This window comes from Cervus elaphus, chromosome 19, assembly GCF_910594005.1.
Source record: "Cervus elaphus chromosome 19, mCerEla1.1, whole genome shotgun sequence".
In the NCBI taxonomy this organism is placed as follows: Eukaryota; Metazoa; Chordata; class Mammalia; order Artiodactyla; family Cervidae; genus Cervus; species Cervus elaphus.
Genome location: NC_057833.1, coordinates 2,818,646 through 2,962,824, shown reverse-complemented (window position 1 = coordinate 2,962,824; position 144,179 = coordinate 2,818,646). Strand labels below are relative to the sequence as shown.

The 144,179-nt window shown below is 40.7% G+C and overlaps 2 protein-coding genes across 4 annotated transcripts; both read right to left on the bottom strand.

Annotated features, from left to right (window-relative positions):
- Positions 1 to 32,882: 32,882 nt before the first annotated feature.
- CPA3 (carboxypeptidase A3) lies at positions 32,883 to 66,075 on the bottom strand. Of its 2 annotated transcripts, XM_043874815.1 has the most exons (11): positions 65,918 to 66,074; positions 65,745 to 65,820; positions 62,588 to 62,712; positions 53,330 to 53,432; positions 53,119 to 53,220; positions 51,610 to 51,711; positions 49,495 to 49,605; positions 48,302 to 48,392; positions 46,746 to 46,948; positions 44,290 to 44,374; positions 32,883 to 33,435 (listed from the first exon to the last, which is right to left on the bottom strand). In XM_043874815.1, exons 1-11 carry the CDS (start codon positions 65,983 to 65,985, stop codon positions 33,248 to 33,250), a joined length of 1,254 nt encoding a protein of 417 aa, XP_043730750.1. In that variant the 5' UTR covers positions 65,986 to 66,074; the 3' UTR covers positions 32,883 to 33,247. The 2 variants fall into 2 exon arrangements, with proteins under 2 accessions (XP_043730750.1, XP_043730751.1); XM_043874816.1 differs by lacking the exon at positions 51,610 to 51,711 and having other exon boundaries at positions 65,918 to 66,075.
- A 7,460-nt stretch (positions 66,076 to 73,535) lies between these two features.
- On the bottom strand, positions 73,536 to 108,106 carry CPB1 (carboxypeptidase B1). 2 transcript variants are annotated; one of them, XM_043874818.1, is made up of 11 exons: positions 107,335 to 108,106; positions 107,154 to 107,229; positions 99,723 to 99,847; positions 93,450 to 93,549; positions 93,260 to 93,361; positions 92,312 to 92,413; positions 89,480 to 89,590; positions 89,303 to 89,393; positions 88,182 to 88,384; positions 75,590 to 75,674; positions 73,536 to 73,905 (listed from the first exon to the last, which is right to left on the bottom strand). In XM_043874818.1, the coding sequence occupies exons 1-11, from the start codon at positions 107,403 to 107,405 to the stop codon at positions 73,718 to 73,720; spliced, it is 1,254 nt and encodes a 417-aa protein (XP_043730753.1). In that variant the 5' UTR covers positions 107,406 to 108,106; the 3' UTR covers positions 73,536 to 73,717. The 2 variants fall into 2 exon arrangements, with proteins under 2 accessions (XP_043730753.1, XP_043730754.1); XM_043874819.1 differs by having other exon boundaries at positions 89,306 to 89,393.
- Positions 108,107 to 144,179: the final 36,073 nt, after the last annotated feature.

Genomic DNA, 144,179 nt, shown 5'->3' with positions numbered 1-144,179 from the left:
CTCCAAGTAAGCTATCGGAGCGTAAAGAAGTGCAGTTATTGGCTTATCTTGACACGTGTTACTCATTCAGGCCACTGCATCTGATGGTGTCAGGCCAGTTGCGCTGCATCCGGAGTGTCTCCCCAAGGAAGGACTGTATACCAAGTCCTCTTGGCTCAGTATACACACTGTTTCCATTGGATTTTATTTTTTCAGTTAAAGACAGTTACTTATCCGGCTGAGCCGGGTCTTCGTTGCTGTGCCCAGGCTCTCTCTAGATGCGGGGAACCGGGGCTGCTCCCTAGTCCACGGCATGGGCCTCTCGTTGCTGTGGCTTCTCCCATTCTGGAGCACAGGCTCGCGGACACGTGGGCTTCGGCAGTTGTGCGCAGGCTTAGCTGCCCCGAGGCATGTGGGATCTTCCTGAAGGAGGGATTGAACCCACATCCCCCGCATTAGCAGGTAGATGTTTAATCCAACAAAAGTATTTGTTTTTTGGAGAATCATCGATAAAAAAGCTAAAGTATCCACTACAGAGAGCTGGAGAAGAAGCTTCCAGGAAAGATGGAAGGAACAGCGTCTCCAGCCTACCCGGGTGTGATGTAGGTGCATTTGCCCATTCTGAGGTCAAGCATTGTTTTGAGCATTTTGAAAACAATATAAGACAATAGAGGGGAGCTGAAGCAGATGTTGGTTATCTTTTGTCTACCCGCCATCCTTTTTCTCACTTACGGGTCATGTATTCCCAATTTCCTTCTGGGGAACCTTCCTCTTCTACTGTCCATTAAGGTGCTTTGACTGGGCCCTCTTCAGCTCCAGGAATGGACAGGTGGTGTAGGTCTAAGTCAGTGAATAAACTCCCCGGGGTCACAGCGATTGCTTTAGGTGTCAGGAAGAGGCCCGGTGCTCAGGTGGGGCACTTAGAGTGAAGTCCTGGTTGTGCAATGGGGCTGGCTAGTCAGGAGTGGTGCTCTCTCTCTCCTGGGGGATCTGAAGGAGGAAGGATGTCTGAAACTGGTTTCTTTTTCTGACTGTGGTGGTTTCTCCTGTTTCCCAGCACAGACCGCAGCCTGCAGGCTCGGCAGTGGCAGCTCGGGGGCTCTAGAGTCAAGCTCGGCGGCTCTAGAGTCAAGCTCGGCGCTTGCGCGCGGGCTTGGCTGCTCCGGCACGTGGACCCTTCCTGGCCCAGGACTGCGCTGCTGTCCCCTGCGTCGGCAGCGGATTCCTATCCACTGTGCCGCCGCGGAAGTCCTTCAACAGCGAGCAGCGGTGGTGGAGCGTGTCTGGAATATTAGCAGCACAGTGGGAGCCTGGAGGGAACTGGGTCCTGATGAAAGCTGTCGAATTTTTAACTTAGTTATGCCCAAGTCCAAGACCCCAAATTGATATTTTCAGTAATGTGAGTTAATATATTCCACTTTCTTTATCCAAACCTTTATTTTGCTCCAGTCATTTTGAGCGAGAGCTTCTGTCACATGCAATAGAAGGATTCCTACCTGTTACTGTAAAGTATTATGAAATTACAAAAAGAAATGTGAGATGTAGGAAGAAATTAAAAGGAAAACCAGAAACTAAACATGACAATTACATTTCCATAAAGACTAATGATTGGGAGCTAAAATTATGGATAAATAGGTGATTTAAAATAAAGATACAAATAATCAGAGATTAAAAATATAACAGAAGAAATGCACATAAAAGACTAAGTGAAGTGGAAGTCGCTCAGTCGTGTCCGACTCTTCGAGACACCATGGAAGTCTCCAGGAAGTCTCCAGGAAGTCCATGGAAGTCTCCAGGCCAGATTACTGGAGTGGGTAGCCTATCCCTTCTACAGGGGACCTTCCTGGCCCAGGAGTTGAACCAGGGTCTCCTGCATAGCAGGCAGATTCTTTACCAACTGAGCTATGAGGGAAGCCCAAATAAAAGACTAAAACCCATGATATAAAAGCTTAGAATATTAAAATAGAGGGGATAAAGGGCTGAGAAAAGGAATTGGAGACAAGATAAAACTGAAGATTAAAAACCTCAGAAGAATAAAAATGGTTATGAAGAAAGATTTTTTTAAAAAGAGAAAACAGAAACAAAAACCTTAAAGATTAGAGCGAGTGATAGGAAAAAAAATGTTCAAAGTAAATTAGTGAGAATCCACACAAAGTCCAAGGTGGTGATTGAAGAAATTCTGTTGATGGGATGTCATTCAGTGGGGCAAAGAGCCAGGAAGGCAGAAAGCCCATACATAGGTTGAGCAGCGTCTGTAAATACAGAGTTTGTCTGCTTCATAATGACACATGGCAAAACAGGAAAAATACCAGCCTTCTCATCCTTGGGAATCTTGAAAAGTTAATGTCACTCATCCCCCTCCACCACCACATGCATGACAGATCCAGTTCTTTACTAGTTTGTCTGAAAACTTGGCACATTATGCATCAAGCCAAAAGAGCCTAGTTATAGTCAATTAGAATACTGGCAGGAAAAGCAGGGAGCAACTCAATACATTTTTTTCAAATTATTTTCTTTTAAAGAAGAAGTACTTGGAGAATATGCCAGAGAGAAAGTAGCCCAGCTACGATTGCCAAACTGAAAATTGAAAAATGAGATAGTTTAAAATGAGCAATTCATGCTCATCAGAAGTCTGAAAATATTAAGTATTATGGAAAATGAGGAGAAGTAGAAACTCATACACTGCCGATGGCAATATGAATTGGTATTCCATGTGAGAGCAATTTGACGATAACTAGTATAATCAAAGATCTCTATACACTTAGATGTATGCCTTAGAGAATGCACACAAATATACATAGACATACAACAATTATTTGTAATAGCCCAAGTGTATATAAAACATATCAATAGAAAAATGAATAAAAATTATGGTATATTGAATATATAGAACAGTTAAAATGAATAGGCTATTATAAGTATCAATGTGAATATATACAGAAAACATAATGTTAAGTGAAAAAATAAGTTGCAGATTCACAGCATCGGCTAGTGTTTACATAAATTTTTAAAACACCCCACATTACTATTTTCACTTTGGGGCAAATACACATGTAGTGAAAGTATAAAAATATAGAGAGAAATGATGTTCAGAGCAGAGGCATAAGGAAGGATGAAAGATTTGGGAAGATTACAAAGGGACTTTCAAATAGGACTCCAGTGTTCTTTCCCTTAAATCTGGTGAAGATGGGGTAGAGTGCGAGACGGGAGGACTGTCTTTGTTGAAAGCGTTGCTGTGGTGGAATGGCTGCTCCAGTTTCTGGTTGGCAGAGTCTTTGCATTCTGGAGCCAGGGCAGACAGCGGGGAGGAGCAAAGCATCTTTCCACCTTCTTTTCAGCCATCGGGTTTTCTACAGTCCACGGCCAACACATTCACGGGTCAGCGACTCTATTTCTCAGTCCAGTTCCAAGGGCTTTGCAAATAGTGGCCGTTTCTCTCAGACTTCAGCAGTTAATTGTCAGTTTTAGTTCTTGCTGCTATGAGTTTCCACCATCCTCTGGGGGCCTCTTAAAGTATCCGTCTGTTTTAGTCTGAGTAGGCTAGCCTGATGGTTCTGTAGTACTTAACTTACTGGCTCAATTCAGTGAAGGCTTTTTTAGCCCCCGCAGTGGCAATGCAGATACTCTTGGTCAGGAGGCTTTCTGGGGTAGCTTTTCTCCAAGCACTGTATACTAGTTTACCTAGACTAGCTACTCTAGTTCTCTCACCTTTCCAAATAAACTTTAGAATAAACATGTCTAGGACTTTGATAGAAATTTCATTAAACCTGTATATCAATTTGGGGAGAAGGCTGAAACTTCCAATCCAAGAACTTGGTATAACTCTTATTTAGATCTTATTAATTTCATTAGTTTTATAGTTTTCACCATACAAGTCCAGTACATATTTTGTTCAGTTCAGTCGCTCAGTCGTGTCTGACTCTGCGACCCCATGAATCGCAGCACGCCAGGCCTCCCTGTCCATCACCAACTCCCGGAGTTTACTCAGACTCATGCCCATCGAGTCGGTGATGCCGTCCAGCCATCTCATCCTCTGTCGTCCCCTTCTCCTCCTGCCCCCAATCCCTCCCAGCATCAGGGTCTTTTCCAATCAGTCAACTCTTCGCATTTTGTTAGATTTACACTTTATTTTATGCAACTTTACTGATATCAGTGTCCACATATGTTCATTGTGTAAGTATGTAGAAATATATAGACAATCATGTCCTCTGCAATACGGACACTTTTATATCTTCCTTTCTTATCTGTCTGCTTTTATTTAATTTTCTTGCATTGTTGCAGGCTAGACCTTCACGTACTACCTGGAATAAGAGCAGTGAGAACAGATAACCTTTGTTGTTGCTTAGTCACTAAGTTGGGTCTGATTCTTTGCAACTCCATAGACTGTAGCCTGCAAGCCTCCTCTGTCCATGGGATTTCTCAAGCAATAATACTGGAGTAGGTTGCCATTTCCTACTCCAGGGCATCTTCCCGAGCCAGGGATCGAACCTGTGTCCCTTGCATCTCCTGCACTGGCAACCAGATTCTTTACCACTGAGCCGCCAGGGAGGCCTTACTGGCTTCATCAATGAATTGGGAAGTATCTGCTCCTCTTCTACTCTATGCTTTTGTTGGGAGAGACTTTTAGAATTGGTATTAAATTCAGTTAAGTTTTTCAGTCAGCTTTTCCCATTGTTTAGATTGGGTAATTTTTACTTATTCTATTCTATTGTTTGCTTGTCTATCTAGTCTGCTATTGATCCTATCCACTGAGGTTTTTATTTAGTCAAACATTTTTTTGAATTCTAAAATTTCCACTGGTTCTTCTTTTTAACCTTCTGCTTCTTTGCTGGTACTTTGATTTTTTTTTTTTTTGCTGAGATTTTCTATTTTTCATCTGTTTCAACTGTGCTCCTAATCACTCACTGAAACATTTGAAAGAAAAAACCATGGTTGCTTTACTATTTTTATCAGAGAATACATTTCTTTTGTCTCTAGCCTTTCAACTATTGTCTTTTTTCATTTAGGTTTACATCTCAGTTTTTGATATGCTGAGTAACTTTCAAATGAAACCTGGATATCTGGGGTATTGTTGTGCAATTCTGGCTCTTGTTTAAACCTTCTGTTTTGTTTGGCTTCCCCCGACACCTCTTTGACAGGGTGAAGCAGCGCACTGTCTCATTACTGCCGGGGAGATGTAGAAGTCCAGGTTCCTTACTTCGCCTTTGTTGATACCCAAGGCTGGGGTTCTGCCAAAACTGGGAATTCTGGCTCTTTCCTAGGCCTCCACTGATGCTTCCCCGGCAGAGAGGAGCATGAATACCTCACTACTGCTCCTCACGTGGCATCCACTGACTCCATGGTGGCAGGAGTGGCCTCCTCACTGCTGGGTGGCGGATAAAGTCTTCAATCTCTCCAAGGCTTTTGACATCTCACCGCTGTGGAGAGAGAAAGGCTCCGGGGGAAATCCTGGTTCCCATATTGCCTCCCACTGAACCCACTGGGAGACCTCATTACCTCAGTGGAGATGAAAGTTCTGGATTCCTACTGCACTGTCTTTGACACCATATTTGTGGGTATTTTAGAGTTCTCTGGTATAGCCTGATGGGGGTGGGTGGGGCTGGGTGTGGGGTATGAGGGTGTGAAGGGTGTGGGGTGTGGGAGCGTGGGGGATAAAAGCCTAGACTCCCCTCTCAGTCTTTGCTGGCATGCGTTGGGCCTCAGTTTTTATGTAGTGTTTCGATGAAATAGAGTGTTAATTGCCTAAAAGTTTTCTGTCTCCCTGGCGGCTCAGACGGTAAAGAATCAGCCTGCAATGCAGGAGGCCTGGGTTTGACACCTGCATTGGGAACATCCCCTGGAGAAGGGAAAGCTGACCCATTCCAGCATTCTTGCCTGGAGAAGTCCATGGACAGAGGAGCCTGGAGGGCGAAGAGTAGGACATGACTGAGTCATTAAAACTTTTCTGTCTTGTTAAGCTGCCTCTTTCCTGGCTCCTTGGTTAGGGAGAGTAAGCTTTTGTTGGGACTTTTTTTACTCTGTGTCCATTGGTATTTCTATGTTATTGGTTTCCCCAGCTTGAAGTCTGGTGCCTATAAAGCAAAAAAGAAAGCCCAGGGAACTCATCAGCATATCCTTCTTTGAGTCTCAACATCTGCGCATGATCTGCCTTCTTCTCTCCACCCTTTGGGTCTTCTGATGTTTGCCTGTGTGTCCGTATGTAAGTGTGTATTTAAAACTGAGGAATAGTTGACCATTGGTTCAGGTGTACAACATGATGACTCCATATTTGGATATATTGTGAAAGGATCACCATAATAAGTCTAATTAACACATCAACACACATAGTCATAAATTTTTTTCTTCTGATGATGATTTTTAAGATCTACTCTTAAGCAACTTTCAAATATGCAATACAGTATTATTAGCTATATTCACTATGCTGTGCATCATGCTGCATCAGTAGACCTCATTGATCTGTACTTGAACCGTTAAGGTGAGATGATCTCTGATCTCTGAGAACCAAGACCAGCTGCTCTGGGCCCCAAGCATCCTCCCCAAGACGTAAGTTACTGCACCTGGTGGCGAACCGGTGATGAAATGAGAAGGCCGTGTCTCAGTTCCCAGAGGGAGAAAAAGTGAAAGATAGCAAACAGGCGCGGGATGTGCTGGTGAACTGCAATTTCAATGCTTGAGGCCCCTTGCAGGCTTAACTAGAACACGGCTTCTGTGAATCCCAGTGCTCGCATCCAATCACGGGCAGCAGGGCACACAAGCAGTCCACGGCGTGAGTGGGGAGTGCCGCTCTCTGTGGAAGAAGTCGGAGCGCTCAGGCTCTTCTGAGCAGAAGTGGGAGCAGGCAGAGGGGGTACTGCCCTCCAGGAATCGCAGCCACAAAGCAGGACCAGGCCGCGTGGGCCTCGCCGTGGGCCGGGCAGCCGGGGAGGCGCAGGATCCCTGGGCAGGCATGCGCGCAGTGCGCGGAGCGCGGAGGCCTGGGCTGCGGGTGGTCACGGCGAGCCTGGGCAAGCTCTGAGGGCCTGGTTTCTGCCCGCGTGCGTTCCCACTGCCAGGCGCGCCTGGCTGTGTCTCTGCCCCGGGACCCCAGCCCTGGTCGACCTGGCTCTCTACCTATTCCAGCTGCAGCCGCGCCCGAGCCCCGCGCCAGCCAGAGACCAGCCCTGGATTGGCCCTGCCCGGGGCCACCTGGTGGAGCTGCCCCTAATCTGCAAACACGTCGAGGTTAGCTGAGGGCTGGAGGGGTCCGCGCCCCGCGCAGCGGGCCTTGGCCGTCGCCGAGTGTGGAGTCATCAGCAGTGAAGACGTGAATCCCTTCCTGGCTGCCCACCCACTGCGCCTGGCCGCTGGGCTGCCTTCCGGCTCTGTTGGGCTGCATTCCGGCTCGGTTAGGCTGAAACGGCTAACTAGTTGATCCCTGGCCACTGGCGGGGGTGTGTGGCCGCCGCCGGGCCTGCCTTCTCGTGGGCGTCTCCGCTTTAGCATCCTTTGTGGACTGGGGTGACAGGTGGCCGGGCCAGAGGCCCCACTCCGGTCCTGCTGCTCTCCCCTTTTGCCCCCTGGAGGCTCCACCGCCCTGTTGCAGGCTTCTGCCTCCCCCGTGGGCCCATCTGCATTGGGATGCCCACTCTGGACCTGCAAGCCAGCGGAGGTGAAGGGACGGCCAACTTGCCCACCATGCGACAAAATGTGGACACACTTGCAAACCAGTCTTCGCTACTGACTGCCGGACGCCTTGTGTAAGCAGATATGGTTGAGCAGTGAAAATTCTAGGCCAGTCTCTTTGGGGTGAGCGGGTGGACGCCATTGGGTGCTGCCTGTTGGCAGGGCTCATCAGTACCCCAGACATATTCTGGATGGGGGAGGGGGTGGCTGAGATGGGTGAGGGGTCAAAAGGTAAAAAGCCTCCAGTCCTAAGTTAAAGGTCATGGGCATGTAATATGCAGCATGATATTAGTCTTGTGTATTATATCCAAGGTTTGTAGTTATACTTGATAGGAAGATTTGGTAAAAATACACCTAGTCTATCTTCCTGGAGGTGGAAGCTGCTTTTCTTTTTATATAGATTATTTGTATCTCTACTTAGAATTTGTTTTACTTATTTTTAACTTTACAGAAAGAGTCTCTTGCTGAACTTATTCTTTAGGGACTTTTTTTTCATGTTAATATCATACTGTTGGGAGTCATCCAGAAGGTAGCCTATCCCAGTGTAGTTTATTAGATCTGGGTGTTGTGTGTATATACTGTTTTATTCACCCGGTAGCCTGTGGATGGATACTTATGATGTGTCCAGTGTGAGTAATGCTGGTGTGAGCAATGTTTTACATGCATCCTGTCTTACGTGTGCTGAAGTTTCTCTTGAAGTAGATCTAGGAGTGGAATTGTTAGGCTACAGATTGTGTAAATCTTAAACTGTAGAAAATAATGCTAGATTCTTTTTTAGCGTGGTCTCACTAATTTAATGTCACTACTAGTAATGTGTTAGTGATACTACAGATCCTGACTGAGTAGCACCCTGAAAACTTTCTCAGGCAGTAAGCTGGGGTAATTGTGGGGCTCCCTCAAATTTCCCCCTCTCAAGCATCACTCACTGTCAGTTTTTGCCTAATAACCAGTATATAAAAGTTACTGATCTTTATTTTTGGCTTTTTTTTTTTTTTGGTTGTTTTTGGCAAATGAGTCAGTCTGGTCCCTGATTCTCCATCTTGTTTGAAAGTAGAAGTGTTTTAAAATCATTCTAGCCCCTCTTTTTCTGTAGTAATTGTCTCAGCTTTTATTTATAAGATCGTTTGTGTGTGTTGTCTCTATACTTGGTTAATTTTGCTAAAGTTTTATTTTGTTAGTTTTTCTAAATAGCCATCTTTTTTTTTTGGCTTTGTTAGTCTTCTCTATTTTATCTTTGTTTTCTTTTATCCCTATCTTGTATTTTCTCTAGCTTTTATCCTGTTATTTTTCTAACCTCTTAATTTGGGCAATTAATTTGTTACTTAGCGGGCTTTCATTTTTTCCTTTAGTGTTCATATTCAAGGCTATAAATTTCCCTCAGATTACTGCTCTTACTGTAACACATGAATTGGGCTATATAGTTTAAAAGCTTTTAAATCAATTCCAGATGTTTTAAAATTCTCATTATGACCTCTTTATAACCTTGAGTTATTGATCAGGGTTTAAAATAAAGTTTCAAATAAGTGGGGATCAAAAATTTGTATTATTAATGTCTAACCTAGTTGCATACTTATTTTTATAAAATCATTGAGGCTTTCTTTATGACCTAATTCATAATAAATTTTATTAATAGTCATATGTACTTGAAAACAACATTTTGATTCTATTTGGTGGATGCAGAATTCACTGTATGCTCATTAAGTTTTTTAGTTCTGTCCTTCAGACCTTGTATATCCTTGCTGATTTTTTTTTTTTTTTTGGTCTATTTGACTTCTCAAAAGTTGAAAGAGGTATGCTGAAATCTCTTACTATGATGGTGGATTTATTACTCTGTCCCTGCAGTTCCAATAAAATTAACTTTATGTGCTTTAAGGCAATTTTATTAGTAACTGTGTATTTAGAATTACTTCATCTTTTTGGAGAATTGAATTAAGTACTGAACTGAATTATCTGTTCCTAGTAATACATGCTACTTTAACATTTATTTTATCTGTTATTATATAGTTTCAGCAACTTTGTTTAGTTGTATTTGCTTCATATTTCATTTTCTATCCTTTTACCCTTTGTGTTTTCCTATGGTTTAGGTATATCTTTTATAAATAGCCTATTTTTTTTTTCTTTTATTTTTATTAGTTGGAGGCCAATCACTTCACAACATTGCAGTGGGTTTTGTCATACATTGACATGAATCAGCCATGGATCTACATGTGTTCCCCATCCCGATCCCCCCTCCCACCTCCCTCTCCACCCGATTCCTCTGGGTCTTCCCAGTGCACCAGGCCCGAGCACTTGTCTCATGCATCCCACCTGGGCTGGTGATCTGTTTCACCATAGATAATATACATGCTGTTCTCTCAAAACATCCCACCCTCGTCTTCTCCCACAAAGTCCAAAAGTCTATTCTGTACATCTGTGTCTCTTTTTCTGTTTTGCATATAGGGTTATCATTACCATCTTTCTAAATTCGATATATATGTGTTAGTATGCTGTAATGTTCTTTATCTTTCTGGCTTACTTCACTCTGTATAATGGGCTCCAGTTTCATCCATCTCATTAGAACTGATTCAAATGAATTCTTTTTAATGGCTGAGTAATATTCCATGGTGTATATGTACCACAGCTTCCTTATCCATTCGTCTGCTGATGGGCATCTAGGTTGCTTCCATGTCCTGGCTATTACAAACAGTGCTGCGATGAACATTGGGGTGCACGTGTCTCTTTCAGATCTGGTTTCCTCAGTGTGTATGCCCAGGAGTGGGATTGCTGGGTCATATGGCAGTTCTATTTCCAGTTTTTTAAGGAATCTCCACACTGTTCTCCATAGTGGAAATAGCCTATTTTAAATTTTATAAAATCCAAATTGTTATTTTTATCTTTTAAATTTTTAGTTGATATTTATTAATGCTAATTACCGATATCACCTCAGCTCAGTCGCTCAGTCGTGTCTGACTCTTTGGGACCCCATGAACCACAGCACGCCAGGCCTCCCTGTCCATCACCAACTCCTGGCGTCCACCCAAACCCATGTCCATCGAGTCGGTGATGGCCATCCAGCCATCTCATCCTCTGTCATCCCCTTCTCCTCCTGCCCGCAATCCCTCCCAACATCAGGGTCTTTACCAATGAGTCAGCTCTTCGCAAGAGGTGGCCAAAGTATTGGAGTTTCAGCTTCAGCATCAGTCCTTCCAATGAACACCCAGGACTGATCTCCTTTAGGATGGACTGGTTGGATCTCCTTGCAGTCCAAGGGACTCTCAAGAGTCTTCTCCAGCACCACAGTTCAAAAGCATCAATTCTTCAGCCCTCAGTTTTCCTTATAGTCCAACTCTCACATCCATACATGACTACTGGAAAAACTTAGACAGACCTTTGTTGGCAAAGTAATGTCTCTTCTTTTTAATATGCTGTCTAGGTTGGTCATAACTTTCCTTCCATGGGGCAAGCATCTTTTAATTTCATGGCTGCAATCACCATCTGCAGTTATTTTGGAGCCCCAAAAAATAAAGTCAGCCACTGTTTCCACTGTTTCCCCATCTATTTGCCATGAGGTGATAGGACCGGATGCCAATATACTTTGACCAATTTTAAATATCTCAGCTTATTATTTCTGTTTTCTCTTTCATTTCTATTTCTTTTCACCCATTTCATTTCACTCCCACCTTTAAATTGATAGCTATATCTGCTCAAAATGCTGATCTGGGGATTGTTTCTTACTGACCCAGCAAGGTCAGGACCTCATATCTGAATGTAAATTGAAGCGCTGTTCCCTTCATTGAGAAAGTACGTGAAAGTCACGTCAGCTGAAGAGAGCGCTGTGGCTGGTGACGTGGTTCATGTCCCCTCTGATGCAAAATCTTTCTCCCGTTAAGAACTGCTAACAATTCACAGCCCAGCTTGGTGGACTGCGTTTTGAGAAGGACCATTTAGTGTGTATTCACATCCTTTGTGAGATCCCAACCTTCAACATCCTGATAGTATCTAAGCTTTGAAATATGGGTTGTTATGAATATGTTTCTGTTTTACTTTGAAAATAAAATTCTTTCTTGCTCTCTCTTTAAAGTAGCAAACAACTTTAAGGTAATAGCCAAGATATTGGGTCTCTTTTATTCATACATCACAGCATCTTTTGTATTTGTTGGCTCTGTTTTTTTAAGAGAACAAACATAGCATGTTTATCAAGGCTTTACATTTGACTGATATTGGGCAGGATATGAAATTCAAATATCTAAGTTATTTTCCTTCAATATTTTGGAAATTTTACTGTTATAGTCTTCTTGCAGTCAACGTTGCTTTTCTTGAAGAATACCTGCTGGCTCAGATGGAAAAGAGTCTGCCTGCCGTGTAGGAGACCTGGGTCGATTCCTGGGTTTGGAAGATCCCCGGGAGAAAGAAATGGCAACCCACTCCAGTATTCTTGCCTGCAGACTCCCCATGGACAGAGGAGCCTGGCGGGCTACAGTCCATGGGGTCACAAAGAGTTGGGCACAGACTGAGCGACTAACACACACATTTTTTGTTTGTTTTTTTATTAGCTTTGAGAATTTTCTCTTTCTTATTCTTAAATTTTAGTATAATGTGTAGATTTTTCTTTCTCCTCTTTGGCACTCTGTAGGTGTTTCCAATCTTAGTCTTGTTATCTTTTAAAAAATCTGGGAGATTTATCTACATTAGGTCTTCAAATATTTACCCCTCTTTTAAAATTTTCTTTTCTTTCTGTGATTTATATTATTTGGATTTTAGCACTTCTGTGTCTATTCTTTATACCTATTGACTTCTTTTTATTTCTAATTTCTCTGTATTTTCTTTCTTTTCTAAGCATAGACCTTTTTAAAATGTATCTCATCTTTCTGTTCTTTGTTTCCACAGTAATCTTATCTTTAAAGTATCTGCTTGGCTATTTTTACAATGTATTTTTCTTTTACCATGTTGATGCATTCTTCTCTTTTAAAAATATATTTCATGAATGTGATTTAAAATTATTAAGTTTAAATCCTTTTGCTTCTGGTGGAATCTAGAATACAGATAGCTGTACTCCTTAAAAATCTTATCTTCTTGGTTAGTGGGCTTGTGTTTCCTGGGGGTATTTTTCACTTTATCAAGCCATGCATGTGTGGGAAGGCCAGAGCCCTGTCTCCGTCAGGACAGCCAGCTCAGGTGTGAGAGTCGGGCGTGTGCGTGAGGCCTGGTGTGGAGAGCTCCAGGCAGGGACACTGACCCAGCCACTCCTCGCTCTGAAAAGGAAGGCAGCCTTTTGCTCTTTGCCTCTCAGCTTTAGGCGGGGATCTTTCTTAAATGTAACAGCTTCCAAAAGTCATTACTTATTCTTTTTTTTGCACCATGTCACAGCGGCCTCTGCCTTTGATTTTGCCTTGGTGGGAGGAACACTTGGACCGAGTCTGAGTTGCTGTAGATGGAGGGTAGGTATTCCTTGGCCCAAGAGTACATTTTTCTACATTACACCGGGCTGCTCCTTGTGCTGGCTGAGGCCACTCCTTCTGTCTTGCAGTAATTCAGAACAGCCTTCTGTCTTTTATTTCAAGGATTTCTTGTATCTTTTTTGGTGTCTTTGGTTGATCTTGGGTGTGAGATCCAATAGCTGCCTGCTTACCTTCCTGGTAGGACCTGGAAATGGATCCACCGCCCTTTGCGTTTGTTTTTAGGGGCCAACATTTTTTTTTTTTCCCCCAGCACAAAGTAACATATAGTTTTGTTTCATGATTTTATTTTTACAAAGTGTTTAGAATATATACATAGAATATCAAATACTATACCAAAGCTCTTTGTGTTCCATCCCCCATCTTTAGCCACATATAATAACATTTTTATAATCCTGCAAGCTTTTTTCACCTTATTATATTGAGTGTACTTCTTTTGCTTTATACTTTTTATTTTAATGGTTCTAGTGTTTATTCTTAAAATGGTGCATAATATTCTAAAAATTATATACTAAAATTTATTAAAGCTGTGTTTATGATTACATTATTTTTTGAGTGTATTTAGGTTATTTTTACTTCTTACTACTAGAGATAAGTATAACATCTTTAAAAATATATCTTTTTCTTTTGATTTATTGGTTTAGATTTACTTTAAGAATGAGCTTACAGGGTCCATGGATGTAAAAGCTTTATGGCTCTTGATAAGTATTGCCAAATTGCCCTTCAAAGAATGATGCTATTCTTTGAATGGTTTTCTATACACTTATTCTGATGTATACTTAATTGCATATGCACAGACTTAGTTGTATATCACTTAAGACAAATCCTCTTCTGTCTTTTTTACACTACTCTGATTACATTTTTTAAGGATACATTAAATTAAAATGGTGATAGACCATCTTCTCTTTTTTTTTTAAAACCACTATTACTTCCAAATAGCCCTGTGAAATCCTCTTAATTCTAATTCTAATTTAAGTAATTAGGAATATAAATATAAATTAAGACAATGGGTGATGTTTACTCCCTCAAATTCTGCCAATATAGTGAGCACGGATTACTCATATAGTTTGAAGTCTTAGGTCTCCCAGAGATGTAGAAAATATTTTTTGAAGTCAGTGTTACTTCCAGAAGTTGTCTTAAATTATGACTCTCCCCCTCTGTTTAGAACCATATAAGTCCTGGGGTTTTGTGTCATGTGAGAAAGGGTTGGGAATTGAAAAGAACAGCTGATAGGCTTCTTTCCAGCTCTGAAGCCTAGTACTCAAACTAGATTTAATTTGATCTAGAAAAATGCAAAAAGGTACCATTTTTACACAGTGAAGGCCTGCTACTCATACCTGCTATTTTCTTTAAACAGAGACTCTGAATATTTTGCTTATATTTTTATTGTTCAGTATAATTTATAGGATTCCTGAAATAATTATGGTTAATATGTGGTAAGCACTATTTTAGATACTCTGTGTTTAACCCCTGCATTCATTTTTGCTGCATGACAATGTCAAAGACTTGGGGATTTACAATAATAAGCATTCCTTTTCTCCCTAGGTTTTCTGTTACTTAGGTTTGGCTCAAGTCTGTGGGTTGGGGTCTTGTCTGCTTCCCCAGTACCAGTGTCTGTCTGGGGCATGCTGTCCTCATTGCAGACCTCAGAAATGTAAGTCAGCAGGCCACACCATGCAGACTTACTTAAAACTCCTGCTTGCATCACATTTGCTCACGTCCCGTCGTACACAAATCACTTGGCCGAGCCCAACTGTAGTGGGCTGGGGTATATACTCTGCCTGCAGTGGGAGGCAGTGAAAAGTCACATGGCAAAGAGTGAGGACGTGTAACCTTACTAGGAAGTGAGTGAAGAATTGAGAGCAATAATCTTGTATATCATAAACCTCAAAGCAGCTGTGTAGATTGTCTGTTGTCAACTCACCATCACCCAGCCCTTATATTAAAGGTGCCGATTGCACTGCATTTCAGGCGAGAAGCCTAGCATATTAATTTGCTTCGGCTGCCGTAACAAAATACCATAGACGGGCCAGCTTAAACAACAGACATCTATTTCTCACAGTTCTGGAGGCCGGGAACCTGAGATCAGGGTGCCGGCATGGTTGGGTTCTGGTCAGAGTACTCTGCTTGGCTTGCTACCTTTTCGCAGTGACCTTATGTGGTGGGTAGAGAAAGGCAGCAAGCTCTCTGGTGTCTTCTTATAGGAGCACCAATTCCACTGTGGGGGGCCCACCCTAATGACCCTTTTATTAAATCTAATTATTTCCTAAAGGGACTGTCTCTAAATACCATCACATTTGGGGGTTAGGCTGTTAACATGTAAATTGTGGGGGGACACATTTCAGACCATAGTACCCAAGAGCAATATTTTCTGAAACCCCTAGCCTACTGGGTTAGATTCTGTTAATGAGAAACACTTAATTGGGATATCCAATGTTGAAAATTTGAAGACATTGTCTGTCAGCAGGTGGTCAGGTAAACGGCAAAGAGCATGAAGTTTGCTTTGAATTCTGGTCACTTTTCCCAGTCACTTGCTTTGGTGCTGGGGGCAGCTGAGATGGGCCATCAGCAGAGGTGTTTCCATGATGCTTAAGTCTTCTCACTTCTGAAAGCAGTGGTGGTTTCCCTGATTTTATAAGCACTTATCATATTTTACTGAAGTTAAGATGACATCCATGGTGTCACTAAGAAAGAAAAAAGCTACCATTAAAAAGCTAAAATTTTTTAATTCTGAGGATTTTTATTTCACACTTTGGGAAAAAGACTCTTAGACTTATTTGGACAGCTCTCAAAAATATGTGTGCTAAAAAACATATATTGAAGTTGTACATACATAAAGATGCAAATATGAGCACTGTCAATTTGCTGTTATTCCTGAAATAACCTCATATTCAGAATTTTGCTCTTGTGAATCATTTTTCTCCACTTAGAGGCCCCGGTGTCTGTGTTTTTCCACCCATCAGCATTGGTGACGGATCATTTCTTAAAAGACTGCTCCATCATTGTCTCCTGTCTTTTTCCATCCAAGCTGCGAACACCTGCTCTGCCGTCCTGGTTGGAGTTAATCTTGATTTTATGTCAACTCATTTTCTATTATATCCTCAAAGAGCACTTGAATGGTCTGTGAGGATTTGCAATGGTTCAGGTAGGCCACTGGGAATAGCCATGAGATTCTGTCCTTCTCAACCAGCTGATTCTTTACCCGTCTTAATACACATTTCTGCAATGTCTCAAGAACGAACCTAATTGATGGGTTGGGTAGATTTTCTGGATAAATCTGTTCAGAGGACTTTGAGCTCAGTGGCAAATTCATGTTTCTTGAGCACATTTACCATAACATTTTGGGGGAAGAGCTTATTTTTGTCATTATCCTTTTGCAGTTTGTAATTAAATATGAAACCCGTGGAATGTACGACAACAAGGGTGAACCTAATGTAAATGAGGACTTTGAGTGGCAGATATGTGTCAGTGTTGGTTCACTGGTTGTCATAAATATGACCCCGGTGCAGGGTGTTGATGAGGGAGGCTCTGCATGTGTGGGGGCAGGAGTCATATAGGAATGCTCTGTGTTTTCTGCCCAATTTTGGTGTGAATCTAAATTTGCTCTAAAGAATAAAGTCTATTAAAAGTTAAGTATAACAACAACTTTGCTTTCCCGTAACAAATACAGTTACTGGCAATTATGCATAGCTTTATAGGTTTGGGCTCCTTTTTTTGTTTTAAACTTTCTGTTTTGTTTTGGGGTAGAGCTGATTAATGATGTTGTGATGGTTTCAGGAGAACAGTGAAGGGACTCAGCCGTCCATGTACATGTATCGATTCTCCCCCAACGTTATAGATAGGGAGTTTGGGATGGACATGGACACTGCTGTGTTTAAAATGGATAACCAGCAAGGCCCTACTGCGTAGCGCGTGGAGCTCTGCTCAGGGTTATGTGGCAGCCCAGAGGGCAGGCTGCTTTTTATAACCTGTGTCATAGTCTCGACCTCTTTAGCACCTTTATCAGAGATAGTGTCATCACTGGAGTTTCTCTAGCATTTTCTGTTTGACTAATAAACAACTAGTTTTGTTAATTCCCTTAGTTGAATCATGTGTTGCTAGAAATTAAGCAACTTCTATTCATAATCGGCAAAGCTCTGACAAATTGATCCTTAGGGCCTTAAGTGTAATACTGGGTTGTGCATGGATTATTTGCATCAGCCTCTCTTTCATCTCTTCTGGATGATTTGGCCATTTCTCCTGCCTTTATTTCCCTTTTAGTTTGGTTTCCCCTAAAAGCAGAGCCTGAGGCAAGGACATGGCTGCATAGAGAACATACTTAGAAAGTGGTCTCTGAAGGCAGGTGGTCTAGGGGCGTTAGCGTCACCCCTGGAGACATTTACTGTCCCTTGCACCCCAATTTCCAGGCTTTTCTGAGGGAGAAAAGCAGAAGCACCCTTATTGTTTTGAAGAAGGGAAAGAAGGATGACAAGGACAGAGTGATGGCTGCTGGGCGGTGCTCTGCTGGTTTTGTTTTTTCCGCGATACTTGCTAGGCTAAAATGCATGAAGTTGAGACTTAGCATGATCTTATGACATGTATTCCCCCAGCTTTTGCTCACATTTCTGCCTCTTCATCACCTGCTTGGGATGGATACTGGCTGCCTCTCCCAAGTGTATCTACTCTGCGTTCTCTAGTTCACTCCAGACCCCTATTGGCCCGCCGTCAATGAATAACTTGGCAATCTCACTGTAGAAGTCAGACCCCAGTGAGTCTGGCTGACGTGGCATTTGTTTAGCAGAGCCTGTTCACTCCTCATCACACTTCTGCATGTCAGATTCTGAACTCTGGTCCCTCCACCTAGGCATTGCCATCCCTGGAGGCCCTGCTGAAGCAGCCTGCCAGCATTGGTCTTCTCCTTTACTGTGCCGTAGACGTGTTAGGTCCTACAGGGAAGAAAAAAGAAGTCCGCAGTAGCAGCTGATTTCCAGGAGTGCAGCTGTTTGCTCAGGAGTAACGCCGCGCACGGGGTGCTGTACCAGAGTCACACTCGGGGAGCAGTTGCAAAGGAGGATGCTCACATAGACGGGACCCTTTAGGAAAATCTCCATAAGGGGCCCAGGTCTGAGCAGCGGTTTTGAATTGGGGGAGTGATGTTGATAAAGACTCTTAGGACACATTTTTTTGGAACCTGGGCCTTCCAAGCAAATGCCATTTTAAAATTCGATCTTATTCCCCTCTGGTCACCAAATTGTCTGGTAAGTTAGTTGAAGTCTATAGACCCTACGAGCAGGCAACTTGGTTGTGGGATTGAGGTTTGAATGTAGGTCTGAATGCATGTTTGCCAAGGAGGTTGGTGACTGACCTGTTGAGCAGTGTCCTGGGAGAGGCTTGGTGGCTTACCTGTGTATGGAAAGTCTGAATAAGAGTCATAGATTCAGTGGGACCCGTATGAGGGAGAACCTGGTGGCTTGCTCTTTGAGACAGCCAGATTACTGGGGAAATTGCTGTCCCTGGCCTGGTGGATGACACTGACCAGCTCCTGGGTGGACCTGTACCTTCTGGAGCCATGCTTCCCTCTTCTTCATCACTAGGAAAGAACTGTAACCATTTGCTCTTCCATGGCTATCGTGGGATGAAGCCGAGGGTCTAAGGAGCCTGGGAGGGGCATTAAACCTTCCCTTTGTCTGGTCATTCCTTGTGAGCCTGTGGTGTTTGTAAACTCTCACTTGTTAGGAAATAGTTCACTTGCAAGCTCTGAAGGCCTTGAATGATGTACCACAAGATCTTCAGGTCACTTTTGGAAGGCATTGTGCTTGAGGCTCAGACTTGGATTCAAATCTTAATGCTGCCCTTCCAGTGAAAACCATGAACCATGGGTAATTCTCTTAGATTCTCTGAGTCTTGATTTCCCTCTTTATATGGTGGTTAATTGTACCTGTCTCATAACACTGTTGGCAGATTAAATCAAATGATATAAAGTGCCTGGGATGGAGCTCCAGAAATGTCAGTTCCTTTCTCATACAGACTAATATGTGATACCTGAAGCTAAAGCCTTAAAAGTCCAGTTTAAAATTAATGAAAAACTAAGATATTTAATGAATTATTTTAAAAAGAAACGCTGTGAGAAAAATCTTTAGAGTTAAGCCAAGGAATTTTGAAGGTGGAGTTATAGCCTTATTTCCTAAATGCAGTTGTTTTCAGTGACTATTTTATTCATTTTTATATGGAAGAAATATGTCATACAGAAGAGATGGCCTTGGTATAAAGGCATCTGATGAAGTGCAGCTAATTAAACACATAATTTGGTACAGACTGTGTACCCAGCATATTCTGGCACATAAAATATTTACTTTGATAGACTGAAGCTGTTGCTCTGAACTGGGTCTGAGTTGTTATTGAGACTGAGTGTTTTAATCTAGCAAATGATAATGACTTCATCACTTCTGACTGTGTGTGTCTGGTTTCAGCCTGGAATGAGATTTTATTGCTGTGTTTTCAGCTTTCTGTAAGAGTGCTTGATAGACTATCTCTGCTGAGTTCCTGTTTTTGAAAAGAACATTAAATACTTATTAATTTATATTTATATTGAAAAGTCTAAATCTGTGCCAAACAGAAGCTAGACTCCTAATTATGAATTTTCTTTCTATTTTCAGTTTTATGTGAAAGCCAAGAATCTGTGCAGCACAAAGAGTAGATCAGCTCAAAGTTCCTTTGCAAAGTGCTTTGATATTTTGGTCTTTGCTCTCCTCAATTCCTGATGCGCTTATACCAGAAGAAAGGTCTAGTTTTGTTCCTATTCTAAACGGATGTGTTTTTTGGGGAAATCTCCCTAAGCCCGTGCTTTAAGAAAGCACTACTTGGCTTTATTTCCGTTTCAAGAGTGCCTGGTGTATTTGTCTGCTTCCAGAGATGCAAGCTCCACTTTAGTTCAACTTTAGTTTCCTCTGCTGTGTCTCTGTGTGGCTTTTAGAGATTCTAGACCTCAGATTTGTGACCTCACAAATTAGGGGCATGGAATGAAGAAATCTGCTCATGTCATCTAAAGCTCACGATTTAAGCTGTAAATGTCTCAGGCATTAGTGTTTCAGTACAGATTGTGGATCAGTTAGTCCAGAGTGGGTGTGGTGCTGAGAGTCTGCATTTTTAACAAGTTCCAGTCCACTCCAGGACTCTTGCCTGGAAAATCCCACGGACAGAGGAGCCTGGTAGGCTACAGTCCATGGGGTCGCAAAGAGCCGGACACGACTGAGTGACTTCACTTCACAGATGATGCTAAGGCTACGGTCTGAGGACTGCACGGAGGAGGATGTGTTCAGACTGCACATTTTAACATTTGCCTGCTGGGATTCGGATGCTTGCTGCTCCATCTCTTAGCTCTGTGACTTTGAGTAGGGCATTCAGCTGCTCTGGCTCTCAATTTTGGCATCTGTTAAAATGGGAGTAATTAAAATGGTATTTAGTTCTAAGGGTTCAATTAAAGAACAACGGTTACAGGTCATGTAAAGTAGTTAACACCTAATAGCAAAATGATAACTACTGATAAATATTGATAGAGATTTTATCTGGTGAAATGTTTCTCAAGAACTGGAAGGGCAGAGGAAGGCATCCCGATATTTATTTATTTTTGCCTGAGAGGTGTTTCAGTGACCAACTCTTGCCGTCTTCCCAGAGCAGTCTTGGTTTTAGCACTGCGAGGCTCACATCCTAGGAAACGTCTCTCTTCTGAGCAAATAAGAACAATTGGTCACCATTGGCTCAGACGGTAAAGAATCTGCCTGTAGTGTGGGAGACCTGGGTTTGATCCCTGGGTTGGGAAGATCCCCTGGAGAAGAGAATGGCTACCCACCCCAGAATTATTGCCTGGAGAATTCCATGGACAGAGGAGTCCGGCAGGCCGTAGTCCATGGCGCCACAAAGGGTTGGACATGACTGAGCAGCTAATACTTTCACATACTTTATATACTTATGTTGAAATCTTCACAGTGACCTCATAACAGGTAGCATTATCTGAATTTCAGAGATGAGCCATGCTAGTAAGTGGTGAAACCCCTCTTCAGACCTGCCTTTGAGTCCTTCTTCAGAGGCCTTCTATGTTCCATTACATCTGTTGTACGCTCAAATGTTCATGTATTATTAGTCTTGCAAAATGTATGTAAGAAGCCTATTTGGGTTAGAATAAGATAAAGGAATAAAAGATCTTTAACTCCCGTGAGGTTATTTTAATAAAAAAAAAAAACCGGTAAGTAGTAAATAGGAATATACTGGGCACATCAGAATCACGAGGCTACCCTGGTCCCCAGTCTGAGGAAAGGTGACTCATCTCAGAGCCTTGCTTTTTGTAGACCAGATGAAATGGATAGTTGGGTTAAGATGAAACTTAGAGGCAGAACATTTAAATAATCCTGGGAGAGGGTGGGTGTTTGAGGAAGTAGCTAGGGACAATCTGATTCTATTACTTTTTTTCTTCCTGACGCTTTTTTTCCTAGTTTTCTGTAAAAATGACCAGACATGTGTCCCTTATCTTTCCTCATTTCTCTGTCTTTGTAAAAGATTAATTGGCGCAGATTCCACTGAGCTCTGTCCAGTGGCAGCATCAAGAGATGCCGAGCATGAGGAAGCCCTGAGATAACCCCGCCGTCCTGTCTGACTTTCTGTGACAGCAGAGAACCAGGCCAGCTGCAGCCCTCCCCTAGTCTCCCCGAGACAAACGCCGTTAGCGCCAAGGGGACTTCTGCAGATGCTGGGCGTAGAGTTTGCTCAGTTTTACTGTTAAGAAAGCTACTGTCATTGCTGAAGGAATTTTTAACTCCAAACCAAACCAGTTTTCCTCAGTTGGATGTAGCCACAGTGAACCTGGGCCTTGGCAGAAGTCCCATTTTTATGTTCTAAAAATGGATTTGGACAGACTTTAACATAAAAGCTTTCAAACATTTAAAAATTGAATACATTAATAAATAAAAATACAAGATATAATAAAAAATAAATTGATGCCAGTTACCTTAAAATCTGTAGAATCAATGACATTTCAAAGGAAGGACCCTTTATTACATGTATTTATTTATGTATATTTTAAACTGTTTTAATGTGTAATGGATTTGAAACGTGTAAATATTTATTCAAACACTTATTTACAAACATTTTTATAGAAAGATAGAAAGTGAAATGGACATATTTTCCCCATTTCATCTATTTGATTTGTCTATAATTTTAATTGGGGATAAGACATGTGAGTAAATTACTTTTTGTAAATAAACTGCATGTGTCAATAAAGATCATTATAATTATTGAGAAAAACAGTCATTGAAAGATGAGTTATTTTTATTGCAGAACATTTATAATTACCCTATATCAGTGTTTTTCAAAGTGTGATTCCTGGGCCAGCAGCATCAGCATTATCTAGAAATTTGTTAAAAGTGAGCATTACTGTGTTCCACCCAGATCTAGTTTCAGAAACTGTGGAGGAGGGGCCCAGCAGCCTGTCCTTTAAACTTCTTAGGTGATTTCCATACAGGTTCAAGTCTAAACCATTTAGAAGAGTGTCTGATGGGTCATTAAGATGATACACCTTTGGCAAGGTTCAAGAATTAGAACCTAAATTGATGACTCACCAATTAGACAACCTCTTTCTCTCTCTGCCTTCTAGGAATGTGATAACCATGGGACAGTGTGTTCTAAGAAAACGAATTTGAATTTTAAGGATGAAGGTCTAGTTTTAAGTGGCAGCTTTTTGTATGCAAGTCCCTTAAGTACTTTGAGCCATGGTTTCTAATACATAAAATGGGATAATTCTAGCCTCCTCCCAACTCAGTATCATAGAGGAGTTGTGATCGAATGCAGACATGCAAGTGAGGGCGATTTTTAAACTACCCGATGCCATACACATGTTACTTTTCATATGATCGTTACTGCCGGTGTGATTACAATCCCCCAGATTTTCCCTTCTCACCCTCCCCCTCTTTGCCCCATTCAATTTGATTGCTCTTGAAATTTGTTTTGCAAAGCAGAGATTAAAAAAAAGAAATGGGAGACTTTTCAAATTAGAAAAGAAACCAGCGTTCTTGCCGTTTCTTTTATATATGAAATGATACATATGGATTTTTTCTTTGTTTCATGAACAGTCTTTTAAGCCTTTAATCCACAAGGTAAAATGAATCAGTAGCACACTTCAGTGATACCATGGCAATAATAATGCATTTGGAACGTTAAGTGTCAAATTTCCCTCACATATTTCAAAAATTGTTTTACATTTCTCTGGTTTAACCTCTCTTGACACCAGTGAACTTAAGGCTTGTAATTGAAGGATAAGTGAGCAAAAAAGCAGTTCAAGTGATAATATATCCATTTCAATTCCTGTTTTCTGGACGGAGACCTTTTTATGCTAAGTTCATGTGAGAGTACATTTTTATGACAAAATTATAACCCTCAAATAGATGTTACTCAGGCAGGCTGAGATCTGTCCTGGTATAATGGATTCTGTGACAATGAAATTCAGGAGAGGTCTCCCAAAAGCTTTGCCTGAGGAATTTCTGTCAGCAGCCTACATGCTGCCGAAATTTTCAGGATGCTATTATGACTCATTTCTGCTCATTATAGAAGAATGGCTTGGTATTTTAATCATGAGATACAATTGTGTTGAAAAAGGAGAAAGAAACATAAAGGATAGTGTGAAAAATTGCCATGTGTTCATTAGCTGTACTATTTGGTAAATTCTGTTGCTTTTGAAATGGCTTTACATAATAAAACCTAATTTAGAAGATTGAATGTATTTCTTTCTCCTAATTTGAGTTTTACTCGTAATTTTCTGTTTGCCACTAGTGGGATGAAAAGAAGGTGTCCTTTGCAACGAGAGGTAATCTGAGCTTAAATTCTCTAAGTTCTTCCTTCCTGGAGTGGTGGAATACTGCTGCTTCTCTCTTTTCAGTGTTTTTTTTTCTTGAGGGAAAGTATGTAAAGTTGTCTCATAATATTGTAACATGTGCAGTTAAAAATGTCACAGCATCTATATGGACCAACTCAAGGGAGAACTGATGTTGAGAAGGGGTCCTTAGTCCACTTTTATTACCGGGTACAAATGCTTTTCCTTTTTCTCCCTCTGGTTTTACTGAGATATAACTGACCTGACACTGTGTTATCTTAAGGTATGCAGCCTGTTGACTTGATGTATGCATATATTGTGAAATGATTACCACGATAGGTGAGTTAACACCTTCACCACTCACATAATTGCTTTTTTTTGTGATGAGAACATTTAAGATTTACTCTCTTAGCTTTGAAGTATACGATATAGTTTCGGTAACTGTTGTCACCACACTATACGTTAGATTCTAGAAATGATTCATGTGATAGCTGAAAGCCTGTACTCTTTGACCAGTAATTCCCCATTCCCCAACCTCCCATGGCTAGCAACCATTCATTATTCTACTCCGTTTCTATGAGTTTGGCTTTTTTATATTTCACATAGAAGTGATATATATTATTTGCCTTTCTCCGTCTGACTTATTTCACTTACCATAATGCTTTCAAGACCATACATGTTGTTACAAATGGCAGAGTCTCCTTCTTTCTCGTGGCTGAATAATACTGTTCTTTAGCCATTCTTCTATAGCTCGACCCTCAGGTTGTTTCAGTTTCTTGGCTATTGCGAATAATGCTGCTATCAACATGGGAGTGCAAATATCTCTTTAAGATCCTGATTTCTTTTTCTTTGTGTTATGGTCTGGGTGAGGGTTGGAAAAGAATTTCCAGACATGAGACAGAATGAGAGGGAAATAAAGTTTATTAGAGTGGGAGACGCTGTTAAAACAGCAAGCCAACTCAAGGGAGAACTGACGTTGAGAAGGGGTCCTTAGTCCACTTTTATACCCGGGTACAAGGAATGGGATAGGGGTCTTGCGGGTCGTTTGCTGATTGGATGAGGCGCATATACGGGGTGGGGGGAAAAGTAAGGCAAATACCTTCTCCCTATGGGGTAGGAGGGGAGACAGGTTATACTGCTCAGTTCAGTCCAGTTCAGTAGCTCAGTCATGTCTGACTCTTTGCGACCCCATGGACTGCAGCACACCAGGCTTCCCAGTCCATCACCAACTCCTGGAGCTTGCTCAAACTCATGTCCATTGAGTCGGTGATGCCATCCAATCATCTCATCCTCTGGTGTCCCCTTCTCCTCCTGCCTTCAATCTTTCCCAGCATCAGGGTCTTTTCAAATGAGTCAGTTCCTCACATCAGGTGACCAAAGTATTGGAGTTTCAGCTTCAGCATCAGTCCTTCCAATGAACACCCAGGACTGATTTCCTTTAGGATGGACTGGTTGGATCTCCTTGCAGTCCAAGGGACTCTCAAGAGTCTTCTCCAACACCACAGTTCAGAAGCATCAATTCTTTGGTGCTCAGCTTTCTTTGTAGTCCAACTCTCACATCCATACATGACTACTGGAAAAACCATAGCTTTGACCAGACAGACCTTTGTTGGCAAAATAATGTCTCTGCTTTTTAATATGCTGTCTAGTTTGGTCATAGCTTTTCCTCCAAGGAGCAAGCGTATTTTAATGTCGTGACTGCAGTCACCATCTGCAGTGATTTTGGAGCCCCAAAAATTAAAGTCTCTCACTGTTTCCACTGTTTCCCCATCTATTTGCCATGAAGTGATGGGACAAGATTTCATGATCTTAGTTTTCTGAATGTGGAGTTTTAAGTCCACTTTTTCACTCTCCTGTTTTACCTTCATCAAGAGGCTCTTTAGTTCTCCTTCACTTTCTGCCATAAAGGTGATGTCATCTGTGTATCTGAAGTTATTGATATTTCTCCAGGAGGATCTGAAATCCATTAATAGCTACAACATGGGGGAGGGAAGGATGATAAGTGTCTGGTTTTTTCTGTTCCTGCATTCCAAGACTCTCCTTGGTTTTATCTGCTCTTTGGTCCTTGGGTCACCGCACTTTGGATTTGTACAGAGAAGGGGAATCATGTTGTCGTTCTCTTTTTAATATTCTGAGGAGCCTCCACATGCTTTCCATGGTTGCTGCACCAAGTTCCATTCCTATAATAGTGTCCAAGAGCTGCCTTTTATTTGCATCCTTGCCAACGCTTTGTTTTCTCTTGGCTTTTTTACAGTGGCTGTCCTAACAGGTGTGAAGTGATATCTCATTGTGATTTTGATTTGCATTTCCCTCATGGTGAGTGTTGCTAATCACTAGTGGAAATGTTGTCTTCTTTGGAAAGGTCTATTCAGGTCCTCTGCCCATTTTTTTATTCAATTGAGGTTTTTTTTTTTGGCTCTTGAGTTGTATAATTCTTTGTAGATTTTGGGTATTAACTTATTATCAGATAGATGGTTTGCAAAAATCTCTCTTTCCGCAGGTTGCCTTTTCATTTTGTTGGTTGTTTCTTTTGCTGCACAGAGGCCTTTTGGTTTGAGGTAGCCCCACTTATTTATTTTTGCTTTTTTTGTTTATGTTTTTAATATCACATTCTCAAATCATCATCAAGACCAATCTCATGAAGCCTTTTACTTAAATTTTCTTCTAGTTTTCTGGTTTTAGGTTTATGTTTCAGTCTTTAATCCATTTTGAGTAAAATGGTTTCCATCTGCATGGAATATCTTTTTCTATTCCTTCACTTTGAACCTGTGGGCGAACTTAAAGCTGCAGTGAGTTTCTTGCAGGCATCCTATAGTTGGAAGTGAAACTGAAAGTTTTAGTTGCTCAGTTGTGTCCAGCTCTTTGTGACCCCATGAACCTTAGCCCACCAGGCTTCTCTGTCCATGGGATTCTCCAGGCAAGAACACTGGAGTGGGTAGCTATTCCCTTCTCCAGGGGATCTTCCCAATACAAGGATTGAACCCAGGTCTCCTGCATTGCAGGCAGATTCTTTGCTCTCTGAGCCATTAGGGAAGCACATCGTATAGTTGGGTCTTGGTTTATTATTCATTCTATGTCTTTTGATTATATAATTTAATATAAAGTTTAATTTATTTACATTAAAGTAATTTTTAATAGATAAGTACTTATGGTTCCAAGGTATTGCTTCCTGGCTCTGTTCTTCCCTTGCTCTTTTTTCCTCTCTTAATGTCTTCCTTTAGAATTGAGGACTTTCAGTGGTGGTATGCTTTGGGTCCCATCTCTTTATCCTTTGTATATCTACACTAGGTTTTTGCTTTGTCTTTACAATGAGGCTTACATAAATTACCTTGCAGTCTGTTTTACATTGATGACAACTTAACTTCAATTGCATACAAAAACTCTACCCTTTTATTCCCCACATTTTATGTTTTTGATGTCACAGTTGACCTCTTTTATATTACGTATTTATTAACAATTTATTGAAGCTGTTATTTTTTAATACTTTTGTCCTTTAATCTTTATTACTAGAGTTAAATAGGTTAATATGCCACCACATTAAAGATAGTATTGTGAATTTGAGCATATACTTGTCTTTGCCAGTGTATTGTATATTTTCATATGTTTTCATGTTACTAATAGTGCCCTTTTATTTCAACTTGAAGAATTCCTTTCACCGTTTCTTATAAGTCATGTCTGTGATGATGGACTTTCAATTTTTGTTTGTCTCAGGAAGTCTTTATTTCTCCTTCATTTCTGAAGGAAGACTTTTCTGGATAAAGTATCTGTGGTTGGCAGTATTTTTCTTTCATCACATTGAATATATCATTCTAATTGCTCCTGAACCGTAAGTTTTCTTTGAAGAAATTCACTGATAGACTTACGGGGATTCCCTTGTAAATAGCAAGCTTTTCTCCTCTTGCTGCTTTTAAGCTGCTGTGTTTGTCTTTAATATTTGACAGTTTCACTATAATGTGTCTTGGAGAAGATTTTTTTCATTGAATTTGTTTGGGGACCTGTGAGCTTCATGAACTAGAATGGGCAAATCTCGCTGCAGATTTTGAAGTTTTCAGCCATTATTTCTTTAAAGAACCTTTCTGCCTCTTTCTCCCTTTCTTCTCCTTCTGTGACTCTCTAATTTGCAGATTTCTGTTCTTAGTGGTATTTCATAATTCACATAAGCAGTCACTTTTCTTCTTAATTCTTCTCTGGTTGGATAATTTCAAAGTTCTTTTCTTCTGTTCACAGATTCTTTTGCTTGACCCATTCTGATGTTGATGCTACCTATTGTATTTTTTCATTTTATTCATTGCATTCTTCAGCTCCGGAATTTCTGCTGGACTCTCTTTTTTGTGTGTGTGATTTCTATCTCTGTTAAACGTCTCATTTTGTTTGTGTATTGTTTTCTCAGTTTAATGGGATTTTTTTGTATGTATTTTCTTGTAGCTCATTGAGCTTCCTTTAAACAGATATTTTGAATTCTTTCTCAGGTAAATGGCAGATCTCCATGTTTTTGGGGTGAGTTACTGGAATATTATTGTTTTCCTTTGGTGGTATCCTGTTTGCTTGACTTTCAGTGTTCCTTGAAGTTTTATGTTGCTGTCTTCTCATTTGAAGTAGAAGTCCCTTCCTCCAGTCTTTACTGACTGATTTCAGGAGAGAAATAACTCTCCTTCAGCCCTGTTAGGAATTCTGAGACTTTCTCAGACTTTCTACAGCCTGCTCCATGCTTCCTACTACCTCTTACGGCAGGGTTTTTAAGCTTGTACACCTCCTCTTGATCCCGCAGTGCACCAGGCTGGGTGCCGGCAGCCTGCCTTCTGCTTTCCCGAGAGCAGTGCTCAGGGTTTGAGTTCGCGGTTTCTCCTTGGCCCACAGGTTCAGACCTGCCTTGTTCTGAGTATGTGCTTGTCATCTGCTAACGTGTGTTTTCACCACTGTTGGAAGCACACACAGGGAGCTGGCCATGGGGTGTGTATATTTGTGTTTCTGTGTGTGAGTTTGTGAAGTGCTTGGAGGAGCTGTGCTGGTTGGGGAAATCTGTGGGCAAGATATCCCAGTGACTGGTAGACAAGCCTCCAGAATGGATTCTGTGATGTGGTTGGAATCATTCATGTCTCTCTGATGCCTTCTCCTCACGGCTGCTGTTCTCCCAGCCATGCGGCTCATGACTCAGTATGCTGGATGAGACCAGAGAGAAGTGGGCCTCCTGGATGGTGTCCCCCATAGCTGAGGGACCCCGGTGCTCACGCCCATGCCTTCCCTTTCCTCTGTGGGGTGAATCACAGGCCGAGAAGAGTTCCCTTAGGCTGAGTTCTGGTGCCTTCGGGGACATGTGATGAGGGTAAAGTCAAACTATTCCTCTTCTCCTCTCCAATGTGTCCAATCTTGGATTTTTTGTTTTTTGTTTTTTTTGCTCCGGTGGTTTGTTAGAGCTTCTCCACTGAACTCCTGGGCTTCCATAAAGTAAGTAGCTCATTGTTCAAGTCAGTATTCTATAGGGACTCCTGGTTTGTGGCCAAGAGGGGCTAGAGCCAGTTCATGGGCCATTCAGGGTCCCCAGCTGGCACTGGGGTCTGTATGTCTGTTCCCCTTGGCACATGGAGCTGGATTCTGCTGCTCCTAGAGGCACCTCTGTCCCTGGATGGATGCCAGATTACTGTCATTGAGGGGGACGTGTTAGTGAGGGACATCTTACTTGGCCATCTTGGTAATGTCACTGTCCATACATTACATTTGAGCAAGCACCAGCTTAGGGTCAGAACAACTAGGGAAGCTGGAGGTGGCCCTTCAGAGCAGGGAGACATTCAGCCCACCTGTTACAACAGACGCATTGGCATGCTATAATTATTTTGTAAAATTTCAGGACATCTAATTTACTTGTTTTTGATAATTGGAAATGTTTTATATTTTCCAGCTCTCTAATATACATTTATGTATTTTTCCCTGAATATTGTTTAAAAAAACAAAGGAGAAAATCAGTGGTAACAAACAACTACAAAGGAGGCGCAGGTTGCTCTATACAGACTCTGAGATCCCTGGGTTGGAGCTAAGTTTTATGTGTGCGCATATTTTTCAGATTATGTTGGGTTTTGTTTTCAGTTGTGCTTATAAGCTTTTGAGGATCAGTAACCCTTAAATTGGGCTTCCTTGGTGGCACAGTGGTAAGGAATCCTCCTGCAATGGAGGAGACACGGGTTCTGTCCCTGGGTTCGGAAGACAGCCCGGAGGAGGAAATGGCAACCTGCTCCAGGATCCTTGCTTGGGAAAGCCCGTGGGCAGAGGGGCCTGGCAGACTGCGGCTCGTGGAGTGGAAGGGAGCTGGACACAGCTGAGCCGCTGAGCGGACAAGCGCACATGCAGCCGTTTATAAACGTGGGCACAGTTTCTAGGTCTGATTACTTCTTACAGACATTTGTACAAATGCGTGTTCAGCTGAGACTGTTTGCTGCTACTGCCTTTTATTGTTTGTGTCCTGGGAAATCAGCATCAATTTAATACTACCGTATTTCATTGTAGGTTTTTGGCATGTTCTCTTTTAGAAAAACTTTCATTTATATTTTCTATGTTAAAGGCAAAAGGCTAGTTTATAGTACTGAGAACCACGTGGTGAAATCAACAAGTTCTCTGTCTTTGATCTTCCCCCTGTCCACAGAAACCCAACATTCATCCGTTTGAACGACCAGAATAATTTAAACACTTGGCAAGAACAAGAATCCGAGAACTTGTATGTTTTCAGTGATCTCCTGCAAGTTTCCTTGGGAATTTCATCTGAAGAAAATCAAGCGTAAGTGTTTGTTTTAGGTGAGAAACTCGTGTCAGTAAGTCTCATATTTATTTAGCCAGTGAGTACTTACGTAGCTATCGAATGTATCCAGTGTGTTGGGGGTGGGGCAGATACTTCTGTTACGGCTCTTTTTTTAAAAAAAGTTTATTTATTTGTTTTTGGTCACACACAGGCGCTCTCTAGCTGCAGGGAGTCGGGGCTTCTCACTGCAGAGGCTTCTCTTGCTGCAGGGCACGGGCTCTGGGGCTCACGGGCTCAGTAGTTGCAGTTCTTGGGCTTAGTTACCCAGAAGCTTGTGGGATCTTCCTGGACCAGGGATCAAACTCGAGTTCCCCGCATAGGCAGGTGGATTCTTAACCACTGAACTACCAGGGACGCCCCTGATGTGGCATTTTAAAGTCAGTTTGAAGTCATAATGCCCACTGGAAACTAAAATTTATTTGCACTACTAAAAATAATCAGTAAGATATTTCATTTTCTCTTGTAATGAAGACGTATGTCTCAGCTATTAGATCATTGCCATAAAAGTGTTCAAAATATGAAACAATGTTTCTTGAGTGAATTTGGTGGTATGAACACTAGAATAGGAATGATAATTTAGAAGATTTTTTGTGAGACATTGTCAAGAATATTTTAAGAGACAGCTCTACTTGTAACTTGGATACACACTTGGATACACAGTCATTTTACTGATAAATGAGAAATGACAAGGGAAGAATCAACCACTGACTACTCAAACTTTTCCATCAATACAATGAAATTTTAGTTTTTAAATTTTAATGTAGGTATTTTCTTCACATACTTATTTTCACAATTCATATGAAGTCAAGCAAATACCTAAGATATCATGCAAAAGGTATTTAATTAAGATATGAATGATATTGTAAGGATTTTTGATTGTTTGACACTCAAATGCTTTCTGTCTGATTGAGAAAAGAAATATTAAGCTATATAAAGGCTCAAATAAAATGGTGATTAAAACTTTTGTGCCTTTTATAAACTAGGTGAACACTGGATGATATTCAACAATTGGGATTATCTCTCCTATCTCTACTACCTAAAGGCCTAATGGAATTAGAAATATTTTATGTACATTTCAAGATTACAATTTCAGTCCTTTATCAGTTGAGTGTGAATGAGTGTGTAATTCTCATATGGCATATTAAATGGAACACATTTACATTCCTGTGTTCTGAGCCAGTTTTGAATGGTAAATATTTAGGTACAGATATTATATTTTTTATAAAGGACAGTTTAGTCTTATAATCAGGGCTTTATCTTTTATCTTTTTTTGTCTCTGTTGCATTTTCCTCCTCTATCTGTAGAGCAATTTTATTAGTTTTATATAGGTTTCCCTATATAGGTTTTAGATAGTTCTGCATGGGAAATTTTTGCCTACCTTCTAACTATCAGATACCAAAACCTTGTAGGTTTGATGACACTCTTTCTTTTGTGGGGCCTTAAAGGAGCCATAAGGAATGTCCCAGATTATTTGTTAACCTAATTTCTCAGAATCTTTTAAGATCCTCTAAATTTTTATACAGATTGTTTTGAGAAGTTTATAGAAAGTCAAGGAACTCTCTACTTAAATCTCCCTAAAATTCTCGTCAGTCATCTCTTTCTGGATTTCCAGAATGTGGATACCAGTGTTATCATATGATGAGATATAGAAGAATGCAGTTAGGGAAAAGGTATTTTGTAACATTACCTTAAGCAATACGGTTATAGAGTATAAAGGTAATAAGTTACTCCTATTGACCTTAGTCGACATGACTTTCTCTTTCCAACTTGTACTATATTTCCAGGCTTCTTTTCTATCCATTGTTAGACAGGGATTACAGCTGATCAGACATTCTGGCTGTGTCTGTAACTGCCAAGAGGTGTTTTGGCAGGTCAGTCCTCTGATTATGACACTGTAAATTAAACTGTTTTGAATTTAATGTACATTATATTGATGAGAACTGGATTGTTTAAGGCACTGAGATTCATTTCTAAATAAACTACTTTATTTCCTTCTAGAACATCCTTTTGCTATTGTGAAGCTATAAACATGGTCTACTTGTATTAAATATATGTAGGCAAAATATGTTTTTAAAAATCAAAGATATTCTTCTGTGTTAACAGAATGCATAGAAAGAATTAATGCATGATTATTAATACTAATAGAGGAATGTAGAGGACATTATTTATGAAAAACAGAAGGTGAGTTTTGGAATATGTTTTATTTTTATTATCTTGGCACATGAAGTGATGAAGCCACATGGTGAAAGTGGTTCTGAAGAAAGTGAAGGTTCTCATTTTCATCTCATGACCCAGGGTCTATTACCTTTCAAAATACTCACAATAATACTTTGTGCTGTGTTACAACTTAGCTTAAACTTTAACCTAAAGCTATTTCTTAGGATGTTATGGAGAGTAAATGAAAGCAAAAAGAAATAACATAGGACTTGAGTGAGCAAGAAAGGCCCTGCTCAGGTGATGTGGAAACCAATCTAGGTATAAGACTTGACTTTCTAGTGAAAGGCAGGGGGAGAATTCACTGGCTTATTCCGAACAGGGGGCAATTCTTTATGAAGTATGCTTGAGGATATACTTGGCAATAAATTTGACAGCTAGCATTGTCTCTTTACACGTTGGCTTTATCTGAGATTCTGGAAGGAGAAAACCAAATCTTCCTTTATCTCGGAGCTCAAAGGCAAATGAGTGTTTGATGCCCAGGTTGTAAGCCCAGTCTAAAGAAGAACCTGATGTTGGGTCTGTAAAACATAAGCAGTAAGTATTTAATTAGAAACAAATGTTAGCAGTTTTTTGAAAAGGAAGTTCACTGGTGTAAAATTAGCAGTGAAACATGATTATCTGTGCACCTAACCGCAGCATGGATGAGAGCAGTGGTCTGCACAGAATAGAGTGTGCCGGTGTGTTCACTCGGGTCCAGCTCTCTGCGACCCTGTGGACGGTAGCCCGCCAAGCCCCTCTGCGCGCGAGGCTCCAGTGCTGAGTGAAAAGTAATCATGGCTTAGAATCCACCACATGCTTTAAATATGTGCTGCATATTCAGAATTACATTTTGCTTGGATCATTTTGAGTCTAAATTGAGTTCGTTTTCTGGGTGCATGTTGTCACAGATGGAGGTGGTCTGAGCAAATGCAAGCAGCTGAGGCCAGCTCAGCAGTGGGTGGGTCGCTGAAAACCCACGAGGGAGGACAGTGCGTACAAGATTCGAGACCTTAGATTCCTTCTCACAGTGCAGGGCTGTTTCCGTATATGTTGCTAGGATGAAATATTTCACAGGAAAAAGACAGAGAAAGTTTAAATCAGTTATTTTAAGGATGCATTTAATCCCCCTAATCCAACATTTCCATGTCCGTTTTTGTGACATTTTACTAAGAATATTATTTGTTAAAAAGACCAAAAATATAAACATCTAGAGGTTATATACAAGCTTTATATAAGTGTATATAAATACTACAAATACATTTTTGTACATTTTGACTTACATAATAGAAAAATATATATTTTTGTATATAAAATTACTTATGTTTTAGAAAAAGTAATGAGTTTAACTAACAGTTTAGATTTGAAAGATAAGAATTCAAAGTTGTGATGAAGAAGTAGAGAAAGACTATTTTGTTAGAGAGATAGGGTTGGCTTTAAAGTTATTCAATATGCATTTATCAAACCTTGAATATGTGCAATGCACTTTTTACTGGGAACTGTAGAGGGTGGGTGTACAGGGTACAGAGATGAAGAAGATACTGTTGGTGTGTTTGGAACTTAGACTTGGTGGGGAAAGAAGTCAAATCTGCAAATCAGTAGAGATGTGGCAGACTGTTAAAGAATCATGGGAAAGTATCTTGTGAAGATTCAGAGGAAGAAAGAGATTAGGTCTGGTGAAGGGGATGACATTTCATGCTCAATACCTGCTGAAATACCACCTTCACAATGGAGATTGCATTTAGCCTTCAATTAGCCTTCAATTGAATTTAGCCATCAATTTAGCCTTCAATTAGCCTTGAAGAAAGTCTAGTATTTTTCCAGATGGGGATTGAAGAAAGGCATTCTAGCCAGTGAACCACAAGGTTGGAAAGCATGGAAGGGCTTAGGGACCAGTGAGATTCAGCTGAACTGGAAAGTGGAACAGCCAGAATTTGTGGGCAAAGTTCAGAAAGCCAGGTAAGTCAGGAAAGATGTTTTGTTTGGAAACCAGTCAGAGCCACTTCAGCGCTGTACTTCGGACAGCACTGCAAAGAGACCAGTCAGGAGGTACTGTGGGGTGAAAGGCTGAAGTAGCATAGAGTCACCACACAGGGGACAGGATTGGTGGGGCTTGCTGTAAGAAATGCCGGAATGGAAGAGTCACAGGATTTGAAGAAAATGATAGAGATTGCAGTCTGGATAGCCGGACAAATCCGCGTGCTATTAACAGAAACAGGAATTCAGAGAGAGCAGTGATGGGGAAAAGAAAGGGTAGAGCAAGGAAGACAAAAGGATATGTTTAGCATCAGTCACGGGGTAGGCGCCTCCTACTAGGGATCTGGGCACTGGCGGCAGAACACGGGGAGCTGTGTGGCCTGGACAGCTGGAGCAATACCGGCGGGTGTCCAGCCTTGACGAACGCGAGAACCCTGTCTAGCCCTGGGGTGGAAGGTGGGGGAGCTCCTGGGCAGCTCTGCCCCGCGCCTGCCACACACACAGCGTGTGATGCGGAAGGGTGTGTGAAGCCTTGCTTCTGCGTTGACGTGTGAGTTGGCAAGTTCGGGAGGCTGATGAAAGCCAGGAGTCGCTGCCACCTTTCTCTGATTTACTGTGGCTTAGAGGAAGGTGTCTGGGAAGATGGATTTGGAAATTAGTTAGCAGAAGCATCCTAGGTGAAATTGGCTTACACACACTTGTTCAGGGTCATGATGTCTTCTTGGTGGATTGATCCTTTTATCCTTAATGTTCTTCTTTGTTTCTATCACATTTCTTTGTTCTAAAATTTACTTTATCTGGTGTATAGTATAGCACTCCTTCTTTGGTTAATGTTTTTATGATTTATCTTTTCTCAGCCTTCTGGTTTCAACCTGTCTTATATATGATGTGGGTTTCTTGTAGCCAATGTATTGTTGTCATATGTTTCTGAACCCACCCTGACAATTTCAGCCTTTTAATTAATATATGTAGGTAAATTATTGATATCCCTTAAATCTACCATCTTACTATTTGATTTTTGTTTGATCCCTCCATTTTTTCATTCCTCCATTTATTTTATTGCCTTATTCTTGGTTACATGAATATTTTTAGGATTCCATTTTGATGTATTTATAATATTGCTTTTGAGTGTATCACTTTGTATAATTTTCTTAGTGGTTGTTCTATGTATTACAATATATGCACATAATTTATCACAATCTACTGGTATCAGTGTTTTAGCATGTCAGGTAATATATAGAAATCCTATTTGTCTTTAGATTCTTTCCCCCTTCCCACTTTAAAAATACAATTGTCTCAATTACTTCTCTACATATATTAAACCCCGCATCAGATGGAATTATATTGATTCAACTATCCTAAGGAGAAAGATAGTCTATTTATCCTTCATTCATTCCCTAATCTGTTGTTTTTCTTTCCTTTCCACAGTTTCAGGCCTTGTTATTATTTATTTCTTATTTGGAGAGCTTTCCCTACCCATCTTTGAAGTGTAGGTCTGCAGGTAACACATTCTCTTAGTTTTCCTTTGAGAATGTCTTTATTTCCTCTTCATTTCTGAAGGATGTCTTTGCTGAATATAGAATTTATGATCGATAGTTCTTTTAGCACTTGAAAAATGTTAGCCGTTCCTTTTGACCTTCTATGGTTTCAAATGAGAAATCTGCTGCCATTTGAATGGTTTCTCCCCCTTAGATTGTTTCTGTCTCATTGCTTTCAAGATTTTTTACTTTGTCTTTAGTTTTCAGAACTTTCCTTATGGTGTGGCTTGATGTGAGTTTCTTTGAGCTTATTCTGTTTGTGGTTCAGTCGTTTCTTAAGTATGTTGGTATATGTGTTTAGGAAATTTGGGAAATTTCAGTCTTTATTTCTTCAAAGAATTTTTTCCAACCTTCTCTTACTCCTCTCCTTCTGATAATTGATGACATGGATGCATGATCATTTGTTATTATGCCACAGGTCCCTTAGGCTTTATTTTTTTTTCAACTTATTTTCTCTCTTTAGATTTGTTACGTTCTATTGTTCTGTCTTCAAGTTAACTGATTCTTCTCTCCATCATATTCATTCTGCTATTGATCCTCTCCAGTGAGTTGTTAAAATTTAAGTTACTGTGTTTTTCAGTTCTGTAATTTCTATTTGCTTCTTTTTTATACCTTGCATTTCTTTGATGAGATTTTCTATGTTATCATTTGTTTCATGGCTATCTGTAACTGCTTGCTGAAGCATTTTTATGATAATGATTTTGAAATTCTTGTCAGATAATTCTAACACTTAAATCATCTCAGTGTTGGCATCTGTTGATTGTCTTTTTTCATTTGAGCTGTGATTTTTTTTTTTTCATTTTTGTCAGGATGAGTGATTTTTGACTGTATCTTAGACACTTTGGCTACCATGTCAAATCTTAGTGGAACTCTATCTTAGCAGGCAGTCACCCTGTTTAGGCTCTGCTCTTCTTTAGTGACTTCTGGTTCCAGTGTTAATGTAGTTTTCAGAGCCTGTGACTTGCTGTTTCCATCTCGCTGGCTCCTCTGATGCTGCTGGGCGCCCACTGGCCCCTGTAGGAAACTGCTGCAGGAGTGAAAGGTGGTCTCCTGGCTGGGCCCTCTGAAGCCTCTGGGTGGCAGATGCAGGCTCCAGCCTGTGAGGGCAGAGAGCGCTTCCCTCTCCAGGAAGGAAGAAGGAAGAGGGGTGCCTGAAGAGAGAACCTGGTGAAATGCCTGAGAAATATCTATTTTGGGGAAAACAGCTGCTTTGGAGGCAGTCAGCATGGACAGAGTAGAAAGGGAGAAGGAAGAGGCAAACCAGGTGAGTTTGGTGTCAAGGAAGCCAAGGGAATGGCAAGGATGGTATACCAACAAGGTCCCGTGTGGCAGGGAGTTTTTGGAGCATGTTAGCTGAGATAAATACACTAGCTTTAGTGATCAAGAAGGCTGCCATTTTCAGCTAGAGTTGAATTTAAGTTCATTAGAAAAAACGAACATAAAGATAAGAGTTCTATAGCAATGGAGGTAGGGGAAATAGGGGTTGTGTTTTGCACGATGATTTAGAGTGTGCCAGACACTTCAATAAACGTGGCCAATCTCTAGCTGTACCAGCCTCCCATTTGCAGTTAAGTAAACTGCTGTGATTTCAAAGAGTTAAAGAATATGGATATTCCATTTTGACAAATTTACTTTATGTGACATCTCTCATTAAGATTAATGGTGGTGATTGAGAGTTTATGTAATTTGTGATTTTTCATAATTGTGTGATGTTATTAAGTGTAATACATTTTCTTTTATGATACTGCTTTTTGTATCTTTGAAACCTTAAATTTGCAAATAGAAACTGTATTAAGACATAAAATAAATACAACATTGAAAGCTTTTTACTTGTTAAGAATATATTATTATACAACTTAGTTGAACATGTTGCTTAGCCTTTTATTTATCTCCATCTGTACCCACTAAAATATGTGGATATATTTATAAAATATAATAACAAACACTTGCTAAATACCAAGCACCCTTCTAAGTGCTTTATGTATGGTAACTCATTTTGTTAACTCCTATCAAAACCTTATGATTTAGCACCAATTGCTGTTTTACAGAAGAGGAAATTTTGGCACAGAGAAATTAAGCAGTTTACTCAAAGAGAACATAGTTAGATGTAGAAAATAGATAGGTGATGAGGATATATTGTATAACAGGGAATTATAGCTATTATCTTAACCTATAATAAACTATAATCTGCAAAAATATTGAATTAATGTGCTGTAAGCCTGATGCTAATATAATAGTGTAAGTAAAAAAATACTTCAGTTACAAAAAAGGACCCGTAGCTAGTAAGTGGTTGAATGAAGAATCAAACCCAAGCTGCACGTCTTCAGAGTTTGCGTGACTAACCATTGTACTGTCCGACCCACCATATGCCAATCTGTCGTCCTCTTAGTAAAAAGTCTTCATCTAGTTCTGCAGGGTAATCTTCTTTTCTGCTCACAACATTTTCTTAAAATATTGACAATAAGAAGAAAATTTCCTACTCTTTTTAAGGCATGTTAAGCACAAGGAACTCACTGTAATACACTCAAAACAAGTCAGAATAAAACTGAACTGAACTAACCACCTGGTTTCATCCCAAAGAAATCATAAAGTGACACTGTTGGCTGAACTTGTATGTTTTTAAAAACATGTCAATCTGCTTTAAACTAGTAACGTGCACTTCTATGTCAACAGGAGTCAAATCCTTTTTTCAGTAAGAGCTGAAGCTCTAGATGCATGGGCATGGACTGAAAATTTTTTTTCCCACATCGATTGCCCCTTGTATAATTTCAGTTCAAATGTCTTAGTGGATAGATATTGGATGTTGAGCTACAAATTCGGGGGTCTTGATTTTCTTTTCAAAATGTAGAGTGGTAAAGACGTACTGGAATGTGAAGTCAAGTGGACCTTAGGAAGCATCACTACGAACAAAGCTAGTGGAGGTGATAGAATTCCAGTTGAGCTATTTCAAATCCTGGAAGATAATGCTGTGAAAGTGCTGCACTCAATATGCCAGCAAATTTGGAAAACTCAGCAGTGGCCACAGGACTGGAAAAGGTCAGTTTTCATTCCAATCCCTAAGAAAGGCAATGCCAAAGAATGCTCAAACTACCGCACAACTACACTCATCTCACACACTAGTAAAATAATGCTCAAAATTCTCCAAGCAAGGCTTCAGCAATACGTGAAGCATGAACTTCCAGATGTTCAAGCTGGTTTTAGAAAAGGCAGAGGAATCAGAGATCAAATTGCCAACATCTGCTGGATCATCAAAAAAGCAAGAGAGTTCCAGAAAAACATCTATTTCTGTTTACTGACTATGCCAAAGCCATTGACTGTGTGGATCACAATAAACTGTGGAAAATTCTTCAAGAGATGGGAATACTAGACCACCTGACCTGCCTCTTGAGAAACCTGTATGCAGGTCCAGAAGCAACAGTTAGAACTGGACATGGAACAACAGACTGGTTCCAAATAGGAGAAGGAGTACGTCAAGGCTGTATATTGTCACCCTGCTTATTTAACTTATATGCAGAGTACATCATGAGAAACACTGGGCTGGAGGAAGCACAAGCTGGAGTCAAGATTGCTGGGGAGAAATATCAATAACCTCAGATATGCAGATGACACCACCCTTATGGCAGAAAGCGAAGAAAGAACTAAAGAGCCTCTTGATGAAAATGAGAGGAGAGTGAAAAAGTTGGCTTAAAGCTCAACATTTGGAAAACTAAGATCATGGCATCCAGTCCCATCACTTCATGGCAAATAGATGGGGAAACAGTGGAAACAGTGGCTGACTTTATTTTTCTGGGCTCTAAAATCACTGCAGATGGTGACTGCAGCAGCAATGAAATTAAAAGATGCTTACTCCTTGGCAGGAAAGTTATGACCAACCTAGACAGCATATTAAAAAGCAGAGACATTACTTTGCCAACAAAGGTCTGTCTAGTCAAGGCTGTGGTTTTTCCAGTGGTCATGTCTGGATGTGAGAGTTGGACTATAATAAAGCTAAGTGCTGAAGAATTGATGCTTTTGAACTGTGGTGTTGGAGAAGACTCTTGAGAGTCCCTTGGACTGCAAGGAGATCCAAGCAGTCCATCCTAAAGGAGGTCAGTCCTGGGTCTTCATTGGTAGGAATGATTTTGAAGCTGAAACTCCAATACTTTGGCCACCAGATACAAAGAGCTGACTCATTGGAAAAGACCCTGATGCTGGGAAAGATTGGGGGCGGGAGGAGAAGGGGACGACAGAGGATGAGATGGTTGGATGGCATCACCGACTCAGTGGACATGGGTTTGGGTGGACGCTGGGAGTTGGTGATGGACAGGGAGGCCTGGCGTGCTGCGGTTCATGGGGTCACAAAGGGTCAGACACAACTGAGCGACTGAACTGAACTGAACTGAAGGAGTATAGAGAACAGTACTCTAGAGTTGAAACAAGAGCAGAGCTGGTGATTTTGATGTGTAGGAAGGCAACAAGAATGGCACTTTGAAATTAACTTTTTAATTCATGATGTGACCCATAGATAGGTGATACTATTGATTCAAACTCTTTGGTTTCTATCAATTCAGTGAACTATTCTTGCTAACCAGGCACTATCTTCAGTTATTTCTAAGATGGTAAAGGACTGGCTATGCTGTCAATATGCAAATATAAGCATTTCATGATATTTTAATATCAATTTTTGTGTCATCTGAATAGTCTTGCTTCATGGTGTACAGTTTGTGATCTGGAATGCTTATTTTTGATCCTATTTTGCCCCTAAGGGATCAAATCTTTCTATATCTCAATTTCATAGTTTATGAATAAGGGATTTAGCTTATATCAGTGGTTCTCCACCCTAGTTTCATCTTAGAATTGCTTCAACCACTTTAAGAAAATTCAGATTCCTGGACTTCATCATGGACTAATGAAATCTGAATCTCTGGGGACAGGACCTGATCATCTGCATGTTGTAAAAGCTCCTCAGATAATGCTAATTGGAAGTCAAGCTAGAGAACCATAAATTAGATCATCTAGGTTTCCTCCTGGTTTTAGATTTTACGGTTTGAACTTATTTGCTTGTTATGTTATGTTCTTCTGTGAGGCCAGGTATCTGTCCACAGTTTGGGTTTTAAAAATGCTCTCTCAGTCCTCTTTTAATGTCTCCATCAAATCAAAGAGAAAAATACTGGTAAATGCTAGTTGTTTCCCCCAAATCCTGGAGCATGTTAAATGACAATTAGAATACTGGAATGACTAAACTTTAATCGTGGGGTGCATCTCTTCTCTATTCTTCCCAAGTTAACTGCTTGCCTACCCCTGCTTCTTGTGAATGTTTGATTAACATTTAGTCAAATGCTTTATTAAAGCAGTGACTCCTTAGAGTTTTATACATCTGTCAAGTTGCTATAGCCCATATATGGAAGAGGCAATTCTTTCTAAATTTGAATTGTTCAAAAAATCTTTATGATATATAATAAAAAAGTTTAAAATACAACACAGTTGTATAGAATAATAATTCCTCTTTATCCTCCCCCTTTTAAAGTGACACATGATAGAATGGAGCTGTGTTATCTGTAGTCATCCCCTCCTCCCAGTTAGAAGGTAACTCTTTGAACGCAGTTGTTGTATCTTTCACCTCTCTCTCAAAGGTCCAAGTGCTGGGCTGTTAGATAGGTGCTCCATAAATTCTTGCTTATTAAATGATTGTGATGCAGTGCAAATGCATAGCTCTAGTATGCTTATAATTTTCATAGATGCAAGTACACATCACATACACATACATGTATGTTTGCACATATACATGCATGCATGCATGTGTGTGTATATATGTATGTATATTGAAAGTGTTAGAGTAATAATCCTTTGATGCCCTAGCTGCCATTTGCAAAGTTTGTTCCTGTTCGCAACCCTTTGTTCTTTGCTGCCAAGAATATTTGTTTTCCCTCATTTTGATGTAGAAAGTACTCTTACATCATACCTGGCTGGTTTATCTGGCCCTGCTCTTTCCCAGTATCCACTCAGTAGGCCGACATTCTGTCCTCCGGTTCTTTGCCTACTCTTGTCCACTCATATAGCTGGGCACGTCACCTGTTCTGAAGTCTTGTCATCCACTTGTATGTGTATGAATCCCTGGCCTGGTTATGTTGCAGCAAGATCTGCTTGGATGCTGGCGACGGGCTGCGTCGGTGTATTTTCTTTCAGCCCTTTAGAGCTCACAGCTGGCGGATGTGTGATTACTGATCAATGTTCTCTAAGAATGGAACTTGTCTGGCTTTTTAAGTCATTTTTCCAATTCCACCAAGGGAGCCTCCAGTAAATGGGCTCGAGAAATTGTTGCGATGACTGCAGCATTTTCAAATTCCACAGCAATTGTTGAGGATATAGACTTTTAGTTACAGTGTATTCTTTCAGCTTGGGCTCGGGAAGTGGTTTATAATGTATGGCCAAGTAGAGTTATTACATGGAACCCACAGAATGCACGTATTTACTTTTTCAATCCACATATTCCAGAAGTATAATGGAAATAGTCATTTGTATTTAGTGCTGGTGAGTTGACCCATGAAATGTTTAAAAGTTAAGTGATAGTCTTCGTGCTAAACATGTTGGCTATCATGGCTCTAGAGAGTAATACAGGTTACTCCATATCAAGTCTAGTTTTGTTGTGGTTTCAATCCATGTTCACTTCTTTTGGACAAGTTATGACACCATTTCGTTGAGTAAGTTTATAATCAATTCTGCTTTTGTTCCATGCCCTGTACTAGATAGTATATAATTTGAGAGGACCTCTGAAGTGTAATCCTTGCTTTTGAGGAATTAGATTTTGTTAGAAAGTTAAGACTGTAACTTATAAGCAGTTTCATTAACACTTCTTGTAAAGTTTGGTCATAAGAAGTGAAGCTTGGGAATAGTTTGGAGAAAAGGTGGTTTTTACTAAAGAATTTCCAAACTAAGGTCAGTGGGATTGGAGGAGAAATGGTCTCATCTCCCAGGGTCTGAATTAAGGGTCTTTGGTGAAAACCAAATGAATTTCTTTTTGTTGCTTGGAAATGGAAAAGCCTAGTTATTTTAGCTGCAAAACCAAATGGGAAATGAGTATATGCACAGTGGTTAAGACCATGGAATTTGTTTTTTTTTTTTTAAAACCTGGGATTGTATCCCCATTAAGCTGACTACAAGTACTGCATACCTTGTAGAATATTGTGAGGAGTAACTGAGATTGTGAAAATCAAGGGCTAAGCACAGTGCCTGACTTGTAAGAAATTTAAATCAATAATTAACAAAATGGAAAGACAAAGAAAGTTTAAAAATAGTGAAGAATAAGAAGTGGTGCTGAGACGTTAAAAAAAGAAAAAGCAGCAGAACTAGGACCTTGGGACCTCCTTTCTTAATTCACCATGTAGATTTCAGTTGAACACAGTAGGAAATGGCTGATGAGAGCCACAGGAGACTGTTTTTACATGATCAAAGTGGCTGAAACTGTTGGCCTGCCTATTTACTCACCAGGAGCTTGGAGAAAGACTGTGCTTGCATAGGGACAAGGCCAAGGAAGAAAGAGTCCAGTCAAAGCTAAACGATTAAAAAAAAAAGGTGGACTCTGCCACAGCTTTGGTGGTGGTGGTGGTGGTAGAGAATAGGAGGGTAGAAGAATTAAACTGTAAATTTGTCTTGATGTAATTATTCCTGACCTTGTCACCTTGTAAAGATTCAGTATAATTTGCTTCTAGAAAAATCGTATCCCCTCAAAAGGTAGAATCTATCTTCTGGGTTCACGTATTATTCAGAATCTCCTGTTAAAACTGAAGTTTAAATTAGCAATTCCATATGTTCTAATTCTATTTTATGAATTCTTTAGCTTTCCTTAATATCTGTAAAAGAGAATTAGGGGAAATGACACAGTAAGTAATAGGCAAAACTTACAAATTGTTGATGCTATTGGGCCATAGGTGTAGTGGGTTTCATATGGAGTTGATAGAACATCAGTGGCGATCTTTGCAACTTTGACCTGGAGAGAAAGGGAAGTTAGAGTAGAATAACCGGACACTATGTAAATGCAGTTAATTTACTGGGGATTAAAAAAAAGGTCAGTTTTACTGGTTATTTGCCATTTGAAGATCAAAATAAAATAAATGACTGAGAAATTTGTTTAAAGTAAGATATACATGTTGTTAATGTAAGTGAGTTAAAGTTGCTCAGTCATGTCCAACTCTTTGAGATCCCATGAACTGTAGCCCACCAGGCTCCTCTGTCCATGGAGTTCTTCAGGCAAGAATATGGGAGTGGGTTGCCATTTCCTTCTCCAGTTGTTAATGTGAGGCCTTCTAATTGTGAAATTAGTTATATACAATAAAGTCATATCTCATTTTGTGTTTCTGTCCTTTGTATTCACTTCTCTTTCCTCTCTCCCTTCCTCCTTCCTTTTTGCCTTCTGGCCTTCTTTCTGAAAAAAACATATCCTTTCTTTTTCCTCTGAGGTTTTTTTTTTTTTTTTTTTTTGGCATGCCATATTTTATTTATTTTTAACCAGTTAATTAATTTTTGGTTGTGCTGAATCTTTGTTGCTGCACGTGGGCTATTCCCTAGTTACAGTGCATGGGCTTCTCACTGCGGTGGCTTCTCTTGTTGCAGAGAACGGGCTCCAGGTGCACCAGCTCTTGGAGTTGCAGCACGCAGGCTCTAGAACACAGGCTTCAGTAGTTGTGGCTCATGGGCTTCGCTGCTCTGAGGCACGTGGATCAAACCTGTGTCCCCTCCATTGGCAGGCAGATTCTTATCCACTGTACCACCAGGTAATTCCCATATTTTATATTAAAAGTTTTTAGTCTTGGGATGGTGCGAAGATCCCCAGATCCTTGGTTTGCGTCGGGTTGCTGCCTGGAGAACCAAACCTCCAGCAGTTTCTCGGTCCCTTCGAAAAAATGTGCAGCTTCCATCACCGTGAGACTAGCGAACAACCAACAACCACAGAAAATCAACTAAATTAAATCTCTTCTCCCGCCGCCGTCGCTGCTGCGGATTGTTCCAGCTGTGTTACTAAAGTTCAGGTTCCTTTTTTTTTTTTTGCTATAATTTTATATTAACTTTTTTTAAAAAAAGGATTAATAAAATTTTCCCAGCTTTGTGTGTGTGGGTGAGCGAAAGTTGAACGTGAGTCTGTTGGAAACAGAGGCAGATGCAGCTCAGTCTCTTGCAGTCCGCTGTTTCCCCGTTAGAGAGAGGAGAGCGAGCGCTAGCTAATGTCGCCGGCCGTACTGTGGGAGCCTCCTCTGAGGTTTTTTTGACTTCAGATATTTGTCTCTCCCAAAGTCAGATCACATATGGACCACATATTACCTGTGTATTTATTGTATATACACAGAAGCTTTTAATGACTGGTTCAAATCTCTGTTCCTACTCAAAATGAAATGTTGAAAACAGTTGACTGAAGTCAGAATGACAATTGTTACCTCTAAAAAATTAAAAAAAAATGTTTTTTGAGGCAGTGTAGAATTACAGCTTTTACTGGATATTGTATTTGCTAGCCCCATGGGATCTGGGACATTGAATGTTTTCTGCTTTTCTGTAACAGTTAGACATATTTAATATCTCTCATGTGCAGAATTTTTTTTAAAGCTAACATGGTCAAACTAGTTTTCATAGAAAGGAAAAGAATGCTTCAGTTCAGTTCAGTTCAGACGCTCAGTCGTGTCTGACTCTTTGCGACCCCATGGACTACAGCACACCAGGCCTCCCTGTCCATCACCAACTCCCAGAGTTCACTCAAACCCATGTCCATTGAGTCAGTGATGCCATCCAACCATCTCATCCTCTGTCTTCCCCTTCTCCTCCTACCCTCAGTCTTTCCCAGCATCAGGGTCTTTTCCAATGAGTCAGCTCATCGCATCAGGTGGCCAAAGTATTGGAGTTTCAGCTTCAACATCAGTCCTTCCAATGAACACCCAGGACTGATCTGCTTTAGGATGGACTGATTGGATCTCCTTGCAGTCCAAGTGGATCAAAATTTTGGAAAGAGTATATTTTTTAGTGCAGAAGCTTAAAATTAATATAATTTCCACGTTGATCAAGAAGATAAAAATACAATGGCATTTAACTACACAGTCATCTGGATAGTAATGGAATTCTACTTCGTACGCTAGACCTTTCTTCATAGTGGCTTTATCTTAAAATCACATCAAAAGGTTTTATTATCTATATATGTTTATCACATTAAAAACTAACTTGAGACTGTGATTTTAACTCTAAGGTAGACTTCACTAGTTTTCTTCTTTGGTATTAAAATGTGGAATTTTTTCGAAATAACCCAAGTAGTTAATGATGAAGAGACCCAAAGGCAGTGGTGGTACTGATGCATAAATCACAGGCTTTTTCCTGCCTACCAGGTCCTCGTGGTTCGGCGGCAGTTCTGATGTATCCCCGTAGGGAAACAGCAGCGTCTGGGAGTACGAATGGAAGGTGATGTAGGCCTTGATGGACTTTAGGTGGCTTCGAATGAAGTCGCGGACAGCTTTGGTCTCTTTCTCGGACTCTGGTGCAGGACCCCGATAGATCTCCTGACAGGGATCACTGGTGTTAGGGAGAGCTGCAGAGGACATGGAGGATTGAGATCAAAGCCTGTCTCCCTCTCCCCCTACCCCCCAGGACAGCCTCTCCCTCTTCTGATACAGATTCACTTTCTTTTCTTTCTAACATTTTGGCTTCCAGGTTTATAGGGCTTCCCCAGTGTCCCTGGTGCTGTGGACACTCTGCAGTACTTTGCACACGGGACGCAGAGTACGACAGACTTAGCCCACTTGAATATTCTTGTTCGTAGCCTTGTTTATTTTCCTGCCATTCCTAAGGGTCATGGGAATAATGCGTCAGAAGCAGCCAGGGGCCTGGAGTAGGTTCCCGTTCAGCCTCAGATTTGACTTGTTGGAGGCTGGTGTACATTACCTTCTTTGAGTTACTTTAATCTGTTTCATCAGGCAGCTTTCACTTAGGGATATATGCTTTTATCATATTCTTTATGGTAGAATAGAATTGGATGCTGAGGTGGTATTTTTAACAGTATTAGATAAAGAAGAAATTTACGAATTGGGGTATTGGTAGTTTCTCCTTGAATGTGTATGATGATAAAATCATTTTTGTGCACCAGCTGTATATCATCTGGTGTAGCAGGCCTCTGCTTTTCTATGAAACCTTTCCACTTTCTTTGCCCCAGATGTTTCTTTTCATTAAACATTCGAGGAACTGCCTATTTGTTGGTTCTGACCACTGGTATTTCTCAAATTTTATCAGACCAGGAAGGGAAGGCAGTTGAGACCTCTGTTCAGGTGATCTGAATTTCTGGGTTGCACCTGATTTTTGGCAAACTAGATATATTAAGTAAGAGATGGTTTTATAAACAGTCCTATCCCCTACTTCCTCCCATTTAACAAAACATTCATAATACTTCTAAAGTAGTGGTGATTATCTTTCATTTATTTTTAGTTATAGCTTTCTTTTAAAATTATTATTATTTTTAAACCTTTTACTTTGTATTGGGATATACAATTGTATACAGTTGTACTGGTGATTAACAATGTTGTGACAATTTCAGGTGGGCAGCAAAGGTACTCAGCCATGTATATATACCTGTATTCATTCCCTTCCAAACTCCCCTCCCATCCAGGCTGGCACAGAACACTGAACAGAGTTCCCTGTGTCGTACAGTAGGTCCTTGTTGGTTATCCGTTTTGAATATAGCAGTGTGGACTTAAGGTTGCTGGGGGGAACGTTGGGGAGGTGGGATAGTTATGACGTTTGGGATGGACATGTATCTTTCACTTTTTAGATTAGAAAGTTAACACTTAGCGAATACCTATCTTTCCTAAAATAAGTAGGTAGTTTAACTAAATTCGGTGTCTAAACACCCTTTATAGCTATTTCCCTTGAGATCTTGTCTGCTACTCACAGTTCCATGAGATATTAAAGTTCCTGTTGAGGTCAGTCCCAATGCATTTGGAATTTTGATTCCTGGAACGGTTTTTTCTCCACATGCGGTTCTACAGGATTGAATGATGGAAGTGTACACAAGTTTACATTTTTCAGTTTGATCATTTCAGATTCTGCCTGCGGGTGTCTATAGCTTTATTTGAAATTTATCTAGTTAACCTGAGACTCATTAAAGAAAATATACATTTTTCTTATAACTTGTAATATTTTCAGAAACATTGTTTTTATATTAATATTATAAGGCTTTGACAAAAAATACAGTTTTAAAAACTGTTGTTTAGTTCTGAGTATTAAAAAGTAATCCCTGATGTTCTGAAATTATCTGTAGTTTGAATTTTAACTTCATTACGCCTTTTACCGTTTACAGATTCATATATAATATAGGTCAAATTGTGATTGTTGGAGCATAATTTTCAGAAAAGAACTTTTTGTGCTAGTATCAGTCTGAAATCTCAAAATTAATCTTAGCAACAGCAGGGCATAAAGAATTCTTATAAAAGACAGATACCTGTGTCACTCTTTTATTGATTTTTTGATATAATTATTTCACCTCAGATTCTGTCCCAAATTGATTGAATACAGTGACTTTGGTTTTGAAGTCAGTATGTTCATAATGTCTCTAAGTGACTTTTATTCTTAGCTACAAATACTTTCACCATATTGTGTAGCATACATTTCCTTTATAGTTACTGCTTTATTTCATTTTCCTCCATTATTAGCTTCAGGAGCAGAAATTTCATATTATTTCAAGGACTCCTGTGTAACCAGGAAATCATGCTGTCTTTAGTCTAAATTGAGTTTTTGAATCGGAATTAATTGGTTAGCTAAGCCTTAAACTTAATGCCTAACAATCAACGTGCATGCGTGCTAAGTCACTTCAGCCGTGTCCCTCTCTTTGCGACCCTGTGAGCTGTAGCCTGCCTCTGCGGTCTCCTCCGTCCATGGGAGTCTCCAGGCAAGAATACTGGAGTGGGCTGCCATGCCCTCCTCTAGGGCATCTTCCCGACCCGGGGATCGAACCTGCGTCGGCCCTGTCTTCTGCATTAAGAGATGGATTCTTTATGACTAGTGCTACCTAGGAAGCCCCGATGTGCGTGAAAGTCAGTAAGTAATATATTATCTAATTTCAAATGGGAGATTACAGATCAGTACCTGTGTCCATGACCAAATATATCCATCAACGTTGAATACAGGAAGAACATAAAAATTCATCTGGTTCAGGAGTTCAGTCATAGTCTTGTTTTTACCGTAAGTTTTGGTTGCCTGTAGGAGTAGGAAAAAATTAAGCTATTGGTATAAAGTTTAGTTACCATATGGAGAGCTGTGGTTATAACTGTAATGACGACAACTCCTTCAGTCAAATTATTTCAAACATATTTCACCTAAACTGCATAAAGATAAATGATCCATATAGATGACAGAAAAAATTACACTTATTCAGACTAGTGAAATTAATTTGACTGAATATTCTTTAAAGTGAAAGTCACTTAGTCATGTCCTACTCTTTGCGACCCCATGGACTATACAGTCCATGGAATTCTCCAGGCCAGAATACTGAAGTGGGTAGCCTTTCCCTTCTCCAGGGGATCTTCCCAACCCAAGGATAGAACCCAGGTCTCCCATTTTGCAGGTGGATTCTTTACCAGCTGAGCCACAAGGGAAGCCTGGATATTCTTTAAAGGATCATTTAATTACCAAGACTAGTAGCATTCCAAACGTAGAATGCAGGATACCTTTCATAGAAAGAATGGAGGCCAATTGAAAAATTAGCAAATACAATTTAAGTAGATTCTTACCCTCACATTTTTAGGTAAATAGAGATTGAGTGTGTAAGCATAGGAACATGTAAATATTGGAGAGGATTCACGAATTAATTATAAGTAGGATTAAAGAAAAAAAAACACTCTGTTAATAAAAAAATTAGAATATTTAGATTGACCAGTCCAACTTTTCTCCCATCAGATGGAAATTTCTCTGATTATCTGGCCTTTTTTGACTCACTAAAATCTCTCATTATTCTTGGACAATCTCTTCCACGTTTATCTGCACTGGAGCCAAGATGTTTCTTTTCATTAAAAAATAAGTTTGTTTATTTGTGTCAGGTTATAATTGCAGCAAGTGGGATCTTTAGTTGTGGTAAGTGGGATCTAGTTCCCTGAGCAGGATTTGCACCTGGGCCTCCTGCATTGGGAGCTGAGACTCTTAGCCACTAGACCTCAGGGAAGTCCCAAGAAAAGATATTTCTTATAGGCCTGTCTTGTGTGTTCCTTTGTGGCTTAAGAAAGCAGAGGTCTCAGCCCTCAGCTGAAGAACTAAAACAACTGCAGGGATAAATCAGTTCGATTGGCAGATTCATTCCTGGTGGAAATAAACTTGCCCTGAAAGTGGTTGTGATGTCATATTCCAGCAGCATGTTATATGCAAAAGTTGGCAGAAAAGAGAGTTAAAAGAAATAAACTTGCCCTGAAAGTGGTTGTGATGTCATATTCCAGCAGCATGTTATATGCAAAAGTTGGCAGAAAAGAGAGTTAAAAGACTGTGGGAATCAGAATACCATAGAAATAGAATGAGAGGAACAACAAACTTATAAACATGATTTGTTGTTGTTTAGTCATGAGATTGTATCCAACTCTTTTGCTGTCCCACGGACTGTAACCTGCCAGGCTCCTCTGTCCATGGGATTCTTCAGGCAAGAATACTGGAGTGGGTTGCCATTGCCTTCTCCAGGGGAATCTTCCCGACCCGGGGATCGAACCTGCATCTCCTGCTTGGCAGGTGGATGCTTAATCGCTGTGCCACCTGGGAAGCCCATAAACTGGATTTACTTTTTTAAAAAGTGAGTTATTTTCAGTTGAAAAGGAAATGTAAGTATGAAACTTCCAAAAGTGTGTGTAGCCAATTAAATATCTAAGTGGGAGCTAGTGTTCTGTGCTTTGAATTCACCAAAGTAAGGCCAAGTTTGTAGATCTTAGGTATAGTTTCAGATTTTCCGTACTTAACTATAGGAAAAACCATATTGTAGCCGATTTTTTTTTTTTTAATTTTATAAGCCATCATCTGGATTTCAAGAAGTTTGAAGGAAGGTGGCAATTTTATAAAAAAGCTCAATGATGAATAAAATCTAGAGTGTTTTTCCCCTGACAGCACCAAATGTTGGGCTCTTCTAGTTCCGTGGAGCTGCACCCATTTGCGAAGGGGTGTTACCATCCAGTGAGGCACTGGAGACTTGATGGTCAGAGAATCGCGTGAATGTTCCAGTGGACTTACCTGATAGACAAACCACTGGCAGAAGGCTGGGGCGATCCATTCTCGTGCGTGAATGCCACAGTCCATGAAAATAGCCTTTCTTCTTTCATCCTTCCCCCCAACCTTTTCAAAAATAAATCTGAGGTGTTATTTTACATGAACTCACACACTGATCCCTTGTTGCGCAAGAACTCATTCATGTCTCAAAGCGAGTATTTCACCTCTCTCCTGTTGCCTGAGTTACGGTGTGTGCGCATATTTTAATCAGGGAGGACCATGTATGTACCTTTAAAACATGTAATTCATCATCTATTTCACAGTATATTTTTCAAAAATTTTCCTTCATGTCAGAGTGGCTTTTAGAGTTTTAAAAAATCATGTCGATGGATGGCAAAAACCACCACAATACTATAAAGTAGCCTCCAATTAAATAAAATAAATTAATTAAAAAATCACAATCTACTGTTTTTCTTGTTGTATTGCTGACATCCTTTGGTCTGAGATATAGATTATAAAGCTGCTTCTGTTTCTGCCATTTTCTTTCATTTTTCTTACTTCATAAACAAGAAGTGGGAAAGACTCCGTAGTTGTGATGCCGTGGGGAGGAGGAATAGGGCTGGATATTTGAAGGGCTGTCATTTGGAGAATTTATATTTGTTTTGAGTGGTTGGAAAGCACGAATGGATAGGAATTCAGAGTAGGGAAGGGCTTCTCAGTTATTGAGAGGATGCTTTAGGGAGCAATGTCTTTGGATGTACAGAAATCCAGCAGCAGCTGAATGGCAGTTGTCAACTCAGTCATAGATGGAATCCCTATCAACACAGTTAAAACGCCTCACTTACTGTACTGGACTCCTACAATTATGTGATTCTTAAATTTCTTTTCTTCTTGACATTTAGTTGTACATTCCCCTGAATTTTAATGGATGAAAAACTGTTTTATGTACCAGGGTATCATATGCTCTTGTAATAAAGATACAGGATAAGAAACTTGTCTGGTTTTGTCCACTGTGTCTGTCAAGTGGTTTATTCGTAGACTTTCTTGGTCCCACCTAAAACCGTCTGTCACTTCTGTTCTTGAATGGTTGTCTAAAGCTTACATGTTCTTCAAAGAAATAAGGCTTTTCATTGTCTAAAAATTAGCTAGGGCCTTCCCTGGTGGCACAGTAGATAAGAATCTGCCCGCCAGGGCAGGAGACACGGGTTCAATCCCTGGTCTGGGGAGATCCCACGTGCCAAGGGGCAAGTAAGCCTCTGTGCCTCAACTACTGAGCCTGTGCTCTCGGGCCCCCAGACATGTGAGCCTGTGTGCCCTGGAGCCTGTGCTCCGAGGCAGTGGAGGCCACTGCAATGAAAAGCCTGCAAAAGCCCCTGCTCACCCCAACTGGAGAAACAGCCCAAGCAGCAATGAAGACCCAGCACCGCCAAAAGTGAACAATAAATACATAAAAACTAGCTAGTTGTGTCACAGAGTAACTCTTAAATTCATATTTTTGGACAATAGAATCAGCAGCTCTTGAATCACTTTTACCTTGAGAACATACAGTGGATTATCTTCACCAGTAGTTCCAATTTTGATGCGAGAGACCATTTTAGGGTGCTTACGCACCATTTTTTCAGTCCAAGCAACAATCTTAGGAACAAAACCAATTTTGAGAGATTAGAATAAAAGATAACTAAGTGCCAACAAATGTTGAGGGTAACATTTTTCTCTTTGGAAGTACAGGCATTTTATACGATACCTTGTTCCAGTTATTATATTTTGCATAGCTGTGCCTGCCCGGGTTATCTTCTTTAACATCAAACTGTTTTTCAACCTCTTCTTGTACATCGTGAATCAAGATTCTGTTTGACAGGGGAAATGATAAAATACACACTTATCGGGGGAAAGAAAAACAGTTATCTTTCATTTGCAGAAATTTTCTCTTCCTTCATATCTGACTTTGATCAAGTTTATCCTGTCTCTTCATGATTCTCCAACCGTGTCTTTTAGATATGTTGTGTGTCTGGCTTCCTATCTTCCCATTTATCTAGAGCTGTGCTTTTCTTGCTGATGGACTGATCTGAGTTTAGAGGAAGAACAGAAGTGAGGTATACCCCTAATTAGAGTTTTTTTAGGACATGAGACCATGTACTGCTAATGAATATTGGTTCTCATTAACGTCACTGACAAGCACTTTATTATGCATATTATAGTTGACTCACTGTATGCTTGGCTTTTGACTTAGGATGAATCTGGGATTTTTGAGAAAGAAAAATTTGACAACAGATTTGGAATCAAGGGGCGCCTGTTATGCACTAAAACTCACGTGAAGTCTGAGAAGTTTGGAGATTATATTTTGCGTTGTCCCTGCAGCCATATTTAATTGTCTCAAACTCTAAAGAGGGCTTGTGGCTTTTGCTCCACCTGCATTAAAAGCAGAGGAACCAGGCAAAAGAGAGATTTTTATGGTCTCAGAGGTTGATTGGTAACATATGGCAGTATTAATTAGTCACAGGAAGCTCGTATCTAAGAATATTTTTAGACTTACACATATCAATTTAGTTCTTGTGATAACAGCGGCAAAAGAAAATCGTGTGAGCTGAAATACGACCTTCCCACATATGCAGCTGCGTGAGGACTTCAGAATGGTGCCAGATTGCTGCTGATGGGAACTAGAAATTAAGCCTAAGGCTGGAAATTAAGATCCATGTCCAGATGTTATTTTCCTGAGGCCTTCCACTAACCAGCAGCCAGGTTTAAGTAGATGAAACCAAAATACTTTCTCTTAAATATTATTTTAGTGCTCCAAGATTTCCTTAATTTGTTAAAAATATCCCTAAATATAGGTGAAAGGATAAATAATCACCCCTGAGGATTTAATGAGGTAAATGGCCAATGTCTATTGAGTCTTTCTTATGTGCCAGACATTCTGTTCAGCATGATATTTACATTTTATCACTTAATCTTTACATCAACACTATTAATTTGGTACCATTATAACTCCCATTTTCATAGATGTTAGGTAGATTTCCAACATTGATATAACTAAAATACAGAAGTTGAAATTTGAGCCTAGAGATGTCTGACTTCAGTACTGTAGCTGTGAACCATTATACAACAGTTATCCATCATAAGGAGGTAAAGCCCTGGGTATTGCTGTCATATCTAAACTCTTCTTAGTCTGCTGAGGCTTGTATAAAGTTTGCTCAGCTGACCAGCTCTCCAGAAAGCCTGAGTCTCAAGATCAGGGAGCAGGTTAGTTCAGAGAAGAGGCAAAATGAATCTTATTTTAACAAATTCATGGCTCCGTCCCTCTGCTGTTTTGAGTAGGAATGGAGATTGCTTTGGCAATTTGTGTGTGTGTATTTTCTTTTTTTTTTTCTTTGTGTGGGTGCATAAAAATTTTAGGATTATTTGTTCTAGTTCTGTGAAAAATGTCCTGGGTATTTTGATAGGGATTGCATTAAATCTGTAGATTGCTCTGAGTAGTATGGGCATCTTAATAATATTAGTTCTTCTAATCCAAGGACATGGGATCTGTATCATCTTCAGTTTCCTTCATTTGTATTTTATAGTTTTCAGAGTATAGGTCTTTCACCACCATGGTTAAGTTTTAGTTCAGTTTAGTCGCTCAGTCGTGTCCGACTCTTTGCGACCCCATGAATCACAGCACGCCAGGCCTCCCTGTCCATCACCGACTCCTGGAGTTCATTCACACTCATGTCCATTGAGTTGGTGATGCCATCCAGCCATCTCATCCTTGGTCACCCCCTTCTCTTCCTGCCCCCAATCTCTCCCAGCATCAGGGTCTTTTCCAACGAGTCAACTCTTCTCATGAGGTGGCCAAAGTACTGGAGTTTCAGCTTCAACATCAGTCCTTCCAATGAACACCCAGGACTGATCTCCTTTAAGATGGACTGGTTGGATCTCCTTGCAGTCCAAGGGACTCTCAAGAATCTTCTCCAGCACCACAGTTCAAAAGCATCAATTCTTCCATGCTCAGCTTTCTTCACAGTCTAACTCTCACATCCATACATGACCACTGGAAAAACCATAGCCTTGACCAGACAAACCTTCGTTGGCAAAGTAATGTCTCTGCTTTTTAATATGCTATCTAGCTTGGTCATAACTTTCCTTCCAAGGAGTAAGCATCTTTTAATTTCATGGCTGCAGTCACCATCTGCATTGATTTTGGACCCAGAAAAATAAAGTCAGCCACTGTTTCCATTGTTTCCTCATCTTATTTGCCATGAAGTACTGGGACCAGATGCCATGATCTTAGTTTTCTGAATGTTGAGCTTTAAGCCAACTTTTTCACTCTCCTCTTTCACTTTCATCAAGAGGCTTCACAAATAGCTGTGAGAAGAAGAGAAATGAAAAGCAAAGGAGAAAAGAAAAGATATTCCCATTTGAATGCAGAGTTCCACAGAATAGCAAGGAGAGATAAGAAAGCCTTCCTCAGCTATCAATGCAAAGAAATAGAGGAAAACAACAGAATGGAAAAGACTAGATATCTCTTCAAGAAAATTAGAGATACCAAGGGAACATTTCATGCAAAGACGAGTTCGATAAAGGACAAAAATGGTATGGACCTAACAGAAGCAGAAGATATTAAGAAGAGGTGGCAAGAATACACAGAAGAACTGTACAGAAAAGATCTTCACAATCCAGATAATCATGATGGTGTGATCACTCACCTAGAGCCACACATCCTGGAATGTGAAGTCAAGTGGGACTTAGAAAGCATCACTATGAACAAAGCTAGTGGAGGTGATGGAATTCCAGTTGAGCTATTTCAAATCCTGAAAGATGATGCTGTGAAAGTGCTGCACTCAATATGCCAGCAAATTTGGAAAACTCAGCAGTGGCCACAGGACTGGAAAAGGTCAGTTTTCATTCCAATCCCAAAGAAAGGCAATCCCAAAGAATGCTCAAACTACTGCACAGTTGCACTCGTCTCACATGCTAGCAAAGTAATGCTCAAAATTCTCCAAGCGAGGCTTCAGCAATACGTGAACCGAGAACTTCCAGATGTTCAGGCTGGTTTTAGAAAAGGCAGAGGAACCAGAGATCAAATTGCCAACATCTGCTGGATCATCGAAAAAGCAAGAGAGTTCCAGAAAAACATGTATTTCTACATTATTGACCACGCCAAAGCCTTCGACTGTGTGGATCACAATAAACTGTGGAAAATTCTTCAAGAGATGGGAATACCAGACCACCTGACCTGCCTCTTGAGAAATCTGTATGCAGGTCAGGAAGCAACAGTTAGAACTGGACATGGAACCACAGACTGGTTCCAAATAGGAAAAGGAGTACGTCAAGGCTGTATATTGTCACCCTGCTTGTTTAACTTATATGCAGAGTACATCATGAGAAATGCTGGGCTGGAGGAAGCACAAGCTGATTGCTGGGAGAAATATCAATACCCTCAGATATGCAGATGACACCACCCTTATGGCAGAAAGTGAAGAGGAACTAAAGAGCCTCTTGATGAAAGTGAAAGAGGAGAGTGAAAAAGTTGGCTTAAAGCTCAACATTCAGAGAACTAAGATCATGGCATCTAGTCCCATCACTTCATGGCAAATAGATGGGGACACAGTGGAAACAGTGTCAGACTTTATTTTTCTGGGCTCCAAAATCACTGCAGATGGTGACTGCAGCCATGAAATTAAAAGACGCTTACTCCTTGGAAGGAAAGTTATGACCAAGCTAGATAGCATATTAAAAAGCAGAGACATTACTTTGCCAACGAAGGTTTGTCTGGTCAAGGCTATGGTTTTTCCAGTGGTCATGTATGGATGTGAGAGTTGGACTGTGAAGAAAGCTGAGCATGGAAGAATTGATGCTTTTGAACTGTGGTGCTGGAGAAGATTCTTGAGAGTCCCTTGGACTGCAAGGAGATCCAACCAGTCCATCCTAGAGGAGATCAGTCCTAGGTATTCATTGAAAGGATTGATGCTGAAGCTGAAACTCCAGTACTTTGGCCACCTCATGCAAAGAGTTGACTCATTGGAAAAGACCCTGATGCTGGGAAAGATTGAGGGCAGGAGGAGAAGGGGACGACAGAGGATGAGATGGTTGGATGGCATCACCGACTCAATGGGCATGAGTTTGAGTAAACTACGGGAGTTTGTGATATACAGGGAGGCCTGGCGTGCTGTGATTCATGGGGTCGCAAACAGTCGGACACGACTGAGTGACTGAACTAACTAACTAACTAATTATGTCTTCTTTGGTGAAGTCTATTTAGATCTTCTGCCCAGTTTTTGGACTGGGTTATTTGTTTCTTTTGATATTGAGCTGCATGAACTCAATGTGTATATTTTGAATATTAATTCGTTGCTGGTTGCTTTGTTTGCAAATATTTTACCCCATTCTGAGCGTTGCCTTTTTGTTTATGGTTTCCTTTGCTGTGCAAAAGCTTTTTAGTTGTTTTAGATCTCATTTATTTACTTTTGTTTTTATTTTCATTACTTTAGGAAGTGAGTCAAAAACGATTTTGCTGCAGTTTATGTCAAAGAGTGTTCTCTCTCTGTTTTCCTCTAAAAGTTTTACAGTGTCTGGCCTTACATTTAGGTCTTTAATCCATTTTGAGTTACTTTTTGTGTATGGTATTAGGGGATGTTCTCATTTCATTCTTTCCCATGTAGCAGTTCAGTTTTTGTAGCACTACTTACTGAGGAAACTGTCTTTTCTCCACTGTATATTCTTGTGTCCTTTGTCATAGATTAGGTGACCTCAGGTACCTAGTCATCTCTATTGAGATGATCAAATGATTTTTTTTTATCTTTCCTTTTGTCAGTGTGGTATATCACATTGAGTAATTTGCAGATATTGAACCATCTTTGCAATCCTGGAATAAATCCCATTTAATCGCCATGTATGACCCCTTTTATATTATTGTTGGATTTGGTTAGCTGAAGATATCACTCTCTCTGATTTCAGACTATACTACAAAGCTAGGTCATCAGAACAGTAGATTACTGGTACAAAAAAAGACACATAGATCAATGGAACATAATAGAGAGTCCAGAGAGTCCATTCCCATTGCTGGTAGCAATGTAAATTGGTACAGACATTATGGAAAACAGTATGGCGCTTCCCCCAAAACTGAAAACAGAACCACCATGTGATTCAGCAATTCCACTCCTGGGTGTATATCCAGAAAAAACCCACTAATTTGAGGAGATACACCCAGGATATAGAAGCAAACCAGGTGTTCATCAATAGACAAATGGGTAAAGATGTGGTATACATATACTTGGAGTATTACTCAGCCATAAAAAGAATGAGATTATCCTTTTGCAGCAATGTGGATGGACCTAGATAATAATATGCTTCATGAAATAAGTCAAACAGAAAAAGACATATACTGTATGATATCACTTATTTATGGAATCTAAAAAAAATAAAACCAATGAACATGTGCATCACAAAGTAGAAAGAGATTCACAGATTTAGAAAGCAAAGTAGTGAGGAGAGGGAAAAGATAGGGGTATGGGATTAAGAGATACAAACTACTTTTATAAGAATAGGTAAGAATATACTGTATAAAACTGGGAATTATAACCATTATTTTGTAATAAGTTTTTTAAAATTAATTTATTTTTTAGTTGAAGGATCATTGCTTTACAGAATTTTGTTTTCTGTGAAACCACAACATGAATCAGCCATTGGTATAAATTTTAAAGGAGTATAGTCTATGAAAATATGGAAACACTATACTATACACCTGAAACTAACATTGTACTCAAATGTACTTCAGTTTAAAAAAAGAAGGAATGGAGAACTGTGGGCCAGTGTATGTGTTCCTGTGAGTTTTGGAGTGTGAGTGTGTGTGTGTGTGTGTGTGTGTGTGTGTGTGTGTGCGTGCAGTGGGGAAGGATGTCTTAGGGAGGCTGAGTCATGTTATGCTGCCTGATAAATTGGTTTGGACTCCCTCTCCCTGACACCCACATTCCTGCAGGGTAGGGTCTACTCCAAAAGCATGATTCCAGGTTTCTGCATGATCTCAGTCCTCTCCAGGAGCTCCCTAATTGAATTACCTTGTATCCTACTCGGCACTTATGGACATGGATTTCCCCCAACACTTGAGGCATATTTCTATGTTAGATAATAGACTTTAAGGCACTGATTTTTACTCAGTAGGAGGGAAACCGCGCCCCTGATGATGTGGGTGCCGCTGGTGATAGTCTCTAGTTATCCTGTTGCTCTTTTTCTGTGGGAAAGGGAGCAAACATGCTACTTAAAAGTAAGATCTGTCTCGGTAATTTAATTTTCTGGAAATTAAAAAAAATATCACACAGATGCTTTAAACTAAATAGTGGTTTATATGCACTGCCTAATGAAGGGTGTCTAAGTAAATCATTGTGTCAAACCAGCCTCTTAATGTCGTTTTATTCAAACTGGTGTCTGGTCCAACCAGATGTTTCTGTGCTTCGAACCCACTTCTGTTACTGACTGACACCAAGTAACACATGTAATTAATATGCAAATAAAATTATCTATATAATTAGTGCTTGGAGACAAGATTTTAAACAGTTCTTGTCTGCACAGATCACCTTACATATTTGTATTTCCGAGGAAGGTAGCTATCTAATTATGTGGCTTTCCCACAACTGTGGCTAATTTGGACCAATTTCTAGAAATCATGTCCTAATTAGATAAAACTAATTTTTATAGGTAGTTCAACACTTTGCTTCTTGATGTAAATAGAAAGAAAGTACTTGGCATAAGACGAAATGAAAAGCACACTATTTGTGAGGATCTGGGTTTAGACCTCTGTTTGAGTCAGACTTGCTCCGAGCTTGGAGAAGGCCAGAGAGGAATCAGGGCTGATGAAATGGATGGCTGGCCGCCTCCTGCCTTGGAGCCTCCTGTCACCGTGATCTATTCCACTAGCTCCGCTCACTGTCAAGCCGTCAGCATCTTGTCTACAGTATCAGGATATTGAGGAAAATGCACTACTTTATTTTTAACCTGCTGTTCAAATCAAATTATACAAAGTTAGCTAAAATGTATTTCAGCTTGGGCTAGACAGTTTGTGAGAATTAGTTGATCATAAGGAATCTGGGTTAGGTTTGTATTAATGAAGTAGAGTGAAGATTGTATAAATCGAGTCACATATTTTAGAAGTCTGGCTATCAAGTGATTCAAGAGATGGTCACCAGGAAGTATATAGCGTGGAGGGGTGATTTCTTTTAGAAATATTCAAGATAGCATATCAACCTCAGCATAAGCCCAGAGTCCATAATGTCCTACTAATTTCTGTGATCTTATAGGTATGTTTATAAAGTGTCTGCTTCTAATTTTAATGGTACAGTTTATAAAATTATAGAAAAACCTATCAATGTATTAATTAAAAATGTTTAGATTCATAATTTTGAATATGTTCTCCCCATATATTAACTTCCCTGGTGGTTCAGTGGGAAAGAATCTGCCTGCCAATGAAGGAGACATGGGTTCAGTCCCTGGGTCCAAAAGATCCCCTGGAAAAGGAAATGGCAACCCACTTCAGTATTCTTGCCTGAAAAATCCCATGGATAGTGGAGCCTGGCAAGCTATAGTCCATGGAGTTGCAAAAGAGTCAGATATGGCAGTGATTAAACAACAAGAATAAATTACTTTTGAATATGTTCTCACCATATATGAACTTACACGTTTGTTTCACAGCCTTCTTGAAACAATGGCAAAAACAAAGATAGTGACCAGCAGTAATCACACATAATAACCTGTGACTCTAAGCCATAGGCAAGAATGTTTTTTGTTTACTTGTCTATGTATCTCCTTCAATAGTATTTAAATTTGTTAGAGATATTGTAGCAATTTAATAGATATAATCAAGTCATGATGAGAAGCAATATATCCTGCTCTCTAATATGACACTGTAGGATCTTTGAACCAGAAGTAGAAGGTTTTTTGAGTTAACAGCACTGAGTTAGGTAGCAGAGGCATGAACTATTAAATCAAAAAGAAAGAACTAATGTGTAGCGATTTTGAGTGATGGGGTCTCTGTAAAGGGGGCTACTGGGAAGACACGGGGTGGGGGAGTTCAAACAGGACCCCTCAGTACATCAAACTGCTAAATATTTAAAGTATAAAATCACACTTTGTTTTCCCTAGTATATGTTGATTTGTGATATTCATCTCTGAGCTCGCTTCTTATTTGTTGCCCTAGGGCCCAGACTGTGTGTGTGCATGACCCATGGCTAGTGCTCGATAATTTCTAATTTCCTCTTATTTCTCTATGGGACCACAACGACTCATTTCTGCATCTTAGGCCATTTGAGAATTCTCTCCTCTTAGATTTAAGTCTTATTTTATTCTGTTGTTTTGCTTTCTCTGAGGAAGAATTTCTTTCATAAAGAATTATTTATTATATATTTTACATTCCCACACCTCTGACTCAAAGATAAACATTGTACTTTGCGTCTCTTTTTATATATCAGGAGAATTCAAATACAAGAATCTGGTGCGGGCACAAGGAACTCTGCTCAGTGTCATGTGGCAGCCTGGATGGGAGGGGGGTTTGAGGCGGAATGGATGCACGTATGTCTATGGTTGTGCACCTGAAACTGTCACAACATTGTTACTTGGCTATCCTCCAGTATAAAATAAAAAGCTTAAATCATGCAAAAAGAATGCAATGCTGGTAGTCATCAGCAGTGCTGAGTTCCGCGCTGATTGCCTGTCAGGAGCAATGAGTGTGCCCAGACCGCCCATGCCCGCTCACACGCTTTGTCCTCACCAGGGGTTGAGTTTTAGGGACGGCAGATACCATAACTATCATTCTTGCAGATCATCATAAACATAAGATAGAACTGGAGTGCCAAGTTTGAGCTCATCATTTGTATAAGCAGGCCTCCATACTCTGTTTGGAGGCAACTGTAAGTGTTATTTCTTAGATAGAGCTTTCATTTTGAAGGGCCCAATATAAAATTATACTCTGCTTTCAATTTCAAGACTCCTCAGACTTTGAGTGTCTAACACATTTGAATATTTTCCTAGGACTTACTCATAGTGCATTTGATTTTGATCCAGCGCAGACTGAACCAGCTGGGATTCCTTTGCACTGATTCGGAAATCCACCGTCATGTCAGCAGCGACCTGGTGGGTGGCGTCTGGATACCAGAAGTCAAGCTGCGCAGATGAGTTCAGTGTTAGTCACAGCTGTTTATCTGCTCATGCAACACATATTTATTAATAAATGACCATGTGTCATATGCAATGAAAGGAATTTGGGGTTCAACACGTCTGAAGTATGAACTCTTCTCTTAATAAACCTATGAGATTTTTGCAAATATATTTAAAAACTGTTGAATATTAGGCAGTGGGGAAAAAAGCTATTGTAATGATCATATTTTTTTGGACATAATATATTCAAATGCAAAAAGAATGATCAGCTTTTAGTTAATCTGTTTTCTTCTACCACCAGTTGGAGTTGTTTCACAACTGATTTAGCCACAGCATCTGCCTCTGGTTGGGAATATGTATTCACATGTGGCTTCTGCCTCCCCTGGGCCTGCTCTTGGGTCAGGCCTCCCTCAGGACAAGATGTCCCTGTAAACTCTGGAATTCCTGGAAAGATTGTGTCCAGTGAAGACATATTCTCTAGCCCTGTCATTTTCCCAGCAGTATGTCCTTGGGCAGATTACTAAAACTCTTTGCGTTTCAGTCCTCCTCCTAAGAAATGGGGCTGACAGCCCTCTATTGGGAGTGTTACGGAGGTTATGAAACAGCCATGACATCTGGGCCACGCAGTATTTAGCAACTGCTGGTTCCCTTCTCTTTATCTTCTGCTCGCTGAGAATTTCAGAAATTTGGTGAACGGGACTGTAAAGATAGAATTCAGATTAAAATAATTTGAGAAGTTCCCAGTTTTTATTTTTGAAAAATCATACTCAATCATGAAACCAAATGAAGTATCATTTCCCAACCTCGGAAATGTGGAGAAAATGCTCACTTTCCACCCATCGTGCCAAGCTTGTGGGCATAGCTGAGTCTGCCTGGCTGTTCTTTAGATGAATCCCACTCTACTTTTAGGTCAGTCCTGTTCCAGTGTAAGGCCGCTGTGAACCAACCAATATTTGTTGGTTTGTTTTGATCAAAATGCTACAGTATAAATTAGACATCTGTGAGGTATAAGAATGATTTAAAGGTGAGTTAGGCGATCACAATAACAATCTCTCTATCCTAATAGGGTTACATGGTGCGTGAATTTGTTGTTTTTTTTAGTTGCTAAGTCATGTCCGACTCTTTTGCAACCCCAGGGACTCTAGCCTGCCAGGCTCCTCTGTCCAAGGGATTATCCAGGCAGGAATACTGAAGTGGGTTGCCATGCCCTCCTTCAGGGGATCTTCCTGACCCAGGAATCAAAAATGAGTCTCCTGCATTGGCAGGTGGATTCTTTACAGCTGAACCACCAGGGGAGTCCTGTGCAAAAGTTAGGGCTCAGTGGACTTCATGAGCTAAGCAGCAGGTGCAGAGATGGATGCCAGGGTGGCGGAGGTTCATAAGAGAGAAGCAAGCAGCTTAATGTGGAAGAACAGAGCCATCTGTGCATTTCCAACACGCTTACCCATGCCAGGGCCAGGCACAGGGTTGCTTCTAGGAGCTCAAGAAGCGACCCATCTGGGTCATGAGAGCTGGTGAACAGAGAGGCTTTCTCCAGGAGAGACTGCCTGAGCTGGGTCTTGGAGAATAAGTAGCATTTAGCCAAGTAAAGAGGAAAATACATTCCTCCCGAGAAAAGGTGTGTAGGGCCGGTGCGGTGAGCGAGCGGTGGTGATAGTGCTCAGAGGGTAAGAAAGAGGGTCGAATAGAGAGGTTGGAGATTATGAAGTTCTTGGAATACCACATCGATATCAACAGAAGGTGCTTCTACAGTACTTATTATGACCAGGCCAGCTGAGCATTACCCAGATATTAGCTCATTCAGTCTTTATAGCAGCTTTAGGAAGTAGGTATGATTGTTATGTCCCCACTTTACAGAGGAGGAAATTGAAGCCCAGAGAGGCTAAGTAACTTGCCTAAGGACACAGAGCTAGTGTGAAACTAGGATCTGAGTCTCTGAAGACCGTGCTGTTTCCACACTAGGCCACCTCTCACTGAAAACCTCCAAACAGAGGTGTCTAATTGCAGAGCAATCAGGTTACAGTACGGACTTGACTTCGTGGGAGACAAGACTAGAACCCTGAACATAAGGGAAGTTGTAATTGTCTATTGAAGCTGTCCCTGAAAAAGAGCAGACATAAACTTGGCAGTGACAGGGGAATGAAGAGGAAAGTATGGATTTGAGAAACATCTGGGAATTAGTATAGGCAGCTTGATTTGATGTGGAAATAATGGAGTATCTGACTAGACTAAATATCAGATTCCATTCTGGGTTTAAATGTGACATGAAATCTTGGTCATTCAATTTACCGTCTTCGAACATCAATTCTTCCGTTTTAAACACTTTGAATTGGGACGCAGACCTTGCAAATCTAATGAATTTGAAGTGATGTTTGTGAGCAAACTCTGGGGGACAGTGAAGGACAAGGAGTCCTATTGTGCTGCAGTCTGTGGAGTCGCAAAGAGCTGGACACGGCTGAGTGAGTGAATAACAAGAAGGGGCTGGAACAAGGTGTCTTGCACAGAGAACCCACTGAACAAATGATAAAATGATGACTTTAGTCCATGGGATTTTAAAAGACAGAGCTAACTTTAAGAGTTTTCTTTCAAAATGGACCTGCTCTTAGAAAGGGACACCTCATGGTATTATCAGACAGTGCATTGATGTTATCAGTTAAGCAGCACCTCGGTGTGATCATAATGATGATTATGCCACAGAAATGAGGCCCCTGGTGTAGATCCAGGTGGCAGTGAGGAGAATGAGGTAGGCAGGCCCTGTCAGGGTTGAAGAAGAGGCCATGATAAAGGTCAGGAATGTCTCCCTATTTCACAGTTCTACCTAGGAAATGCTGTTGTTTGCAAAGTTTTTAGATGGGAAAAAGAAGTGGTAATTTGGAGAAAAATGAACAGAAACAACGAAAGGATTAGCAGTGAGTTGAAGTATCCAATCATCACCATTTCCCCCAATCTTTGGTAGCTCTGTGGCTGTTAAAAATAAAAGGCAGAAGAAGCAGCTTTTAGGAAATAGAAAAGATAAGATAGCCCTTTATGTGCTCTACCTGGCTGGTCTTGGCTAAGTCCTTGATGACGTTTGCTTGTTTTTCATCCTGCAGCTTCACGCGGAGGACCTTGTCCCTGTAAGAACACAAAAGGTGAAGCACGTGAGCTGGAAGGAAGCCTTTCCTCATTGTCTTCCCAAGCACAGTCCGGAACACAGGGCCGGGAGGTTTACCCGTCGAAGCGGACAGGGGCAATGGCCAGGGCGGTGGCGATCAAACCCATAGGCAGGAGGAGCCTCATGGTTCTTCTTTGCCTGTCCAGAGACACTCTGCTGGTTTGATGTCTCAACTCTTATCTGGAGGAGCAGCTGATTTCCTCTTTGGGTTCTGGTGGATGGAATGTGCCCCCCACCCCTTCGCCCCAGCGTCTTCTAGTTGGGAGGGGAGCAGGACGGCAACATGAGCGCTAATTGCCCTCTTTGTGACAGGTGAATCCCCTGCTACTCATGTACCTTTTACAGCTAAGAATTCCCATTGTACAGATGGAAGGGGAGGCAAATTCCTCGTTTAGCAAATAGCTTGGCAGGTGTCTCAGATGGTAAAGAGCCCGCATGCAGCGCAGGGGATCTGGTGTTGATCCCTGGGTTGGAAAGATCCCCTGGAGAAGAGAATGGCTACCCACTCCAGCATGACTGCCTAGAGAATCCCTTGAACAAAGGAGCCAGGCGGGCTATAGTCCATGGAGTCGCAGAGTCTGGCACGACTGAGCGATTAACACTTTCACTTTTGCCCAAGGGAGCAGTTAGTAAGTTCACAGACCTGACCTTTGAATCCAATTCTTTGTTCTAAAATACAACTCTGTCGTGTGCTTAATGTAAATGATGGAAGAAATCGGCTTACATTTGCACTTGGAACCTGGGAGGAATTAGGCTATCTGGCCACAGAACCTTGTTGGCAAAAACTATGCTTTTGAAGCCCCATTGTAAGCTGTTAAATTAAAAACGTTTATATTACAAATTATTTTGAATATACTAAAAATATTAGAAGTAATCTGGAAAACGTTATGTTCACTGTCTAAACTTTATACTTTGGCCATCATTATATAAATGATGATTATATAAATGATGGCAAAAGTATAATGAAGTGAACCTGACAGAAATTGCTAAATTACTCTTGGTAAAGAAGTAAACATTACAGAAATTGCTGAATTACTTCCCTGCTCCTTTCCCCTTTTTTATCCCTCCATCCTCAGAGAGAACCCGTATTCATAAAGCAACTTGAAGACGTGTAAAGGGCAAGATAACATGGTTGCTCAAATGTTTGTTCATTGGCTATTCTGGTTAGGGTCTAAATGCTATAGATCCCCAATAAGTGCTTTTTGAAAGTTGAATTTATGAAAGTCAATTATAAGTCATTTTTAAAGTGTCTGGCAGGGGATCTTTAATCTTGACCACAACTCAATTAATTATGGATTGGAGAAGGCAACAGCTTTACCCAGAATTATAGGTAAGGTAATATAGTGAATGAATTTGTCTGATCAGATAGCTTATTAGAGTTTCCTTTTAAAACTCCCTCTTCACATTGACAGATGTATAGACAATCATAAATGAAACTTCTCAGAGTCATAGTTTTATATTTTTATTATAAAAACAGTTCTGTTGGGGAGGTCATCCTGTTTCACGTACGGCAGTGGCAGCTTCCTTCCTCTCCGTCTGAGAGATGCACAGGAGGACTTGTTGCCCAGGAGGGCCCCCTTGCCGTGATCCTGCAGGTAAAGAAGAAGAGGGGATTACGAAGGCCTTCATGTTGTTGATATTGGAGAGGGGTATCAGCACTAGAAAATGCCAGAGCAGATTCTTGCTCCATTGATTCTAAGGGTGCGTTTGGCAGGAGAACAGAGGAAAAGGAAGAACTTGACTTCGGAGTCAGACGAATGTAACCTCAGAGTGGTTCCCAAACACTAGCTACTTTACCTTGAGCATGCTGCCTTCCAGACCTTAGTTCCTGGGCATGCAAATGGGACCCTAGCAAGTGGTTATGAGGGTTAAATGAGGTGGATCTATATGTAAGGGGTTTGGTGGATGGGAGGGACAAAAGACACGCCTGTGTCCTCCAAGTGCAAGCCCGCTGAGTCACTTCAGTCGTGTCTGACTCTTCGTGGTCACGTGGACTGTAGCCCGCCAGGCTCCTCTGTCCATGGGATTCGCTAGGCAAGAATGCTGGAGTGGGTTGCCACGCCCTCCTCCAGGGGATCTTCTTGACCCAGGGATCAAACCCACATCTCTTACATTTCCTGCATCAGCAGGTGGATTCTTTCCCACTAGTTGCCACCTGCGAAGCCCACCCTGTAAGTATTACTACAATCGTCAAGTTCTATAAACAGACATACCGGCCGTTATCAGGCTGCAGAACTGATGAGTATCAGCATACATCAGGTGGGAGGTTAAAGTGGTGGCCGGGTCCAATAAGGCCAAAATATCTCTGTATTTGTTTTAATATATATTGCTTCAAGTAAAAAAAAAATTATGTTATAGCTTTGCTTTTTGGAATTTTATTTGGATTCTAAAAGTAATAAATATACATGGAAAAATATCAAAATACAGAGAAGTTGAAAGAAGAAAATAGAAGTCCCTCTTAATTCTAGCATTCTGATATATTTTCTATGTTAAGCCTTTTTCTGTGTGGTTCATTTTAAAACTATAGAGAAAAGGCTTCTATATCTGTTTTTCAGGTCAACTAAGAAGGACACTTTTATTTGGGGATCTAAGTAAGGGTTGGAAGGATCCTGGTTTTTCTTAAGACTTTGGTGATAAACAATCTGTGACTTCTTAATGTCTATTGTGTATTGACAATTCCTTGTTTCTGGAGTAGGACATAGGTATGTGATGCTTTAAGACCTCCCATTCCTCCCCAATCTGTGGATTTCAAGAATATTTTGGAGCTCTTTATCAGAACCAGTTTCATTTCTTGGCAGGCATAGTTCAGTACAACCTTATGTTGCCTCATCGAGATTTATGAGAGGTCTTGGCTTATCTATGGAGTAGGATGAGTAATTGTTGGATGCTGTATCGTTTTAGGATTGACTGTGTAAGTTGGTGTGGTGTTTCACAGGTTAAATTAACCTCTTTGAAAAGATACCTAAAGTTGAATGCTTCACACAACAGTAATTTTCCACCTTTCTGGGTCTTTGCACGCCTAGGATTTTTGTGTGTCTAGACACAGTTAAAAATATCGCTTTATTTTTTAAAGTATGCTTTTCTTCATACATTTAGAACATTATCACCATAAAGGAAATGTCCTAGAAAATGGAAGTGAACATTCTCATGTGATTTACTGGAATTCTTCAAATAAGTCTCTGTCTGTAAATCAAATATAGTAAACTGATGGAATACCTTTAAATATCTCATAAAGGAAATGTCAGAAAGAATGAATTGCTGCCTTTAGTTATGGATATTGTATGTTTAACATGGAACCGAAACTGCCCGTAGAGTGCTGCAGAGAGACATGTCTTTACTAGTTGCATAAAAGGTGGTGTTTCTGGACAGAGACATGGATGTGTGATTCAAGCAGTTTCAGATCGGGCTAGAGGGGGGTGACTACCTGCTCAAGTGAGATGACCTAAGAGGCTCCTCACAGCCCCATGTAGCCAGCAAATAACCTTGTTAATTGTCATGGTTCCTCCTGTCTTCCTTTTACACCTGAAATTCTCTTTGATCAGTTCATACAGGCTATCTGGCAAAGCAGATGAATACATGAGATGTGATTCTAGCAGAACTCCCATCCTCCAGGCTGGAAAACCAGTCCTGCTAGTCTTGCGGCAGCAGCGTCTGAGAAGGAAAGAGCCAGGGGGCGGTTCCCGCGCTGTTTGTGAATTGCTGCTCTGAAGAGGCGAGAGTTGGGGCCTGGAGGGGGAGCTTGGAGCCTGTCCCAGGCCCCGAGGGTGGGGTAAGTCACAGGAAGGATAAGGCGCGGAGCCTTCACAGCCAGGGGCTCCTGTGTAGGCAAGGCTGGGCAGCGTCCGGTCTGCCGAAGCAGTAGCCTGTGGTCAGCCAGGCAGGAGGGGATATGGTACCATTGCCCTGGGAAGGCTTGCTGCGGAAACTCCTCTTTCTCTTTTTCTCTCAGTCTTTGCTGGTCTTTACAAGGCTCGGGCAAGTGACACTCTAACCTGCCAGCTGTTAGCTTTCAGTTGCAAGAGACAGAGCCAGTGTCTCAAGTGCAGGAGATCTCAGATACGTGGATTTTATTTGCTTTCCTATGCTTTATTCTTCTTAAAAATCCCTTGGAATTTTTAGAAAAGCCCATATAGATTCCCAATTTCCGCTTTAAAGCCCTGAACTTAGGGCCACAGCATCCCTTAGAGGTTGATGCCACCTGCTAAAGGTCGGGTGAGGGAGCGTCCTGTGGAGCTGTCTGTGAATTGAATGATACACCTCCATCAAGGTAACTTACTGCAGTAACTGTGGTTGAGTTATCCTTGCAGTGCACATGGATAGAACTTAAATAGAATGGGGGGAAGATAATTCCGCTAAATCGCATCTGTTTTTAAAGTTAGCATCAGTACTGCTTAAAACTTTATGGGAACTTCTGTTTTTGCATTTAAGGGTCTTTGCGGTGCCTTTGCTGTGCAAACTTTGCGGTGCCTCCTTAAATGATTTATCGCTAAGTTATTTTGAAGAGGGTCGCCTCACGGGTTACAGCAGCCGCACTGCTACCATCTAGCGGACAGTTCATGCAATTACTCGTTCTTTGGCTTGACGGCTTCCCAACAGGCGACTAGTGGATTCTGTTTTTGAATAGAACACTGTCACAGCTACTTTCATGTATTATGCTGGATATGGAATCCTGTTTTCCTTGACTCCACATGGAAAACAATGAGGTCATGTCTTGATTTATGATTTTAAAGTAAGCAACGCCCCCCAAATTAAAATCTAAATACGTATTATTATATTTTAAAATTTGAACTTTGCTCAGTATGCTTGCTCCTTGGACGAAAACCTATGACAAACCTAGACAGAGTATTAAAAAGTAGAGACATCACTTTGCCAACGAAAGTCCATATAGTCCAAGTTATGGTTTTTCCAGTAGTCATGTATGGATGTGAGAATTAGACTATAAAGAAGGCTGAGTGATGAAGGATTGATACTTTTGAACATGGGACTGGGGAAAACTCTTGAGAGTCCATTGGGCAGCAAGGAGATCAAACCTAATCCTAAAAGAAATCAACCCTGAATATTCATTGGAAGGACTGATGCTGAAGCTCCAATATTTTGGTCACTTGATGTGAAGAGCTGACTCACTGGAAAAGACTTTGATGCTAGGAAAGATTGAGGGCAAGAGGAGAAGGGGGCAACAGAGGATGAGATGGTTGAATGGCATCACCGACTCAATGGACATGAGTTTGGGCAAGCTCTGAGAAATAGTGAAGGACAGGGAAGCCTGGTGTGCTGCGATCCATGGCGTTGCAGATAGTCAGACACGACTGGACAGCTGAACAATGACAACACTGCTCCCCATTATTAGCATGTTCAGTTTTAATTCTGGAAAACTTCACGTCATATTTGATGTACAAGCCAGTTATTTTTGCCTCTTTTATTTTAGGCCCAACTGGTTTAATCAGAGTCCCTGGCACCTTCTTATTTCACTTCCAATTTACTTTCCACACTGTAGCCTGATGGTGGTTTTTTTTTTTTTTTAAACCCAAGACTCTGATCATGTCATTTACAATTTAACATCTTCAATGGCTTCTCACTGTTCTCTTAAAAATTTTATTTAAATTTTTAATTTTTGGCCATGCTCTGTGGCATGTGGGTTCTTAGTGCCCCAACCAGGGATTGAACACGTGCACCCGCATGACCACCAGGAGAGTCGCTTATTGCTCTTTTTTAATTGAATGAAAGGTTCTTTAAACTCTGTACTGTTTTTACAGGTTTCAGAAGTTTCGCACAGATGATGTCATATAATCCCATAATAACCCCCATTCCTCCTACGCTTACATTACCCCTCCCCGCTCCCCTCTCCCCAATAGTAACCACTAGTTTGTTCTCTGTTGTCTGTGAGTCCACTTCTTTTTTGTTTTATTCACTAGTTTGCTGTATTTTTTTCATTTATTTTTTATATAAGTGATATTGTACAACATTTTTCTTTCTCTGTCTGACTTATTTCACTTAGCATAATGCCCTCCCTATCTGCCATGTTGGTGCAAATGGAAAACTTTCATTAATGTTTGTGAATGAGCTCTATTCCGTTGCATGTATGTACCAAATCTTTATTTTTTCGTCTGTTGACAGACACTTAGGTTGCTAGTACACTGGCAATTGTAAACAGTATTGCTGTGAGCCTGGGGGTGGCATGTATCATTTCACATTAGTGTCTGTGTTTGTTTGGGTAAATACCCAGGAGTGGAATTGCTGGGTCATATGGCAGCTCAATTTTTAGTTTTTTGGGAAACCCCCACACTGTGTCCACAGTGGCTGCCCCAGTGTAGGTTCCCACCAGTGGTGTAGGAGTGTTCCCTGTTCTCCTCGTTCTTGCCAGCATTTGTGGTTTGTGTTCTTTTTGATGTTACCCATTCTGACATGTGTGAGGTCATATCTCATTGCTTTCACTTGCATGTCCCTGATGATTAGCGATGTTGAGCACCTTTTCGTGCTTCTCTTGGCTGTCTGCATTTCCGCTTTGGAGAAACGTCTGTTTCATTCTTCTGCCCATTTTTAATCCAGTTGTTTATTTTTTGTTGTTGAGTTTTATATATGTTGGGTATTAGCCCCTCATCAGTCAAATGATGTGCAGATATCTTCCCCCATTCATTGGGTTGTCTTTTTGTTTTGTTGACAGTTTTCTTTGCTGTGCCAAAGCTTTTAAATTTAGCTAGGTCCCATTCATTCCTTTTTCCTTTGCTTACTTATCTATGGCAAAGGAGGCAAGAAGAGACGATGGAGAAAAGACAGTCTTTTCAATAAATGGTGCTGGGAGAACTGGACAGCTACTTGTGAAGGAATGAAATTAGAGTGTTCTTGAATAACATATGCAAAAATAAACTCAAGATGGGTTAAAGACCTAAATGTAAGACTGGATACTATAAAACTCCTAGAGGAAATCACAGATGCCCTCTTTGACACAAACTGCAGCAGTATCTTTTGGATCCGTCTTCTAAGGATCTAAAATGCTTCTCTTTGTTCTTAGACCAGTGTTCCAAGTCCTTAACCTGACCTCTAAACTCGCCTGATATGATCCCCAGCTCCCTCCTCAGCCCTTACACCTGCCCCATCTTCCCTCAATTCTCCGAGTTCCACCCTTTCTGGCTTTCTTCTTACAGCTTCTGCATAGTTAATAGTGCCTGGAAGGGGTGTTCTGTTCACCCAGATACTTGTTCTTCAGTTTTCAGCACTAGCTGAGCTTTCTCCTCTAGTTCAGTGATATAAATTAAGTCACTAGCTATTACATAAGAAGTTAGGTCATTATTTGTTTCATGTCTGTCATCTCAAATGGCCTACACAACCGTTGGGGCAGGCGTGGTCTCTGTCTTTTTCGTTGCTCGGTCCTCAATTGCTTAGCAAAGTACTTGGCGTGTAGTAAACAGCTCAGAAAATAACTTGAATGAGCTGATGTGAAAGCTAAACTGTGACGGGATCGATTCACCTGTCCCTTGTCTTACAGTCCTAGATCTCTCCTACTTCTCCTTCCTCATCAGCCCCCCACCGTAACCCAGACATCTCTGCAGTCTGCCGTGATTGGCAGTACACCAGCGACCTCAGCTGCTTGTCGGCTGACCTGCGTCAGGTGGTGCGCAGCTTCCTCAGCCATTTGTTCATGTCTTTCCCCCAGTGAAACAGACAGTCTGTCAGGTTCTTCAGTTATACCGATTCACTTTTATTATGATCAATATTAAAGATCCAAGTAGCTTAATAGACCCAGAAGCTTAAAAGAAAGATGAGGATTGGGAAAAAAACATCCAAGCCCACAGAAGTAGGAATTCAGGATAGAAGAGAAACAGAACAAATATTCAGAAATCAAGCTCTTAGCACTCTGGCTCAGTACAGATGTCCCAGGACATAGCTGGTAACGTACTTGATGGCCAGCATTGTCTCCTCACAGGTCGGCTGGATCTGGGATTCAGGGAGGAGAAAACCGTATCTGCCTTTATCCCGGAGTTCAAATGTGAAGGAATATTGGATTCCTTGATCGTAAGCCCAGTCGTCAGAGCCCCCAGCAGCAGGATCTGAAATGAGCAAGTCAAAGGGGAAGAAACACTTTAGGAAGGAGATTTAAAATCACGCCAGCTTTCTTTTATAATTACCAATGCTTCACTGCACTAGATAGTACAGGTAGGGAAGTTTTCTAGTCACCAAGATCACAAATCTACGGGGGCTGTTTTAAAGGTTAGTCCAACCTTATCTCTTGGTAAGAGTACCTCTTACCTCTACATGGTAAGAGTGATGTGTTTAATACTTCAGGATGTGATTAGTAACATACATATATACTCAGGGTGCTTCTCTGCTGTGGTAAACTGTCTCACTTACATAGTGTGTGAATTGTTTACAACATATATATAGTTTCTGGGAAAATGATGTGTATCTCCTAGAAAAATAAGGAAAACTGTGTGATGATTGGTGAGAGGAGAGGACTCTGAGCCTCGCTGAAACTACTGAATGATGGAGCAGCTGAGGGGCAGAGCTGGGTCTTCATTTTTGTTTCTTTGGGATCTAGCATATGGCCTGGCCTAGATTAGATATTCATTCAGTTATTCATTCAGCGACAGTTATGGTGTCATTCATTTATTCAGTCACTTGTTCATTCATTCATTCAGTCCCAGTTGTACAGTTCTCATTGATCAGCAGGCAGTGTGCTCAACTTTGGAGATACTAGGACAAAGGAGAGACATGGCCCCTGCCTTCCAAGGGCTTATGGTATAATGGAAAAAGAAATCTCATTGAACTGGCCTGAATAAAACTTCTGTGACGTTCACAGTGTGTGAATAGATGAGTTATTTCTAATAGAACCCCCTTAAGAAAATTGTATACCCCGTCTGATACAGAGAAGTTTAATAAAGGACAAGAATACAGAAAACTGTATTCTACATGAAGCTTTTTTTTTTAAAAAAAAAACAAACCTCATGATTGGAGCCTCTCCATATGCATTAAAGGCCACTGATGGTGAGGCTGGCCATTTTCTCCCTTACATTTCTGGTCCTTTAAGGCCTGGGGCAGAAAAAAATCTTGCAAAGGCACATATATGTAGAAATTGAAGATGGAACCTGCAGTATGTGCCTTCTCAGTGAAATCAAACTATAGCACCAAGGCCCTGGGGTCCAGCCCATAACTAACTCTGTTGCCAGTTACTTGCACCCCATGCAAACAGCTTAAGCCCGAAGTAGCCCCTTTGAAACTTCAGTCTGTTTAGCCAAGAAAACCTTGCCTCTATTGCTTTTCCCCAGCAACTGTCCTTCCAGATAAAGCTTCTGCGTCATCGTCCCGGGAAGCCATTCCTGACCCTGCGGGCCGGGCTGGCTCCTCTTCGGGTGTGCTCTGTTCTCGGCCATCCCTCTGTCGCAGACTTTGCACCTGTGTGGCCATGAACGCTTCCCGCTTCCCTGCTGTGGGCTCTTGGAAGATGGCTCTGGGCTCCCTCCTTCCCTTTTCCTTTCCTCCTGCCTTCCTGCCTCCACTGGCACCTCTTGAGGGCCTGGCGTGGGGGTAGGTGCTCAGTAGGTGTTTACAGAGAGCAGACGTGTCCATGAGTTGAAAGGGATATTCCCTGCCTGCTTCTGTCTTCTAAGCAGAAAACTGATTACACCTTTTTTAAACCATTCACTCTCAGGCAAAAGTCACACGCTTCAAATGACAGAAAGGAAAGACCCTGGGGACCGCCCGTGGCCTTTGCATGGTTCTGACGCCGAGACTTACAGATCGTTGACGCTCCTGGGCCGTAGGTGTACGAGGTGCCATGCAGCGTGGCCAGCTCTTTCACGGCAGCCTTGGCGAGGGCGTTCTGCAAGAGAGCCAGTGGGACATGAGTGAAGAGATAAAGCGCGCCCTGACCGACAGACCCCTGTCTGTGATTTCTAAGACATCGAAGACGGAGAAGTCATAATTCGGGTTAGCGTCTTAATCTTACTTAGTGCCAGCCCCGTTTTGCAGGGAATTTGGTCACACGATCCACGTGGTTCTGGTAGAAGGATGTCTCCCCTGACCCCCTCCCCGAGCCCCAGGCTGAGCTGCTTTTTGTTGCACACACAGCGTGTCGTGCTTGTCGGGACCATCAGCTGCCCTTACGTTCTCGGTGCCTTCTCCTGCCCGTCTCGGCCTTCCCGGGGCCTCATGCAGGGCGTGACTTAGAGGCCGTGTGTGCGTGCCAAGGCGCGTCAGTTGTGTCTGACCCTATGGACTGTGTAGCCCCGCAGGCTCCTCTGTCCATGGGATTCTCCAGGCAAGAATACTGGAGTGGGTTGCCATTTCCTTCTCCAGGGGATCTTCCCAACCCAGGGATTGAACCCGGATCTCCTGCATTTTAGGCAGACGCTTTACCGTCTGAGCCCCCAGAGTGGACAATTCCAAGGAGGAGTGTAGTTCCAGCGTGGGAGATTTTTTTAGCGTGAAAAGTTAGAGAACACTCAGTTTATTTCAAAGTGCAGAACATTTCAATCCCAGAATTAAGAAAAGTAGTACGTGCTAATTTATTTATTTTTTCTTAGAAGCAGCATCCCCTTATTGCCCTCCTGGCCCTACACGCAGCTCCTCAGGGAGAGGGGCTCTGCCGGCAGCTCCTCCCGATGTGCTCAAGTCTCCGGTGTGCACTGAATCACTTGAAAAGCAAGGCTTGACTTAGCTGTCTGGAGAATACAGATTGGTGGATCTGATTGTTTACTGCAGGAGAATTAGACATATTTCATTCTGGCTATGAAACTAGCTGTATTTCATACTTTGGCAACATAATTATCTTGTACATATGCCTGAAAAACTGTGAGGTTGGTGATGACATCAGAATAATTCCATTTTTAAAAAGTAGGAACTTCCCTTACTCCTTGCTCTAATATTAACACCAGTTTAGTAAAGTCTTAAGTTAAATTGAGGAGGGCGTGACTGTAAGACTTTAAGAATTTCAGCTCCCAAAGCGTGAATGCTTCACCAATCAAGTGGTAAATTTGAAAATTTAAAAAGAATTATAAATCATGATCTAAAGCCTGATTTTCTGGTCTGGTCCACTGAAATGATGCAATCCGTTTCTTGGAACTAACTTATTAGAGTTTTGAGACAGAAACTTGAACTCGAATTTCAGGGTTTCACTTCCCCTTCTTCCAAACTGGTAAAATAATGCGTGCTTTCTCATCCTGTGTGAAATCTTTCTTGTTGTGATCCAAAGGTACTGCCCGTTGTTTAATCTTATTCTAACCAGCATACTAGACTTGGGTCTTCTCTCCATTCTTTAGTATAGGGTCTATTGCCAATTGAAATCAGAACACTCTGTGAACATTACACAATACTCAGAATACATTTAAAACCATCTTTTAGAGATGCGAAACATGGTGAGGTACTAGGTTTTTTTTGCTAGATGACAGCATGTGGTGGTTTAGTCACTAAGTCACGTCTGACCCTTGGGACCCCATGGACTGTAGCCGGCCAGGCTCCTCTGTCTGTGGGATTCTCCAGGCAGGAATACTGGAGCGGGTTGCCATTTTCTTCTTCAGGGGATCTTCCCAACTCAGGAATTGAACCTGGGTCTCCTGCACTGTAGGCAGATTCTTTACCGACTGAGCTACAAGGGAAGCCCTAGATAAATCGCGTATTTCCTATAATTTTACAGTTTCCTTAACTTTTGATTCAACCAAGGAAATATCTATTATTTATTTTTCTATAAGGCAGAACCTCTGATCCTAAAGAACTCTTATTCCTTCTCTAGCTGCCTTCTTCAGGCTTTTCTTCTGTTCTGCTTTCCAACCCCACCTTAAGCCATGAATTCTTACTTTTAGTTAGTAGAAATAAGATTCTAATAAGTTCCAGGCGTGTAATGTATAGCATTGTGACTACAGATAGCAAGACTTCTTTGAATACATGAAGATGGCTATGAGAGCAGAGCTTTAGTGTTCTCACCGTAACGACAAAATGACAATTATGTGAGATAGCGAGTATGTAAATTAATTAAACTTTTTGCAGTATTTACAGTATCAAATCATCACATTGTGCACCTTAAATTTAATTTATTTTAGCTCCATAAATCTGGAATAAAGGAAATTCTTTATGATTAGTTCCAAATGTGAAAAGTTATGATGACTTTAGGCGATTTAAGACAAGATCATTGTCACTATCTCTTGATCTCCTGCGTGTGAGATGACCTTCAAAGTCTCTCCGTATTTTTCTTGGTATAATGTAATATTTGAGTTATCAGGCAAAATCGAAGAGGCTTACTTGTGATCTGTTATCTCTTTTGATTTATCAACTTCTCCATTTAGTCATAATTACCATTAGGACCACATAAAAATGTTTGGTTTCCTTTCCTCAAAGAAATAAGCAAGTGCTGTCTAAGCCTTCAGAGACAACTTTTGCAAACAGCTGCTCTGCCTCCAATGCCGAGATCATACCTGAGATCGACGTTAACTTGAACCAGCTCTTATTTTGCTCTTGTCACTGGTGCCCATTGAAGGACCATTTGGTTTGTGGCTCAGCCTTGGCTTTCCTTGTCCTCAGCTGCTCTCTCATCTTGCTGTCTACCTCCTCACTCACCTTCCGACCATCCCCTCATCCCCGCATCCTTGAAGGGCTCTCTCACCTTCCCGCACGAAGTCTGGCCGTGCATCACTTGCCGTGCATCCCCACCTTCTCTCCAAGCTGAGTCGCTCTGAGCTGCTCCCAGCCTGCTCCCTGCCTCTCCTTACCTCCATGGCTTTGGGTGTCCTCCCCTTGTAGGAGTCCTCTTGCCCTTTGTGTTCACAGAGGGAATTGCGGCTGTTCTTCCAAATTCAGCCTAACCGTCACCTTCTTTGCCAAGCCGCCCCCGGCTCTGTAAGGAGCAGCAGTGAGCCCCTCTTCTTGGTGAGGGCTCAGATCTCCATCGGAGTTCCTGTCACCGTGTGCCGTCCTCGTTAGCTTTGCATCGTTTGTCCCCCAGTGGAGCTTTGGGAGGGGTGGTGGTGGGGGAGAAGGATTCCTGGCTCTTCGTTTTGTATCCTTAGAGATTGCATAACACCTGGCACAGGGTTGCTTGACTGATTCTCTTCCCAGGGCTTCGGGTGGGCGTGGGCTGGTCGGGGGTGCAGAGTGCCGGGCTCTCCAGAGGCTGGGCTGTGACCCCTGCCCCTCCCCGCAACCTGGGTGGAGATTGAGGGAGCTTGCGGGGAGAGTGGTCGTACCATGGAGTGGTGGTTGACGGGTTAGTCTATTTAGACATCGACCTCTGCTATGCACTTAGCTTATTTCCTTTCATAAAAAAAGTAGAGTCTGTGGACCCTTTCTTTCAGCCCCTCTAAGGCCAAGAGACAAAAAAGTCAGAACAGACATTAATCAACCAAAATGTCATATTTTAAATTCCAGTTAAGGTAACAAAAATCTCTGGAATCACTGTGAGTCTTTTCTTTTGAAGAGTTCAAATACTTTCACAAATGTTACTCATTTATCTTCCCAACACTATCTGTCCACATTTCATCAACACAGAATTTTCTAGCAGAATGGAATGCCACGTGGGTAGCATGCTTGGTGAGAAGGTTCTAGCCGAGCTGGATGGCTGACCCCTGCCTGTCAGGAATGGTGGAGAGGTGATTCCTGAATTTGCTAGAATATTAGAGAAGGTAACTCCTTTTCCTTGTACGTTTCTGTAAAAAGGGACCTAAGACAGCTGACAGAAGTCCAGCAGAAACAATAGTATATTAGAGACCATGATTCATCTCTTGAAACTCTAATTAATGACACTTTCTATATAACCTGTTATTCAACGGAGACCTTATATCCTCAATGGGTTCAAAATAAGAACTAACATTTACATAAAACCTTAGACTTTACAAAGAGCTCTTGCTAAGAGCTAGATATTTTTATCCCCATTTTACAGATAAAAGAACTGAAACTCAGAGAGGATGAAAGAACTTGCCCAAGGGCACGCAGCCCTGCAAGTGGCTGACTTGAGCTGGGTTCTTCTTGCTTTAAATCCTGTGCTCTTTTTCACTTCTCCTTGTGGCCTTGGAATACTTCAAAAGAAGTGTTGCTCGAGCTGGTTTTACCAATTGTAAAGAACAGAAGGAAGCTAAATATAAACCAGTCGGAGAGAAAACTTTGCTTTCAGTCCAGGCCAAACATGGCCAGCCTTTATTCATCCTTAGTTAGGAGTTTCCTAGCACATCTTATGCATGCTTTCTTTTGTCACCTGTCTTCTTAAAAAGAGGCCTTGGTCATAGAGCAAAAGACAGAGTCTAAAATGTCACATCTGACTCAGAGCCCAAGGGACAAAGGGCCGACTCCTGTAACGTCCCCCCAGGCTCTGAGCTCCGGGGGGCTGGTGAGATGAGCGAGGCGGGGGTGGCCTTTCTCAGTGACCTGCATGCCCACGTGGCCTGTGCTCAGGAGGCCCCTGCCTCAAGCCTGTGCTCAGGGCCCTCACCGCGACCCCTCGTGCACAGCCCGTGTCGAGGCAGCGGTGGCCGCCTCTTCTGATCTTCCCCTGGCCCGTTCTTACAGTCCCGGGGAGCAGGAGCCCCACGCTGGTGCTGGGGTATACACCAGCGCAAAGGAGATGTGCTTCAGAACTTGCTTTCTGACTTCAAGTCCTGAGTTTAACCGTCCCTCTGGGTGAATACACGTGATAATGGAAACATCAGAATGATGGTCGCTGCGGTTTCCGTCCTTCTGTGCTGAGATCCTGGGTAACCTCCACCAAGGGACCAGTGAGGAACTGAACTTTTGTAATTTTGGTGCGAGGGGAGAACCCCCTGGGGCCTGCTAAGGCAGGGACTGAGGAGAAAGCCTACGGGACCTGAAAAAACAGATATGCTTCTGAGGAAAAGGAAGAGCAAACAAGTGCAGGCTCTGACTGCAAAGCCTTGAGGTGGGGAAAGAAAAGACCAGGAGTAGGGAAGGGTCTGCTCTAGGGGAGTGGAGCCTGTGTCTTGGCAGACCCCACGGGGAGTGTGGCGATGCTTTCACAGATGTAAACTGAATTCTTTCTGGGGCTGATCTAAATGTGTGTTTTTTAGCTCTTTAGAATTCAAGTAAAATGTAAAGCATGAGTCAGCTGAAGCTGGAAAGCCCAGAATTTTTTTTTTTTTTTTTTTGATGGCAGTGGTGCTTCTTCCAAATAAATGCTGTGTAATGGGGATGTACTGTCTTGCACTTGAGCTTTGTAGAAAATTGTAAACTGTGTGTGTGGAGGTGTAAGATCCTGTGAAAAAGCCAGGGACTTTGGCCAGGAATGAGACTTTTCTTATCTTTGCTTAAAGCGGAGTTTCTCAACCTTGGTGCGTTTGACAGGTGGGCTGGGTCTTCCTGTGTGTGGGGGCTGAACTGTGCATTGTAGGGGCTTGCTCAGCCTCCCCTGGCCTCTATCCACTGCATGTCAGGAGCACTCCCACACTTAAAACCATCAACCCCCTCCACCCCAGTCAACATTGCCAAGTGTCCTCTGGGGGAAGGGAAGGAGGCAAAAATCAGCTTAAAGTCAGATAAAAGATGTAATTATGTTAAAGAAGAAAGTATTGTAGAGAGAAAGAGTGAAAAAGAAGACAACTGGGTTTCACGATGCTCTGACTGCCTTATTTTGTTTTCCTCTCCTGACCAGAGCACAATGCCCCCTCAGTGCCGCTGCTAGATCACTCCTGCTATGAGAACACTTTGCCCCCAGGGTGGCTGTAACCAAAGGCAGGTTTCCCAGTTACATTTAAATTTCAGGTAAACAATGACGGTTTTTCCGGTGAAGTCTGTCCCATGCGCTATTTGGAACATACTTAAACACTAAAAAATTATTTGTTGTTTATCTGAAATCAGATCTAAGTGGGAGTCCTGTATTCGACCTGGCAGTTCTGTTTATCAGGTCACTGGCTCCAGGGCCTGCTGTGTGTGACACAGGGCTCATTCTGACATCGAGGCCCCTCCATCGTCCGGTTACTGTTCCTTCCAGAAAACACTCATAAGTAGACAGGCTGACCCCTGTCCACTCCCTTCTTATGGCAGGAGCCACGGTTTCTGCTGAGCACTTAATAGGTGCTCAGTAGAATTTCTGGCAATTGCCTTATGAGTCACCAGACCCTGCAGGAGAATTTTAAGAGGCCAGGAAGCCACTTTAAAAATGGTAAATCAGCAACTGTCTCTCCAGGCAAAGAACTTCTGCAGTTGTCATTTAAAATTCTTCTGTCTTATAAGTGAGATTAGAAGCTGTGAGAAAGCTCCTGAAGCAAATGTGTGCTTCAAGTCCATCTGCCTGGACTGCCGGCAGCCGGCCTGACGGACGGGCTCTGACCCTGTTAGCCTTGCTGTTGGCCAGGGCCTCGGAGACAGCTGCCATAGGGAGCGCTCGCGACCCGGTAATCGCCCACCTCCTAATCACAGTATTTCTTCCCTCTGATATTTACGTTTATCTCTAATCATAGTCTTGGTTTATGCTCACACGCTTGAGGAGAACAGTGGGTTTCTATCTTGGTGGCTCATTAACTAAAAGTTTAATGGAGAGGTAGTGAGGTGTCGCTGGGCTAGATGGTATTAGAGTTGAGAAATGGATTTCTATCTTTTGGTCAAGGTCAATAATTTTCCAGAAACTATTAGCCTGTCCTATCTGTCCTGGTTTATGCATGTATACCCATGAAGGGATGGGCCGGAATCATAAAGACGGGGCCCTGAGAAGTCAGGGATCTCAGTTGGCCGGTGTAAATCCTTAGCAGTGTCCAGGGTTAGAAGTAATAATGGTATATTTGTGGGATAAAAGGCTTTATTTAATGAAAGATCTTTGGCTAACCGGCTATATGGGGCACCAGCATAGAACACGGCCATTGAAATCTGTGTGTGTGTGTGTGTTTGGGAATTGGGGCAGCCTGGAGCGTTCTGTGTCCGCTAGCTCCATGCCCAAGTCTGCCGCTGTTACTGGTCTTGGCTCAGCCTAAGCCTTCAGTGTCTAAGCTGGAAAATGAGAAAGCAGAACCAGAGAAATTTCAAGGTTCCCACTTGAGAAGCTCTGTTCCTGCTTTTGAATTTAGAAATAGTATCATAGTAATAATTGTTCACAGTGGTTTGGGAGCCTTTTTAATTATGTCTTCTAGTTTTTCTTTCCTCTGATGATTAAGAGGTCATATAACTCAATATTTCATTACCCTTTAGAATTTCGGAGCTGTAAGTATACTCTTTTCTGAGTCTTAAAACTTAGTTTGAAGATAGTGATAGATATATATTGAAGTCAATACTGAGATTGGACAGTTTATGAAGCCACTTGAAAACTCACAGTACACTTTGTATTCTTTCTTTAAATAAATCTAGTGTGTGGAAAAGCAGTTCGCTGTCAGGAAAGCATATGCATGTAAGATGCACTTATGTTTCCTCAAACTTTTTACTCGTCTGCTGGAGATATATTTTTTGATAACCTTTGTAATCCATACTATTACTTCTGTACTTTTATTTCATTGGTCTTTTGCTTTCTCATCTCTGCCTTTTTTCCCCCTGAAGGTTGTCCTATGATCTGAGTAACTGTCATGTAATCTCCATGTAAGATCTTTCAGAAATGCAGCCATATACATTTTGATCACAACTCTGATATAAAAGGATTGCTGCTTATGGTATGTTCTAACTTTGGACTGAAACTGCTAATGTTTCTGTCTAAAATAATTTCCTTCTGATTACTTCATTGAAGCATATTTTTTTGCTACAAATGTGATCTTATAAGCTGTAGATGTAGAAAGAAAAAGAATCAAATATATGCTAAAATCTGTATGACAGAATCTGCTTTGCATTGCTTTAAGAAAATCTAAGTTATCTAAAATGTAGTGTGGTACCAATAATTCATGTTATTAATCTTTTACTATCTTTTGTTTTCTAATAGTAGGGTCATTTTTCTTTCTAATTGAGAATTAATATGGAGGCACTAGATTTGGGTGGAACATTCATCTTTCTAGGTCAAGACTTTTACTTTTTTAAAAAAATTGATATCTTTATTACAAATAAAAACCATGCAAAAGCCAGTATCTTTCTTATTGAGAGACTCTAATTCTCATTTGGCTATACATATGTTTGTAATAACACTGTAGCTATAAGTTGTTCTAGAAAAATGTTTTTAGAAAGTAAGTGAATTGGTTTGATACAAATTAAGAAAACGACTGAAAGGATTTCTGGTTAGCTATTCAAATGATTTACATTATTTTGGGGTGCCACATCCCAAATGAATCAAATAATCAAATAATATGAATCTCAGATTTTACTGATGGTAAAGGAGTATGTTGTTAATATACTGTATATTGTATATTGACAATATACAAGGCTGTATATTGTCACCTTGCTTACTTAACTTATATGCAGAGTACATCATGAGAGACGCTGGGCTGGATGAAGCACAAGCTGAAATCACGATTGCTGGGAGAAATATCAATAACCTCAGATATGCAGATGACACCACCCTATGGCAGAAAGTGAAGAAGAACTAAAGAGCCTCTTGATGAAAGTGAAAGAGGAGAGTGAAGAAGTTGGCTTAAAACTCAACATTCAGAAAACTAAGATCATGGCATCTGGTCCCATGACTTCATGGCAAATAGATGGGGAGACAATGGAAACAGGAGAGGCTTAATTTTTTTGGCTCTAAAATCACTGACTGCAGCCATAAAATTAAAATATGCTTGTTCCTTGGAAGGAAAGTTATGACCAAGCTAGACAGCATATTAAAAAGCAGAGACATTACTTTGCCAAAAAAGGTCCATCTAGTCAAAGCTATGGTTTTTCCAGTAGTCATGTATGGATGTGAGAGTTGGACCATAAAGAAAGCAGAGCACCGAAGAATTGATGCTTTTGAACTGTGGTGTTGGAGAAGACTCTTGAGAGTCCCTTGGACTGCAAGGAGATCCAACCAGTCCATCCTAAAGGAGATCAGTCCTGGGTGTTCATTGGAAGGACTGATGCTGAAGCTGGAACTCCAGTACTTTGACCACCTGATGAAAGAACTGACTCATTGGAAAACAGCCTGATGCTGGGAAAGATTGAAGGCAGGAGAAGAAGGGGACGACAGACGATGAGATGGTTGGATGGCATCACCGACACTATGGACAAAGTTTAAGTAAGCTCCAGGAGTTGGTGATGGACAGGGAGGCCTGGCGTGCTGCAGTCCATGGGGTTGCAAAGAGTTGGACATGACTGAGTGACTGAACTGAACTAAACTGATTTAAGATGCTAGGCAAAAGTTTAGTCATAGAAAAAAAATTGTTGGAAATTAACTTTTAAATCAATCTGTGTGATATAAGTGCAAATAAGCTTTGTATCTTATTATGCTAAGTATGCATGCATGCATTTTATCACATATCTTATCATGCTCTAAAAAACATAGGAAATAGCATGTCCTTTTCCTTGAATTTATTAGATTTGTGGTTATAAATATAAACATCCAAGGTAAGATTATTTTGTAGTTTGTGTTTTCTTTTTGAGAATTCATTATGAATATTTTACTTTTGTATAGTTCTGTTTCACTTCTTTAGAATTTAAAAACAACATTGAAGGATAGAATTTCTGGTATGTATTTTTTTCTATTGCCTCTCTTTCCTTGACTTTAAATGGAGAAGTGATTTTTAGAGAAAAGTATCAGGGGATCACAATCTCTGGAGGGACGTAGCAAGAATTTTTCTTGAGATTCTAAAGGTAGAACTAACTTGATTCTTTTTTCTAAAGGACAATTTATAGACTTTTAAAGCAGTCCAGATACTAGGTTTTTATTGTATGGAGTCAATGGGGCAAGAAAGTTTTCATTGCTAAAAGAGTTTAAACTTACTCCTCAAATAAGAAGTATTGCAACATTGTGAAGCAGTTCCATTCCAAAGAACACAACTCCTGCAGCTCAATTCCAGAAAAATAAAAGATCCAATCAAAAAGTGGGCCAAAGAACTAAACAGACATTTCTCCAAAGAAGACATACAGATGGCTAACAAACACATGAAAAGATGCTCAACATCACTCATTATCAGAGAAATGCAAATCAAAACCACAATGAGGTACCATTACACGCCAGTCAGGATGACTGCTATCCAAAAGTCTACAAGCAATAAATGCTGGAGAGGGTGTGGAGAAAAGGGAACCCTCTTACACTGTTGGTGGGAATGCAAACTAGTACAGCTGCTATGGAGAACAGTGTGGAGATTTCTTAAAAAACTGGAAATAGAACTGCCATATGACCCAGCAATCCCACTCCTGGGCATACACACCGAGGAAACCAGAATTGAAAGAGACACGTGCACCCCAATGTTCATCGCAGCACTGTTTATAATAGCCAGGACATGGAAGCAACCTAGATGTCCATCAGCAGATGAATGGATAAGGAAGCTGTGGTACATATACACAATGGAATATTACTCAGCCATTAAAAAGCATACATTTGAATCAGTTGTAATGAGGTGGATGAAACTGGAGCCTATTATTCAGAGTGAAGTAAGCCAGAAAGAAAAACACCAATACAGTATACTAACTCATATATATGGAATTTAGAAAGATGGTTAACAATAACCCTGTACATGAGACAGTAAGAGAGACACAGATGTGTTGAACAGTCTTTTGGACTCTGTGGGAGAGGGCGAGGGTGGGATGATTTGAGAGAATGGCACTGAAACATGTAAATTATCATATGTGAAATGAATTGCCAGTTCAGGTTCGATGCATGACACAGGATGCTCGGGGCTGGTGCACTGGGATGACCCAGAGGGATGGGATGGGGAGAGAGAGGGAGGGGGGTTCAGGATGGGGACACATGTACACCTATGATGGATTCAAGTCAATGTATGGCAAAACCACTACAATGTTGTAAAGTAAAATAAATAAATTAATTAAAAAAAAAAAACAAAGAACACTTTAAGCTTTTCTGTTAGCATTAGTCTTTTAGTGTTTATATATTCAAAGCTAGTTATTAAGCAAACTGGATATATTAGCTATTGTTACATTTAATGTGGCTTATAATTTTAGTTTTAATATTTTATTTAGTAACTCATTGGTGCTTAGTTTTTATGACTTCGCCTTTTCCCCTTTTGATGTGGTACAGTTTAAACATATTCACATGAATTAAGCAAGCAACGTACCCCCACTTCCTCTCCTCTGGTGGCCAGATATCTAGGACTGAAATGAGGAGCTGTCCACACTCATCTCTGGGACAGCAGGCCTGTGAGCACCCACTGCGGAGAATACTCACAGACTGAGCATTATTGGAAAACTGAAATATTTAATGGTTCCAACTAATGATGTTATGCTTTTGTTTTTTGGCTACAGATAGGGAAAATGGGAAGCGTTTTGAAAAATAGCATTTTTTTTTTTAAAGAAAAGGACCTGGCCAACTATTAGCTATCAGTTTTCTAAAAAGTTGAGTTATTTTTCAAGTTTCCTCTTCACAAAATATTTACAGCATTACTTATTTTATTTGGCCTCTAAGAGATTGAATCTGAAAGTACAAAACAACAATTTCCAGTTGATTAAGTTTTGGGTCTTTGAATTTATGCATTTAGGTAAGCCAAATGTCTATGTCCTTTTCTAAGTGGAATACTTTATTTTTTGGCATAAGTCAAATGCTTTAAATCTTATACTTGTTCTTTTAGATCATTGGTTCCAACTTCTGATAGTCAGATGTTCATAATTTAAAAAAAAGTTGTTGAAGGATTCACATATGCTTATTTTTAAAAAAATTATGCAGATATACCATATTTAACATGAATATTATAAAACTCATTATTTAACTTTTCACATGGTTGTATCTTGACTCTCCAACAAGATTGCTAATTTTTGAGGCAGGGATACTTAATTTTTCATCATATCTAGTAAAGACCTATTCACATCATTTGTTCATTGATTGATTTACATCTGTGTCTCACCTAATCCAACAGTGAAATAGGCATTTTAGGATCTTATCACTTAGCTCAACATCAACCAGATATGCATAATTCCTATTAACATCTGCCATACTCTGCCTACATATGTCAAATCCAGTTTGAGGCAGCTTAATAACACTCACTTTCCGATGAAGATTGTGTATGAAGTGAAGGAACTTTGTTGATTACCCCACATGCGTCTGAAATCATATGTGTCAGTGTTGTGGTGAAGCAGGAGGAAGTGGAACTCTTGCTGTTCGGAAGATTAGTGAATGAACCATATGTTGTGGATCATTCTCTGCATGAAAATCATATTTCTTCTAGCCAGTATATCTAGCCAGTTTCAGATTCCTTGTAAATCTGTTTTACTTCTGTTACCAAAGGTCAACCATGGACCTTCCAGAAATTGTATAATTGTTTTTCCCCAGGAATAGAATTGAAAAAAAAAAAAAAAACCTCAACAGCAAAATACTGTATCTGCTACCATGATGACTTACCAACTCAACGTTGTTTTTGGGGAGCTTGTAATCATAGGAGTAAGGGTAGAGCATCATCTGAGAGTAGGAGTGGATTGTCAGGTATGCTTTGATGGAGGACAGGTGGCTGCGGATGAAATTAGCCACGGCCTTGGTCTCCTTTTCAGACTCGGCAGCAGATCCACAGTATGTTTCATCGCAGGGGTTTGTAGAGGCACCAATACCTGGAAAAACATGATGCTGTTAATGGCGAGTGGTCATCTACTGATGTTCCTACAGGGCGTGTTTCAAAATTTCAAACTACAGCATTAGAGAGTTAAAAAAAATAAGTTGTTTTCACAAGAGTTTTTACAATCATCCCATGTATGTATACATTATAAAGTACATATACTTTTAGTTACAAGATTATGATGCTTTTACACTAACAGGGTAAAAAGTTGCATGTGGAATTACCAACATGTCCCTGTGTGCATGTGTGTGTATGCTCAGTCTTGTCTGACTGGGACCCCATGGACTGTAGCCTGCCAGGCTCCTCTGTCCATGGAATTTCCCAGGGAAGAATACTGGAGTGGGTTGCTAGCTCTTCCTCCTTGGGCCCTTCCTCTCAGGGATCAAATCCACACCTCTTGCGTCTCCTGCATTGACAGGCAGACTGCTTACCACTGGTGCAACCTGGGAACCCTAATGTCCCTGCATAGTACTAAACGATGAGACCAGTATAGTGTAAGGAAGCTAATAAGGAGGGGACAAACACCCATGAGAAATTTCTGTGCTACTGTAATCATTTACTGAGAGTTGAATCACAAAATTATAATTCTATCACATTTTTATTTAAATAATTGCTTGAATAATTATTTAATGATGACTTCCTCTAGGTTGTACATCTCACGAATAGTAGGATTACGTCTGGTTTGTTCATCTCATGTTTCCAGCGTCTAACACAGCTGGGAACACAGTAGAATAGGCAATGCATCTTTACTGGCTGAATATATAAGCTGTTGATTGTCTGTGCTTTTAGAAACCTGGAACTTGAAAGTATAAAATTTTATAGTCTTTCTTGTTTGTGACACTGTTGTATTTTCCTGTTATTTTACTTCCTGTGCTTTCCACTATGCAAGCGAAATGGTCAGCCTGATACTTACGGCACCAGCCAGCATCAAAGTTTCTGTTGAGGTCTGTGCCAGTGCAGGTAGATCCAGTTTTGGTGGAACGGGTCTTTCTCCACATGCGGTTCTGAAAGTGCAGTGTATGGTTAGGACAAGTGTAACAGAATGGTTAATTTTAATTTCATCAGCCCCTCTTAGCATTGGCTCTTTTACCGTGGTCCAGGTGTAGATGTAGCCATCAATGTTGACCACAGGCAAGACATAGAAGTCTAGCTTGTCGAGAAATTCTGTCATGTGGATCTCACGTCCATAGGTCCGAACAGCCTGTGTACAAATTACAAAGCAGAATTTTACGGAAAATGGTATGCATTATGCACTGAAATTTACATAGACTGGACAAATGTTGACTCTGATAACAAAAGTGGTTACCCTTTTTGAGGTAGAGATTATTAATATTGAAAAAAAGCAAATAGCAAAGTATTACTAATAGTCTTGTTTAAAATAGTTTCTGATTATCTGTTTCTAAGTACTCTATTTTATCCACACATAGCTCATTTAGTTGTTATTTTTATTTCAACTTTTTAAAGATGGACAAAATTGTAATAAAATGAGAGACTTTTAAAGAACATAAATGCTTATTTCCTTTAAAATAGCAATTGCAATACCTTTTTTTCAAAGTTAGTAGGATATGAGAGTAAGGCCTATTCCTAGTAAGTAAGAAATGTCTGTGGATGGCTTTGCATGTTCCTTATATTATCATCTAGAAATTTGTTTAATTTTGATGAGACTTCCTATAGACAGTCTCACTAGAGGAAGTGTCTGACATGGAAGAAGAAGGAAAAGGCCTCCCACTGTGAAGTGAGATCACTCTGATGGGTTTTGGAGAGGCTCTCATTAAATTCCAAATTTCATGATGAAGGAAGTCTTCTTCTTACTCCTCTTTCTTGAGAAAGAAGCTCTGTTAAGGGTCTAGCCCTTCCTGCTAAGTGATGTGGACACTTATGTATGAATGAAGGAGCTTATACTGATTTATTATATTCTCTTAGTCACAGTTCCTCACCCCCAGGATCATATTAAATTTACCTTCAGTTCTTCCCTAGGCTTGTTTGAATAGATTTTAAAACATTTAAGGCTTCTATGTAGTAATGGTTTTTAAATACTCTTTGTGGTTCTATACATGTATGTTTATTAAAATAATACATGAGAAAGCAGGTGCTTTTTAGGTTGGAGGAGGTATAAAGTATGTTTTGTTGGTGGTCTATGATTGGAGGTAACCAAAGTAACAATGAAAGTTCTTTCTCCTAGAGAGCAGATGGCGAGTGTGCATGCTAAGTCGATTCAGTTGTGTCTGACTCTTTGCAACCCTATGGACAGTTGTCTGCCAGGCTCCTCTGTCCATGGGATTCTTCAGGCAAGAACACTGGGGTGGGTTGCCATGCCCTCCTCTGGGGGATCTTCCCGACCCAGGGGTTGAACCCATGTCTCTTGTATCTCTTGCATTGGCAGGCAGATTCTTTGCCACTAGTGCCATCTGGGAAGTCCTGTAAATGGTGCAATAACTCACTGAAATTAAATGGTGCCAATTGGACACATAACATGTCTAGAAACCAAGAGCCTAATGAATAGATACAGAAAATGCGTTACACAAAAGAAAGTATATTGTATATAATAATAGTCTTATATTTCTAAAGTATTTCAATATTTTAAATGTAATTTTACTTTTGAGATAATTTTAGAAAGTTATAGAAGAGTTGCAAATACAGGGCATTCTCATATACCCTTCACCCAGGTTCCCGAAATGTTACCTTCTTACATAACAATGGTATAATGATCAAAGTGAAGCAATTAATAATGGTACAGTACTATAAACTATAGACTTTCATTCAGATTTCACTATTTTTTTTCACTAATGTCCTTTTTCTACTGTAGGATCCAATCTAGGCTCCCACATTGTATTTGGTTGTCATATCCCCTTAGTCTCTTCTTATCTGTGACAATTCCTTTGACTTTTCATTATGACTTTGACATTGTTAATGAGTACTGGTCTGGGTAGTTTACAGAAGGTCCCTCAATTTGAGTTTATTTTATTTTTTTAATGATTAGAAGGAGGTTGTGCATTTTGGGAAAGAATACCAAAAAGATGGTTTATCTTCTTGGTGTACAATATCAGGGTATTGATTATATGATATAATTGATTATATAATATAATATAATTGATTATATGATAATCATGATATTGATTATATCTTACACTGGTGATGTTACTAGTGTTGTTAACCTGATCACTTGGTTAAGGTAGTCCCTGCTAGGTTCTGCACTGTAAATTTTGCTTGTGTCATATAGTATAATACATTTTTGGGGAGATGCTTTGATGCTGCAGATAACCTATTTCTCTTTAAACTTTTACCCCATAATTTTTGTATCCACCTGTAGGTTTTCATGACGTATTTATTATTATGGTGCTCTAATGATGGCTTTCTGTTTTGCTCATTTGTACATCCATTAGCTGTAACTTCTTCTATAAGAAAGAACTGTTCCTTCCTTTTCTTTCTTGACTGAATTATCTTTTTATATCATTTATGGGCTTATGGGTATTTAAAAGGATTTTCACATATATCTTACCTTGACCTTTATAAAGGAGTTAAAAATAGTATCACTTACAGTAGGCGCTCCTATGTGTTATTTTCTTTTATTTTGAAGTGTACATTGATTATTATCTAGCAGATAATGGTCAAGTTAGTGGTTTACCCACAATCACAACTTTTCAATGACCTATTCACTGTACTTAATATCTGTTAGCCTTTTTCCCAAAGGTGGGTGAGAAAATTAAGATGAGTGAAGTTCAAATAAATAGAGTTTGCTAACTGTTTTAAAGTTTTGCCTTATCAAGTTTTCTAGGTGACTTTTATAGCTTGGAACTTGGAGTTATGATTTTTTTCTGTGCTGCTTATTCTCTTTTATTATAGCTAATTTATAAGGGATTGATTGAAATAAAAAAAAAATGCTTTCTACTTTGCTCTGTCAGTAATCGTCCTACATACTGACCTCTCTGACAAACCACTGGCAAAATGCAGGGGAAATCCACTCTCTGGCATGGAAGCCGCAGTCCATGAAAATGGCAGGCTTATCTGATCCAGGTTTGCCAACCTATTGCATCAAAAGGAAAAGGAAGACAACGATTCATCACATTCAGAGGTTAACATTCTCTGCCTGTCTGGGCTTTGGACTCCACTGGCGATACTTGCCAGCAACAAGAGATATATTCCAGGATTAAATTAAATCCTAATACTTGCACACTGTGTTTTTGCCTGTCAACACTCACAGTGTTTGAGCTGGAGGCTTACATGGCTGTTTGTTATTTTTATTAAGCTTGTCAAGCTCGTATTTTCAGAAGATGCTTGATTACTCTGCTTAATTGTACTCACATGGAGGTTATTTTCTATTGCTATTATTAGGTGACATGACCAAGACAACTGGATAAGTAATTAGAAGTAATCATGATTGTTGCTAATATTGTAAGATTTTTTTCTTTTCTCCCACTTATTCCTTGTCTTTTTATTTTCCTCATTAGCATTGCATGATAAAAATGGCATTAGAGGACAACAGTAACAAATTGTTGATACGCTGTGTAATGTTGTCTGATAGACATGAAGTTTATGAACCTCTTTAGCAAATGGATTTGCAAACAACATCTGGGAGAGGAGAATTTCATCAAGGTAGATGATCATTTACATTGCTTACAGGAATGTGGTTAAATTTATAGGACTTCTCCTATTTTATTGCATTTTTTCCTTTTGGATAAATCAAAATAATGATTTAAAAATTCACACATGATAAAAGAATCTGGGTACTCTGATTCCCTGAGGGATGTAGGCAGAGAAAGAGTTATAACAATGTTTGAGATGAACACGTCTGTGAAACAGATGTTACTGTGTTAGAATTCGTTGATTTAAAGTGCTCAGACGTGGCAAGGTTATGGTTAAAAAGCATTACCTTGAGGAGGTAGATAGTGTTTCCTAAAAATGTAGTTCCGATGGCACTGCGAGAGATGAGGTCTGGGTTTTCACTGGCGACTTGTTCAGTCCATGCCTCTATCTACCAAATGGAACCATTGATGGATTAATGGGACATTCTCAGTTCAGTTCTCAAGGCAATGTCTGTCTAAATCACGTATGCTTCATACCGTTTCCCACTGGTTGTACTTCTCATAACTGTGTCCAGTAGCACGGACTCTGCTATCAAACTGAGCCTCCAGCATGGATCTCAGGTTGCTTATCAATACCCTGTAATAAACCAGAGGAAGCGCTCCTGTGAATATCAGCATGTTTCCCTGTGACCACGTGCAACAACCCAGAGTCTCTGCTAGTCAGATGTGTCCTCTTCACCTTGAGCTACTTGTCTCAGAAAGCGAGTAAATCATTGAGAAGAGTACCAGAGGGTGTGAGTAAGGCAGGCTCTTCTTTGGCCCAAACTTGTTTGGCTGTCCTTGAACCTTAAATCTGAAAAATGATTTCCTTGGTATCTGGGGCACTCTGGGTCAGGGCCTTGGGCTGCTGCACAAAAGCATGCCCTCGAGCCTACCTGTGGTCTTTCTTGCTCAAGACTTCCCTTGTTTTAGCACTGAAAGTCCCATGTCCCAGCAACCTATTCATTCCCAGGAAAATTGGGACATCCAGTCACCTGAGGCCTTTCTTTAGGTTTTGAGAAAAATATCTTGATGGGTGGAAATTCAGAAATATTAACAAGCTAGTAAAGCTTTATTAGACAAAAGAACACTGAGTTTAAAGTACTAGCTTCCGCTTGTCTTTCTTTTGGCATGTTTAAACAAGTCTAAGAGTGGTCCTGTAGCAAGGTGATATGAAAATTGATGACAGAAATTTTGAGGCCTGCTATTTCCTAACAATGATTATTCAGGTGGAAGTGTGTATTATAAGAGGCAGGGGTGAAGGTGTGGGTATGTGTGACTTTGTTTGACTTTGTAGCTTCTGAGTTGAAAGTGTATTTCGAAGGGACAAAATTTTATGAGCATTAATGTCCTTGGTCATAGCACTGTAAACATTATGGGCAGTAGCTAGCTTGCAGAAACTTCTATCATCCACAGTCAAGCCTTGAAATGTTTTTATCTGACTCACAGAGAATTGTAGCCGCACATCAAAAGTCTTCTCCTCCGACTGCCCCAAGGGCATTCTGATGAAGTCTGTCAGGGACATTCTCTGAACCTCCCTCCACGTCTCTCCTCCATTTGGTTAACTTGGGCGTGAACTTGCATCCATTTATGGAAAAATGCAGTAAATCAATACTACATGGTATGGATTTCCTAGCAAGAAGGAAACACTGTCTTAAGGTCTTAACTCTCTTAAGGTAGTATTAAAAAAAATAAAATGGAAAAGGAGAAGAGTTTCAAATTTATTCTGTGGAAAGAAAATTTCCCACTAAGCACAGCCATCAGTACTTTGTTAGTGTATTCTTTTCTATGGCTGCTGTTTGCACAAACTAAGTGGCTTAAAACAACATGAATTTATTATTTTATGGTTTAGAAGTCCAGCAGAGGTCTCGCTAGTGTAAAAATCAATGTGTCCACAGGGATATGCTCCTTTCCCGAAGCTCCAGGGGAGAACCTGATTCCTTGCCCTTTATAGCTTCTAGAAGCTGCGCACATTCCTTAGCTGTTTGCCCTGCTCCATCTTCAAGGCCAGAAGCAGCAGCTCAAGTCCTTCTCCTGTTTCTCCACTCTGATTTCCTCTTCTGCCTCTCTGCTCCTCTCTTAGGACCCCGGGACCACCTGGGCCCGGCCCCTGCAGGGCCCACCAGGAGTCTGTAGGCTACAGGACTGCAGTCTACTGGGCTCCTTTGTCCATGGGACTTTCCAGGCAAGAATACTGACTGGAGTGGGTTGCCATTTCCTGTTCTAAGGGATCCTCCCCGCCCAGGGATCGAACCTGTGTCTCCTGCATTGGCAGGTGAATTCTTTACTACAATGCCAGCTGGGAATCCCATTTATTTAGAATAATCTACCTATTTTAAGTTCAGCTGCTTAGCAGCCTTCATTCCATAGCAACCTTAATTCTATCTACATTCTTAACTTTATTTTCGCTATTAACATAACACATTCAGATGTTCTAGAGATTGGAATGTAGTCTTTTTCTTGGGGGGGGTGGACAGTCATTCTGCCTACTATGGTTAGGAACAATGATGATAATATTATGATTATAATTTAATTATAAACACCCAAGTTGGATTGTTAGGAAATAGGGTAGAATTAGAAAGAATCTAGAGTTAGAAGTCAAAAGATCAGGGTCATGGTTTTGCCTCATACATAGATTGGTTTCAGCAAAGTCATTTAATCTCTGGGTCTTGCTTTCATAATTTTTATAATGGGATATTTGGTTAGCTGGTATTCAGTGTCTATTCAGTTCTAAAATGCAACGACCTGACTCAAATGCGTACGTCTTGGTCATTTATATAGATTTTCTCAAAGTTTATGGAGAAAAGTTAAACTGTAGTAAAGTTGGGCTTCCCTAGTGACTCATGCCATAAAGAATCCACCTGCAATGCAGGAGACCCAGGTTTGATCCCTGGGTTGGGGAAGATCCCCTGGAGAAAGGAATGGCTACCCACTCCAGTATTATTGCCTGGAGAATCCCGTGGACAGAGGAGCCTGGCAAGTTACAGTCCATGGGGTCACAAAGAGTCAGACATAACCGAGTGACTAACGCTTTCACTTTTTCACTTCACCATCTTCATAAACTCCAGGGAAGCAAGCGTCTAGAATAGGGATAGTTTAGGAAAATGATTTTTAAATGTAACTAAAAACTAAAAACAAAGCCAAAGCAAGCAAAACAAAAACCTTGAAAACTAAAAATCAGTAGGCAGAAACCTTTAAGAAAACAGCTATATTCCAAGATCATCAATTTGAAAGAAGAAATCCTGCCTGGTCATTATAAGCTTCTCTAACAGAATGGCAAAACTAAAAATATAAGAGGAAATGGTCACTGACATCCACTTTCCCTTTATCAAGATTTTCCATTTTCAGTGAACCAGTGAAATAATCATCTAGGTCACATGGCTTCTTAATGGGTGCCCAGAGAAAAGAAATCATGAATTAATTGCTCCCAGCCTCAGGACATTCAATAGACATTTGTATCTAAGACCATAACCATGGTGATTTCTGACCTACCACGAACCAGCTCTAAGTGGAGTAGCAAGTAGGGTTTCCACAGCATGTTGCAATATCTTTACTTTTTCATCCAATCTTCAGATTCAAATAATTTGGGAGAATAAGTGACTACTTGGAGGTTGGTGTTTTGTTTGGTACTAAAAGGAGACATTCTGTTAGAGTTATTATTATGTTAAATATTAAACATTTTCATCAATAATCAAAACAAAGAAACATAATAAAACCAATTAGATTTAAGATGACACCCAAGAGTAAAAGTGTCCTTTAGTAACTTACAAAAGACTATCAGAATGAGGTTGAAATGTGGTGCTGACTTTTGCCTGAAGGTAGGGGATTGACCTTAAATGAACCCTTCCAGCCCTATGATTATTTGATTTTATTAGATTTAGGATAAAGCACTACTTTAGCTATATTACAAAATATTATTACTAAATAATGAGCTTCTATTCCAGAAGATTAAAACAATGCCTCTTAATGTAACAGGGACTGCATTACAGCTCCAAAGTACAGAGGCATGTACACTATTTTATACTTTTATATGTTTCTTTTGTAGTGCTATCCAACTTCTTTTTTTACAGGTATGCATGCAAATTAGATAACAGACTCCCAGCAGAGCAGGAAACACAATGTCTGAGAGGAGAGACATGACAGTTTTCTCCCCCTTTTAGATTCCTGGAAATGGAGTGTTTGGTCACTTCTCAGACTACACACCCATTGCCACTGAAGAACATTACTGTGTACTGATTGTTATCCCAGGACACTTTACTATTCAGATCTGCAATATGCAGAAAAATGTTACACAGAGAGAGCAACAATCAGTCTCTTCCTGGATTGGGTAGGACATAGACCCACAGAAAGGTTCTGTCAACGTTCAGAACCATAAGCGTGAGATTTACACCATCCAATTCTTAGTCTTTGTGTACCTAGGGTACAACATAAGCATTTAAAAATAGAGCTATTTTTCTGGTTGCACACATTTTGAATTTCTTCCCATGGTAATTCAGAATCTGATTGAAACTACCGACTGATGCAAGTCTTGGTGAAGAGAGCTGGAATCACTGAAAAATCTGAAAAGCTGTTTTGGTGAAACGTGTGCAGTAAATGGTTCCTGTTACATAGAAGGTGAAAGTGTTAATCTCTCAATTGTGCCCGACTCTTTGCGACCCCATGGACTGTAGCCGGCCAGGCTCCTCTGTCCATGGGATTCTCCAGGCTAGAATGCTGGAGTGGGTTGCCATTCGCTTCTCCAGGGGATCTTCTCAACCCAGGGATTGAACCTGGGTCTCCTGCACTGCAGGCAGACTCTTTACTGTCTGAGACACCAGGGGAGACTGTTATGTGGAAAAACTGCAAATTCTTGCTGGCAGGAAACCCTCTAAATACACATTAGCCATCATAGAAGGTAATAATGGGATGCCCAGGGATTGCTTGCAGGCCTGGCGAAGATATTGCCGGCGTGCTTCTACAGGATTTCTGGGGACTTATTATTACTTAATATTTAGAAAATTATAAGCCACTAATGTGCTAAGCAAAAATTAACAAGATCTTAGTCCTCAGAGAACATCTTGTGTTCTACATGAGACAGCATTCATACACAGTTTCCCAAAAGTTTACCTGGTATAAAAGTGCATGAATTTTCTACCTGCTGAAAAGAGACTGATACCTGGTTAGAAGCTGTTCTACCGTTTTGTGATCTGAGTAGAATAAGGACGTCAATTCAAGCCACTAGGGTTGGCTTATGGTCTATAGCTTATGGTCTTCCTTTTGTTTTTCTTGAAGACTTTTAAAGAAACTGTCATCTTTTTGAATATTATTGAGGGCTCCTAAAGGCTAGGATTTTAGAAGTCCTTCCTAGTGTAATGAAAAGAGCAAAATATCACAGACATGAATCTCAATCACATTTCAAAACTTACTGTGTTATATCTTTGTTTTAAAAAGATAGTCAATTCTTAAAGTCACATTTTGACACTTCCCTTAGGCCGAAGCAGATAGCTAAGCAGATAGCTAAGTATGATAATGGGGTTAAACAGTTTCTGTTGACCTTTAAAAAATGTATAATCTCCCTCTTTATCAGTAGTACAAAAAGTAAAATGACAGCATTCACAGCGATAACAATGTCAGTTGCAATTTATTTATATATTGTTTGGTTTCATCTTCACAACAGCCCTTTGAAAGCGGTATTATATTTATCTTCACTTCATGAAAATACGATTCTAAGGATCCTTTCCTTTTAAAGACAAAGAAACTGAAGTTCAGGAAGGTTAAGCAAATTATCCAATGTCACACAGCCAGGAAGTTGCAGACTCAGGATTCCAGTCTTGTGTCTTTTTTTCCCCAAAGCCCTTGCTTGTTACATTATGCTTCACCACTTCCCCTGATGAAGGTGAAGATTTTATAGGTGATAATTTTGATATCTTTACTGGCATAAATACTAGTCTATATTTTTAAGATGTAAAAAATAATAGAAAATTTCTGTTAAAATTATGTAGGTCAGTTTATCAAAATGTCATGAAGACTTGTGCTTGTGGTTGGAGATTGTTGAGTAAATATTTGGTGGTTCAGGACTGGAGCTGGAGACGGTCTCTTTGCTCCTTGCTGACCCACTCTTTGGAGGAAAAACTGCTTTAGACTAAAGTTGAATTTTTCTACTTTAGTCATTTAGTTTAGTTATTTCTACCTTCCCTCAGATGAAGATGGAGGGAAGTTCTAAGTCTAAACATCAAGTCTGTTTTCCTAGAGTGTTGTTTTTCTCCTTGTCTTGTCTGGCTAACTCATCAGTCTTTTAATTCTCAGCTGAAGGCTCCTTTCCTAGAATGGCCCCCTGTGATCCTTCAACTTAATCTATTCCCATGCATCTCTAGCTCTTCACTCTTCTTGAGACCTATTAAAGGTATTGCAATCCTTTGTTCATTTTCCTCTGAAGGGGGTGGGTCCTATCTTTTCCCCCAGCATTTATCATGTGATAGGTTGGTACTCACTATCTATTTGTTGGATCAACAGATGAACAACTGCATTCACTTAGGAGAACATTGTAAACTAGGAGCAGGTCAAATATCTGGCTAAAAATTTGGGATTCTAGAGCTAAGCCTGTTTTTATTAGAGCAATAACTCAACACAAATTCTCTCAGGCCTAACGTCATAAGACTTGAAATTCAGGGCCAGCTCTGCCGTGACCTTTGTGGAGCCCTGAGGAGGCCATTGTCTTGATCTTATTGTTATCTTCCCGGGCTGAGAGCATGCATGACAGAGAATTTTCATAACCATAAAACATAAGCTTACTCATATCGTAGTCTGTTCTGCCCCAGAAAGTCTTCCACAGCGACAGTATCTTCTGCTTTAATACGGAAGTCAACTGTACTGTGAGGTTTGATTTGTGTGACCGAATCTGGTTTCCAGAAATCCATCTGAATAAGGAATAAGACATATTGTATTGGACACCAATAATTCAATGGATGAATCATCACTAGTGAGCACACTACCCCAGTGAATTATTATGAATCAAATTATCCATGAAATCTCTTATAAATATCTCCTTTATTTTTGAGTGGACAAAAGTTGGGACCAAGCAGTTGGATGTCAATAAAAGTGTTTACACACACATACATACATACATAGCATTAATTATCAACAAGTATGAAGAGCATATGATTATCTCCCATAATGGTAGTTAATTGCAGTATTCTATAACTGCTCTCTTCTGTTTATTGACTTTCTACAACAGTTGCTTATTGGTGATAGCAGTGTTTGTGGTAATGGATATATGTGATAAATGAATGACGCTGAATTACCTGGAGCCCAAAATTTAATAGAGAGAAGTGGAGCTTTCCCTTTTACTTTTTAATGAGCTCATTTTATGAGTTTCTCTTGAAACTGTAATACTTTGGTCACCTGATGTGAGGAACTGACTCATTGGAAAAGACCCTGATGTTGGGAAAGATTGAGGGCAGGAAGAGAAGGGGACGACAGAGGATGAGACGGTTGGATGGCATCATCGACTCAGTGGACATGAGTTTGGGCAAACTCTGGGAAGTAGTGAAGGACAGGAAAGTCTGACCTGCTGCTGTCCGTGGGGTCGCAAGGAGTCAGACACGACTGAGTGACTGAAAAACGACAATAAAAACAACTACATGCTCGGCTCTGCACCTGAGACTCGGGACACACTCGAGCAAATCAAACATGGGGAGATTTTAGAGGCTATTATGCACAAAAGTAGGATGACATATTTGACAATTCTGATGTTTTTCTTTGTGGGTATGTGGTTTCAAATCTCCTTTTTTTCCTTGGGAAAATATTAACCAAGGACATCCTGCCTCTAGCAGGTCTCTGATTTTCTGTTCTTTCCTTGAGCTGAATAAAGGCCTAGAAGCCTAAGGTGACCGTGACATTGGATCATTTTTGCTCTTTGTCTTCCCCAGTACCTGTTCAGATATTTATGAGCTAATCTCAGGCTAGAGATGTGGCAGGTGGTGATATTTAGGATTGTTGCTTTGGAACGTGGGAGTTTGGGCAGACACAGAGGTTGTTAAATAGAAACTGATGATGTAAAATATTAAGATGACTCAATTTTAGATATGCCTGTGGAGAACCCAGTTGCCTATCTCCTGTCCTGGTGATTTTCCAGCTACTGCAGATGTCTAGAGGATGCTGAATCATGAGTCAGGGTCATAGGGAATGTCAGCACAGGGGGAGGTGGGACATTAGGATTACACAGGAGGGATTTCAGAAGAGAGAGAGTGAGTGTGGTTGTCATTAAGTTGCTGAAAGGAGAGAGTATTGATAATTTGATAAGGATTGGCTACAGAATGTGATGAGAAGATAAAGATGAGAGGTTGAGAGATAGTGAAGGAAGGATAAAAGCTTATCATGATAAAGATAGAGAAAGCAAGAGCTGGTGATGAATTCTAGCTAGCCAGCATTGTGGAAAGAAGGGCCATGAAGACAAGCACATTATAGCAGAAGTTCTTAAAAGTTGACTCTGGGGCTTCTCTGGTGGCTCAGTGGAGAATGAGAGTCCGCCTGCCAATTCAGGAGACATGGGGTCTGATCCCTGATCCTCAAAGGCCCCCCATGCTGCAGGGCAACTAAGCTCATGCACCACATCTGCTGAGCTCACGAGCCACACTCACTGAAGCACATGTGCCCTAGAACTGTGCTTTTCAACAAGAGAAGTCACTGCAATAAGACACTCGTGCGCTGCAACTAGGGAGGAGCCCCCACTTACCGCAGCTAGAGGAAGCCCGTGCAGCGATGAGGCCCCAACACAGCCCAAATAAAAAACAGCACCACCAAAAGGGTAACTGTGAATGTGTGTCCTTCATAAATGTCTGTCATCCCATGGTGGGATGGGAGAGGGAGGTGTATCTTGATTACAGACACAGAGGTTTAGAATCGGTAAAGGACATAAAGTTCTCCAAGCATATGTAGGCAGTTAAGACAGGGCCCTACCCACACAACACTGGGACCCTCTAGTGTTCCTCAGGAGACTCCTCCCTGCCAAGATCTGCATATCTGTGCTTGAAAGTTCTCCCAGAGCTGCAAAAGGCCTCACGGCTCACAGCAGGCAGGAGCTGCCAAAGAAGCACTTTCCAGAGAAGTGCTTAATCAATGGCCATAGAAAGCAGGTGTCTAAATATTCCCATCCTCTCCCTTCTCAGGTGGGGCCATTTTGAAGTGTGCAGTTTGCACCCCTTCCTAGAGTTTCTCTGGAGGATGGAGCTCTAGTCGTCCTCTATGCGGGCTGACTTCGCCGTGTCCCTTCTGTTGGCTGCCTGCCCTTCTCTGCCTCAGTCCTCACTTCTCTACCCAGGCTCCCCTGCTTTCCAAGTGAAATCTGCCATTGAATCTTTGTCTGAGGATCTGCTCTGGGAGCACCTATGTTAAGATGTTAGCTTTCTACCTAGAGTAACACAACGTCCTTGGTGATGGTTCTAATACAATCTTGGATATATCTAGTACTGCTTCAGAACAGCCTAATTGCCTTATAGGTGGTTTTCTTTTTGATATTAAACTGAAAGTTGCCTTCCCTAATCTTTTAACCTCTTGTCCATCTGTCTTGGCTCTGCCAAGTATTAGTGTGTGTATATATATATATGCACACATACATATATAAAAAATATTTATTTTACAAATGAGATAGAGAAATCTCATAAACATGTTTGACAAAGGACTTGCTGACCTAACCTGAGGTCCCTTAAAACCTTCAGTTTGACAAGGAGAAAATTGGTCAGCAAACATCCTGACATCCAATACTATGGAGTCCTACAAATATGATGGAGACTTACTAACCTGGGCTTGGTAACCAGTGCTTCTTAAGGGACATGGAGCCAAAAATCAGGAAGATCACAGCCCCAAAGATGTTTATAATGCATTAAGTATGGTTACAAATAATAAACTTAAAACATTAGCACAAAGAGATAAAGATAAATTTCAATATTTACCAACACTTTGTGAGTGAGATCTATGTTTAAAATATGGAAGCAGAGGAAAATATATGATCTGAGCTGTGGGGAATTGAATTGTAAGTTAAGGAGTTGCCACTAGTGGTAAAGAATCCACCTGCCAGTGTAAGAGACACAAAAGATGCAGGTTCGATCCCTGGGTCGGGAAGATCCCCTGGAGTGGGAAATGGCAAACCATTCCAGTACTCTTGCCTGAAAAATTCCGTGGACATAGTGGTCTGCTGGGCTACAGTCTGTGGGGCCACAAACAGTCAGACATGGCTGAGCAACTGGGTACATACACACACACAGATAAACAGACTGAGGTTATAAATTTATAAATCCACGTGTCTGAGTAACAAAGAACCATAAAGAATGTTTGTTGGAAGATAAAAGAGTAACTTTACGTGATAGCACTGTGAGAATGCCAACTAAACCATCCATCTGGCTAATAAGCAAAGAGTCCATCCTAAAATGTGATACAAAACCAGTGCAAAAGCAAGATAAAGTAGTGTATTCACCTTAAATTCTTTTGGGAATAAGAAGAACATGTAAACAAATTAATAATTATGTTGGAGAATTTCTATTCTTCACATATTTACACGTATTTGTTTCTTCGCATTGTGTTTGACTGTGAATTCAGCATAGGATTAACTCTTCATTTATCTCGATGGAATTTTCCTTTCTTGTTGGAAGAGGTGATAACTTCTACTCTGGGTCTAGGTCCAGACAGCGGGGAGGAACTTAGTGATGGAACATTAGAAGGCTGTAACCATCTTACTTTGGTCGTGTACCTGAAGCTAGAGAAATAGTTCAGGAAAGTATAGAGAGAAGAGGATAGCTTTTGTGGTGAATGCCTCTAATAAAGAAACAAGAAGGTGAAAGAAAACCTTTATTATACAATTAAATATGAAAAGAGGGATGTTGCTAAAGTCCAGTGTGGTCACAGGTCTCTTCAATACATTCAGCTTTTAAAAGGCCATGTTCAAAAGCTGGGAGGAAGGGCGCATGGCCAAGGATGAATACAAAGACTAGATGCCCTTGTGATGATCTTATCAGGAAGGCTACAGTCCAGAATATGCTATACTTGCAAGATTACTAAGAAGAGTAAAACCTCTTTTTCAATCACATTGGAAATAGAATGAATAAAGAAGAAACATGCTGTCTCATGGCTTGGAGCAAAAGCATAATGTTTGCAGCTGAACAGATGAAGTAACCTTACTTAACTCTTGTGTGGCTTTTGTCTTTTCTAAGGAGTTACACTATCTCTTATTTTTTCCTACTTCTACAGAGATGAAATTACCCTAAGTAAATAATTTTTCACATTAAGATTTTAGTAGAAATGCCTTCTTTGGAAAGAGAATTTTGAGGCCCAGAGATAAGGATGGAGAAGGCAATGGCACGTCACTCCAGTACTCTTACCTGGAAAATCCCATGGACGGAGGAGCCTGGTAGGCTACAGTCCATGGGATTGCTAAGAGTCAGACATGACTGAGCAACTTCACTTTCACTTTTCACTTTCATGCATTGGAGAAGGAAATGGCAACCCACTCTAGTGTTCTTGCCTGGAGAAGCCCGGGGATGGGGAAGCCTGGTGGGCTGCCATCTCGGGGGTCGCACAGAGTCAGACACGACTGAAGTGACTTAGCAGCAGCTTAGCAGCAATAGATAAGGAGAGGAGGGATTATACTGGTCATGTAAGTTGTGTTCAGAATCCTGGATCTCATGGTGGTCATAATAACAAACACATAGTTTTTACTATGTAAATTCTTTCCAAGTGCTTTACTTACATTAGTTCTTTTAAATCTCACAAAATTCTGTAAGGTAGATGCTCTTATTCTCCTTATTTGACAGATTGAGACCCAGAGAGGCATCCAAGGTCCAGCTAGCAAGTGGCAGAGCCAGGAACTGAACCCAGGAAATCTGAGTCCAGATTCTCTGCTCTTGATTACTAGAAAATGCTGAATTTTAGGTAACTAAAAAGGCAGAGGATGTGACTGCAGAACTTTTTCTCAGCAATCTTAGAGGAATCGGAGCTTGACGGGATTGCTGAAAAGTGGAGGGGGCATGTCTTAGATTTCATAAATAAGAAGACAGGTGAATCTCAGAAGCAGGATCTCCCAGGACCCGGCATGGATACTGGCAAAGTTAACTGGAAGCAGATGGGTTGTGAATGCTCAGAAAAGGGAGCCGTGATCCTTGGGAGCCAGCACAGTGTACAGAAAGAGTGAGTCAAGCCCAATTAACTTCATGTGATGATTGAAAGAAAACACGAGCCTGCCAGAGTGCTGAATCTGGATCTTAGCAACATGTCTGACCACGTCTCTACATTTACATTCTTCTTTATAAGCTGGAAAGCACAGTGTTAGCTGTAGGTAACACGACAGTAACATGAATAGGAGAGAAAACTCATCTGAGATGCCCTGATTTATCAATCACTTTCAGTGCCTACTTAACACTGCATTTGGCATACTGGAAACTCTTGATAAATAGATATTAAAAGAAGGAATCCTGGAAGATGCCTCTAATTCTGTACTGCCCCTTTACTTACTTGATATTTTTACTCGATCTGTGACAAATGTAAAAGTCAAGAAGACAAGTTTATCAAGCTTGCTGGTGATATGAAGTTAGAGCAAATTATTTCCCTGAGTGAATTCATTTTTAAAACTGTCTCAGTATCCAATAAAAATAACTTTTAACCGACTAAATATATAATAAAATCCTGCATTTAGGTTAAAACATCAGTTAGGCAAGTATAGAAGGAAGAATACCTTACTTCATGTGAGAGGGTGATTCATGTGAGAAAAAAATACCCTGATAGCTTTGATGGGCATTAGGTTTACTATAAGCTAAGAGCCTTCTAACTGTTCAACCTGTGAAAAGAATCTTACACCCCATTAGTAAGTGTCTGCTGACGGTGGCCCTACACTGTGTATTAATCAGAGTATACCTGGAGGTCCATTGTCAATTCTGAGAGCTACATTAAAAAAAAGAAATATAGACACAAAGATTGAGCTATGTCCAGAAGTGACCACAATGACCAAGAGTCTGTAAACCCGTGCCAAGAGTATTGATGAATCTCAGAAGTGAGACAGTGTTTGACTCAGCTGGGTCCAAGGGGTCAAGGTTAAGGTAGTTTTCAGCTCAGTGTAATGGTTTGAATGGTTTGTAAGGCACATGCTACTTTGAAAAAGAAGTATTCCTACTATCCTTGGAAGTACTCAAACAGGTTTTATTAGGGCTAGCAACCAGAGATGCTATTTCCCCTGAAGAAGTTCAAATTTGAGTGGAAGCCTGCAATAGGTGACTTTAAATTCTCTTTCTGATCTAGCCCTCTGAATCTGTTTCAGTTTATGACACTCTCTACCTTTTTTGTTTCCCTCCACATCTTAAAAGCTAAAAAGATAACTATAGAAAGATAATGGATGGATAGATAGATACTTAGGAACTAGTAGAATGTTTTGGTTTTTATATTAATGAAAAGACAGCATTGGATCAAGTAAACTATTTGTGGTCTACAATAGCTCCCTGCCACTAATACACACACACACACACACACATATACACATACTTATATACATATATATATATATAATTTAAAATGTCAGTTTTAATCCCATAATTGGAATTTTAATCCCATAATTAAATCCCATAATTTAATCCCCATAATTGCATTAAAAAAGTAAAGTAGCCTAGAGATTTTGGTTTCTTAATAGTAAAATAAAAGTATGAAAATCACTCATGACTTTTTATCATTTTTACCCCCTTCAAGTCCTATCATTAAGAATGCCTGAATCAAGTTCATGAAAACTCAAGCTGTTTGATTTGAAATGAAAGAAAATCAAAGAGAACAGATGATACATGGGATGTGGAAATGAATTTCAAGTTGGACCAAAGCCCAGTTTTTCTGTAATATCCAAGTTGATCATTTTTCTCTTTTGACTTAGAAGGGAAGTTGCTATACATTAGATGTTCTTTGACCTTTGCAACAATTTTGACTCATCAGTTGTCCTGCTCAGGCAGCTCTGTAAAAAGTTACCCTAGATTTATGATACTGTAGGGCTTATGGCAATCGAATTTAGGCAGACAAGGGTGGCCTGGTGGCACTAAATGTTTTTCAAGTTTTTATTTCTTGCTACAAAAGTGCTGTAGTTAATATTTCATGTCATTTTTCCCTTGATGGAATCACAGTGCAATCTTAAGGTTTTAGAAAATAACCTAAGATTTTAAAAATATTGTTATAGGAAGCCTATAAGCATAGATTGGCATTTACCTGCTTGGTGCTGGCCAGCTCATGGAGTAAGCTGATGTGATTTTCATCTTCAACATGGACCCGGAACACCTTGTCACTGAACAATGAGATAGAGAAGAAGAGAACATGTAAAATGGGGTAATGTGTTCAAATTTTTGGCTAACAAGGAAGGACTTGCTAATTTAAGCCGTAGGCTACTTACCCTTCAAAGTGCTCACCAGAATGGTGAGCAGATGCTAGGGTCACAGTCACGAGAATCAAGAACGCCAACATTGTGCCTGACTAGGTCTTTTAGGTAGGTTTCACCTGCTTTTATAACCCGGGGTGTTCACTGTGTTCTGATTGCAAATAGGCATTGTGAGATCTTGATTAATGGTTTTCTTAGCACTGTTGCCTTGGTGGCTGTGTAAAGTCTAGAAGTCTATCTCTCCCAACACCTGTGGAAACAAAGCAAATAATATGAAGTTCAGCCTATCTAATTTGGATGTCAGACCTTGGATATCCGGAGGAAAAGGAGTTTTTACATTTTTTTTTTTTTTCGTTTTTCATAAAGTACTATTTTTATTTTATTGTTTCTGAGTACCTTGGGTCTTTGTTGCTGCGTGCAGGCTTTCTCTAGCTGCGGCGAGGGGGGCTGCTCTCTTGCCTGGGGCACGGGCTCTAGGCGCTCTGGCTTCAGTTGTGGCGCACAGGCTAGCTGCCCCGAAGCTCGTGGGATCTTCCTGGACCAGGGATCCAGCCCATGCCCTTCATGAGCAGAATGAATCCCATGCATTGGACTTTTTTTTCTCTCTCTTTTTTTTTTTTTTACTACTGAACCACTAGGGAAGTCCAAAGAAGTTTTAAATAAAATCTATTTTGTAGCCTTTAATTTTTTTTTTTTTTTGATTTGAGAAGTACACACAACAAATTCTATTGATTTAAGTATAAAGTTTGGTGAGTTTTGACAAATATATATGCCCATGTAATAAACATCCTGGTATCCTAGTCAAGGTATAGAACATTTTCATCACCCTAAGAAGTTCCTTTGAGCATGTTTTCAATCTATTTCTGTACTCCCCTCAGGCTACCACTATTCCTATTTCTAGCTTTGTGTATTAATTTTGTCTATACTAAAGCTTGATATAAATGAGATCATACGGTATATATTTCTTTGTGTCTGCTTTCTTTCATTTGTGATCATGTTTTTGAAACTGATTAGTGTTTTGTTTTTATTATTGTTTTTTCCTTTTTATTAGCAAGTTATATTTTATTGTACACTGCAGTTTATTTTCCTGCTGGTGGATGTTTGTATTGTTTCCAATTTTGTATTATTATGAATTAATCTGCAATAAACCTTGTATGCAAGTCTTTCTGTAGGCATGTGTTTTCATTTTGCAGGGGGTGGGTTACATAGCTGTTGAAGAATGTGCTGTGTGTAAAGTCACTTCCCTCGTGTCTGACTCTTTTGCGACCCCCTGGACAAGCTCCTCTGTCCATGGGGTTCTCCAGGCAAGAATCCTGGAGTGGGTTGCCAAGCCCTCCTCTAGGGGATCTTCCTGACCCAGGGATGGAACCCATGTCTCTTACATCCCCTGCATTGGCAGGTGGCTACTTTGCCACTGTTTAAAGCCCCTAATTTAAGAACGGAATTGCTAAATAATAATGTAGGTGAGGGTTTCACACTCTAAGATTCTGACAAACATTTTTCCTCAGTGGTTGCATCATTTTAAGCTTCTACCAGTATCCAGTTACTCTGCATTCTCTCCAATGTTTTGGTAGTATTAGTCTTTAATTTTGGTAATTTTAGTGAGTGCACAGTGGTATCTAACTGTGGTTTTACTTTGTATTTCCTTGATGCTGATGAAGTTAAACATCTTGTCATGAATTCTTTTAGCCATTTATAAATCCTCTTTGTGAAGTATCTATTGAAATCTTTTGCCTTTTAAAAGAAATGGGCTGTTTGCCTTTTTATTATTATTATTTTTTTATATAATTTGTGTGTTTTACATTTTCCCAAGAAATCTCTGGCTATCCCAAGACCTCAAACATTTGCCTGTGTTTTCTTATAGGAGTTTTGTAGTTTAGGTCATTATGCATGATGTAAAGTGTGGATCAACACATTTTTAAAAAATATGATAACCAATAGATACAGTACTGTTTGTTGAGAAGGCTTTTCTTTCCCCATTGAATTACAGTTGGTGTCTGTCAAATTCATTTGGCCATATATGTGCGTGGTAATTTCTGGACATCATATTGTGTTCGACTGATGTATTTCTCTAATTTCATACAACCATCACAGTGTCTTTAATTACTATACATTATAGTAAGTCTTAAGATCAGATAGTGTACAAATCCTCCAAGTTAGTTCTTTTTCAAGATTGCTTTGGCTATCAGTGTCAACTTCTCAATTTCTATGAAAAATCTTGTGGAATTTTGCTTCATATTGCATTGATCTATAGATGAATTTTGGAAGAGCTGATATAATTTTGAGTCCTTCAACTTACAAGCATGTTACCTCTGTTTATTAATCTTGGTCTGTGTCAGAAAGTGTGAAGGGTCTGAGATCTTATCCTACCTACAAGATAAAAGCTTATCCAGCCGCAGTTCCATAGATGCTGGTGGAAGATAAACTCCTTGATCAGAATCAAAGGACCTTATTATGCAAGCAGAGCAGGAAGCAGGAGCTTTATTTTCGCTTCATTTCTTTCACTCTGCAGTTCTATGAGTCCCGGTGGCTGCTGGGTACACAGGTCTGGGTCACAACTGAGGTATACCAAATTTAGGAAACTCAATCTTATGAGGGAACCACTGGCAAATCTGCCTAGCTTTTGCCCCAGAGGACACATTAGCATTAATATCTTGAATTGCGAGCAGAACTCTCATTTGCCCTAGAGGGAGATGTCATTCTGTCTCTCAAGCTGTTTGCTATATAAACGTCTTTGAAAAGATAGTCCAAAATAAAAGCTGTTCCAGGACATGCAGAAAAAGAGGGATCCATGAAGACTTGTCTCTCAACAATTCCTACCTCTTTCTATACACTCTTGACTTCTGCTGGATTTTTCCATGAGTTTGCTACTCTATTGGTCATTCTTACTAATCTGATTGACAGAGGCTGGGATAAAATCCATTCATTTTGCCTAATGTGACATTTAATTAGGGTTAATTTCAATGGGACTCCCAGTAGTATCATGAAACCAGCCTGTAGTATTGACCTCAGCCATGCCTCCCTAGGGTACCAGGCCTAACCAGCTAAAGAAATTCCATAAACTCTCAGTGTCTGTTTTAGAAAGTCAGGCAGCTTTCTTAAATGTCAGTATTGACTGTTACACTGAGAAAACACTACAATTACAACAGGGAATATTAACTGTTGTGTAAATTCCACCAGTGGCTGCAAGAAGGGAGTCTGCACGTATGCGTTGCTTCAGTCACATCCAGCTCTTGAGACCCTATGGACTATAGCCCCCCAGGCTCCTCTGTCCATGAAATTCTCCAGGCAACCAACTGGAGTTGGTTGCCATTTCCTTCCCCAGGGGATCTTCCTGACCCAGGGATTGAACCTGGGTCTTCTGCATTGCAGATAGACTCTTTACTGACTGAGCCACTAGGGAAGACCATGCCTCAAATAGATTCAGGTTAGCATCTTACTGAATTGGCAGTCCTGATGGCAAGATAATTTCTTCTTCCCCCCAAATCTAATAGATCTTCAGAATGAACCTCAGTGGCCTGACTTGGTACATCTCTATCCTTGAAGCAGTTCTGTGGTCAGGATGATGGAATGTGCTAAGTCATTTGATCACCTCCAGAACCTTGGAATAAGCCCCAATTAAAATGTTTATAAAACTATTACTGCTGCTGCTGCTGCCTTCCCAGGATGGATCTTGAGCAGTCGTCACTTGTGTTTGTCACCAGATCCCAAATCAAGTCAAAGTCATAGGTCAGTGCCTAGCTATGAAAGAGGACCTGGTGAGTGGAAGTCTGATTTTAACTTTGATAGTGGGAAGGATTTCTGCCTCCCTTGGCTTCTTAGCTAGAGCTGCCTCCAAACTTAGAGTAGAAGTTTGGAGCTGAATGGCTAAAAAAGAATGACAAAATCATTTGTGGATGACTTGTACTTGGGATGATAAACATACTAGAGAATTTATTTCAATTGATGCTTTTTGAATCCAAGTGGAGGGCAGTTAGGATTTTCAGTTAGTAATTAAAATTTGTTTTTGTTAGTTATAATAGCTTTTCACAGATACTAAAATTTCTGCTTCCTGTCTCATGTTTATATATTTAAATTCTTTTTTATACACAGTTTTGGTGATGAATAAGCCAAGAGACACCTTTGTGTCTGCATGTGTTTCATGTAACAGCATGAGATTTTGGAGATTCTGTTAACTTCCCTGTGGAGTTATGATTCATCCTATGTAAGGTCTTACTTTCTGAAAAACGACTTCCCCCAGCATATCACTTGGTGTTAAATAGTAAAGGGTTCTAAGGTCAAATGTGTTTGCTTTAAACTAAACAAACTCTTTTAGTGTAGGGCTTTTTAGAGTTGTTAACATGTATTGTAAATCATCAAAAAAGGACTCGCGTGCAGCATTTCCCAAACTTATCTCACAGTAGAGTGCCAGGTTGGCTCAATCCAGCTAAGTTAGAAGATTTAGGACTATTGCTGCATTCCATTGTGGTTGGATGTGGAACATTTTCCTCAAAAGCCTCGCTTAGGACCAGTGGTTTAGGGAACAACACAGTTTGCGAAACTCCAGACTAAGTTCACAAATAGAACTGCATTAACTTGTGGATTCGTGGTCTATTTATGTTCAAGGCCACAGCGTTGATTGTGACTTCAGTGTTAAGGTCACTGGCTGAGCGTTATCAGTGTTATTGTAAAATTCCCTGGTTGCTCAGTGGTAAAGAATTTGCCTACAACACAGGAGCCGTGGGTTTGATTCGTGACTCAGGAAGATCCCCTGGAGAAGGAAATGGCGATCCACTCGTGTTCTTGTTTGGGAAATCCCGTGGACCGAGAAGCCTGGCGGGTCATAGTCCATGGGGTTGCAAAGAGTTGGACACGACTTAGCGACTAAACAATGACAAGTATGTGTTTAGAAGAGTGTTTACAGACGTGTTTTGAACACCCACCTTCGATCATAAGTTATACTCTTTACATGGAAGTTTTAAGTGTCAGTGAATATATACAAATATATGTATATATATAGTTATATTTGATTGTGTAATTTCATACTGAAGTATAACTGATTTTGGAGCTGTATTAAACTTGAGTTAAGCAGGTCGGTCCCAGAAGAAGAGAGATGGGCCTGCACTCTCTAGGTTTCTGAACAGCACCCTGCCTCCAGGATGGCATCGTCATGGATGTTAGGCTCACCCAGGCCTCACTGGGCAGCCTTCCCAGCGGCTCAGTTGTAAAGAATCCACCTGCCAGTGTAGGAGACACAGGTTTGATCCCAGGGTTGGGAAGATGCCCTGAAGAAGGTAATGGCAACCCACTCCAGTATTCTTGCCTAGGAAATTCCGTGGACAGAGGAGCCTGGCGGGCCCACAGTACATGGGGGTTGCAAAGAGTCGGACAAGGTTTAACAATTGGGTCAGTTGATTATTCTGGGAAAACCATTGTCTCAACTTGAGTGCTACCTCAAATCGATGGGTGAGGATTAAATAGAGGACTCTTCACTGTTAAAGGACCAGATGCTATAAGGGAAGAGAGAGAAATCAGGGAATGTGCAATTTCTGTTAAATCAGAGAAAACAATTTGAATGACTTGGAGGAGTACAAATACTTTTGCACATTTATTTGTGCCTATTGGATAGTGAATATGAGAATTTTTATATAAAAATCATTCACTCAAAAACCCTGTGTCATCACCATCGTTGCCATCATCATCACTGTATTCTGCCATCAGTTGCTAGACCATTTACTATGAAACAGGAACATTATTGCTTCAATTCTGATATTTTAAACATGGTGGAATTTTAGGTGATGGAAGAGGGAAGCTCCTAAATGGGAAGCTAGTTTTGAAGAGTTAGCTTTTGTTTCTGTTTGCACCCAATCAAAATAATGAACTGGTTTAGTCAATTCAGTGAGAATTCTGTCTTAACTGATCTGTCCAGTTGTTTGTGAGTCGGCTAGAGTTTTCCTGTAATTTGGGGACTATGACTGATTGATGACAGTCTGTGGTATTGCTCCAAGGAGGGCAAAACGACCTGAGAACGTCATCCAGGTGTACCAACGTCCTGTTAGCTTTGTGTAATTATATTTAATATTCAAATAGACTGCCTTTTTATAGATATGAAAAGGGAGGCTAGTAAACATTTGCTTGGAGGCTTTTCTTTCTGGCATCTACTGCTGTTGGTGTATTTATCTATGTATTTAAACATGTTCATCATCGTGAATAGGCATAGTCTGCATATCTCTGATGCGAATGTTGTTTGTTACTGAATTGCAGACCAGTATTTTTGAAAGCTGGGAGATAAACAGGACAACTTCATCCCATAAATCTTACCACCTGAGTCATCAAATTGAAGTTCCTATTGAAACAAGGAAAACATCTTTAATCATGGAAATATTTGGAAACTGCAAGCATATCTCTATTTGGAATTTGGGAGATAATTAAAATGGACAAGTTATGATTGATTAGCTCGTGAAGAATGGGTTCGTTAAAAGGTAGTTGGTTCTCTTTTTATCCTTATGTCAACACCCCATCAACAGGAATTAAGAAAACAGCATAACTAGGTCCTAGCTCCTTGCTGAGGGCAGTTAATCAGAAGAGTGGGGAGATAAATTGGAATGATGCCTAATAAATCAACCTGTTTTTCCATCTACCTTTATCTTTGTTAATTCTTATAGACTATCTTAATAGTTTGATCTTTGATTTGTGTATTAGTTGATAGACTTTAGGGAAAAATGCCCAGGTATTTTGAATTTTTACATTAATAAATGATAATTTTTGAATTTTCATATTGATAGGTTTACTTCACTGGAAACAAACTTGTAGGGTGTACAATTATTCCTTTAATTCAAATATGAGAAATATTTGTTTTATTCTAGTTTTTAAAGTAGTGGAGAGCTATTTCTATCTTGAAATGCTGTAACAGAACATTAAGACTCCTTAAAACCTTTGGAGGAAAGACCAGGGTTTTAATAAATGAATGTTGATAATATGAAATGCCATATGGGTAGAAAAATAAAAGCATAAAATCAATTTTAAAAAGAAAATGTCAATATTCTCTGACAACCTGTTGACTCGTTACCTGATATGAATCTTCAAAAAGGTTTGTGTTCTACTTTGTATGGCTCCAGTTCAATTTCAATTTATTTTTAAAATCAGTTTGGAAGGGCCGCCGCCAGGCTCACAGATAACACAGCCAAAGCTGTCATTTGGCAATCTGGTTCCGACTGCCAGGCTGGTTTTCCTGCTCCCAGATTCTCAGTCATCGAGACTCCTGTGTTTCTTTTATATTACTATGAGGTAATTTTATAAGCAAGTCATATACCAGCCACTCAGGTTGACACTTGAGAGAAAAGGTTAACAACAGATTCTCCTGTAGTCATTTGAGAAAGTTAACATTTGAGTTCTCAAAATGATGATCAGTACAATGAATGTTATAGCACTTGGATTTTCACCCTTTAGGAGTGTGTATATTTTAATATTGGCTTATTTTCTAGCCTCTTTGGAGGGCTAGGTATTATATTGCCATACTTTTTAAAAATCTTTTTTTTTTCACTTTTTAAAATTTTTAATGGAGGATAATTGTTTTACAGTGTTTTACATTGTTTGACAATGTTGTGTTGGTGTCTTCCATACAACAGCGTGGATCAGCCGTAAGAATACACGTCTCCTCCCTCTTGAACCTCGCTTCCACACCTCTGTGTTGTCACAGAGTGCTGGGTTGAGCTCCCCGTGTTGTGCGGTAGCTTCCCATGAGGTGTTTTATATACGATAATGTATGTGTTTGAATGCTGCTCTTCCAGTTCGTGCCCCCTCTCCTTCCACTACTGTGTCCGCACGTCTGTTCTCTGTGTCTGCACCTCTATCCCTGCCCTGCAAATGGGTTCCTTAGTGCCACTTTTCTAATTTCATATGTACGCATTAGCATGTGATATTTGCTTTTCTCTTTCTGGCTTACTTTACTCTATAACAGGCTCGAGGTTCATCCGTCTCACTAGAGCCGACTCAAACTCATTCCTTTTTACATTACCATACTATTAAATAATAAAATTCTTCCAAAGAACTCTGAGAATAATTATAAATAGCTAAATTGACACCTTTGTTGAGATTTAAAAGAAGATTCCAGAATCTTTGATTGTTTAGTTGTTGTTTTTTTTTTAACCTCAGAGTGTTTTGGTCTCCAAATGCAAGCAGGGGTGAGCTGGCTTCACAATTAATGACCTAATTTTGCAGCGCTACGTGCTGCTCCCCAACATTGATCTGACTGGGAGGCAAGTCTGTTAAACATGATGTCAGCGGGAATTATTTTGACAGCTGCCAGAAGCAGTAACATAAGACTCAGGAGGTTTTCATTTTAGAGTGTGGTGGTCTAGAGTATCAGTCTGGTATATACATACTAATGGACAATCCAGGGCAGTAGCACAGTATTTAAGAGAAGAATCCATAAGAAAAAGTGACCATATTAATGGAGCATTGGAAACTAAGGCTGAAACACACAAAAATATCCTCTTTAATGTCAAATTAGAACAACAGAATCCAAGCACATTCTTCCTTTTGATGTCTCTGGTATTGCTTTACTGGCATGAGAAGTGATTCCAAGCCATATGAAATGCCATCTCTGATACGCGGAGTATTGGCTGCTGACAGGTTCCTCTTAATCGGAAGAGAGTGCTTCTGTGGATGGGCTGCAGTTTTCATTCTCAGGATTGATGATCCAACATCAGATTACATGATAAACTTGCTCAAAGCACGGTCTTGTGTTTTCTGACAGTGTTAGATAAACATTTGGTGCCTGCATTTCAGAGTGGTAACACAAGGATGAATCAAATAGCAAATTAAATTTAGGTATGCCATCTGCTGCCTTTATTTTATGAATTCCAGCCCATAGGATGTTGGCTGGGCATGAATGTATAAGCCATTGTCTTTTATTGTTGGACTTACCACAAACATTGGACAAATGTTCATCCATGCTGCTGGTCTTCTTAGAAAGAGTAAGATTCAGCAAAAATGAATTGTTTTCAGTAGTTGTAAGTTTTTTGTTTTAATAAAAATAACCCTCAACAGAAGAAAAAACAGCATGTACTCATTTCTCCAAGTGCAACATCTCAGCAGGCTTTAGGAACTCATCCACAAGGGGTAAATTGTTTAATGCGTAATTGTAAGCAGAACTGTAAAAAGCCATATTAGGCTTTCATGATTTTATTCTCTTCTTCTGGTGAAAGATCATTACTTCTCCCTGGGCTCCCAATGGTTAAGCCTCTTATAACGTTTCCATTTCCAAGAAAGTTCTTGATTTCTTCTGCTGGTGATTCTTACGCCGTGTCTTTCCTTCACCATGGTTTCTTTGAGAAATGATGTTTTTCAAAATGTTTTTGAGGAAATTTTTTTGTCTCTTTTCGAAATCTAAATTTTAAAAAGTCTCCATTTTGGAAGGACAACAGGTATACTATCTTTGAGCAGTTTAATATAAAGTATGAATTTATAGACCTGAAATTACAGTTTGGTGTTATCATCCTCTTAATACCTGTTTCCAGTTCTTTAGCAACATTTGCTCAGATGCCGTGGTTACCAGAATGGGTAAGAACTGCTTTTCAAGGACTTTTGTAGATTTTTAGCTCACACATAAAACGAGTTCTGTGTTTCTGAGGCTCATAAAAGTCTTAATGATATGTGCATCCAACAGATGGGACAGAGGGCTATTTTGGCAGTGGGCAGTTGAAATCTGCCCTCGGTTGTTTATATAAGGCTCTTGCTAAAGTCAATAAAAGGTAATTTTCACACACAATTTAGTCCAGAGAATAAAATATGGGAAAGAGTGGCTGGTTTAAGTCCAATGGGCATAAGGGTAGCAGTTGGTAAAAGTTTTGTTTGATGGCACATTGTAACCGACAGACTGATGAGTTGGTCAAGAGTGATACAGGATTGAGTGGTCCACACACTGTGGACCGTGGCAGGGCTTCTGGGGCTAAGAGAAGGGCACAGCTGAACTAACTCTTCCCCATCACTTTTTGGCATAAGCCTTGATGATTTTTTTTTTTTTTTTGGTGATGATTTTTTTAAAAAGCTCTCTCTTTTTCTCTTTTTTTCTGTTCCCAGTCTTTTCTTTTTTTAAAATACTAATTTTTATTGCCATATAGTTTCTTTGCAATGTTGCATTAGTTTCTACCATACAGCAAAGTGAATCAGCTCCTCACTCAGACTCACATTTTTTTCTTGGCTGACCCATGCAACATGCAGGATCCTAGTTCCCTGACCAGGGATAAGACCTATGTGCCTTTCATTGGGAGTACAGAGTCTTAACTACTGAACTTCCAAGGAAGTCCTCATACCCATTTTAAAACTCATTCATTTCCTCATTTCAGATTAGCCTTTTGTCCATCAAATGAAAATTTTACAAAAATTAGTCCCTCATGAGATTACCATAATGGTATCAAGCAGATTCAGAATATAGTGTCCATTCCTGCCATACAGGGTCTGGTGTGTGGCTCAAATCTGCTGATGTGAAACAGTGACTCCATATATTCTTCCTGGTTATGGGGAGGGATGTTATGTTTAATGCAGATAAGACTTTAAAGGGGCTGAGAAAGAGTCTAGAGACAGGTTCACAGGTGAAAATTATGGAAGCTGTCAGGACTTTATTCTTTCATGCACTTATTGAATGAATTGTTAATGATTTATGCATAGCTTAATAGCTTCATGTATTTGGGGAATTAAAAGAGAGTCAGCAATGTTTTTGGCATGTATTATTTTGTCTGATGTTGATGATCTCTGAATATGGTTTAAATGTATGCATGGTAGGTATACTGAACAGTTTTATATTTTAGCTCATGTTATTGTTCAATCTTTATTTATTTATTTATTGTTCAATCTTTAAAGGCAGGTACTAGAACTCTGGCTTGCCCAATGACTCAGTGGGTAAAGAATCTGCCTGCAGTGCAGGAAACACATGAGGCGTGGGTTTGATCCCTGGGTTCGGAAGAACCCCTGGAGGATGAAATGACAACCCACTCCAGTATTCTTGCCTGCAGAATCCCATGGACAGAGGAGCGTGGCGGGCTACATACAGTCCATTAGTTGCAAAGGGTTGGACACGACTAACACACACTGTAATCTACATGCCAAAAATACATGGCAAATGAGAACTGAGCGTAAAGTCATGGAATTAATGATATTTGGTTGGGCTACTGCAAGATTTCTTAATCTTAGCATTATCGACATTTTGGTTGGGGTTGTCATTCTCTGTTCTAGGTGTATTCTATGCATTTTAGTCTGTTTAGCAACATTCCTGGACTCTGCCAGTTAGATGTCAGTAGTAACCCCCCGATGCCCTCTGCATTGTGACAGCTAAAAATGTCTTCAGATTTCGCCAAATGTCCCCATCCAGGGCTAAATCTCTCCTGTTGAGAACCGCTGGTCCACTGATGGATGAGCTTGCTTCCAAGTGAAGCTAAGGCTTCTGAGCTTTAGTAAGACTATAGACCCAGGTGAAGAGGCAAATCAGGAAGAAGGCATACGTGTAATATATTTAGATTAGACATCTGTGAGAACTCATTCGAACATTCAGTCACAAGACAATATCAGTGACAGTGAGATCATTACACGCCAGCCCCGGAGCACAGTACTTGCTCCAGTAGATTATTTTCTGGAACTGAGCCGTGCAGAGAGCTTGGTGGGTTTGTAGGCAGCTGTGGTTTTGTGAGGTGAAGTGAGTGGAACTACTGCGCATGCATGAGAGTCGCATCAGTCGTGTCTGACTCTTTGTGACCCTGTGGACTGTAGCTCACCAGCCCTTCTGTCCATGGGCTTCTCCAGGCAAGAATACTGCGGTGGGTTGCTGTGCCCTCCTCCAGGGGATCTTCCAGACCCAGGGATTGAACCCGCATCTCCCAAGGCTCCTGCATTGCAGGTTCTTTACCGCTGAGCCACCAGGGAAGCCCCAGAACAACTGTGCCCAGGGCAAAAGAAACCTTGAACGTTGGCCTGAGAAGTGGAAGCTGAGATGTCACAAACTAGGAAGCAGCACTTGAGAACAAAGAGGGCGGCCATGACTGAGTGGGGTGCTGTTCTTCACTAGAAGGATCTTGAGTTCTCCTAAGTTCCTTAGTGTTTTTCCCTTTTGGACAAGCACTGAACAATCTGCAAGCACTTCCAGTCCCCTAGGGAAACCTGAGTTCCCTGGCACAGTCCAGCTGGGCCTGGCGCCCATGACCACAGTAAATGGATGGATGCTTTCCCACTCTTCCCCACATTTCTTGGGCTTGATTTCTTCTGCCCTTTCCAAGTGAAGACAGGCTGGGGCAGCGGCAGCTAGGAGCTGAGTACTTCTAATTTCTTTCTGTTTTAGTTATGATACTACCTCCACAAAGTGAAGTAAAGAAGAGGGACACATTCTTTGCTAAATTCTTGTCTCTTTGTGGTCCAATTAAATGGCGTTTGTTATCCTTGATGTTGGGCTTCCCTGGTGGCTCAGTGGTAAAGAATCTGCTTGCAATGCAGGAGACCAGGGTTTGATCCCTGGGTTGGGAAGATCCCCTGGAGAAGGGAATAGCTACTTGCAAAGAGTCGGACTCTGAGTGACTAACACACACACACACACACACACACACCGTTGAAATTTCCCTGTAACACGTGCTGGACTTCAGTCCACCTAATACTGTTAGGAAAACTCTCTGCAAGCAGCAGGCATCCTTCTTATTTATATTGCTTAATTTTACCTTTCACACATATTTTTAAAGGAATGTGTTTTAAAAGCGTATTGTGTTTCTTTAGCTTCTTCCCTGGTGTCTGTTTAGAATTTTAAAGGACCAGTATAATTTGCTGATTTCTAAGCTATAGAATTCTTAAAAATGTGTAGCTCTTCACTAGGTGATTTAAAAGAGGGTGGTTCAAGACGAACAGTGTTTCTTAATTTGAAATGAGACTGTGCTTCAGTGAGAGTCTGAATGTGAATGCTGAGCATATTTCAGCAGTAGGGGGCTGTGGGTGATTATTGAAAGCCTGCTTGGTTAGCTGCTCAGACCCTTTAATCACAGACTGTTTCAAGTTGGTTTTGGTCTTTCCAGGTGCTAAAGTTGCCCAAATGTACTACGCATTTTCGAGCATCTCTGCCCTTGCTTGTGCTCTGCCAGCTGCTTGAAATAGATCCATTTAAAACAAAGGTTTATTTATTTGGCTGTTCTGGGTCTTAGTTGCATCATGTGGGATCTTTAGTTGCAGCATGTGAACTCTTAGTGGCGGTATGTAGGATCTAGTTCCCTGACTGGGAGTCGAACTCAGGCCCTCTGTATTGGGAGCATACAGTCTTAGCCACTGGGCTACGAGGGAAGTCTCGGAAATAGCTTCCTTACTGAAGTCCAGCTGAGGAAATTCTTCACTTCCATCCCACAGTTTATCGAATCTAAGACAGATTGTCCCCTTCCCCATTTTAGTGTCTGCCAATTTGCTCTGATTCTTACAATGAATAGCAAATCATAATCAAATGGGTGACTTTTTTTTTCTTCAGTTCAGTTCAGTTCAGTCGCTCAGTCTTGTCCGACTCTTTGCGACCTCATGAACTGCAGCACACCAGGCCTCCTTGTCCATCACCAACTCCCGGAGTTTTCTCAAACTCTTGTCCATCGAGTTGGTGATGCCATCCAACCATCTCATCCTCTGTCTTCCCCTTCTCCTCCTGCCTTCAATCTTTCCCAGCATCAGGGTCTTGTCCAACGAGTCAACTCTTCCCATCAGGTGGCCAAAGTATTGGAGTTTCAGCTTCAGCATCAGTCCTTCCAGTGAACACCCAGGACTGATCTCCTTTAGGATGGACTGGTTGGATCTCCTTGCAGTCCAAGGACTCTCAAGAGTGTTCTCCAACACCACAGTTCAAAAGCATCAATTCTTCGGTGCTCAACTTTCTTTATAGTCCAACTCTCACATCCATACATGACCACTGGAAAAACCATATAGCCTTGACTAGACGGACCTTTGTTGGCAAAGTAATGTCTCTGCTTTTTAATATGCTATCTAGTTTGGTCATAATTTTCCTTCCAAGGAGCAAGTGCCTTTTAATTTCATGGCTGCAATCACCATCTGCAGTGATTTTGGAGCCCATAAAAATAAAGTCTCTCACTGTTTCCATTGTTTCCCCATCTATTTGCCATGAAGTGATGGGACCAGATGCCATGATCTTAGTTTTCTGAATGTTGAGCTTTAAGCCAACTTTCACTCTCCTCTTTCACTTTCCTCAAGAGGCTCTTTAGTTCTTCTTCGCTTTCTGCCATAAGGGTGGTGTCCTCTGCATATCTGAGGTTATTGATATTTCTCCCGGCAATCCTTATTCCAGCCTATGCTTCATCCAGTCTGGCATTTTGCATGATGTACTCTGAATATAAGTTAAATAAGCCGGGTGACAATATGTAGCCTTAACATACTCCTTTCCGGATTTGGAACGAGTCTGTTCCATGTCCAGTTCTAACTGTTGCTTCCTACCTGCATACAGGTTTCTCAGGAGGCAGGTCAGGTGGTCTGGTATTCCTATCTCCTGAAGAATTTTCCACAGTTTATTGTGATCCACACAGTCAAAAGCTTTGGCATAGTCAATAAAGTAGAAGTAGATGTTTTTCTGGAACTCTCTAGCTTTTTTGGTGGTCCAATGAATGTTGGCAATTTGATCTCTGGTTCCTCTGCCTTTTCTAAATCCAGCTTGAACATCTGGAAGTTCATGGTTCACGTACTGTTGAAGCCTGGCATGGAGAATTTTGAGTGTTACTTTGCTAGCGTGTGAGAGGAGTGCAATTGTGTGGTACTTTGAACATTCTTTGGCATTGACTTTCCTTGGGATTGGAATGAAAACTGACTTTTTCCAGCCCAGCGGCCAGTGCTGAGTTTTCCAGATTTGCTGGCATACTGCGTGCAGCACTTTCACAGCATCATCTTTTAGGATTTGAAATAGCTCAACTGGAAATCCATCACCTCCACTAGCTTTGTTCATAGTGATGCTTCCTAAGGCCCACTTGACTTTGCAATCCAGGATGTCTGGCTCTAGGTGAGTGATCACACCATCGTGATTATATAAAGCAATAGTTTAGTTTGTAACTGATGGTGATTTAGATGTGATGAAATGTAGCACATGAATCTGCACTGCCGGTGTGTTGTCCAAGTAGAGACATGCAGCAGGCAGTTGGGAGTGACTGTCTGGGTCCTTGGAGAGGCGAAGGGACACAGTACATGCACTCATTCTAACACTGTCCAGAGTCCTAGTCCTTTGCAGCATCAACCCTGAGGCCTGAAAGTGCATTCCTGACAGGTTGTGTAAACTGAGGGTTGCTGAGAAACCAGTGAGGATGTAAACTTGTAGAGTTGTGTAACTATCGCTGAAATCCAAATTTTAGGACCTTTTTATTACCCCAGATCAATCTCTCAGGGTCGTGTGCAGGTAACCACTGCTCCCATTTCCAGCTCCAGGCAGTCACTAATTTGCTATTTCCAGCGATTTTCTTTTTCTGGGCATTTTATATAAATTGAATTCTATAATAAATGGTCTTTTTCGCATGGGTTATTTCGTTTAGCATAATATTTCTTGATGTTCATCCATGTTGTAGTATTTATCAGTGGTGGTGGTTTAGTCACGGTCATGACCGACTCTTTGCGACTGGATGGACTGTTGCCTGCCAGGCTTCTCTCTCCACTGGAGTGTATTGCCATTTCCTTCTCCAAGTGATCTTCCCGACCCAGAGATCAAAGCTGAGTCTCCTGGACTGCAGATGGTCTCTTGCATTGCAGGTGGATTCTTTACTGACTGCATTCCTTTTAATTGCCAAATAATATTTCCTTGTCTGGATGGGCCACATTTTGTTTATCCATTTACTGGTTCATGGGTGTTTGGGTTGTTTCTTCTATTTTGTTATTATGAGTAAGAACATTCACATATAAGTTTGTGTTGATATATTTTTTCATTTCTCTTGGGTAGACACAGAATAATTTCTTGATTGAACTATGGACTCTTGTCTCAAGAGCAGGGATATTCTATCGACATCTTTGCAATTTTCTTTTTTACATGGGGTTGTATTGAAACCTTGAGTAATATACCTAAAAATTAAAATACTAATGAGTATGTGAATATGAGAAGTGCAGCTAAAAGGCTGTTAAAATTTATTTGGCATCTGGTACAATTTACTGTCATTCACTAGTAACTACCTCCAGTCTTCCTGTCTGGAATAAAAATGACATATACATTATATTTACTGCTCTGCTAATACCACCAAAAAGCCTAGCAATTGTCATTTCCAGATTGCTCTGAGGCAATGTAGCAATCTAATTCTTTAAAACTGTGTTCTTGAATGTATCATTTCATTGCCTCCTTTTTTGTCCTTTTGTGGTTGAAGGACATTTCACATTTGACAACTGGGATTTAAATCGATTCTTAAAGGGGCCAAGAGAAAAAAAGTAATTTATTTTAAAATCTTTTCAGGTCCAGAACAACATGAGGGACAGTTTCTTAATTTGCCAGAGAAGTTAAGAGGTTGGAAAATTTCCCCAACCTTGATTTGCTCTGTTCCCTGTCTTCTTACAACTGCAGAGCAATCTAGAGTCCCATTTTCCATTTGCACATTTTTGACGGTAAGAATAGGGAAGATGTGATGATGGTGAATGTTTAAGTATGTTAGCAATAACACTTATCAGGACATTTTCACTAAATTATTAGTGGCCGAATAAGACTCATGCCATGGTCATTGATTCATTCATTCATCTAGTCACTAATCTAGCCTCTCATTGTTTTTACAGATATTTATGTAACCATCTTCCATACACTAGACACTGAACCAGGGGCCTCGATTACAACTGTGAACAGCATTTTAAACTGTACATACTAAAGAGAGAACCTATTTAGCAGATGATTTTCCCAACTAATTAAAAAAGGAGAGTTAAATTGCTTTGGAAGGAGAAACTTGCAACTTTTGGTTACTTGATTTAAAGATATGTGGGGCTTCCTTTCAGCTCTTTGGTACAATAGCCTGGTCAACATTTTTCCTGAATCAAGTATGAGTTTGGCATTGAGCAACTTCTAAGATCAGGCAAAATATGACCAAGGACAAGAATAATCATACTCTAAAGAAAAAGTTCCAAGGCCCCTCAGATAAGGCCTTTTGAATGCCATGTCTCTTATTGAAACCTAAGGAGAAAGATATAAATATTGTTTAAAAATAAAAATGCAAGATTAATTACAAGCATTTCATACAGAATAAAAAATGTGGTTCTGTGTTCTATTCTTCTAAAATTCTTGCACATTTCTTTACACTATTGATCTTGCACAAGATGATACTCAATAGATACTTAGTTAAAAATGACTTGGGTACCAGTTTCCTGGATTAATACCCAGATGAAGAATGATTTTTAAATTTATACTTCTCTGCCTCAAAATGAGCACTCATCAGATGACATCTAGGCAATGAAACTTCTTATAATCTAGAAAATGCTTCCCTAAGTTTTGAGAAGAATGCCTAGAAACTAATGAAGCTATCATCTAAGAGAAAATCCATTTTCAACACAGGCATATATCAAGTTACACTTCAAATTTATTAAATTCTAATACACAGGGATATAGAGTGGTCCAGGGACCCTCCAAAGACAATCTCACCTTAGTCCAACATCTATCCTACGTTTTCCAAAGCGTGGACATCCGTAATACTGGTTGAGCCATACTAGGGTCACTCTTATTCTTTCCTAGACTTTTCTTACATAGCATTAAAAAACATTTAGCTCCAGTATTGTAATTTATAATAAGAAATATTTAGTCTTTGTCCCTATTCCTGGCACAGAGCTCCTAAAAGGCCCTTGGAATTTCCTGAGTGATGAGAGCCATAAAGGTGTCTTGGTATTCATAACAAGCCCCTTTCAACCACGTCTGAGTGAATGTTAATGAGGTGACTTTTGGAAAGCACGTAAGAATGGGAGCTGGTTACCAGGTGAACTAACCTTGTAATTAGATGGTTGGAACTTTCTGTCCCACTTGCCTGACCTGCGGGCGGGGAGGGGAGTGGAGGTTGAATCAATCACACCAATGGCCAGTGATTAATCAACTGTGCTTGTGTAATGAAGTCTTCCTAAAACCCCGAAATGATGGAGTTCGGGAGGATCCTAGGTTGGTGAACGCATGCAGACTCAGGGAGAGTGGTGCTCCCAGAGAGAATGGAAGCTTCCAGCCCCTTTAGTGTGCATGTCTTCCACCCGGATGTTCCTGAGCTACACCGTTTTATAATAAAGCACTTCAGTTCAGTTCAGTTCAGTTCAGTTCAGTGGCTCAGTCGGGTCCGAGACTCTGTGACCTCATGAACCACAGCACGCCAGGCCTCCCTGTCCATCACCAACCCCCAGAGTCCACCCAAACTCATGTCCATGGAGTTGGTGATGCCATCCAGCCATCTCATCCTCTGTCGTCCCCTTCTCCTCCTGCCCGTAATCCCTCCCAGCATCAGGGTCTTTCCAATGACTCAACTCTTCGCATGAGGTGGCAAAGTATTGTCGTTTCAGCTTCAGCATCAGTCCTTCCAATGAACACCCAGGACTGATCTCCTTTAGGATGGACTGGTTGGATCTCCTTGCAGTCCAAGGGACTCTCAAGAGTCTTCTCCAACACCACAGTTCAAAAGCATCAATTCTTCGGCACTCAGCCTTCTTTATAGTCCAATTCTCACATCCATACATGACCACTGGAAAAACCATAGCCTTGACTAGACAGACCTTTGTTGGCAAAGTAATGTCTCTGCTTTTTAATATGCTGTCTAGGTTGCTTATAACTTTCCTTCCAAGGAGTAAGCGCCTTTTAATTTCATGGCTGCAATCACCATCTGCATTGATTTTGGAGCCCAGAAAAATAAAGTCAGCTACTGTTTCCACTGTTTCCCCATCTATTTGCCATGAAGTGATGGGACCAGATGCCATGATCTTAGTTTTCTGAATGTTGAGCTTTAAGCCAACTTTTTCACTCTCCTCTTTCACTTTCATCAAGAGGCTCTTTAGTTCTTCTTTACTTTCTGCCATAAGGGTGGTGTCGTCTGCATATCTGAGGTTATTGATATTTCTCCCGGCAATCCTTATTCCAGCCTGTGCTTCATCCAGCCCAGCGTTTCTCATGATGTACTCTGCATATAAGTTAAATAAGCAGAGTGATACAGCCTTGACGTACTCCTTTCTGGATTTGGAACCAGTCTGTTGTTCCATGTCCAGTTCTAATTGTTGCTTCCTGACCTGCATACAGATTTCTCAAGAGGCAGGTCACATGGTCTGGTATTCCCATCTCGTTCAGAATTTTCCACAATTTATTGTGATCCACACAGTCAAAGGCTTTGTCGTAGTCAATAAAGCAGAAATAGATATTTTTCTGGAACTCTCTTGCTTTTTTGATGATCCAGCAGATGTTGGCAATTTGATCTCTGGCTCCTCTGCCTTTTCTAAAACCAGCTTGAACATCTGGAATCTAGTACATAAAAAGTTTCTCTGAGTTCTTTGAACCACTCTGGAAAATTAACTGAACTCAAAGGAGGTGAGATGGGTGAGATGGTCTACGGTTGGCCGGTCAGAAACACAGTAACAACCTGGATTTGTGATTGGCATCTGAAGTGGGTGGGTGGGGGAGTGGGTAAGTCTTGTGCGACTGAACCCGTAACCTGTAGGGTCTGATGCGATCTCCAGATAGACAGTGTTGGAACTGAGTTAAATTTTAGGACACCCAGCTGGTGTCACAGAAAATTGCTTGGTGGTATTAAAAACACATGAGAATATCAACCTGTGTCAAATGAGTAAGTGCAACTTAAAGATTCTCTATTTAGTTTTTGCAAGTGGTCAGTTGTGTCCGCCTCTCATGTGACCCCATGGACTGTAGCGCTACCACAGTCCTCGGTCCATGGGCTTTCTCAGGCAAAGATGCTGGAGTGGGTAGCTCTTTCCTTCTGCAGAGGATCTGGCTAACCCAGGGACTGAATGCCCGTCTCCCGAGTCTCCTGCAGTGGGAAGGAGATTCATCACCACTGAGCTACCTGGCAAGACCTTTGTTAGTGCTTAAAATACTTTTTCTTTGTCAGCTGCCTCTTGTCATTCAGAAATTTTAATTTTTATTGTATCAAATCTTTCCATATTTTCCCTAATGTCTTCTGAGTTTTGAGTATTGCTTAGGAAGATAAGAGCTTCCCTGTTGGTGGTGGTTTAGTCCCTAAGTCATGTGCAGCTCTTGCGAACCTATGGACTGTCGTCTGCCAGGCTCCTCTGTCCCTGAGATTCTCCAGGCAAGAATACTGGAGTGGGTTGCCGTTTCCTTCTCCAGGGGATCTGAACGACTCAGGAATCAAACCTGAGTCTCCTGCGTTGCCGGGAGATTATTTACTGACTGAGCTACAGGGGAAGCTGGTTTTGTTAGTGCAATAGCTTCTAAATAGAAAGCGCTGTGTTTGGGTTTAAAATATCAGAAGAGGAATACGACTGTGTTTATTGTCTGCTGGGATTAGATCGGGGATGATCTGAGTTCCATAAATATGCCTTTCCCGCCATAGGCACACAGGAGAAAGTGGGGATTTTGGCGACCAAAGGAAGCAGGCCCTGAGGAACACTCAGTCTCCCGTTTTCTCCTGGCGCTCTGCATATGCTGATTGTGGCCAGGTGGAGGATTTGGCTAGCCCAGCTAATTGCTTCTATCTAGAGGAATGAGCGAGCAGTGAGGTAAAGTGTGCTACCTCTAGATACGAATTAAACAGCCCTAAAGTGCACTTAGAAGAAATTAGCGAAGCTCCAGAATGGAAAGTGACATTAAAACATTCATTCTCTTTTTATTTCAATTTTACGATTAATGGCAAATGAATAAATGAAAAGACCAAGTGGAGAGAGGAAATAGGAAGGGATTATTACCACCACACAAAGCTTTTATAGATATTATGTTTGAACGGGCTGAATAAAGGAGATGGATTTTTAATCATTTCCCTAGTTTTAAAGATCACTATTATTTTAAAAAATTATTATTTTGGAAATCCCCAGGCTAAGCCCGTGTACTTTGGATTTCAAAGTACAGCAACCACTAAGTTTTTATGTATTCTCACTAATAGAAGCAGTGCTTCCTCTCCTTCTCTCTAGGTGGATGTTATTTATCTTTATGTTGTTTCAAGGCAGATGACTTAGTCCCAGGCATGATATGAGCTACTCATAGTTGAAGTTAAAATTTTACTTCTTAACAATTTTGGTGTGTAAAATATGGCACAGCATTGGCACACTGTTGGTATATATCTCACAAAATATACGGAGAACAAAATAGATTCCTAAGCTGGTAGAAGGCATTCCACAGTATACAAAATTCAACTGTCCTTTCTTCTCACAGTATGAAGTATTATCTGATCAGTTGGATGGATCCGTTAAAGACCATCACTGTATTATTTATGTATTATTACTCTGTGCCAGGCTTAGAACTAACAGCTAGCCAGGGATTGTCTATCTTGGTTTTCATATTTGTTCTGTGAATTACACCTACATTGTATTTGAGGAAAGCGAGGCTCAGAGAAAACTAACTACTCAAGGCCATGCAGTTGATCAGGGAGCCAAGAACTGAGTTGAAAATGTTTATTTGTACTTGAAACAACAGGAAGGGAGACCTATGTAGACCAGAAAGGGGAGAGTTATCTGGAAAAAAAAAAAGAATGTGATTTCAGGTGCAACTTTCACACAGAAGCCTCTGCGTGCCTCCTGATTGAGTCTTCTTCATGATGAATTAAGAACAAAATAACCCAAAAACCTTTATGTCAGGGGATGGAAGTAATTGGAAAAGATCTCCTTTTCTTTGGCTAGGCAGCATAGTATTAAGTGCTTTCCTCCAATTAGTACTTTTATAAATTATCATTATTTTTTTAGACAGTCTTCTACCCAGGTGGCTGAGTTTTTGGTTGCAAAATTAGTTCAGATGGTCTCACACAAATGTATGCTAAATGTTGTTACACATGCTTTACTGAGATGAAATATTTAACATTTAATGAATTCCCTTTCCTCACTGGTAAGTCTGATATTTCTAGGACAATTTAAAAATAAATTTCATTTATGAGTCTCTTGTTTTCCTAGTGTTCCCATATTTATTCAGTATTTTTTTTATTAACTTACATACTAAGGAATTTAATCATCTTCTGGATTAAACATCATGGCCCAGAAGGCTAACCAGAGAATTCAGTGGTCTCTAAGAGAATAATCTTATGAGATGCTTCTAGAATATTATTTGAGGAGGAGGGTAATAAGTGTGTATGGATTAACTAATATAACTAAGTATGGATTAATTAAGTATGGATTAACCAATATAACCTTAGTTTCTACAGAATTTGTTGTTTAAATGATAAAAAAAAATGTCAAAATATTTTACTTTGGAGATTGGATGACTTTATTGACTGAATATTGACTAAAGTTAGCAAATAATTGCCCCTTTTCATTCTGAGCTGTAGAGACTGCTTCCCGTCTTTCACCTTGGCAGAGGGGACTGGCTGGAGCAAGCCGCGTTCGCCTCATACTTCGGCCGCATTTCACGGTGTGTTTCTGCCTGTGCCCAAACCTCCGGTGTGCGCCATCCGTCAGTTCAGTTCAGTTCAGTTCAGTTTAGTCTGGTCGCTCAGTCGTGTCCAACTCCTTGTGACCCCATGGACTGCAGCACGCCAGGCTTCCCTGGCCATCACCAGCTCCTGGAGCCTGCTCAAACTCGTGTCCATTGAGCTGGTGATGCCATCCAGCCATCTCATCCTGTCATCCCCTTCTCCTCCTGCCTTCCATCTTTCCCAGCATCAGGGTCTTTTCTAATGAGTCATTTCTTTGCATCAGGTGGCCAAAGTATTGGAGCTTCAGCTTCAGCATCAGTCCTTCCAATGAAAATTCAGGACTGATCTCCTTTAGGATTGACTTGTTGGATTTCCTTGCAGTCCAAGGGACTTTCAAGAGTCGTCTCCAACACCACAGTTCAAAAGCACCAATTCTTCGACACTCAGCTTTCTTTATGAACTCTCACATTCATACATGACTCCTGGAAAAACTATAGCTTTGACTTGTAGGGACCTTTGTCAGCAAGTGATGTCTCTGCTTTTAATACTCTGTCTAGGTTTGTCATAGCTTTTCTAAGGAACAAGCGTCTTTTAATTTCATGGCTGTAGTCACTGTTTGCAGTGATTTTAGAGTCGAAGAAAATAAAGTCTGTCACTGTTTCCATTGTTTTCTCATCTGTTTGCTATGAAGTGATGGGACCAGATGCCATGAACTTAGTTTTCTGAATGTTGAGTTTTTCCTGTACCTTTCTTCTTTTAAAGCAGGGTTCAGCATTAAATTGACAGAGAAAAATCAAGGAATTTGTGGGATTCAAAAAAAATTTCATGCTTATTTCTTCTCACTTCTGACTCAAAGTTGGCATATCCTTCAACTGTGAATTTAAGCTACAAGACAAAACATTATTATATTAGCATCACTCATGATTTTGTCTTTCATACAAATAACAAACGTTTTGATATCATCACAGTGTGATTGTTGCAGCTATTACCCCCTGTCACAGGTACTTTGAAATTATGGCAGTTACTGGATGTCACTAGATCTTCTTATTTCCTGTTTTAATAAAAAAGGCTATGTCACTCATTTGGCTTTTAAATATTTTAAACCGTATTTTGATATACAGTTTCCTTTTTAATCTCATTAATTTTATTTTATGCATTTAAAAATATTATTCTGAGATGGGATCCATAGACATCACCAGGTAGTAAGGGGTGCAAGGCACAAAGACCTGGAGAAGGGAATGGAAACCCACTTCAGTATTCTAGCCTGGAAAATTCCATGGACACAGAAGTCTGGTGGGTCCCAGTTCATGGGGTTGCATAAAGTCAGACACGACTGAGTGACTAACAGACTCAAAGGCACAAGAAAGGTTAATATCCTCTGCTGGACAGCACAGCTTCCCATGTGAATGCATGTGTGTATGCTGAGTTGCTCAGTCATGTCCAACTCCTTGTGATCCTATGGACTGTAGCCTGCCAGATTCCTCTGTCCATGAGATTCTCCAGGCAAGAAGAATACTGGTGGTGGTTGCCATGGCCTCCTCCAGGGGATCTTCTCCACCCAGGGATCAAACCCATGTCTCCTGCATTGGCAGGTGGATTCTTTACCACTTATTCCCCAGGGAAGCCCTCCCATGCGAATAGCTTCATAATATATCTGAGAAATTTATGCTGTCAGTCCTCAGGATGGCAGTTTGCAGCTGGAGCAACCTCAGACCTATTACACCTTGTCTATACAATCATTAACTTCATGTGTCCTGTGAGATGACGAAGGTTGGGGAGCACTCTTGAGTTGCTCATGACTGGACTCTTTTAAGACTGTTCTTCCAAGAATACCAACCATACTTTTACAAATTATCTCCTACATGGTGTAATTATCTTTATTTCAGAGAAAGCAAGGGAATTTCCCAGGTAAGAATACTGGAGTGGGTTGCCATTCCCTTCTCCAGGGGATCTTCCTGACTCAGGGGTTGAACCTGCATCCCTTGCATCTCTGGCATTGGCAGGCCGATTCTTTACCACTGAGCCACCTGTGAGGCTGTCTCAAATATGGGTAGCGCTAAAAGGATTAATTTCTCATCAGTACCCAAACTTCTTGTGACTTGATGACTTTTCCTTCATGTAGTCTCCCTTTTACTAGGGTCCCCAGTAGTATATGAGGTCAAATTTTAATATATCTAAGGGTCGTAATCCGTATGTCCTTTTCTACTCTCGAGTTTAGAATTTCTGCGCTTGCCAGTTTCTCCTCAGTTCTTGAACAATAAAATTAATAGAATAAGGGGCATTGTAGTTGATTGGTTTGTTGGTTCTTTTTATGGACTTCCGAAGTTTTCTCTGTGTCGCTTGCTGAGTCCCCAGCTTTGCAGGGAAAGGCTTTAGAGTAAGTGGAATCCTCTCCTCTTTAAACTCTAGCAAACAACGGCGGTCCAAGGACCAAACAGAAAGTGTCACATTCAGGTAAGCATGCTGGCCATCAGTGACATTTTCTGTTTTTTGGTATCCCGGAGACTGAAAATCGCTTGGTTTTCTTTATCTAGGCCACAGCTGTCTTGGGCCTGATTCCAGTCATTTTGATCTGGTGAGGATTCTTGTTGGCAACAGAAATGCCATAGAGGAGGGGCCGTAATGACATGGTGGTGATAGCTGAGATGCATTTCCTCATTTTGATCTAGGTGAATGTTCTCGGGAGTATTGCTCGAGACCAAGTGCTTATTCCTTTCACATGTCTAGGAGAAGATTTTTTTTAAAGAGACCAAAAGGGTTTTTTTCCCTCCATTTAACTGGACAGAGGATAGTTGTGAACCAGTGTTGGTTAATCCGTCAAATGATAAAAGATGAAAACCAATAAACAGAAAAACACAAAGTGCCCCAATGTGCCCACACTGTTTCAAAGAAATTCTTTCATCAGGAGAGGCTGCATCAAAGTAGATTTGTTAGCCTAATTATGATGTATTTCCTTTTAACCAGTTTGTATACAATAATTGATCACACATCTTCGTAACAGGCTTCCCTGAGCAATTCATTAGTTCAGTAAAACAGTCGGAGTAATAGCTGGTTCATGCTTGCTTCATGATCATTTTGTTAGGAAAAAAAAGAACAGCAGCTGTATTTCAGTGCAGATGACCATCAGAAACAGTTGATTTATCAAAATGAATTGATCTTGGCAGCTTCCTATTTGAAGCTTAGATAGAGAAACAAAATTAGAATTCAGCGCAGCTCACATAGCCAGAACAAAGTAACGTTGGCTCGTTTTCCACAGACATCATGGCTTGCACTGTGGATAGATAGAAAATTCAGAATTTATCCAGTCATACAGATGAAGCCACATGTCTAAATGACCAATAAATGGAGTGAAAGCATTCCCTGATCATCTCTGCCCCTATAGGAAAATGGCAGGCCAATACCTTCTTTTAAACTTAGACTTAATATCCTATCCCAAAGCATGGAACAGTGATGGTAATATAACACATTCTAGCTTACTGGCAAAACGGTGGATTGAGAGAGTTAAAGGTGAGCCTGAAAAATGAGCACACCCCCCCCCCCCCCCAAATGCACAGTTAAATGGATTCTCACTCTGACTTCCATAGGGTTGTACTTTGGGAAAATCCTCAATCTCTTAGTGCATATCATCCTGATTTTTAACCATAGATCATAGCTTCACACAGCCACATACATTCAAAACTTCTATCCTTTCCCAATTCCCTTTCTCTTCGTAAAAACTGTGGCTTAATTCAGTTTAGCAGCTGCCTCCTTACAGCACACGCCTCCCGGATACACAGATTACATCGATAACTGGCCATCTGTGCTCAATAGTCACCCGTACCAGCTCCATATCTTTTTTTGGCTTCTCTTTCTGAGCTCTCAGTGGGGTACTTGACCCTCAGGTATTGGGCTGCAGTCAGAGATGCAAAGACGTTTGGATCACATACAGGGGCTGCAGAACTGAATGATTCCATGAAAGCAGCCTGTATATGACTATGACCATTTTTTCTTTTTTTTTTTTTAATGCAGGGAGATTCTGCAAATACCTAAAACTTACTTTCCAGTTCCCTACCTCATCATGCCTAAGAGGAAGTGGATTTTCCAGGCCAGTGCTCATTTGTTGTTACCACCAAGCTTTTAAGGTCTCAATAATGCTCTCGCTCACCCTGCCAGGAAGAAAGCTCAGCTGAATACATTATCAGCTTCCAGCATTTTTTCATTCTGGAGACTTTGTGGTCTGCCTAGCTATGTTACCTCGGGTGCCAAGTCTGTCCTGTGGGGACCAATTGGGGAGTTTGGCAGAGAGACAGTGAACTCGCTCACGTCCTAGAAAAGTCATGGTTACAGGGCGAAGGGAAAACAAACCAAATCCCTAAACCCCACACTGAGGAGTCGCGCTTGCTGCTGAAGGCAGCAGTGAGAGGGCCGTGCGTGGACTCTGCTTGGAGGGTGGTGTGGCTGAGGGGGACGCGTTGAAGGTTCAGTTCTGTTCGGTGGCTCTAGGCCCTGCCTTGGCATCTATCCTCCTCCACGTTAGACAACGTTAACTCTGAAGAGCTGCCAAGATTTGATGATCAAGTGTATTCATGAATCGCAGAGCAATGGATTTGAACCACAGTAAATTTGTTTCTGGAATAAACAGAGAAAAGACCAGAGGTTTGGTTTGTATGTTATTAGTTTGCTTTCTGTGAGAAACAGGCATAACAGCATCCTTCTATGTGCAGGAGGTGGTCTGGATAAACAAGTGATTATGGGGGCTGACAGCCTAGGATTGGAGGCACAGCCTGGCTCTGGAGCTCATCTGGGTTTCCAACTCCTGGGCCGTGTTTTTAGGATAAGCAGTGAACAGAGGCTGATAATTACTGAGCAGTGGGGGAGTTCCTCTTCTTAAAGGTCTTCAGTTTATGTGATTTTAGAGTATTGTCAGTATTTCATCCAAACTCGGTTGATTAGTAGTTCTTGTTGCTGATAGATTCCTTCCACTCATGGCCACCCCCAGACTAAAGTGTCTTCTTGGATATTGTTTTCTACACGTTTGAGGGCATCGGTCGTGTCGTCATAGGAAGGTCAGAGGGAGACTGCATGGCATGAGAACGGGCCACTGGACTGGGGGAAAGCTGCCCTGGGGCGGCGATGTGATGTTGGATGAGCCACTTAACTCTTCTGAAGACAGTGTGCTCCTCTCAATAATGAGAGGATTCTATTGACAGTAAGATCCTATCGTGACCCTTAGAAAAATCAGACAATGCCTACCTGATGCTTTCAGCACATAACAATAGGATGACGTTAGTGTTTGTAAATATTGCTACTTGTATTAGCATCAACGTGATATAAAAAGGAAGTAAACCATATATCTTGGAAAAATTAAAAAAAGTTAATGCACTCTCTTTCAGCCCCTTTCCATTCTATTTCAGTTAATAGCTTTTCTATTCCCAGGAATTCTGAGAATAATGTTATTTTTTTTTTCACTTTTTTAAGGAATGGAGTTTTATTGTCTTCAAGTTCATATATCTTGAAATTGATGAGTTCTCAGATAGAGGTTGATACTACAAAGCTCTAGGAGACCCATTTCAACCAGTCGTCTAGAACTTCTAGTTAGAACATCGTTTGTTAATATGGGGTGGGCTTAAAACATTGTGATATGTAACACGACTTTGTTTAAAGGATGATAAAATTTAAAAATGGTAAGAAATGTTCAAACATGCAGTGCGGTATAACACATTCAACTGATACCTACAAATTGTTATTGCTATTTAGTCGCCAAGTCCTGTCCCACTCTTTGCGACCCGATGGACTGTATCGCCTGCGAGGCTCCTCTGTCCAAGGGATTTTCCCGGCAAGAATACTGGAGTGGGCTGCCGTTTCCTTTGCATACCCCTCTCTTAGTCTGAAGAAAGGTTTGACCATGTTTGCTTCAAATCTGTGTCCTCTGTTCTTTAAGAAATAGTTTTCATTGGGGCATAATTGCTTTACAGTGCTGTCCTCGCTTCCTGTATGTAGCGAAGTGAGTCAGTTGTGTGTGTACACACATCCCCCCCCGCTGCTGGACTTCTTCCCCATCCAGGTCTCCGCAGTGCGTTAAGTAGCGTTCCTGTGCTGTCCAGGGCATCCTCATTAGTTATCTCCTCCAGACTCAGCATCAACCGTGTGTGTGTCCATCCCAAGCTCCCAGCTCCTCTCGCCCTCAAGGATAATTGTATTTAATATTAGCAAGTACTGGACAAAACTGGGTATTTCCTGGTGCAGTTGTCTTTAGTAGCTTATGAGCGAGGCTATTCCCAGGGTGTGCTGATGGTGTAGCGTTCTCATTTAGCCTGGGGCTTTTCCTCACGTCGGCTGTTTCCTTCTCCCCAGAGTCTGATGTCAGCAGCAGCGAATGCTTAAGTAGGCTCTGCTGGGAAACCTCTCGGTGACCTTGGAAACGGTATTTAACCTTTCCATGGATCAGCACCCAAATTGCAAAGCCGAAGTGACAGCGGCCGCCTCGTCCACAAGTCTGAGAGCGATGACTAAGGAAAGGGGCTGTGAAGCCCGGGGCGAATCCTCAACGCTGCAGACAGGTCCGGTAACGGTACTAACCAACCAGCTCACGCCTGGTGGCCAACAGCAGACCCTTAAGGCCAGTTCCTTAGCCGTAGTCCAGGTCACTTCCTACTGGAAGTGGAAAAACACTCAAATGGCAAAAAGTTGCAGCAATGTTCGATGACTGTCAACAGCAAAACTGGATTTGTTTTGAAGTGCATGTGAGGCATGTGAATGCTCTAAGAGGGTGTTTCTTCTGTGGAGAAGCCAAGGTCATGAGCTGTTAATGCGAATCCTGTCACCAGCACCGAGTTCACAAAAATCTCTTATAACAAGATGTTTTTTCTTTTCTCTCTCTCTCTCTTTTTTTTTTTTTTTTAGGAGAAGAAAACAGAGATTTGGCATAAGTTATACGACAGCCACAATGAGGCTTTCTAATGTATGAAAGACATTGACAATCAGCCCCACGGGATTTATGTAATTTGAGAATATAGCTTTAAAATCATATTACAGGAGGCAGTACTTAAGATTAATCCAGAGGCCATTTAGCTTTTTATTATATGTTTTATTAGCACTTAGCAGCTTGATTTATGGAAGGAAAAAACTCTGACTACAGTGTTGAAAGAGAAAGACTGCGCTATACAAATGAACATAGGATGGTGACGCTGACCCCTCCATTTTAGGAGAGAAAGTTTGGGAAGCTTGCTGCAGCATATGAGGCTCTGGGTTCCCTTGAAGGCGATCTCCCACAAGGGGCTAAAGGAGAATCATGGGAGGGTTTCCCTGGGGAAGTGGGAATTGTGGGACGACCAAAAGGAACAAATTTACCGTGGGGTGTGGGGGAAAGTGGGGGACCATCCAGACAGAGAGAACAGCATCTTTGAGGCCCTAAGGCAAGAAAGAGGTTGGCATGTCTGGAGCAGGTAGGAGAATAGTGCAGGCGGGGCATGATTAACAGAGGGAAGCCTGGAAAGTGAAGTTTGAGAGATGTGCGTGCGTGCGTGCTAAGTCACTTCACTTGTGTCTGACTCTTTGCAGCCCTGTGGACTGTAGCCTTCCAGGCTCTTCTGTCCATGGGATTCTCCAGGCAAGAAGACTGGAGTGGGTTCCCATGCCCTCCTCCAGGGGATCTTCCCAGCCCAGGAATTCAACCTGCGTCCCCTGTGTCTCCTACATAGAAAGCGATTTCTTTACCTCTGAGTTGCTGGGGAAGCACCCAAGAGATGTGCAGTTAAAAACTTCTTATTAAAAAGCATAATTTCTTGAAGTAAGTCAGAAAGAGAAACACAAATACTGTATATTAATGCATATATATGGAATTTAGAAAGACGGTAACGATGATCCTGTATGCAAGGCAGCAAAAGAAACACAGATATAAAGAACTGACTTTTGGACTCTGTGGGAGAAGGCAAGGGTGGGATGATTTAAGAGAATAGCAATGAAACATGCATATTATCGTATGTAAAACAGTTGACCAGTGCAAGTTCGGTGCATAAAGCAGGTCACCCAAAGCTTATGCTCTGGGATGGCCGAGAGGGATGGGATGGGGAGGGAGGTGGGCGGGGGGTTCAGGATGGGGGGACATGTGTCTACCCGTGGCTGATTCATGTTGATGTATGGCAAAAATCATCACAATATTGTAAAATAATTATCCTCCAGCTAAAATAAATAAATTAATTAAAAAACCATAGTTTCTAAAACAAAATCTTAATTTGTTGTATCAAAAGTTATTGTATCTATAATAAAATTGTGTATAAAGAGGGTTATATCCAAGAATCTTTATTATGATTTTGCTAAATTTTAAAACTTCTCCTTTTTAAGTTTCTATGATTTCATTCCTTATCCAGCTTTCTATAAGATTGATCATGGTTTTGTTATTTCTCACACTTTTCTCTAGTGACATGGAAGCTTTTAATTCTATATCTACTTTACATTTCCTTTTAATTGCTGTGTGCCTTCTAAAATTCTTAAATAGTACATCTGTGTGGTCCCATGATCCAATGTAAGGCCCTTGAAAATCCTTAACTCTGAAATCTCCCACTCATTTTCTTAGCTTTTGTCCCATATTTTAATCTCCTTGTTTTAAAAATCATTTCTGTTCTAGGTTCCAAATACTTAATTCACCATTAGCTGTGCCTGCCCTATGGTTTGCCATTTGTATTCTTTTACCACGAAATAATTTCAAACCTGGAGAAGACTCATAGGAATAGGATGAAGAACTTTTCTTCCTGACATATTTAAGAGTAAGTGGCCGACGTGATGCCCTCTCACTTCTGATTACTTAGTGCGTACTTACAAACGAGGACATTCTCCTACATAAGCAAATCAATCATCCAAATCAGGAAATCAACGCTGATACATTATTACCATCAAATCAGACTTCTTTCAGGTTTTGCCAGTTGTCTCAGTAATGCCCTTTTATTAAAAGGATTTAGCTTGGAATTATGCATGGTGAATAGTCATCTTGTCTGTTTAGTCACCTTTGGTCTGGAGCAGCTCCCCAGCCTTCCTTGACATTCATGTTGACACTTTTGAAGATTACCTCTCAGTTATTTTGTGGAATGTCTCTCAGTATTCCTACCTGTGATATCTCCTCATGCTTAGATTTAGTCTATGTATTTTGATAGGAACATTACAGAAATGATACCATATTCTTTTCATTGCATCCTATCAGATGGCACATGGTTTTGATTTGTCCCATTACTGATGATCATAACCCTGGTTAGAGTGGTATATGTCAGGATTCTCCACTGTAAAGGTACTCTTTGTCCTTAAGTAATTAATGAGGATTTTGGGAAGAAGTACTTTGAGACTATACATCCCATTTCTCATTAAATTTCCACCAAGTAGTTCTAGCATCCACTGATGTTCCTTGGCTGAATTAATTATTACTTTGGTGCTTGTGAAACTGATTTTCTGAGTACCTCCGTGTATTCACTGACAGTCCACTGTAAGGAAAAGTTTTCTTTTCTCCGTGTTTAGATACTCACTTGTTTATTTATATTATCATTAGTGTTGTTCAGTTGCCAAGTTGTGTATGACTCTTTGCAATCCATATACTGCATGCAGTACTCCAGACTTCCCTGTCCTTCATTATCTCTCAGAATTTGCTCAGACTTATGTCCCTTGAGTCAGTGATGCCATCCAGCCATCTCATACTCTTTCACTCCTTTCTGCTCTTGCCTTCAATCTTTCCCAGCATCAGGATCTTTTCCAATGAGTCAGCTTTTTGTATCAGGTGGCCAAAGTATTGGAGCTTCAGCTTCAGCATCAGTCCTTCCAATGAATATTCAGGTTGATTTCCTTTAAGATTAACTGGTTTGATCTTGCTGTCCAAGGGACTCTCAAGAGTCTTCTCTAGCACCACAGTTGGAAAGCATCAATTCTTCAGCGCTCAGCCTTCTTTATGGTCCAACTCTCACATGATTACTGGAAAAACCATAGCTTTGACTATACAGAATTTGTTTTATACAATACATGAATTTGTTTTTTCCAATGGATTATTATCCTTTGCAATAATTATCTATTTTGATGCTCAAATTGTCCAAAAATGGGCTAGGATTCCCTTTACACTGATGTCCGTGTCTTTGATTTTTTACCCATGATTCCCTGAGCATTTCATCACTTTTTGGCCCAAAGATGTTTCAGACTCACCTTATAGTAATGCTTTCCTTGCTCAGCCCATGAAGCAGCCTTTCTCCAGGAAGCCCTGTGGTTCCTTTTAGTGGAGAGTGGTTATTTAAGAGAGTAAGACCTGAGTGTTAGGTGTAATCATTGCTGTTATTCTCAGATCACTCTCACATTAGTTCTCTCTTCTTCTGTGTGTATCTATCTAGATTGTTGTTGTGGTTTAGTCACTCAGTCCTGTCTGATTCTGCAACCCCATGGACTATATAGCCTTCCAGGCTCCTCTGTCTATGGAGTTTTCTAGGCAAGAATACTGGAGTGGGTTTCCATTTCCTTCTTCAGGGAATCTTCCCGACCCAGGGATTGAAACCATGTCTCCTGCATCTCCCACATTGGCAAGCAGATTCTTTACCACTGACTCTTTGCAATCCCGTGGACTATAGCCCTGCAGGCTCCTCTGTCCATGAAATTTTCCAGGTAAGAATACTGGAGTGGGTTTCCATTTCCTTCTCCAGGGAATCTTCTCAACCCAGGGATTGAACCTGGGTCTCCCACATGGCAGGCAGAATCTTCACTGACCGACCTACCGGGGAAGACCATTTTTGTTTTAAATCACATTTGTACATAATCCTCTGTTCTTGACGTTGAGATTCTGTTCTTTTTTCTGTTTCTTTGATCATTGGAGACTTATATTCATGTTTACTTGCAAGCTTCTTTAGGACTGCTCTATTATCTTCAGTTTTGAGGGTTCAAATAATTCCCTTAGTTGCATCTGTTCACGCTGCTACAGTGTGACTCACTTTTATATAGGGCTTGCAGTTTCTTTTTACTGTGAGCAATTCTTTTGGTAGGGGTTGTTTACTACTGAAGCCCCAATGTCCTGGGTTGTAGAATTGTCTCTGTGGAGTCATTCCTGTGGAATGATTTTGTATTTGTCTCTTCCTATGATTTATGAGTTTTACTGTTTTGAACAAAGTGTACTATTAGTTTCTCATGCTGGGATTCCCATTCCTGGGGAATATGAGCCTCTTATCCACGGCACAGATTTGGTGCTCTTCCTTCCTAAATACAGGTGATTCTTTTTCAACCATATCCATTGTACATGATCAACTTCTTTATAGCTTTTCAAGGCTGGCAAGCAGAGCTTGTAGAATAGAGTGCACAGCCCTTCGTGGCCCCCAGTTTTATGCAAAGTTGAGTTCTCACTCTCATGGGTGTGGCATCTCCTCTTCTATTTCCTAACTTCATTAAATTATAGCCCTCAGCCCCTGGCCTATCTGATTGTAATACTGCTGGTGAGTGGTTTTATCTCCTACTTATCCTTAACACTTTTCGTTTTCTCTTAACTTGGTTATGTATGAAAATCGTTTTTTATGTTTATTTTTTTGGTTGTACATTGTTGCACATTTTAATATTTAACCAGGGAATTCTGTACTGTATCTAGTAATAAAATATTGCAAATGACTTAAATGTTTAGCAATAGTTTAAACTGCTGGAATAAATTATAGTGTAGTTGTGTGATAGAGTAATATATAACTATTACAAATAATGTGATTGAAATATCAAGTAGAAGTGATATCTAGGAAGTTTCACACTATAATATTAGGAAGTGTGATACAAAACTATGGGATGTTTATTATGTAAAAAATAGAAACATGTAAGAAAAATATGTTTAAGAATATATTAGAATGTTAGGAGTAACTGTTTGGTTTTGTGGGATTATTATTGAATTAGTTTTATTTTCTGTGGAGATAACAGAAAAATAACTTTGATAAACATTCCTAGACCATCAAATTCCTCAAGTAATAATAACAACAATATGTGTAGACTGGCTGTACCTTAAAAGTAAAAATGGTTTCTAGGAGGTTTAGTTGTAAGATTTTCCCTATGTTTGGGATTGAATAAAAAGTTTTGAAAGCGAATAAGGTACTTTAATTTCAAACTATTGTGAACAAAGGGGTTTTATCACTTGAGTTTGAATTAAATTAAAAAAATATTTACTTGGCTGTGCTGGGTCATACTGGCACAGCGTGTGCACTCTTTGATCTTCATTTTAGAATGTGGGATCTTTGATTGCAGCTTGTGGGATCTAGTTCCCTGACCAGGGCTTAAACCTGGGCCTCCTCAATTGGGAGCATGAAGAGTTAGCCACTGGACCACCAGGGAAGTCCCTGAATTGAATATTCCTAAGAAACAATCTTCATATGATTATCTAAGTTAAGTTTAAATAAAACTTTGTAACTTAGCCAATCTTTGTTTTCATTAATGCACCAAGTACTAAATTTTGAATTTTAAACTCACTGAAATCAGAAACACTACTGCTAATTATTAGTTCATGGAATAGCATACATATTTGTACTCAGATTTTTATAGTTACCAATAAAAAGTTATCCTTTTTAAAATCAGCTGTATCAGTAAAACCTGAATCACTGTGTCCAGTTGGATATTTCATTTTCAAGAACGCTGATGGGAGTGCAATTTTGAGTTGCATAGCTTTAAGAAGAATAACAAAAACAAAACAAAATTTATTATCCCCTGGCATCCCAGAAACAGATATAATAAAGAGATTGTTTCAGACACTTTACTGTCATTAGAGCATTTAATGTATTTCTTTGCCTGTGTAACTCTTAGCCATGTTATCTTGCCTGGAAATGCTTACAACTGCAACTCATATTTCTCATTACTATGTTTTTTGAATTGGCTGCAATCTCTGTAACCGTTTGTGACCTGTTTTTCCAATGACTTCTTTTCCTTCTCTTTCAAATCATTCTTCTCATCAACATTCTCTCTTCATATTCATTGCTGTTGTTTCATAGTCTCTTCTGGGGGCTTTCCCCTTCTTATTATGCATAGAAAGTGATACTTTTGTTACATAATGGGGTAAACAGGCGAGGCTACTCACTCCAGTAGCCCCAAGGCTACGAGAGCACTCTCCCAGGTCACCTGTTTCCTGTGAGCACACCCAGACCCTTGGCAGTGGCCTGCCAATTGGGAGACTCTTGAGAGTTCCTTGGACAGCAAGAAGATCCAACCAGTCCATCCTAAAGGAAATCAGTCCTGAATATGCATTGGAAGGACTGATGCTGAAGCTGAAACTCCAATACTTTGGCCACCTGATGCAGAGAGCTGACTCATTTGAAAAGACCCTAATCCTGGGAAAGATTGAAGGCAGGAGGAGAAGGGGATGACAGAGGATGAGATGGTTGGATGGCATCACTAACTCGATGGACATGAGTTTGAGTAAGCTCCGGGAGTTGCTGATAGACAGGGAAGCCTGACGTGCTCCAGTCCATGGGGTCGCAAAGAGTCAGACACGACTGAGCGACTGAACTGAACTGAATCCCTTGTCTCTGCAGTGAAGATACCTGGATTATCTCAGTGGGCACAGTATAATCATATGGGTCCTTAAAAGTGGCAGAGAACTACCGAAGGGGATATTAGAGTGATATCATTTCAGAAGATTCAACTCAGGCTTGCTAACTTAGAAGATGCAGGAAAGAGCCAGAAGTCAAGGAATGCATGCAGCCTCTCGAAGCTGGAAAAGGCCAGGAAACAGATCTGTGAGGGCCAGGTGTGGAGGTGGGGCAGCTGCCTGGGTCACAGGGGTTCTGGCAGCACCAGGTACTCAGGGGATTTGGCGGCTAGGGCAGCGGGAAATAGAGTGCTCTAGAGGGGTATGGCAGCCAGGATTGGCCAATATGCTCCAGTATCTTGCCTGGAGAACCCCTCCCTGACAGAGAAGCCTGGCAGGCCACAGTCTACAGAGTTGCAAAGAGTTGGACACCACCGAAGTGACCCTGCGTGCATAGACAGAAGGCTTTCTTTGTCTGTGGCCACTCTGCCCCAGTGAGAGTTCAGCATGAAGGTAGCGCCGCTGCTTGGCTAGCAGGGACCCTGGCGGCGGCAAGTGTGCTGGGACATGGACTGCCTCCACCGCAGGAGTTATGGCCCCATCAGAGTCTTTTTTGAGCCTCTTGTACCTGGTGATCAGAAGGTCTCTTCTGTTGGTCTTTCTCTGTAGCTCTGCTCGCTCAGGCACTTAGAGGGCTCCTTGCTGGGGTCCTCCTCTGTTCTTCACAGTATGTCAGCCACATAGAGCACCGCCCCCCCAGGCTGGGGTCCTAGTCTGCAGACCGGCACATCAGGCTCTTAAAGGGGCACCCTGGGGGGGTCCTACTCTGTAGTTCAGTGGTGAGGCGTTTGATGGGCCAGCCTCTATTTTCAGCTGCCGATGCT

Coding starts and splice junctions, on each gene's coding strand:
- CPA3 (XM_043874815.1), bottom strand. CDS start 65,985: ATGAGGCTCCTCCTGCCTATGGGTTTGATCGCCACCGCCCTGGCCATT. Junction 44,375..46,745: donor CGCCGAACCACGAGGACCTG/GTAGGCAGGAAA, acceptor CTTTCTCTCCAG/GTCAAAGTTGCAAAGATCGC. Junction 33,436..44,289: donor CCCAATAGCATCAACAATTT/GTAAGTTTTGCC, acceptor TATGTTTTACAG/ACCCAACATCAGGTTCTTCT.
- CPB1 (XM_043874818.1), bottom strand. CDS start 107,405: ATGTTGGCGTTCTTGATTCTCGTGACTGTGACCCTAGCATCTGCTCAC. Junction 75,675..88,181: donor CCAAAAACAACGTTGAGTTG/GTAAGTCATCAT, acceptor GCTCTCTTGCAG/AACGCCCTCGCCAAGGCTGC. Junction 73,906..75,589: donor CCCAGGAGCGTCAACGATCT/GTAAGTCTCGGC, acceptor TGCTCATTTCAG/ATCCTGCTGCTGGGGGCTCT.